A 144,179-nucleotide genomic window follows, 5' to 3' on the forward strand; every position below is an offset into this window, starting at 1 on the left:
AGGGAGCAAAATGTACAGATCACATTTTAAAAAGAAATTCCATTTTTATTTTAGTTATGTATTGTAAGACTCACTATTGACAACCCGAATTTACATCTTCTACTGTACTTTGCTCCATCAGTGGGGGATGGGGTGGAGAGGAGTATGCCCATAGCCTCTCCGGGAGGCACACACTGGCTGCCCCTGCTGCTGAGAGTCGGGGTGCGTCCCGGAGATCCGAGATCCCAGTGTGCCCGAGGGAGGCGTGGACTGAACAAGTTGAGGTAGAGGCAACTTAGGGTCGGACCTAAACCCTGTCTCCCATCCTGGGCACTTGGAAACTTCAAAAAGAAAGAAAGTTCAGCCCTGGCTAGTTTGGCTCAGCAGTTAGAGCTTTGGCCAGCAAACCAAAGAGTTTTGAGTTCAATTCCTGGTCAAGGGCATGTACCTCGGTTGCAGGTTCAATCCCTTGGGGCCGTGCAGGAGGCAAACCAATCGATGTGTTTCCCTCACATGGATGTTTCTCTCCATCTCTTTCCCTCCCTCCCTCCCATTCTATCTAATAGAATCAATGGAAAAATATCCGCAGGTGATTAAAAAAATAAAAGGGAAGTTCGATGGAGTCACATAAAGAATGAGGTGGGGAAGGAAAATTTTAAACATTGAGAGAGAGAAGGGAGGAGAGAGAGAGATGAAAGAAACATCTATCTGTTGCCTCCCAAACGTGCCCCAACCAGGGATCGAACCTGCAGCCTGGGTATGTGCCCTGACTAGGAATCAAACTGGCCATCTTTTGGTGTATGGGACAACGCTCTACCAAACTGAGCCACGCTGGCTGGGCTAGGAAACATTTGAAGGAAAGGGTAGAATGTCCTTCTTCAACCCCACCTGTGAGGAGAGAGATGACTCTGGCCCTCAAAGTGTTATTCCAATTAGTGTTTTTCCGTCTCTTTTCCTTCCCCCAAGCCCCCTCCCCAACCCATTCCCGTAAGAAAACCTGCTATTAGCTTGGTAAGCACAGTGTTAAATGCCATATCCCAGTGGCAGCCTTCATTTGTGACAGCCCGGCGGCGAGGACGGAATCTGAAGTCCCCGTTTGGCAGGAAGGACGGGACAGCTGACGGGAGTTGCGGGCTCCGTGCAGATTTCTCACGCACCGACTTCAATACACACAGTCCACGCGCTGGGACGGTTCTCTGTCCCTCCTTCGGTCAGTGCTCACTTGCCAACACCCTTCCTGGGAAAGACATCACTTGACATGCTGGGTGCACGACTGTGCCTCGGACAAACCCACCTGCCATTGGGGAGCTTATGCAGCGGTGGACAAACTTAGGCTCACAGTTGTGATACAAATAAATAATGCAATAATTAACAAATGATAAGACAAGAATACACTCTATTGGTCACAGCCTCACAACTGTCAACCGACTTCTGCCAACGATAGTTCCGTATACATATGTGTTGCTTTACTCCTAAAATGATTCAAACATGGCGCGTACGCACTGTTGGCTCCTAACCGGGTCGGTACGTTCATGGCCAAGGCCTCCCTATTGTCACCTTGATCGTGAAGGACTGCGGAACTGAGCTTGCATGGAGGGAGTTTGTCCTCATTGAGTGGGTGAGGCACGTGGCCACCCTCACCACGGTCTCAAGGACCGCCCAGCAGCCCGGCTGACCGACTCTTGGTTTCCCAGGAAACCGTATTTTGGGAACCATCAGTGAACACGTTCATCCTGGTTTCAGTGGCTCTGACGCGGTGGAGTAGCCGAATGTGGAGCCTGAAGCATTTTTTTCCCTCCTAAAAATGTGGTCTGTAACGGACTGCAGCAGACTTACCTTGAATGGGGGCAGGTCCCAGTCTTTCACATAAATGAGCCCGAGATGGTCTCTGCAAACTGGCCCCTAGGTTATTCCTTCTTCCCTGCAGGCTGAGACCTGGTGTCTCAAAAGCGTACAAGCTCCAAACCCAAGGTTTACATCCAATTACTTGATTTATTTTATTTTATTTTTTTATTTTAGAATATCTATTAATATCATTGTCACTTTATTTATTTGCTTTATCTTTATTGTTGAGAGTATTATGGATATGCCCCCCTCTTTTCCCCGTTGACCCCCTCCTTCCCGCTCCCACCCTTCCTGCCTTCCCCACACTGTCGTCTGTGTCCTGGTTATGGATGTGTGCATGTCAGTTCTGTGGTTTATCTCTTCCCAATCTCCCATCCCCCATCCCTCTGAGGTTTGTCTGTCTGTTCCCTACTTCTATGTCTCTGGATCTATTTTGTTCATTATATTCCATTACTTTTTTTTTTTTTTCTGTATTGATTTTAGAGAGAAAGGAAGGGAGAGGGAGAGAGAGATGGAAACATCGATGAGAGAGAACATCGATTGGTCGCCTCCTGCATGCCCCCCACTGGGGATCGGGCCCACAGCCTGGGCATGTGCCCTGACCGGGAATCGAACCGGCGACCTCTTGGTGCATGGGTCAATGCTCAACCACTGAGCCACACTGACCAGGCTAGTCCATGATTTTTAAATAGCCCGAACAAGCACATTTTTAGCCGTTTAGCACCTGCCTGCCTTGCATGCCCCGGGAAACCTCACCTGGCAGCGGCTGTCCACTGATAAGACATGACCTTGTAGTCATAAGGCCCAGAGCCCCTGCTGCCCTTTGGAGTCCTCTGCCCCAGGGACCCCATCATGCTGCTGAGTGACATTACACAGGCACTGCAGCCCGTCAGATGCCGCGGCCCCAGGATTCTCTGGCCCTCCTCTCCTCCTGGACGCTGGTTCCCTCGAAGCCTCTGGAAGGTCTCCTGTTGTGAGGGACTGACCCCTCATGCACTCTGTCCCGCTGCTGCCCCAAAAGCTGTGTGTGACCGCACTTGGTTTTTTCCTTCTCTTTAGTCAGCTTCAACTCCTTCAAACCTCCTCCACGCGCCTACCCCAGATCCACGGAATCAAAATAAATGGGGATTGGTCACTGGAAACGCAGTCTTTATGAACTTCCCCAGGGCTGTGTGAGTGAGCGTGTGTGTGTGTGTGTGTGTGTGTGTGTGTGTGTAAGCTCGTATGAGCATTAAAGCTTAAGAAGCGCAGGTTAAATGATTTGCCTTGAATCCTGCCTCTGACACTTGTTACCTGACTTCGGCATATTCCGTGTCCTTCTCCAAGTATCATTGTTTTTCCCCCTGTAAGGTTAAGATGATGGTGTCTGTATCGAGACATCCCCGAAGATAAAATGCAATAGAGTGTGCGGAAGGGATTGGAGCAATGGTGGGCACGTGGTCGGTGCTCTTCATGTAGGTGTGGGATCTGAATCTTCCATCTTCTTCCTTTCTGATGCTCTTCGGACTAGTTTGTGTCATTCCAAAGCACTCACTTTTGAATGATGTGGGCCTTGTCAGTCTATCAATTTGCTTTTAAGTCCCATTTGACAAATGACTGTGCCTACCTGGCTTTGAGTCTTTTAATTTTCTTGTCCCTCTGCTAGTAGATCTCTCTGTCACCGCACGATCTAACACAGTCAAGTGTCAGATAGTGGAGCCAGATGAGCAATGCTGCAGGGGACATGGCTCCCGTCCTTATTGCTAAATTCAGATGGGACCCAAATGGTATTTTTATATAAGATTTGGTTCAGTTCCACTCCACTGTCTGTTGGATATTTCTGGTTTTGCTAAATACACTTTTTTCCTCCCTTTCTGCTTAGAATCATCAACTAAAATATAAGTATTTTTAGCAAGTTTGTTGAGTTGTTTGCAGTTTTGTATGTAAGTCTTTGCTCTCTGGGGATATAATCAAGACACGGCCCAGTGTCCCGGTGGTGAGAGAGACGTGTGGAATCAGGGTGTGATTTCTCAGTGATGGTCGCCTTTTGCCAAAGGTGCCTTTTTGAGCTGTGGGACTCTTTAACCCCTAACCCATGGATCTTGCTTTCCTGAACGTCGAAGGCTCTTGTCCAAAGAGAAGACGTCGCAGATGAATGGACGTCCTTGATTTCATCTCTATTCCTCACTCTCCTCCAAGTTCTTAAAGAAGCCACAGCATGTACCAAATCTATGTGGACTATTAAGAAAAAATTTTTTTCCTTCCCAAAGTCAAGGCCAAGGAATGATGCAAAGAAAACACAGAAACAGAAACATATGTGAACTTGACTGTCATTCCATGTGTCTGGGGCGGGGAAAAGGGTCCTAGAACTCTGGTTTTCCTGAGTTAACACTGGTAGGAGCGACGAGGAGGTGACTCCCACTGCGGTCTGCTAGCAGAATGCCCTCCGGGTGGCTCAGAGGGACGGCAAAGTGAGAGGATGGATCGGAACAACCGTACAGCTGAGTGGGAGTGGACGGACCATAAACACACGGGGATTTCATTCACAGAAACCAACTGGGTAGACACTGTGAGGAGTGACCAAGAAAGAAATCGTTTAAGAGGGGGTGATTATAGAAACTGGACCAACAAAAAAGGAAGCCCTCTACGCCAACTTTCTAAATGGAGGCCAAAGGACCGGCGAGCTTCTGGAAGAATCGCGTCATTCGTGTTCCAGCGCACATCTTGGGAGTCTAGACAGGGAAAAGCCAACTTCTTGATGTCAAGAGGGACAAACATAAAGAACTTTGTTTGACTTGGGGTCAGAGCTAAATTTTACTGAGTACATGCTAGACTTAACATTTAGGGTAACGCATGCATGGAAAAATAACATTTACCACGGTACCAGGAACTTGGGATGGATTATCTTATGTGATCATCATAACAACCATCTTTGGCAGATACTATTATTATCTCCCTTTTACAGATGGGTAAATTGAAGCTTCGATGTGCTCAAAGTTAGAGAACTAGCAAGTGGTAGAGACAGGATTCAAACCCAGGCTGTGTAACAGAGGAAGAACCGTAGCTAATGTTTAACAAGATCCACATTGATGCAGTAGAAATGCCAGGCTGGTTTATGTACATGGTGAGGTCCTGTAGTTTATCACACGCCTTGTTCATAATACACCTACAATTTCCTTTCTTCATCCTACGGTGCGTCTAACGCTAGCTTTGCCTCTTATTGGCAATGTGTGGTCTTGGAGAAACCCATCGATCCGAGCCGTTAGCCCATCTGAAATGGAGTAAAAACAGTGCTTTACATTCCCACATCCAATGCAGATTAAGCAACAACAACTAGATTTAACCTTCCACCAAAACAGTCAGAAACAATAAAAACTGGATAGAACATATCAAGCAACACTTTTCTTTCTTTCTTACTTTTCTTTTTTTTTTTTAAATTTTTTTAGAGAGAGAGAGAGAGAAAGAGAGGAACATCAATGTGAGAGAGAAACATTGATTGGTTGCCTCCCATATGCACCCCTGCTGGGAATCAAACCCACAACCTAGGTTATGTGCCCTGACCGGGAGTTGAACCCACAGCCTTTGCTGATGTATGGGATGACAATCCACCCTACCAAGCCACCTGGCTGGGGCTCAGGCAACAATTTTCATTGGACATCAGGCAATGAGAGGTAGTTCTCCTTAAAGGATGAGACCTCTCAATTCTTACAGCAAAACAGTTATTATAACTGTAACCCCAGTAGTTAAAAAGTTAAGAGACAATGAAGGACATATTAAAAGATCCAAATATAAATTTTATAGACAAAAATTATAATGTTTAAGATGAAAAATGTGCTAGCTAAGATTAATGGTAGATAGACATTGCAGTATAAAATATTATGAACTTGAGAATATAGCAATAGAAACTCAAAAAACCCCACAAAACCTAAAACTACAGACAAAATGAAGACAGAATCAGTGAGCTTAGGATAACTTTAAGTGGCTTAATATATGTGAATTGGAGTTTCCAAAGTAAAGAAAGTCATAACAAATATTTAAATAGATAATGCACAAAAATGTATCTAAATTATAAACTTAAATTAAAAAAACAAAATAAAATAAAAAAGCCCCAGACACAAGAAACATGAAAGAAAAACGACATAAGTCATATTTGCTCAACACCAGCTATCAAAATAAAATCTTTAAATCCGTCAGAGAGAAAAAACACACACACTATGTTCAGAGAAATAAACATGGTGACAACAGATTTCAGATCAGACATAATAGAAAGTAGAAAACACTAATAAAACAATAAACACACCGATGACAACATATTTCATATTTGATGTAATAAGAACAAGAAGATAGCAAAGCAGTACATTTAGGGTACTGAAAGAAAAAAAATCAACATAAAATTTTACATCCAGTGAAAATATTTTTCTAAAGTATGTTTTTATTAATTTTTTTATTTTTTAGAGAGAGAGGAATGGAGAGGGAGAGAGAAACATCAATTGGCTGCCTCCTGCATACTCCCCACTGGGGACTGAGCCTATAACCCCGGCATGTGCCCTGATTGGGAATTGAACCCTTTGGTGTACAGGACAATGCTCAACCAACTGAGCCATGCCGGCCAGGGCAAAAATATCTTCTAAAAATAAAAACAAAATACTCTTTTTCAGACAAAAGATAAAATAATTAATAAACAGTAGATCTTCACTGCAAGAGAGGTTAAAGGAAGTCCTTCAGGCCAAAGAAAATGATGCCACACGGAAGTATGAAGCTACACAAAAGAATGAAGGACATGGGAAAGGTAACCACATGGGTTAATATGTAAAATAATTCTTATAACTTAAATCTCTTAAAAGATCATTGATTGTTTAAAAAATAATAATGTAATATGTTCATTACATACGTAAAATAAAAAAGTTTGATAACAATATTCCAAAGGATGAGAGGCTAGAAATTTAAGTATAATACTCATAAGACAAACTATATATGCACATATGATATCACTTAACAGTAGACTATGACAAGTCTGAGATATATACTATAGCCCTGGCCGCTGTGGCTCAATTTGCTGGGCATGGTCCCTTGCACCAGGAGGTTGCTGGTTTGGGAAAAATGCCCGGGTTGTGGCCTCTGTTTCCTATGGGTGTGGGTGGGGGGTGCGTAGGAGGCAGCTGATTGATGTTTTGCTCTCACATTGATGTTTCTCTCTCTCCCTCTCACTTTCTCTTTAAAAATCTATTAAAATATTTTTTTTAAAAATGTATACCATACCACTAAATAACAAAAATGTATAGATAATTGTAATCCAAAGAAGAAGATAAAAATGCAATCATTAGAAAAAAATTCATGTTAAACTAGATGCCAAATACGGGAAAATGATACAGAAAGTGAAACTCAGATCATCATATTTCACAGGATAGAAATGATCCAGAGTGTCCGCCCCCATCCCCAATAAAAGCCTTTTATTTACCTGCCTTTCCTGTTTTTGGAAAATTTGACCTCAACTCAGATCCTGTGGCTACAGTATTGCCCGTCTCAATGGTCAACTAAACGATGTTGCTACGGAGACTTTCTAAGAATGAGCCTTTCTAGTGAGACCACATTATTCAACTAAAAATTTACCATTCAATGCATCCTTCAGATTGATTTATAACCAAAAATAATGAAATATTATGAGCAACTTTATGTCTGTAAATTTGACAACTTAGATAAAGTATACACATTCTTTGGAGGACACATGTTATCAAAGCTCATTCACGAAGAGATAGATAACCTAAATATTCCTATATCTAGTATATTTATTGAATTTATGATTTAAAACCTTCTCACAAAGAAACTCCAGACCAAGATAGTTTTACTGGTAATTAAAAATATATATATTTGTAAAGTAGGTAATATGAATTCTATACAAACTTATAGATGTATCAATTTTATACATCTATAAAATTTAATAGGAGAAAATACTTCCCATGTGATTCTGTGAGCCAGTATTATTGCCGGGGGGCATGAATGGCCCTGTTTTGTGCTGGGCTGGGTTTGGGAAGTGCCTGCCTCTCATCTCCTGCTAGTTGCTAGTCCACGCTCAGAATCACGCGCCGACAAGTAGGGTCACGTTTGTGAAAACCTAGGGAAGTGAGTCAACATGGTCTGGAGAACAACATTTACTCTGATAGACCAGAAAGAGGTTGATGGTGCGAGAGAAAAGCACAAAATGACTGTATTTACTGCAGTGCTAATGGTGGGTCACTACAATTACAACATTTGCTTAGCGTGTTCACTTCATCTGTTAATCACAGTACCCAGTCAACCCGGAGCTTTGTCTTTTCAGACAAAGCTTGTTATCTCATCTGTCAACCCCGGTTACAGAAGGTCATCCCCGGTCAATGTAGAAGGAAGAGACTTTGCACATGAAAATGCCCAGATGTCGCAGTCAGTGGTATTGCTCAGAAGCATGATGTTAGTCATCAGAAGCTGGTAAGGTACCGTAGTCCCCTGTCCTTGACCACGATGAGGGATATGACTTTTCATCCATCCAGACATTTGTGTGCCCCACACACATTTAGAGCATGCTCACTGGCACCAGGATCTGTGCTAGGAAATGGGGTTGGAGAGACGGGAAACTGAGGCTCTGAATTTGGTAACCTATGGGGATTCCTTTCAGGATAATGGTACGAGGCTCATTGTCATGTCTGACTGTTTTTTGGTGTGTTTTTTTTTTTTTTTTTTTTTGCAATGTCAAGAAAATTTAATGAAATTGTAGTTGAAGAAATTGCATTCTGTCAGCAAAAACAAATCCTTATCCAATACTACCAATAACAGCTCATATCTGTTGAACGCCGATCACAAATGGGGAACTGTGCTGATTGTTTTACTACCTTAGCTAATCCTCAATGCTTACTCTACGGGAATAAGGACTATGGTGATTCCCATTTTCCAGATGGAAAAGTGGAGTCTCAGAGAAGCTGAGTGAGGTGCCTATGGTTATAGAGCTTATAATCAGGGTGAATGCAGATTCAAGCTCAAATCATAGCAAAGTCCCAAATCGAACTTACCATGAACTGTGATAACAACTGATTTCATGATTGGGGAAGAAAGACAGACTTAATTTCATCCTTACAAATATATATTTTTTTATCCTCACCCAAGGATATTTTTCCATTTATCTTCAGATAGAGTGGGAGGGAGGGAGAATGAGAGAGGGGGAGAGAGAGAGAGAGAAACATTGATGTGAGAGGGACACATCAACATGTTGCCTCCCACACAACCCTGACCAGGGCCGGGGATGAATTGGAACTGAGGTACATGCCCTTAACCGGAATCGAACCTACGAATCTTTGGTCCTCAGGTTGAGACTCTAACCGCTGAGCCAAACTGGCCAGGGCTCATCCTTTTAAAGAGTGTGCTGTTTATGACAAAAATCAGTACTGCCCGATGAGATCTGAGTCTTTGAGAATGTCATCTGGGCACAGCTTTCTCAGTGGCTGTAGTAGAACCCGGGGGTTAATCTTCCATTTCGGGCACTTTGAGGCATTTGGGGAGCAAGTCACTCTGTGAACCTAAAACTAATCATCGCATATCTGAGTCTCTGGAAAAAGTTAAACATTTCAACAGCCCCTCTCCCCCCCACTTTAAAGTGCATTCAGCATTTTCCCCACTCAGAAATGACTTGTAAGTTTGTGCTTTTAATTATTATCATCCTCCCCTAAAATTACAGGCACAGCACTCAGTGATATTTGAAACATCAATTACTGGCCTGCAGCCCTCTGCTACTGTTCCTCTGCCTGCTGCCAGGGCTGTGAGTCCGTCTTCTGCATTTCTCTCGGGTTCTCTGAACGCAATTATGGAAAATCGTTGCTGGCACATGGCATTCTTCCACAATGGTCAGAGCGATTGAATTGTGCCGTTGTGTGCTACTTCGGGACAGCGTTCCAGCTTCAGATGCCAGCCGAGAACCATCAGAACGTTTTCCCCACTCTGGGCTTCGGACTTTTCCGCAGGAAGAGGCTACGGATTCTGCCCTGGCGCTGCCCGAAGTTGCCACGGGGCGAAACGCCACGCCTGGAGGGCCAGGTGGCTGGGTTCTAGTTCCCCTCTCCTCCGGGCTGCCTCCTGCGCATGCTCTTTGTCTTCTTACCGTGGCTGTTCACGGTGTGTGACTCCTGAGCCAGGGGACTATCTTGCATCAAGGGCCCTCCTTGCCACGGGCTCTGGGCCTCCCTGACAGGCAGTGACCTGCTGGCAGCCACTTAGAATGCGTCCGCCCCGTCACCTCATATCAGCTCCCGATCTGCGCAGTAATGTTCCATAGACACCTCAGACTCAACAAGCCCAGCCCCGCCGCCTCCCGTGGTCCCCTTGGAGGCCTCAGCTGCACACAGACATTCTGGCAGTTATTCTCCTTTCTGTCTGAGCCCATGAGGTCATCTCGTCGCTAGGCTCTGTCAGTTCTACTTCCGAGGTCTCTCTCCCATCACCGGCTCCGCTAGCACTGATCCTTCTGCGTTTTCCAACACCCTCCTGGCTGATGATTCGCCACCGTCGTCATCTTCCCCATTGTGTTGTCCACATCGTTCTCCAGGGGTCACTTAAAAAAATGTATTTTCTTTTTGGTATAAGCAACAATTATTGAGCCCCTACCTTGCCCCTGTAGTAGGCACTCTGAGGGTCTTTCACAGCGTGGCACGTGCCAACTGGTTTTTTAAGGCCGACTACTCCAATCTCCCCCTCCCACGGAGCCCTTCCATTCTTCCCATTCCGCTCTTCGATTCTCGGTCTGTCCCCCGCACCGCATACATATCTTTGAAAATATAATAGGAGGTGGAGAAGGTGGACAGTATAGGACGGCGATAAGGAACACAGGCTTTGGGGTCAGATGGGTCTAAGTTCTGTTACTGACTACTTGTGAGGTCTTTGTCAAGTTGCTTATCCCGTTAAAGCCTCAGTTTCCCCATCTGTTAATTGGGGATAGGAATATATACCTCCTGGGGTTCTAAATTGAAGTTAATGAGCTCATGTATATGAAATATCTATCTTAAAGTAAATGTTGACTACGTGTATAGCAATTATTATTCTTGTTGCCATTGTCATTATTGTCGAGTGACTTATCCCATGTTATTACAATTATTTTTGTGCCTCTCCAACTAGACTTGGTCTTATAGTACCAGGACCATAGGTTTTCTAACCTCTTTTTATCCAATACCCAGCATAAGGCCTTGTTTATACACGGTGCTCAGTTAATATCTGCTAGGAGAACACATTTACCTGGAAATCCACAGATACTTCTAACTCAACATACAAGCAAGCCACAGCCATTAGCTTCTCCCAAAGCATGTAAAGTGTCTAAACTGGTGTCCGGCATGTCATAGTTGCTAAAATAACAAGTAAATTATATCATAGTTTAAATTAATGCAGCCCCACATTGATGAGTCACCCTCTTGACCAGGTGTAAGGATGACAAATATGAATTTCTGTGGCAGTTGGGACATTTCATTAAAGTGCTTAAGTCAGAGATTCCATAAATATCCATTAAAAAAGGCCAGAGAAACCACACATTCTCCAGGTTCTCACTTAGAAACTAGACCATAGGCCACTCCTACTGCTTTGGTACCCACTGGCTAACAAAGAAGGAGCGGAGGTTATGGGTGCCACCTTGTTCAAGAGAGCCCTGTGGTTGGTGTGTGTGTGTCGTAAGATCCAGGGTAAAATGTAATCCCCACATTCCATGAAACATGACTGCAGTCGTATGCTCTGTCCTCTTGATCCTACCTCATCAAAGGCTGGCCCCAAACTCTGCATTCCCAGTCATAGGCTTGTGGCACATCCAAGTGCCCCCCCCCCCCTTCTCAGATTGGTCTGTACACCATATGCTATTATTTTCAGTGCCCTGCATATGGTAACATGCTTAGGACTGAACATTTTCTTTTCTTTTTTAAAAAAATTTAATTATTTTTTTATCCTTACCCGAGAACATTTCTGCATTTATCTTCAGATAGAGCAGGAGGGAGAGAGGGAGGAAGAGAGAGGGCGAAACATCGATGCGAGAAAGACGCATCGAGTGGTTGCCACCCACACGACCCCAACTGGGGCCGGGAACAAACCGCAACTGAGGTGTGACGTGCCCTTAGCGGGAACCGAATCCAGGACTCTCTGGTCTGCGGGCCGACGCTCTATTTTTTTTTTTTTTTAATCCTCATCCGAGGACATTTTTCCATTTTTTGTACAGACAGAGTGGGAGGGAGAGAGAGGAAGAGAGAGAGAGAGAAACATCGATGTGAAAGGGACACATCGAGTGACTGCCACCCGCACGACCAACCAGGGCCAGGGACAAACTGCAACCGAGGTACATGCCCTTAGCAGGAACCGAACCCGGGCCTCTCCGGACCGCAGGCAGATGTTCTAACCGCTGAGCCAAACTGGCCAGGGCTGGGGCCGACGCTCTAACGGCTGAGCCAAACAGGCCAGGGCTGAGCCCTTTCTTGCTACACTTCCCAATGGTTCAAAAAAAATCCCTTCAATATTCATTGTACTAGGAACCTGGAGTAAAAGTTTTTATTTTATTTTTTCAGAATCAAGGAAAAAGAAAAGATAGATTTATTTTTGGTCCTTGATATATAGAGAGGTGGAAAAAGTTTCTCTCAAAGTATGTAAAGTTCCTAGAACAGTGTCACTAGAGTGAGCCTGCCTTCGAGTCAAGAGCATAGGAGGTATCAACCCACCACCAGACCGTCACTCATGTGACCTCAAGAAAGCAGACTTGGACCCCTGTCCCTACTGCCCATATTTGTACGTAATTTTGGTCGCGATGTCCAACCTCTGCAAACTTGATTTCTGTGTAGACATGACAGCATTTAAACTTTGCAGTGCCAGGTGGGAGACTGAAATGAGATTTTTTTAAATAGACATAGCCCAGCATGCTAAAAATTTATTCATTCATTTATTATTCTCGAAATGCTTCTCTACTATTCTATAGCTCATGCCTTTGTTAAGCACCAGTGAGAAAAACGGTGAGTGACAGCATGCGCAGACATGTCCTCTTGCTCTATAGACCAGGGGCTGGTACACCTTTTCTGTAAAGACTAGACAGTAAATATGTTAGACCATGCGGTGTTTGTTGCAATGACTCAACTCTACTGTTGTAGGGGAAAAGTAGCCATAAACACTATGTACATGAATGAGCGTGGTTGTGTTCCAATAAAACTTTATTTACAAAATAGGCGGAGGGCCAGAATTGGTCTGTGAAGCCCAGTTGGCCAACCCCTGGTCTCGAGTGATAGACAGAAGCAACTAGGCAGCCATACAAATGCATGAAAAGAACCTGGTTCCAGGTGAGTAACTAAGGATGCTCAATGGGTTGCAATCCAAAAGTCTGGTGGGACTAGAAGAAACGAGAAAAGGGGACTATAATAGAACATGACGGTGGAGAGGTAGGTAGCGACCGGAACATGCAGGACTTGTGTGCTAGAGTCAGGCTCTTGTCCTTGTCCTCAGAGGTGGGAAGCCCCTGGTAACTATTCACGTCTTTCTTTCCCCTCTAGCGTCATACATCTGGCCACCTACACAACGACAGCTGACTGGTGTGCCCCTCCTGTCTGAGATGCTCACACAAGGGACATGTTCATAACCACTCTGAGTGGGGTTACGGCCTGCTCCCACCCCCTCATCCTGAATAGTGAGAGCAAAATCAAATCTTAGAGAGAGCAAGTTTGCTTTCGGTTCCTCCCTCTGGGGCCCGGGGCCTCGGAATCCCCATTGCCCTTCCCTGGGGTCCCTGCCTGCCTGCTCCTGGCTTAGAGCTTCCTCCTCTGGAATGGAAGATCTAGGGACACAGTGGGTGTGACCTGGGACATGTTCTTCCTCATGATGTTCCTGGGGGTAGCACCCTTCTCTGTGTAGCTGCGAAATGACAGTTATTCTACCCACCTCAGAGTGTTACGATAAGTCAGAAATGTGAGTTATCTTGTAATCTGTAAGACATGAAACCATGAGATGCAAGAATGGTGACGGCAGCAGTGGGGTAGGATGATGAGGATGGTGACGACGGTGCAGGGTTACGTGTAATGAGTTATCATCTCGAAAGCATTTACTGGACAGGACTGTGCTGTGCACCTGTGTGTGCCAGGTTCTAGTTGTTGGAAATACAATCAGTAGTGCGAGAGAGACAGGCATGGTCCTTGCTCTCAAAGACCTTACCGTGAAGGGAGAGTGCATTAAATTACATTCACAGAGATAATTCCATGTACGCGTGATTGGATATTCACAGAGATAATTCCATGTACGCGTGATTGTATGATGAAAGGACATCTTCTTCGTGAACATGATTGAAGAAAGGGTGCTACCAGATGTTTGAGCGCACATGTGTGTGCACGCGTGTGTGGTGTGTGTTTCCAGGAAGGGCATATCTAGGGCAGTGGCATTTACACAGAGTTAAAGTGCATGGAGAGTTGAGTTAGCCAAGTAGAGCGCAGAGAAGAATGTTCCAAGGGGAGAAGGTAGCACGCGGAAGGCCTGGAGTTGGACAAGACTATGCTGCCATCAAGAATTGAAAGAGACCAGGAAAGTACGAGAACAATGAGCAAAAGGGAGCAGAATCAAAGACGAAGGGGGTGGGCTTGGAAGGGGCCAGATCCCATAGGCGTCACTGGACTTGTTGCAGGCAGTGAGTGCTCTCTGTCCCAAAAGGCTTGGGGAGCTGGCTTCAAGCAGTCGCGTGTCTTCAGTCCGAGGGGTGTTAATACAAACCGTGGTGTGTGTGCTAACGGACTGCAGAAGGACGAGTGTCGGGGAAGAAGACAAGCCAGGAGGTGTCCCAGTGAGGGAGGATGTGGGCTGGATCGGTGTGGCCGTGGAGGGGAGAACAGTGGACAGAGGGCCATGGGAGTAAGGCTCATGGCGGTTGTTGAAGGCTCGGATGGGTGCATCAACAAGAGATGAAAACATCAAGGAGACTCTTCAGTTCTCTGTAGTGGGAACTGGGTAGGGGCGGAGGGTCTGGTGATTAGAAATGTGGGAAAGATTGGAGGAAGACACTGTGTGTGTAGATATACTGTGTGACTGATGTTGGACGTGTGTGTGTGTGTGTGTGTGTGTGTGTGTGAGAGAGAGAGAGAGAGAGAGAGAGTCAGACTCATTAGCTGGGGAGGGGACATGGGGGTCTAATAGCTAGTCTAATAGTTCTCAGTCTGAAACATTTAGTGTGACGTGGTTAACTCCCTTGAACTGGAAAGGAGCACGTGGGGAAATCCAGACGCATAGAGAAACTCGCTTGTCCAGCGGGTGGCTTTCTTTGCACAGACTGCTCGGGTGGATGTTGTGCCAGGGGAAAGGGGTCACATCCCAGGCAGTGAGTATCGTCTTCTGCTGAGGAGCATGGGTTCTGGAGCCAGCTTTGTTGGGTTCGGATCCCACCTGTCCCGCTGTTCGGGAAGAACAACGGCTCTGCAGAGACACTCTGGTTCCTGGAGCCTGTGATCACCTTAGGCGGCGTGAAAAGGGGAAATGAAGGTGCCAGTGGAGGTAAGGTGCTGCGCTGCTGGCCCCGGGACGTGGAGATTGCCCCGGATACCCGGATGGGTCCAGCGTAGTCACCAGAGCGCTGCGAACTGGAAGAGGGAAGCGGGAGGTCAGAACGCCTTGGCTTCAGCCTCGTGAGAACCGAGTCAGACCTCTGACCTGCAGAACCATGAGGCGGTGAGCTGTTTGTGGTAACTTGTGACAGCAGCAATAGAAATCCAATACACCCGCTCACGGGTGCACAAGGGAAAGCAATGGTCTCCCTGCCTCAGTTTCCTCATGTGTCCAGTGCGGATAACTAGATCACCTCCTTGACAAAGGCAGAATGAAGCGAGGCCATCGAGGACAGATCCTCAGTCATGTCGGTTTCGTCCCCTTCTCAATGTGTCCCTGCCTCAGCGGGAGAAAAGACGCTGCTTTGCTTCAAAGAGAGGCCACGGATGTTCTGCCCAAGCCAGTGGGCCATGATCTGCCTGAGACACGGGAAGACCTGGGTCAGTTTCACCCTTGGGGTCCGAGCAGCCACACAGATTCCTGCAGAAATGAACTATGTCTCTAACGATCGACCTAACGACTGACCTAGACTCAACTAGACTCGCTCCTGTGGAAGGTGCGAAGGTGTGAGCCCCGGGCGACCTGTTCCCTCCTCCTTCACTGGGGTTGTCCCTTTTCTGAGAAGTAAAAGCAAAAGAAACTCCTGGATGAACACATCGACCGCTCTTCGAGAAGAGTATCAGTATGCTTGCCAGCACACTGCAGTTCCTAATATTCAAATTATTAGCAAATAAAGATGATTATAAATTATTAACTGTTTGCCAGCGAAATGATTTGCATATTTTGAAAGTCTCTTCATAGTCTGTTTTTACAACGCCTTCTCTCCTTGTGACTCATGAAGGATTATTGGGATGACAGGTCCTTTTGTGTGGCTTGATGATGCTCACTTGGAGGTGGGGTGGGTGGCTGCCTGAGCTTGTGTTGGGAGCCTGGCTCCCTGCCCCGGAGTCCTCTTTTCCTTGCACAGGGTGTACATGCTTGGGCCTGCGGCCTGAGACCCGCCCGGGTACACATCCCTGCTCCAGCCCTGAGCCGGGAGTCTGGCAGGGGTTGGCTCACGCCCAATCAGAAGAGCGATGAGTCTCTTCTGGGTCTGCTGCCCTTCACCTCTCTCCTCAGACCCACTGGGTCTGCCCCAGGCTAGTCGACTGCATCCCTTCTCTTCAGTGCTGCTGCAGGCTAAGGTTCTCCCCGCCCATCTTCCCATCTGGGCGTCCTACTCTGTCCCTAAATAATGTGCCCTGCAGATCATCTCTCATACCCGTGCCCAGCGCTGGTGCAACAGGGTCCTTCTATTCCCACCCCCTGGCTCTTCTCCTAGCTTCACAGACCCTGAAACCCGATGGCCCAACGTCCCTCTCTTCCTGCCTGGACTTTCTAATGGGGTCAGTGAGAAAGGGTGGAATCGCTTCATCGAGACACCTTCCTGCAAAGTGACCCTGCGCAAGTAGTCATTTGGGCGGTGGGGGCTAGATCAACAGGTCAAGCATCAGCTTGATTGCAAGGATGACTGTTTGGGGTGATCCTCGACCGATAAGATACAGAACAAGGTCGCAGCTCATGTTTTTACCCCTAAAAAGGAATTGCTCTTCCAAAACCCCAGAGGAAAGTGGATTCTGGCTTTTTGATTATACGTTTCATTGCGATGCAGTGATGTAATGTCATACATGATAAAACGAGGGAGCTGGGCTTGAATTGAAGTCAATTGAAGCTTACAGGCTTAATCCAGGTTTGGGCATTTCAAATTTGTCCAGCCACGGTTTCTGGGGCAAGTATTTGAGGTTAGAATAGCTTATGAGTGACACGGACCATTGGTTAGTTTCATTTGCAAAAGCAACTTGGCTCCCAGGGTTTGGAAAGTGTCATTCTGAGGGGAGAACGGAGTCAATCTCTGCATCTGAAGAATTTTGGAAGGAAGGCTTTTTTTCATTGCCCTTTTATTTCAGCCTCAATGCATGGGAAGAGGTAGAGAGTCTCTCGGGGCCGATAAAAGGCCTGGCAGGTTCGGTTTTGTGTGAGTTTCTGGCTAATCCCTGGTTTGTTTAACTGGGTGATTCTGGGTCAAGGAGCGGTTGACGCAAGGCCATGAAGACAAGCTTACAAAGGACAGCCCTGCGCTGTGGGCTTGACTCTGGGCAGAGGCGCTGTGTTCTCCCCAGCGTCCATGCACGCTGGCTCCTTCCTGAAGCTGTTTTCTGGAAAGGCACAGGCCCCTTTGCCGTGACAGGCCAGGATAGCATGTGGGGAGTCCATCGCTCCCGTCGTGTTCCGCCAAGGGTGACAGAATTTGTTCAAAACCAGAATAGTGTTTGAGGATAAAGAAGCCTCCTTGGCAAAAGAAAGAACTGCATTTTACTCCCTGATACAACCCAAAATCTCTGCCGGGTCCCACAGACATTCACGGTGGGCAAAAGTAGGTTTATAGTTGTTTACACCTACGTAATACAAGAATTAATAATGATACAACAATAACCTGTTTTGTGTACTCACAACTGTCAACCTATTTTGGCCATCCCCGTATAGGAAAGTGAGTATTTTTTAAAAATGAGACGTGTCCTTTTATGTTGGTGAGCCCGGCCACTCACCGCCCATGCATGCGTTCCATAGATACAGAGTTGTTCTAAGCACAGTGGAGACAAAGGTAAGGACACTCTGGGGGCTCGGGTGCCTCCCCCACGACACTTGCAGTCGGGTGGGAGAGCTAGCCATTCATCAGGTGATCACAGATACAAAAGCAACGTTCTGTCTCTGCTTAGGGCTCCGGAGGAAAACTGTAACCAGTGCAACGAAAGACATTGTAACGTGAGGCCTTGATCAGGCTTGGACTCAGGCACGGCTCCCCTGGCAAAGTGGGAAGGGGGCAGAGGGCACCATCGTCCGGCCGAGGGAACAGCAGGTGCAGAGAGCCTGGCGTCAGAGGGAGCAGGGTGTGGTAAGGACCTTGAAGGCGGCAGCAAAGCTGAAAGAAAGATGTGGCCAGAAAAGTGATCAGAGTTCAGATGGTAGAAAGCCTTTCACTGTGCTAAGGATTTTCCAGGACTTTCTCCTTTGCAATGTTCCCCACACCCCAACCTTCCATCTTGGATGAGTTAGTATTATTTAAGGTGAACTGTCTTCGGAAGTAGACTCTGCCCATTTGCTGGCTCTATAATTCCTCCTGGTATATATGGGGGCTTCTTACCCCAAGGCTACTTCTGGCTCCAAAAGCAATCTATCCTTCCTGAATGTCCTCAAACACTAGAGAGCCTGGGTCTATCACTCTCCCGTTAATGTTATCCACAGGACAGTTCTGGGCACCCGGCCTCAGGCTCGACCGTCATATCTGAATCTATTTCTTTTTGGCCTCCTAAATCTCAGGCATTTCTGGACACTTAAGGGTCCAGTTGGCTTCCAGGGAGTGACTGTGGAGACTGACCAGGGCTGACCTCTGATGAGAACCAGTTGTCCCGCTGGGGAAAGACCTGGAACATTCTTCCAGCTCGCTGCCCTGCCCTAATCCCCACCAGTCTCCCTCTGGCTTTTTCTTCCCCTAATTATAACCTGAGTTGAGTCATCTGGTACAGCTAGTGGTGGTTAGGGTTTAATGTCTGCTCTAATAGTTACTTAGTCTTTCAGGATAAGTAGGGAAAGTGGTGGGTTTGAAGTAGCCTAATGCTCCTCAGGACTGAGGTCATGCATCGAGGTTCATTAAGAAGACACAGAATATCTTTAAAAGCCACTAAAGAAACAGAGTGCTCATAGTTTCCATTCAGCCATCCCCGAAATATCTGTCTAATTTTAATTCAGATAAGTAATCAGAGCACAGCATGGCCACCGGGTCTGCTGCTTGAGCCACTAGCAGGGACTTAGCTTGAATTCGTCCATGTAATCTTCATATATACTTCTGAGAAAAGAAATACACCTCAGAGATTCTCAAACCTCCATATGTCCAAGATTTGTTCGGCTTACTTGTAAAAATGCGGATTCTCACCCTGGCCCATTTGGCCAAAGAGTCGTGGGTTCGATTCCAGCCAAGGGCATGTACCTCAGATGCAGTTTGGTCCCTGGCCCTGGTCAGGGTCGTGGGGGAGGCAACTGATCAGTATGTCTCTCTCATGTTGATGTTTCTCTCTCTCTCTCTCCTGCTCTATATGAAAATAAATGAAAAAATATCCTGAAGTGAAAATACAAAATAAAAATGAAAATAAAATAAAATGCAGCCCAGCTGGCGTGGCTCAGTGGTTGGTTGAGTGTCGACCCCTGCACCAAGAGGTTGCTGGTTCGATTCCCAGTCAGGGTACATGCCCAGGTTCTGAGCCCGATTCCCAGTGGGGGCCATGCAAGAGGCAGCCAATCAATGTTCTCTCTCATTGATGTTTCTCTCTCTCTCTCTCAAATCAATGAAGAAAAAATAAATAAAAATGCAGATTCCTGGACCATGTCCCCAGTTGATTCTGATTCGTCTGGTTTGATGATTGGGCTTAAGAAACTTGAGTTTTAAATAATCACCCCAAAATGATCTTACTGCAAGTGGTTTGTGCCCACACTTTGAGAACTGGGATGGCAGCCCTCTTGCTCTTAGTATGAACTGGGAGCCAGAGAAGATAAAGTTTGGGATGATGAAGGGACAAGAGCTGGAGAGTTGTCTTAAGGATGGAGGCTCTGCTGAGCTTCACCCATGATCTGTCCAGTCCTGTATGATGTTGGTAATAAAATCCTTTAGAGACTCACTTAAAAGGCTCAGGTTATCTTTCACGATACCAACAACCTTAAGAGATGGGATGGGGTCACAGGTTCTCACGTACTCTGCGTCTAGTTGAGAAGTAGACTTATTGATCATCTACTGCAGTAAACGGAATACAAGGCATATGAAGTAGACATTCCGATTTGCAGTATTTCCAAAGACAGACAATGAAACAGCTGAGTCTGTGGGTTACACGTACCAGGGACAATTGGTAAGCAAGGTCCATTATCTACAGAAAGCCTGGTCAAAGTAAATAAATTGTGAAAACCTACTATTAGGAAGCGTAAAAAGGGTTACTGTATGATTTCTTACGGGAAGCAGCAACAGAAACGAGCTATAAAGCATATTGCAGACTTTAAAGTTCTCCTGAGTGTTATCTATGAGAAACACAGAAAATTGTCTGCGGCGCTGAGGACAAAGGGCTGAGATGAGGGAGCCAGCTCAGATGGTCCTGGGGCTGCCTTGCCCTTTCTGCAATGGCTGAGGGACGAGTGTCTGTATATGCATTCCAGAAAATAAATCATTCATGGAGCATTTTAGTTTTACTTTTTATTGAATTTATTGGGGTGACATTGGTTAATAAAATCAAAGAGGTTTCAGCCCTGGGTGGTTTTGCTCAGTGGTTAGAGCACTGGTCTGTAGACCGAAGGGTCCGAGATTTGATTTCCAGACAAGGGCACATACCTGGGTTGCAGGTTCAATCCCCAGCCCTAGTCAGGGTTGTGCAGGAGGCAACCAATCAATGGTTCTCTCTCTCTCTCTCTATCTCTGCCTCTCTCTTTCCCTCTTTTCCAGAACTTTTTCTAAGAAAATCAATGGAAAAATATCCTCAGATGAGGATTAACCAAAAAAAAAAAAAAAATCATATTGGTTTCAGGTGTACAATTCTATAATACTTCATCCGTATATTGTGAGTTCACCACCCCAAGTCAAGTCTCCTTCAGTCGCCGTTCATCCCTCTATACCTTTTTCTATCTCCTCCACCCTCCTTTCCCTCTGGTAATCATCATGTTGTTGTCTGTGTCTCGAGTATTTTTTTCTTTACTTAATATACGTGAAATCATACGGTATTTGTCTTTGACTGGCTTGTTTCACTTAACACAGTGTTCTCCAGGTCCATCCACGCTGTTGCAATAAAGTAAGATTTCCTTCTTTTTTAGAGCTGAGTAGTATTTCATTGTGTAAATTTGCCACAACTTTCTTCTCCACTCATTTTAATCAATATCCTGGTAATTAGAGATATCAGATAAATGCAGAACTTTTCACAAACAAACAAAAACATAAATAAATAGATAAGTTAATAATGTAAACATAAATGTAGCATAATTACCAAAATCCTGTAATTTCCAGGAATATGCTGAAAGTTGGGTCAAAGTGTGGGACATCAGGGTAGATTAATATCTCTATCTTACAGAGAGAAGTGACAATTACTCATTTGTTTATTACATCTAGAAATCAGAAATCTAAAGATAAGACAAGTGTATAAATGCTTGAAATAATATATCTTGAGTTACTAGGGGATAATAGGGCTTAGTGTTTAGTTAGCAAATGGTAGAGAACCACAAAGAAAAAACAAAACAAAATGCAAAATAGAAATAAAACTTAAACTAAAACAAACAAAACCAAAAAACAATAACAACAAAAATATAAAAATTCTAGCCAGAACAATATATAGAAAGCAAATTACTCCTTTCTAAAAAGGTTTTCAACTTGGGTCAATATAAAACTGCAATTATTTGCTATTTAAAAGAAACATAGCTAAACTAAAAGTGTTTCAGTAGAGTAATTTTTCAATATGTTTTATACTTGTTAGTCCAACAATTTTTTTATTTTAGACGTTTATTCCAAAAGAACAATCATGTATGTACACAGACATAAATATCTAAAAATATTCATAGCAGCATTATTTAAAATATCAAAATAAAATAAAATATCAAAAATTAAAAATAATATTTATTATATTTGTGTGTCAAAATCTAAACATCTATAATCTGAAATACTCTGAAGTCATTAAAATTGTTTTTTAATATTCTAATATTAAAATAATATTAAAACAATTCAAGAAATTTATTAATGTACTATCTTGTTCTTGACACACTAAGTGAAAATGAGGAAACCAGGTTATTAAAGCATATATAGAATTTATCCAAGTAGTTACTGTACCAATGGGTTGCAATCACAGTGCTTTAAAATTTCTTGATTTTAGTTTTTATATTTCTAAACTTTTTACATTCAGCATGCATAAATTTTGAAAATAAAAAAATCACATAAAATTATTACATTAAAATACTTTATTATGTTATTATCTTAAAATATTTTAAATAATCAAAAAATAAAATGTTTATTTATTTTTTGTTTTCATTTTTAGAGAGAGAAGAAGGGAGAAAGAGAGGGAGCTAGAAATATCAATGTGAGGGCAAAACATCAATTAGCTGCCTCCTACACACCTTACACTGGGGATGGAGCCTGCAACCTGGGCATGGGCCCTGACCAGGAATCGAACCTGCAACATTTTGGAGCATGGGACAATGCCCAACCAACTGAGCCACACCAGCCAGGGCAAAAAAATAAGATGTTTGCTTTTCACATGCCAGGCTGCTGCAAATTTAAAATTTTTAAATTAAGTGTTTCTACAAATAACCAAAATCTTTTTTTAAAAGAGGATTATTTTATGTTTTGTAATTTAAACATTTTGCAAAATTCCCTAACACTAATAAAATTTGCAATAGCAGCATGTACAATCAGAGCATTACTTATAGGTTGATATACATATATTCTTTTATAAGTTGATATATGTGAAAACGAAGAAATACCTTTTTTGCTGCTAAAAGATAATTTAAAAGTTGATTTCATAAACGGGTACTCATAATAATAGAACTTATCTAGACTTTTTGATATCAGCCATAGCTATTCTCTGAGGAAAATTTTTATACTCAAGTATTTTAAATATTAAGTTAATAAAGAGCATGAATTCATATACTAAACTTTCAGTTCTAGCATTTAGAAAAAGACAAACACAAGTATTGAAGGAATTAAACACATTGTATTTTTATCTAGGCCAGTACTTTGGAAAACAATGCTATTTCAAAGTAGATGATTTTCTAGATAATATAAATGGCGAAAAATAACATTAGAAGTAATACATCGTTTTTATGGACCAAAATGCAAGCAGTTGACGTATACTATCTTAAATGCATGAAGAGACTCTTCAAGGTCAGCTTGGTTTTCCTTACAAGTGGTTTAAAAACAGAGGCTGAATAGGGTGACCAACCACCCACCCCGGCTTTCCCTGGACTGAAAGATATTCTGGAATGTGGGACTCTCAGTGCTAAAACTGGTAAAGTCCCAAGAAAACAAGGATGAGTTGGTCACTCTAAGGCTAATGATGTGCCCACAGACACTTGCTCCTAAGTGGCATAGCCAGGAGTTGAAAGCAGGTCGGTCTTGTGCACCCCACAGTCTACCATGTAGCCCTGGAAGATCATGGGGGAGAGATGATAAGAAACTACTGGAGTATCAGTCATGGATAATCTTCATTATAATGCAGTGTTGACTAATTGGAAATGACTAGGAAATAGCACTTAAGTGTGGATTTCAGATATTTTTCAGTCTAAAAATATAAAGTTCTCCGAACAACAACAACAATAGGTCAAATCTGTTGCAATGGTTCTCAAAGTGGGTCCTGGAACAAGCAGCAATAGCACCAAGGGGAACTTGTTGGAAATGCAACCTTACAGGCGGTAGCCTAGCCCTACCCAATCAGCAGCTCAAGGGGTGAAACCAGCAAAGGTGCTTTAAGACCTCCAGGTGCTTCTGATGTATGCTGAAGTTTAACAACCACTGATTCAGGGAAGGGGGTGAGGAGTGAGCTGGTTTCAAAGTTTCCCAGGATAAGAACCACAGCTATAGACCTCAGAGCAGCAGTTCTCAACCTTGGCTGCAGATTAGAGACACCTGGAGAGCTTTAACAATCCAGATGCCCAGGCTGCTGGACCACTTACGCAGGAATCTCTGGAGTGGCATTCATATGTTTCAGATCTCCCTAGATGACATCGTTATTGATGTCAAGCCAAGATTGAGAACCGCTGCCCTTAGCCCTTCAAGGCTGCAGAATTCCACAGTGAAGGTGACAGGTGTGTTCCCTCACTGCCAAATGGCAGACATTTTTCCACGAGTATGGGCCCCTAGACTTGCAAATGGAAAAGGTAACTTAACTCCATTCTGAGCCTGTCAGTTATCTGATCTGCCTGGGGTATGTCTGTTAAGAGTGACTCTATGGAACTTTCTGGAGGGCCACCAGACTCCTCTAGAAGACTTGGACACCTTCACGGGCAAAGAAAAAGTCACAGATACATCTTAAAAGGTGAAAGCAATTTTTCAGTGTAAAGTTAGAGTAGGAGGGTGTTCCCAGGTCTGCCCTTTGCCCAGAATATCCCAAGGCTTAGATTTCTGGTTTGAATACAGACATGGGCCTCATCTACATTCAGTCCATCTGGACAGTGGACATTGGCTTCCTGGGCCAAAACCTCCCGTTGGGATTCCCCAAAATAATGTTTAATGTTTCCCCAAGACTAGTAAGCAGTGACAACAGGGAAAGAGAACCTTTGCATGTTTCTTCTTTGGGTCATGAGGACTCTTGGAAAGGGAACGGTCTGAAATGAAGTCAGCCTTGGGCGGTGCTGTGGCGGACCATAGGAAGTCCTGGGACTTGAACTCTTATTCTTTCTTTTACCATCCAAGCTTGAATTTCAAAAATAACAAGTCATTATAACAGTGAAACATGAGATTCTTCACACCCACTGTTTTAATCATTTAAAAACCTTCCATAACTTGAAGTAACTAAAACATTTCTTTTTAATAGTTAATGCTCCCTCTATTATTGGTGCTTTCTGGACACAAAAGCAGAAAGCATGAATGTCATGTTCTAGGATCCATGGGAGGCATTTTGTGTGTATTTGCTCAGCACAGACTGTGCGTGAGGGACTGGAATGGCTGCTGAGGATCCGGAGATTAATGACACGTTATTCCTGCTTTCAAAGAGCTCACAGTCTAATGAGATCATTACTGTGATGCAGTCTCTGCCGTGAGTAGGAAGAGGGTGTCTAGCCCAATTTGGCAGGGCCGGGGAGTGGGCAGGAACCACAAGAAGCTACTAGAAGAGGTAATACTTGACTTGAATCAGAAAGAGCAGTAGGAATCAGCAAGCACACCTTAATCACAGCACACTGTTCTTTCATCTTCAGAACAAGCCCGGCCGGTGTGGCTCAATGGTTGAGCATTGACCCACGCACTACGAGGTTGCTGGTTCAATTTCCCGTCAGGGCACATGCCCAGGTTGTGGGCCTGATCCCCAGTGCGGGGCAGGCAGGAGGCGGCCAATCCATGTTCTCTTTCATCGATGTTTCTATCTCTCTCTCTCTCTCTCAAAAATCAATAACGAAAAAAATTTTAATGTTCATAACAACTCGTGAAATAGGCATTATTAGTCTCATTGCACAACCAGGTCATGGAGCAAGTTTTGGGTGGGGGGGGGGGTCTTCATACAAACTAGCCTCTATGAAGGTTATTTTATTTTATTTTATTTTATATATAATATATACCTTATTTTATATAGTTATTTAGATAGGGCAGCATGTATATATATAATCTGTTATATAGGTATGGTAAACTCACCTCTTTATGGGCTAACTGGTTCATATACTAAGTAGTTTTATACACACACACACAAACATATACAAACAAATATATACACTTTAAAAATATGATTGTATTGATATTAGAGAGAGAGGAAGGGAGAAAGAGAGGGAGAGAGAAAGAAACATCGATCCATTGCCTCCCACATAGACCTTGACTGAGGATCAAACCCGCAACCTGGATGTGTGCCCTGCCTGGGAAATGAACTGATGACCTCTTGGTGCACAGAATGACTCTCAATCAACTGAGCCACACTGGCCAGGGCTATACACTTTTATATAGTATATAGGCTAACTGGTTTATATAACTAAGTAATAATATATACACTATTTCATCTATGTATTTATAAAATATATTTGTGTATTTGTATAATATAATAAATAGATAGTAAATAATATAATAAAGTTTATAATCTAGGTATAAAATAGTATCCTAGATTATTAGTCATATATACATCTGGCAGCCTTTTCCCGGCGTCTGATTCTGGGCTCTATATTTTCCTCTGCTTTTGTCACGGACAGAGATGAATCCCAGCTCTGGATTAAAATAATCTCTTAGTTGATGTTCTCACCACCAACTAACTTGAACACCACATATGTTCAACTAATTTGAACATATTAGTGCAAATGCTGGAGATGGAGTAGTTGATGGTATTGGAGGAGCCATGGGCTGTGGGTACAAAAACTGTATGAGATTTGTAACTTAAAAAAAACCCACTTTATTGTTGAAAGTGTTACAGAAGTCCCCCCGTTTTCCTCCATTGACCCTTCCCTCCCTGCTCCCATCCCCCTCCCGCCTTCCCCACACTATTTTCTGTGTCCATTGGTTGTGCATAGACGCACAGAAGTTTTTTGGTTTAAAACAATTCAACTATCCAGCAAACACCGAGTCCTTGCAAATGTGACCTGTTGTGCTGCACTGAACAGCATGGTCACCATCTTCATGTCCAGCCTGGAACTACTTCTGATCCAAAGGGGTTATTTCAGTGTTAAAAGCGAGAAAGCTTGAGAAAATCTCTATGTCCTTTTATGGTGTTTTTTTTTATTATTATTAATTTGTTTTCTTTATTGATTTTAGATAGAGAGGAAGGGAGAAGGAGAGAGAGAGAAACATCGATGAGAAAGAACATTGATTGGCTGCCTCCTGCATGCCCCCCACTGGGGATCAGGCCCACAACCTGGGCATGTGCCCTGACGGGAAATCGAACCAGCGACCTCTTAGTGCGTGGGTCGACGCTCAACCACTGAGCCACACTGGCCAGGCCTTGTATGGGTTTTATTTAACCTCATTTTCCTTCCACTAGAATAGGGAGGCAGTCAAACATCTGTCGTGGGAGACCTTGTTGACCATCTTCTAATAAGGTGTTCTTGGGAAAGTCACTTAAGTTGCTCTCTGAACCTCGTTTCTTTATTTGTTGGACGGTTGTTATACCCATGTCAAAGCATGATTGTGCGGCTCACATAAATAGTAAGGGCAAACAGAAGATACTTAAACATTTGTTAACCAACCCCCCATCCTTCCCTTTATAGGTCGAGACCATAACCCCCTCAGGTTTTTTTTTTTTTTTTGATGCCTTCTTCTGTTTATTCTAAACAATAACAGTTCGCCTCCACATCTGTCCTTTATTTCTGAGGTTTGATTTTGATCCTTGAATAAGCTGAATGTTCTGGTTACTATCACCATGGGCCAGGTGGTAATTAAGCTTTCAACCGTATTATTGAAATCAGTGAATTATTGACTTATTTGTAACATCGGCAAGAACTTGCAGAAGTGAGATGCCTTCTCACATGCTCAAATCAAAATTTGGCATTGACACAAAATGTAAAGCTTTTAAAGCAAAATCCGTCTGTAAAATGTTGCCCATCACGCCTCTTCCCAGAACCACGTAGAAGACCATATTGTATGAGACAAAAAAAAAAAAAAAGGGAAAAGAAAAAGACAAACTATTGTTGGCCTTACTCAGAATTCGAAATGTATAATTTGAATTACTCTAATAATTCAAAATTTCAAGGGTCCATTTTATTTCAAAGAAAACCTCTTAAGCTAATTTGGGTGCAGAGAGGGCTGCTCTCTCTGGCCAGGCACCCCAAAGCATGATTTATTCTTGCAGCGTTTCTATGAAATGTTTTTTTCCTTTCTTCCAAATTTTGTGGAAATGCCAAGTCTCTTTCTTCAAAAATTCAATACAATTTGGCTCAGAAATACGAGGCAGGGGAATAAGGATGCCAGTACTTCAATTCTACACTGTTCCTCTCACCCCAGCCTAACCTTTTATTTAAAAGATTTCCAGCTAATTTTCCATATAGAAATGTTTCACCTTTTGAAGTTTTTGGATATTCCTTAAGACCTGCTCCGAAAGCCCTGAAATGTAATACAGTGTTCACAGGTGAAAACTACTGACTCTTTGAAAACAGCATTTCTTTTGGCTCCGCCAAAAATGCAGGAATGTTTTCATTTCCCACTAAGGAGAAAAGCGATTTCACGAAGTCAGTCTCACCTTTGAGGAATAACATCAAAAATGTCAACTTTCAGCTTTGAGAAGTCACCCACTGTAAGTTAATATTTGCGCACAGCCCCATGTCTGAATCATAAAACCTTGCTACACACATCTGACATCTGATACTTGTGGTGCCCCAGTGGCATGGGGCTGTTGAAAATAGGGGGTGGATGCTGAGCTCCTTGGAGTAGCTGTGACTTGGAAATACCATGCAAACTCTCTGAGTCTCGGTCATCGTATCTTGGAAATGGGACACCTCACCCTCGTTTCCCTTGGATTCTATGATGACAAAGTGCTAGGCTGGGCAAAAAGCAGACTCTCCACCAATGCTGAGGGCCTCTGCTTCACTGCCCTCCTCATTTCCTAGATCTGGCCCAGCTCATAATTTTGCCTTAGCATTTACGGGAGAAGAAATCATGGCCCCTCAATGATGTCTTAATCTCTGAAGCCTGGGAATACATTACCTGGCATAGTAAGAGAGATTTTGCAAATTTGATTATGATAAAGATCTTTTTTTTTTTTTTTAATTGATTGGAGAGAGTAGGGGGGGAGGGAGAGGGAGAGGGAGAGAGAGAGAGAGAGAGAGAGAGAGAGAGAGAGAGAGAGAGAGACCAATTTATTGTTCCACCCATCTACACACTCTTTGGTTGATTCTTGCATGTGCCCTGACCAGGGATAGAACTCACAACTGTAGCTCATCTGGACAAGGCTCCAACCAACCGATTCACCTAGCCAGGGCTACGTTAAGAATCTTTAGGTGAAAAATGACCCTGGACGATCTGGGTGAACACGATGTAATTGTGAGTGGAAGGAGGTCACACAGGGAAGATGCTATGTTCTTGACCTTAAAGATGAAGGAAGGGGCCAGAAGCCAGGGAATGCAGGCAGCCTCTAGAAATTGGAAAAGGCGAGGGAATGGGTTCTCCCCAGAGCCGCCTGAAGGAACACATCTCTGCCAACAACTTGGTTTTAGCCCAGTGAGACCCATTTCAGACTTGTGACTTTCAGAACTGTAAGATAATACATTTGTGTTGCCTGAAGCCACTCCGTTTGGGCTCATTTGTTACCATGCACAGGAAACTGCACAGGAAACACATATGGAATTTTTGTAGAGCTGTGTCCCAGGTGCTGGGCGAGAAATGCTTTGAGTAGTTGAACAAGTGGTTGTAACCACTGGCTCTTTACCTCTTTAAGAACCCAGAAGAGGCGAATGAAACAACGATTGTAATGGATTATTTCTCTTTGGTACCATAAAAAGGTTGAGGCTTCTAGAGGAGAATAAATGGGTTGATGTAGACCAAACATTTAAGCATCTTTGGCTTTTCTCTTTCATAAAAAGGCCATTAGTGGTTTAGCAGAATCAAGTAAATATAACTTTTTTCTGAGAATATGGTCCTATAGATAGTTATAGTGTTCATCTTCCAAAGTCTTGAGACACTAACTGCCCCAAGTATCTGAAAGAGTTCAAGCTTACGATTTTGTGTCACCCTTGACACCAAATCTTTACTGAGATGAAGCAAAGCCACGAAGCACGGCCTCTGGAATGTTATACCTTCCCGGGGAGGTGTTGGATCCAAAACCAATTCATGTGCAACCCTTCGGATTTGAGATTAAACACTGAACCATGGCTATTTCGGGGGGTGATTTCATGATTTTGAGGTCCAGCAAAATCTTTCTGTGTTCCCATTCAGAGACAGAGAGACAAAGGTTAAGAGATAGATAGATGGATGGATGGATAGATAGATAGATAGATAGATAGATAGATAGATAGATAGACAGACAGACAGACACAGATAGAAAGATAGATAAAGAAAGATAGACAGAAAGATAGATAGATAGAAAGATAGACAGAAAGATAGATAGATAGAAAGATAGATAGATAGATAGACAGAAAGAAAGAAAGAAAGCCAGAAAGATAGATGAAAGAAAGAAAGATAGATAGACAGAAAGAAAGATAGATAGATAGAAAGAAAGATAGATAGATAGATAGACAGAAAGATGAAAGAAAGAAAGAAAGAAAGAAAGAAAGAAAGAAAGAAAGAAAGAAAGAAAGAAAGAAAGAAAGAAAGAAAGGTAGATACCAACGTAAGACCGAAGGAAAGAAAACTCCAGTCCTATTTTGTTGGAGGTGCTTCCTGAGAACCAGCCAGAGGAACATCTGTGATATGCTTGTTTGGAAACTGTCACTTGGACTCGAAACATTTCTATGAGGTGCCACAGGAAGTGTTGGGATATCCAATTAGTGATGATATGGTGGAGCTGGGAAAGTGTCGTTTTCCTGGGTGGTCCCCCAAATTTCTCTTGCCTTTTAGCCAATGATATTTATTTTAATAACAGCTCAGAGACCAAGAGACATCTCCTCCTTCCTCTTCATGAACAAATCCTGAGGAATGCCCTATTTTTTTCTCTCACATCTCTGGAGTCTATGTGGTGATGGCAAAGGAGTGTGTCCTACAGGGGGTAGATCTGAACAACTGAGTGCTGCCTGCAGATCTCGGGGAGACCTCTTGCAGGAACAGTCTGTCTGGCTCGGAGGGTCACAGGAGAGGAGAGGAGAGGGAGAGAGAAAGAGAGAGGGAGGGAGGAAGAAGGAGAGAGAGAGAGAGAGAGAGAGAGAGAGAGAGAGAGACTCATTTTATAAATGGAGGTTTGCAGACTCTCATTGGGGATAAGCTTAGAGACGAGTCACTTGGCACCGGGTCTCACAAAACATTACTTATTGCATATTGGTTTAAATACAAAAAAACTGGTTCTTAATGCTGACATCCTGTTGATTTACAAAGCTCTCCTGTAGCCAGAGTTAGGGTTATTTCTGATGTTCCAGTACCTGAGGAATTCTTAGAAGATATAGCAGTGGGGGAAACAGCCTGTGTATACCCACGAAATACCGGCTCAGGCATTTCCACGCACGTCAACTCGTTCATTTCCTCAGTGGCCTCAATGGGTCAATGTTACTAACTCCATTTTTTTTTCCCAGAAAACAAACAAACACACACATTCATTTCAATATTCTGTTACAGATCACGCTGATGATTTGATTGCATGGAGCTATGCATTTATATAACATGGTAACTCAAAATGCTTTTCTGGGTTGCACTGTGGTTCCAACCACCCCTTTGTAATAGTGTTTTTTGTTTTTTAAATTTTTCTTTATTGATTTCAGAGAGAGAGGAAGGGAGAGGGAGAGAGATAGAAACATCAGTGAGAGAGAACATAGACTGGTCGCCTCCTGCACGCCCCCCGCTGGGGATCAGGCCCACAACCTGGTCATGTGCCCTGACCAGGAATTGAACCAGCAACCTCTTGGAGCATGGGTTGATGCTCAACCACTGAGCCACACCGGCCGGGCTGTAATAGTGTTTTTATGGGGAAAGATGTTCTGAATTCCAAACGACAGACTTTGAAAGACGAAGACCTTGTGTGCTGGCTAGAACCAACTTTTTTTTTTTTTTGAACGAGTTAGATCCATACCAACCCAGCTCTGTGGTGAAGGAAATCGAGCATCAATCACTCTACACTGACCCATGTGCCAAGGGATCTGCAACGAGAGCCCTGAGAACCAACGACAGGTGATGGTGTGGGGATCGATACACCAGGACCTGGGAGCCAGCACCCTCGAATCTGAGTCCCATCCCTGTAGGCGCTTCCCCAGGCTTGGGCAGGAAAATAATCAAGAGGCAATGAAGGAATGAAAAACACCCTAGATTAGCTTTGGTTCCATGGCCCGTTCTTCCCCAGAGGGTGACATCGAGGAGCACCTGCTGGACCTCGTGTGCCAGGAGAGGGTCCAGTGTGAAGAGGTGACTCCTTTTGGCTGTGACCACCTTCAGACAGAGCATCCCTGGCTAGCCCGCTAGGTGCTTTTGACAATTCCGTCCTCCTCTAATCATTGAGCTCTGCTGGCGGGAGCGGATTTGGGTCCTCAGTGGGGTGAGTGCTACCCCCTCGAAAGCCTGAGAAGCCACAGTTCTCTAACGAGGGTACATGTGGAGGAGAGAGTAGGCCAGGTTCCGCGTTAGGGCAAAGCCACATCGCGACTCTGGCCTTGACTCTGACAAATGGACCTGCACTGTCCCTCTGCCTCTGGCTTCCAGCCACTCCTCACGCCCATCCTGCCTTCCAGAAGAAGGATTTAAAACAGCAAAATCACTGGACTTGAAAAACTTGTGGAGGGTGGAAGCAAAGGGGGGCACAAAATCTGGGGAGAAAGGCACATTTGAGAAAGGCAAGTTTTGAAGCTCTAAGCCAGCTCAAGCTCATTTAGTCTGTTTATTAGGAAGCCAATTGAAACCACAAGCAAGGACTAGCCCTATTTTAAACGGACTTTCCATTCCCTTTGTCCTGGTTCCCTGGGACTTGGTTAAAATGGAATTGTTTGTGAGATTCTCCTGTCCCAATTTTGTAAAAGCACAATATTTTATACAGTTTTCCTTAAGTATTGAACTTCAAATATTTACTTTTATTTTGGGTCTTTTGCTTGACACCCACTCATTATCACTGCATTATTACTAAATATTTTTATTGCCTTACATTTATTTGTTGCTATTGCATTTATCATCATTATTAATCAATCGATGAATAATAGCCGTCGTAGTAGTGACGGTAGTGGTGGTGGTAGGTTTGCGTGTTCTTGCTTTGGATCCAAACCCCTGCATGGTCATATCATAGTGAGCTGGAATGTGTTTGGGAGATGTGAGCTTCTTAGCACAAATGCATGGCATAGATACGAAGTATGTTGATTCTGAATCACCTCTCTCAGCCGCCTTATTCTTAGGTCCTACCCTAATCTTACTTTGAAAAGATAAGTAAAATACTAATATGTGGACATAGCAACTAAATAAAAGAAGATAAAAGAATGTGAAGAAAAAAGTAAAAGTTTCTGTTCTTCCCTTAATTTCTCCCCCCTCCCCCCAGGTAACTATTATTATCCGCTTCTTGCACACCCTTGCACACTCAGTGCTCATTCACTCCATCACACGCAAATGTTTCTCATGATCGAATGGGTAATCTATACACACAGAGACACAGAGATACACATTATTCTGTCTTTCTCTGTTCCTCCTAACAAATACTATATTTCGAAGAACTTTAGGAACCCATAAGCATGTTTTACTTTTAAAATATTTGATAGTAAAGGTGTATCTAAATGATTTAACTAGTATCCTATTTAAGGAAACTTACTTTCTTTTTTTAAAGTTAGAAATGATGGGACCACAGTGTTCTCGCTGTACAAAGATATCTAGAGGATAAGTTCTGCTCTTGTATTGAGAGGGCTATGGATGGATGGAACTTGTTTCTCAGGTGAAAGACTCTCCGAATCCCACTGAACACAGTGGCCGAAGGAGCGAGGCAAGAGAAATACGTACATGCCTCGAAGAGAAAAAAAGCCAAGAGAGCAAATCATTCCAAAAGAGGGACTGAGGTTTGTGAACAGAAAAGACAAAGAGAAGAAAGGCCCGGGGAAGGTCCACTCCAGTGCAGCTCTATTCATAATCCCTTTAAGTCATCTATCAGAAACCCTGCTCTGGTCACCTCATTGTCCCTTTGACTTTTCTTGGAGACCTTCTCTATCTTCCCAGGGTGGATAGAGGAGGCCTGTGTAGGGGAAGACTTGAGCTCCCCCTACAGGTTAGACAGCATTGGCTGGGGGAGAGAATACACGCTATATCAAACTGAAGAAGATTTTTAAAAGAAAAATACACCCATTAAAACAGCCAGTCACATGGGTGCCTCTTCCTCTGGTCTCTTGATTCATGCACACACATTTTTGCATAATTGCAGTGATGGCCTAGATTTAATTTTGCATTGTGCTTTCCCCCCCGCTTAATATTATATAGTAAATGCTTTTCCATGTGGCTACATAATCTTTCTAATTACCATTTTAATGACTTCATAATACTCCTTTCAATTCACATATTGCAATTTATTTAACCACTCCCTATTGTGGACATTTTAGATTGTTTCCAGACTTTCACTAATACAGAAAATGTGTATACAATATCTGTTGTTTTCACCCTTTTTAACTGAATTTCTTAGATTAACGAGTGAGTCAAAGGATAGGGTTGATTCATAGCTCTTGATAAACATGGTTCTGCTAACGCCATAAGCAGTAATGCCTCTGGCGTGGCATCAAGATACTAATTTGGGTACCTTTTTTTTTTTTTAAACTTCTACAAATATAATAATGTAACCTATCAATGCCTTTCACTTTCTACCAATTCTCTACTTTCCACCCAGCCAACTCATGCTTTTAGCCTTTGACCTCTTGGTGCATGGGTCGACGCTCAACCACTGAGCCACACCGGCTGGGCTTCATTCAACTTTTATAACACAGACGAAATGTCACCTTTGGTCAATCACATGTTCATTCAAAATCTTTTGAGAACCTAGTATTTACCAGGGATTTGCTCTCACATCGTGTTTTCTTGTTAACATTGCAAGTCTTATAGTAAACAGGAACAAAGGATGAGAACCCATTTTTTGAAACTAAAAAAAAAAAGTCAGACTTTGCAAAACCGCAGTTATCAGATATGAGAAGAATGTGGGTTGGAGAAAATCTGCTAGCACAACCCAGCTTGGGATGCATAATTGCTAAATAAAAACAGAACAGACGACCAGAGAGTGTAGAGCTGGCTAGAGCCAAGCATTGTTGGATGAGTAGGAGTTCATCAACAGGAAAGAGATAACAATAGGGTCTCAGAACCAGACCATTTGTGTTGAAATTCTAGCCCCGTCCCTTACAAGCTGTGAAGACTTGAATCATTTATTTATTTTTATTTTTGTACTTTTTCTCTTAGGTTTTTATGCAACTTTTCTCTTTTTCTTCTTTTTATGTTTTAAATTTTTTTCTTTATTGACTAGAGAGAGAGAGGAAGGGAAAGAGAGAGAGAGAAATATCAATGATAGAGAACATTGATTGGCCGCCCCCTGCACGCCCCCCCCCCCGCCACTGGGGATTGGGCCCACAACCTGGGCATGTGCCCTGACCAGGAATCGAACCGGTGACCTCATGGTGCATGGGTCGACACTCAACTGCTGAGCCACACCGGCCGGGCTTCATTCAACTTTTAAAACACGGACAAAATGTCACCTATGTCCTTTACTCTCCCCAGCCTCTTCACAAAACCAAAAATTCTCCTTTACCTGGTAATCTGAACCCATTCATGACACACTAGGATATGAGGTCTTTGGGGCATAGGCCATATCTTCCTCCTCCTGCCGTCTCCAGCATCTAGCACAGCACCTGATGCATTTTAGGGACTTGGTATACGTTTGTTGAATTTAATGACCTGAATTGAATGTTTAAGTAATTATGGCACATCAGCAAGAGGAAATATTATGCAGCAATTAAAAAGATCATTAAAAGGACTGCATAGCTTGTTGGAAATGTGTTTATGATAGGTTTAATGTGAACATGCAAAGTGGTGTCTGCATTAGGATTCTCACTGACTGAACATTCTCAGGCTAGCTGCTAAAGAGATAAAGAATAAGAAGAAATGGTGTTCATCTCTAAGAAGCTCATGGCTCATGCTATCCTGAGGAGGAAGGTGTGTGTAAGAATTATCGTGGCGTGAGGGCCATGACGGCAGTGTGTGTGAAGTGCTGAGCAGAGGGCTGATAGACATTTAATGTGGAGTTGGAGGTTAACCAGGAGTCAAAGACAAGATGGTGAAGAAAGAATTTGCTTAAAGGGGGGGGGGGGCATGGTAGAATGAAAAGGCATTGCATTTTAGAGAAATCATTAGACATTTCTGGGATGGTGGGTTGGAGATGACATGGGATGAGAGCATCATGTTGAGTTATATTGCAGATGCCTTGCTAAGGTGCTTGATCTTTAACATGTAGACAGTGGGAAGTCATCACAGGTTCTTGAGCAGGGGAGTGGCATGATTGCATTTGTTTTTATAACAATAAACTGGCAGAGAAAAAAGGATGAACAAGCGTGGCAAACACCCAGGGCCAGTACACCAGGGAGAAGGCTGCACCTACCTGAGTCAGGTGAGAGAGAACAAATTTGATGGTGGAGCTGGAGCAGGGGCACATTTGACAGATCTTCCAAGGGGGAGTAGGTAAGATTTAGTGACTTGTGGAATGTTGGGAGGTGAGTGATGGGTGACTTGTGGTGACAGACAACTTGTGAAAAATGTAAAAGGAGCCGATCTATGGTAAGAGGTGGGTACGAATGGCGGAGTGGGGAGATGTTGAGTTTCATTTTGGACATGTTGAGTTCTTGGTGCTAGGGGGCCTCACACCATCAGCAGGCTGGTATGTAGTCAGATGCTTCTAGACTTTAGGAGATAATTTCTGGCAAAAGGATGTCCTTAAAATGGGTCTCACAAATAATTCCACACTTTTTACCTCCACGAAGAATAGGAAGCATGCTACAAATGGAAGTATTTTGGAAGCCTGACTTTAAACTTCATCAGCTGTGAGCAAATTACTTAACCTTGTTCAGCCTCAAATTCCTAACCTGCAAATTAGAATAATAACTCTTGCCTCACAGGGTTGTGTAAGAATGAGATGAGATAAAGCAAGGAAAACATCTGCAGGAAGGACCCAGTACGTGTCTGTTCCACCCCCACCCCCACCCCCACCCCCACCTCCACCCACCCCTTTTCCCTCACGGATTATCTCAGAACAAGAGTAAAGAACTGAAGCAGAAACCAACACAGTTGTCTTTAAAGCAAGCATCTAATCCATGTCTGGCCACTGATGGTTGATTCCTCTTGTGCTAATCTAGTTCTTGGAGTTGAGTGTCAGTGAGATCCAGGGACCAGGTCTTTTCTTGGGCTGTGGTCAGTCTGTTTTCCAAACAAAGATTGCTCCAGGGATGAACTATAAACTTCTTCAACGTGAGCATCATCAAGATCCAAGCTGTATCAATGTTCCAACATGGCAGCTTCATTTCTCTCTCTTCTTCTCTGATAAGAGAGTAAGACCTTTGATTTCTTTTGCTGATTGGAATGGACTTCCATATACATCACCATATGGACTTCCATATTACCATCTCCATTAAGATGGTAATAATAATAAAATAGTAATTTCCATTTTTGAAGGTTTTCTTAATGTTAGTACTTTAGGTGAATCATTTCTTTTCATCCTTGCAACAAACCTATGTGATTTTATATTTTGTCCATATTACTGATCAAGCTGGTAGAGAGAGATGAAGTGATGTCTAAAATTGCACAGCAAGAAGCAAGAAAGTATTGTGTGTGTGTGTGTATGTGTGTGTGTGTGTTTTAATTGCTATTACACATGAATCATAAGTCACTCTTGTTTCTCCATCAAGGGAGGCACAAGGACAAGCAAACAGAATGGCATTTATCTATGATTAAAAAATTATGACCATTTATATGCAAATGAGTCTTATGTGTCTGGAAGACTGAAGGGGATGACACAGAATCAAACTTTCTTCTTTCCTCTGCACTCCCAGGCCAGGTGCAGAGTTTGAGCAGCATCTGCCAGGGTGGTTAGGAGCCAGGCTGGCCACCCTGGGCTGTTGCGCGTGACGCAGTCTCAGCTGCATGCTTCTGCTCGTGCTCTTCCCTTTGCCTGCTCTGCTCTTTAGCTGAAAAGCACCGCCAGCCTCCCTGATCGAATACTGTCTGCTCCGAGAAGCCTTCCACGCTAAGGATTTCGTTTCCACAGAGTTAGTATCTGTAGTGGCATAGATCACGTTCATTAATTTATTCATTCACATATTGATTCCACATGTAGTCCTGGAGCACCTCTGAGTGCCAGGGATTGTCCTAAACACAGAAAATCATGTTTGCACCTGATTCAAGAGAAAATGAGCAAAATAAGGTCATTTTTCCCCAGTGAAGCTTACATTGACTGGAGAAGGCAGGCAAACAAGCAAGGAGGCACTATAGATACATGATATAATTTCAGGTGATGGTTTGTGCAGGGAGGAAAATAAAGTAGGTCGGTGGATGGTCAGGGAAACCCTTCTGAGGATGGTCTTAGAAATAATGGACCTGAGCGAAGCTAGACAACAGGTCGTGTAAAGATTGGGGGTCCGAGACTGGGGAGTTCACAGGCAGCTTCTCTTACAGTGTCCATGTGAGGGAAGAGACCACGGTCAGTAATAATGGAAATGAAGATGAGGATGCCAATAACCAGGGTATCGACTATGACTCTTGAGCATCTACTGGGGTCTGGCTACCACTGCAGGTATTCACATTCATTGTTTCTCATAATAGCCCCGTGAGGTAGGTATTGTTGTATCTTATTTACAAACAAAACAAAACCCTTTGAAAAAAATGAAATGACTTGCTCAGGTCATGCAGCTCAGTAAAGGGCATTCACTGAAGCTCAAACTCCAATCTCTCTCCAAACCGTCAATGGCCCTTTTTCTTTTTTCTTTTTTCTTTTTTTTTTTGCATCCCCAGCATCTAACATGGGGTCTAGCATTATAGACACTTAACAATTTGATAAATGGATGAAGGAGTGACTTCATTAGCCTAATATCCCATTAAGACCATGTAATATGACTATTTAAATTTCCGGAACGTCTGAGAGAGACTGGGGTGTATTTAGGCATTTGACAAGTACTGCATTTCTGAGAGGATGGTAGGATAGAGCATGAGGACCCAAAGGTGAAGATGGCCATTGTCGAGGGTCGCAAATGGATATGCAATACAGCCTGGTGATTGTCTCTTCCTCCTCCATCGTACACATCTCTCCAGGGAGGAGAGTTGTCCTGCTCCAAATCACTACACATACGCACCTCTAAATATATAAACACACACATCCAACACATACACACATGTGCCAGAGACACAGACACACCCCCACAACCAAACAAGGATACACACTGCTACATGGGAACAAGCAGATAGACACAGCTGTACACAGAGATGCACATCGACATAGGGGAAATGCAGATGGTCGCACACTCACGTAACCTCATACTGAGAGAGGCACCCCCAGAAACACTCATACACACATACCCAAGCAGAAACGGGGTACGCCAACATGAAGGCAGGCTGCAAGTTCCAGGCTTCAGTTGGCAGTTGCTGGGGGAAGTTTGCTGCTTCTCCCTTTTGGTTGCTGTGGCAACAGCCAAATTCTCCAACACTCAATTCTCCTAGGGTCGCCCACCTCCAGCTGCTCCCTCCCCTTCCTCCTTGTTCTAGAGGGGCTGACTGTCTGAGTCCCTTACAATCTCCCTGATGGAGTCAGGTGGAAGACTGTCAGTGGCATAGCCTCTGTGGCACGTCTGCTCCTGTTTCAGGCCTTGGCACTGGATAGTCCCCAGGCCTAGAATGACCTCCTGCAGACACCACATGGCTCGCTCCCGCATCTCCTTCCCATCTTTGCTCAGATGTTCCCTTGTCAGGAAAGCCTGACCTGATCCACCAATCCTGCAAGATGATGACGATGACATGTACCAAGGTCTAGATACCGTTCGAAGCAATTTGTACCCATGTATGCTACACAACACCATGTGAGGCAGGTATTAGAGTATGTGACTTACAGTTGAAGCAAAAGCCTTAGAAAAATTAACTGACTTGTTCAAGGTGTCTCCGCCATCCCTTCCCGTTCTCTGATTTACTTTTTCTTCATTTTATAGCACTTACCATTTTCTAACAAACTAGATAATCAACTTGTTATTTCTTATTGAACATCGTCTGGGTTCCCTCCTCTCCTGCACACACACAGCGGAATATAAGCTCCACGCAGATCAGGGTCTTTCTCTGTTTTGTTCCCAAGCTGCCAGCAGTGTCTGGCACATAGTAGGCACTCAGGATGTGTTGAATGAATCATTGAATTATTCATTGCTGAGCTCCTACTTTTTTCCAGGCCCTGTATGTTCATTTGACCTACATTTTACTCCATGAAATACAGATTACTACCACCACCCCATTTTGAAGATCCCCCCAAAAACAAAACAAAACAAAACAAAACAAAAACAACCACTGAAGCTCACCAAGCATAAGCATCAAGGACACAGAGCTGGTCTAAAATAGGGCAAAAATAAAAATATATATATATTATGCTTACTCCACAGTGCCACATGATTTTATTTCTCTCTACCCAAGGAGTCTGGGGACAAACTGTGGTCAGCACAGTGGTTCTGGGAACCTTTCGGGGACCACAGAGGGAGGTGCTATTCTTTGCTGTGTCCATGTGCTCAGGATTGTGATGGTGACTGTGTGGAGAGGGATGGTTCCTATCCTCATTCCCATCCGTCTCCGAATGAACCATGTCCCTTTACCAGGGAAGACAGCCTGACAACCTAGAAGGCTTCTCTGGAGCCGTTCCTTGTGATTTCTGGAAACCTTGAGACTTCTGTGCTTCTAGTGGACTGATCACATGCCAAAGCCTGACAGAGGGACTTCGGGACCAGAAAATTCTGAAAGTCCCACAGACCCCGTGCAGAATTTTCTCCTTTCGTTGCAGCTTCTTCCTTCGGGGCAATCCCATCAGTCTTTGCAGCCTCAGCTGGAGCCATCCCAGCTGGCAGCTGCCTCTACCTCGGCATCCCCAGTTCTCCAAGCACCAGTGTTCAGAGCCCCTTACACAGCTGCAGCCCTGCAGGAAGGGTGGTGTGGAGGGGCAGGGGTGGAGGAAGAGAGGGACTGGAGGAGAAAAACTAGAATGGTGATTGCTTGATTTCCTCTCTTTGCCTGTCCCCAAGCTTCTCCCTTGTCTCATCCTCTTGACTCACAAGTTGGAAATCTGTAAGTTGCTATCAGTTTCCTCTCATCTTCAGCTACACATCCAAGCGATCACTTACCCCTGTTTTTTCTGTCTTTCTCACATCTTTTTTGGCCTATCCATTCCTCTCCAACTTCTCAGTTACCCCCTTTGTCCTGGTCTACAACCTGTCTAACCTGGAACCCAGCAACATACTCCTAAATGTCCTTTGGCCTCCGGACATGTGTCCCTCCAGTCACAGGTGAAGTATCTTGACCATGTTCTTCTGCTAAAACTATCAATGGCTCCTTCCTGTTCTGAGATAACGTCCACACTCTTTGCCTTGGATTACAAGACTCATGCTGACTTTTCTAGCTTCATCTTTCTGGTGCTACTGGGGCCACTGGTCTCCAGTAAAATTAAATTCCAGGGATACCTATAGTGCATCCACCTCTTCATTCACTTCTTAATGCCTCTGCGTCATCTGAAATGCTCATCATTCTTTCTGCGTGGCTAACACTCATCATCCAATACCCACATCACGGGTCACCTCCCCTATTGAACCATCGGCTTCCCTCCCCACCTGAAATGGTCGCTGCTCTGTGTCTTTGTCCTGCTCTCAGAACACAGCAGGCTAAATGGCCACGATAAAATCTCAGTCCCTGGAGCAAAGAGCTGATCTAGAAGCTCATGGTTGGCACGGAAGAACTTTGCTCCCTAGGGGACCCCACTTGCTAGCAGGTCAACGGAGTCCCTTAAAAATAATTCTTTGAACAAACCACAAGGACTGTTTTCTTCGGAGGAAAGAAAACCCTCTCTTTTTTCAAGTCCACACAGAGTAGAATTCTGCCCACATGACCTTCTGGGCAAGGGGTGACAGAGGCACACAGGTACTGCTGGGCAGTGTTTTGGAATTTCTTGGTATAGAGGGAGGCACAGATGTCTGGGCCCACTCCAGCCAGTGCACAGCAGGTCCTCAATGGTGGCTTCTTTCTTGGGGATCCATCCTCATTGGCATGTCATTTGCATGCGACCCCTCCCACTCCCGAAGTTTAACTTGTCCATGCCCACACTCAGGAGCCCATCTCTTTTCCTCTCTCCCCTTGCCACAGGCATCTGGCAGTTTGGAACGATCATTTCATCTCAAGAAACCAGGATGGATGAGAAGAAAATCCTCTTAAATGCTGGGGATTTGTGGCAGATGCTTCTGGGAGACAGGGTCTAGCTAAGGCTGTGTGGTGGTTTTCTAGACTCGACCTTCTTTTACAGACTGCTACTATCTGTTTTATAACACTGCTTCTGGCACCAAATGCGTGAGGTTTTTTCCCACCCCGATCGATCCTTCAGACTTCAGCGGAATACAGTTCTGACACTAACCGTGCAGTTAGCGCGGTGTCACAGGGGAAGGACTCAATCCCATAGCCTTGCGTCCACTTGAGATGCCAATCGCAAGTCTTGGCGACATGTACTCCTGACCAACCAGCTCTGCAGCTGGGGACAGGGCTTCCACACCTTCCTCCTTGAGTTCTCTTATCTGCCAGAACAGCTCACAGGACTCAGGAAAGGCTTCACTTACTATGACCAGTTTATAAAGGATGCAGCACAGGAAGCTTTGCAGAACAGCACCAATGGGGTCCTTCCCTGGACCCCAGGTTTCCTGGGGCACCTCATCTGAAACTTCGGAGGGAGAGTCCAATTTCACTCTAAGGCGAGGTGTCGGGGGCTGGGCAGGGAACTTCCGTGACCTCTCTGGGGGCGCCACCTTCCCAGAAACCCGATGTCTCCACCAATCAGAAGCTCTCAAGTCCCACTGCTTAGGCTGTTTATGGAGGTTCTAGTATATGGACATACTTGCTTAAGCCACTGGACATTGGCAATGAACTCAATCCTCAGCCCCTCTTCACTGTCCAGAGCTCAGAGGCTGGGGCTGAAAATTTCAACCCTCTTATCACAGCCTGATCTTTCTGGAGACAGTTCCCATCCTGAAGCTATCAAGGGACCCCCAGCCAGCTGCCATCTTATTAGGATATAAGCATAGTTATTACTCTGGAGATTCCAAGGGTCATAGAAGCTCTTGTGTCAGGAACCAGGAACTAAAACCAAATATTATAACAAAATATACCCCTTTCACCCTGATCACTCAGGAACTACTGGGGTTTCAGGAGCTCGGAGTCAGCACCAGGGATGAAGATACAATATGCATCTCTCGCTTCATCACAACCTCACAGATGCACCCCCGGAGCTCAGCAAACGGCCTCCCACCTCCTGGTGCTCAGGTGATCGTTTCCTGTTTTCCTCCCCGCACATATGAAACAGTAGATCCCGAGCGGGGAGAAGGCAGGTGTCTCCTGACGTCGTTCCAGCTGGGAGCCTGGCTGCGAACTCGAAGTGCCTTCCGTGCGGAGGACAGACCACGGAGGGAGATGCCTCCTGCCTGTGTCTGAAGCTCTGCAGAACAGCACCAACGGGGTCCTTCCCTGGACCCCAGGTTTCCTGGGGCGCCTCGTCTGAAACTTCGGCGGGAGAGTCCAGTTTCACTCTAACCAGAGAAGGAAAGGAAACACACGCGCGGCCTCATTCCTGCTTTCTCCTGTGGGGCCGCACGGAGTCTCCCTTACTCCCCAGCCTGCTGCCTGTTTCCAAGGGCCAGGGCTTCTGAGCTCACCTGGCTCTTCCTGCCCAGTTCCCCCAGGTCCGGTCACCCTGGAAGGAGCCTGCCGGACGATCGAGCTGACACCCTGTGGCCTTCCCAGGCGGGGCTGAGAGGCCCTCCCTAATCAGGGAGGGCTTGGCTCTTCAGAATCACCGGACACCGGTCACGGTCGTGATCTTTCTGGCCTCTCAGAAGCCATGCGTTTCCCTAGCACTGGGTTCCAAAAATCATCCTCCCTAAGGTGTTTCTTTGCTCGCGATTAGAATAGAAACCTCTCATATTGAGTCAGGAGTTACTTCATGAAGATCAGAAGTTAGGTTTGGGGATTTATAAAATCATTTCTGGGCTGGAACTGTCAATGAAATAACAAGTATGAAAAGGGAGGAAGGTGAACGTAGAGATAAGGGGATTGATTTTGCTGAGGTCATGCCTTGAGTTGGGGGAAGCCCAGTAACCTGGGGAAGGATAGGGGACGGCTGCTGGCTGGGCTTGAGGTGGGGCGGGAGGGGCGCAACCAGACCACCTGCATCTGCGACTAACCCTAGTGCAGCCTCTGCTACCGACTAGGAACAGACATTGTGCTTTTAAGGCACTAATCCAACTAATCTTCAAAACAACCCTTTGACCTGGGAAAGAGGTGCAGCTAGAACTCGACCTCAGGACTTTCTGACCCTTGTGCAAGAACTAGACGCATTACCTTCTCTATGGGTTGCACGTATTTAAACACAAGTGTTTAAGGTCTCACAAACTCAGTGGGCTTTTTGTTTGTTTGGTTGGTTGGGTTTTTTTTTGGGGGGGGGTGTATGATAAATGCTACAAATATCCATTCTCTTAATAGGAAGAAATGTGCTTTCACTCTATTAACAGCATCACTAACCATTTATTGATTTTTAAAAGGGAAATTAGAAAAAACAGATGTTGCTATTAAGTCCCATTGGAGGGTTGATAAACTCACTCTTGTGGGGGTGAGAGTGAGTGAAAATAGGAGTCAGACGTGGTGAATAAGAAATCTTGGTGCTTGCCATTGAAGGACCGCAAGGGACAGCCACAGCCAAGGCAGGCTCCCCCTTTAAGACTTAAAGCAACCTCTTTCTTGTGGACCTAGATAAAGGAGAGAGATGCTGGAGAAAGAGCAAAGAGCAAAATCTCCAGTCTTTGGTTCACTCCATGTGTGACTCGGGGTAAATCTCTTAACCCCTGTGATCCTTTTGCATTTGCTAGTACTACTTGAATAATAACACCGAGTCCGTGGGGTTTTCTTAAAAACAGAACGGTCATACAAAGCACAGTGCAGGGCCCGGGACACACGGCGAGCCGTCAGCACCCACTGGAGTCTTCTCATTCCCCCTGCCTCATCCCTCCATCTGGCAGAACCTAAAACGCACATTCTCGTCGATGGCTCAGAGACCAAGGAGTCCCTGCTTAGAGTTCCTAATGCCTGTCGCATACCCTGGAGAGCGCATCCTCCTGTGGCCTTGCTTCGCCCCTGCATTTGTGAGCATCCCGCTGGGTCCCCTTTGAAGACGTGTAGGGGGATTGAGGGCAGATCCACAGGTCTCGGTTTATATACGGAAAGTAACACCCCAGGCAAGAGGTTGAGAGGAGACTGTGAAATACAAAAAGTTAAGATCCTCTTGATGGGAAAGTAACAGGATTTGGTAAATCTCTGAGGCGGGGAGAAGAGGAAAAATGTAAGAGCAGAGAAAAGATCAAAAATCCCAGGCATGCAGCATGCGAAGTCCCTCTTGAGAAAAGTGACCAAATTGTGTAATTCTCCATGGTCAGTGATTTTTGGGGTGCTATTTAGATGAACACAACAAACATCAGCTTGTTGAAAGTGAGTTAATATGTAAAATCCTTGGAACAGCTTCTAGCACATATTATTACCATTATTATCATTATTATTATTATTATTACCTTGTCATTAATATCCAATGTGCCTTGTGTTGGGCACTGTATTCCTGGAGAGTGACAGAACTGAATCCACGGTGGAGTGCAGCTGTGTGAATACAGGGATTTAAGGTGTAGCCCTGGCCGGTTTGGCTTAGCGGTTGGAGCGTCGGCCTGCGGTCCGGAGAAACCGGGGTTCGGTTCCCGCTAAGGGCACGTATCTCGGTTGCAGTTTGTCCCCGGGCCTGGTTGGTCGTGTAGGTGGCAGCCACTCGATGTGTCCCTTTCACGTCGATGTTTTCCTCTCTCTCTCTCCTCCTCTCTCTCCCTTCCCACTCTATCTGAACAAAAAATGGAAAAAAATGTCCTCGGGTGAGGATTAAAAAAAATAAAAAGTGTAGGAAGTGAGACTATACGGATGCAAACTGAACTAATTTAGTGGAAGCAGAAACGGAGGGTCCACATTGCTTGGAAAAGTCAGGACTCCCCTAACCCTGAACACAAGGATGTCTAAGGGGCTGGAAGGGACACTGGGCCTCCCATCTGATGTTGGATGGAGGTTTGAACCATTTTCTCTTGATCCTCCAAAGGGAGGGTGACCAAAGCAAAAATGGGGTCACATTTAATTCATAGGCCGTAAAAACTTTCAAGACACTCTATTACTCTCAAGGTCAAGGCCAAATAACTAATGCTACCTCATGTACTCCCCATGACCTGGCTCCAATGTGTGTTTGTGGTCTTGTCCCCATCATGTCCCAGACACACCTTCTCTAAGCTCTCTACAGTTCCTTAAGCCTATGTCAAGAGCCGCTGGCTTTGCCTGTTGACCCGGGACATCACCCCCACCCCCAAAGGGCCAGCCTGCTTCTCTCTGCCATCTGTTCCTCAAGGTTTCCCAGAACAGCTCCAGCTCCAGCTCACCAGGAAGCCTTTGTTTCCCCTTCAATCCAAAACTGACCCCCCCACTAGCATTTTCTAAGACCTCCACCCTCCCAACCTTTGCTCACCCCCGTGGATGTTGGGGGCCCCACCCTGCTGACGCCGTACTTCGGTCTCAATCCTCTGGCCAGAGGAAACCCCAGCAGTGCTGATACAGGGCCACGACATGACTCTGTCTGTTTCAGAACAGGGCTTGGCAAACTCTTCCTGCCAAGGACCAGAGCTTAAATAGCCTGGGCTTTGTGCGCCCCGTGCCGTGTCCACTGTAACCTCTCCACTGTGCCCTGGCTGGTGACCGTGCTGCAGACCGTAGGCTAGCAAACAGCACGCTGGGTGCCAGGGAAACCTTACTTACCCGGGGGTGGGGGTGGGGGCGGCGGTGGCTCTGGTTTGCCAACCCCTCCCTTCACTTCCATCAGAAACCCTGTCCTCAACCTGGCCTGCTTTTGGCTTTTCTTATTTAACAGACTTAAAACATGGACATCTTGAGCACACCCATCAGGATGGCCACTATCAAAACCAACAGGCAGAACCGAACAGGTGGCGGTAAGGCGTGGAGGAGGTGGAACCCTTGCACACTGTCGGCAGGAAAGGGAAATGGTGCAGCTGCTATGAAAACAGCGCGGTCGTTACTCAAAAAACGAAAACCAGGGTCACCCTACGGCCCAGCAAGTCCACTTCTGAGTGTCACCCCAAATAATTGAAACCAGGGTCTCAAAGAGATATCCATACATTCATCGTCACAGCAGTATTCATAATAGCCTAAATAGGGACGCGACCCAAGTGTCCGATGGGTGAGCAGTTAAACCTAACGTGTTTCCATGTCCAGCCTTAAAAAGGAAGGTCGTTTTGACCCATGATACCAAGTGTATGGACCGTGAAGACATGTGAAGTGTAATAAGCCAGTCACAGAAAGGCCAACAGCGTCTGATTCCACCCCTTTGAAGTCCCTAGAGTGGTCAAATCCAGGGAAACAGAAGTTGGAATGGTGGTTAGCAGAGGCCGCGGAGAGAGGGAGTAAGAAAGTTTGTTGAATGGCTCTAGGGTTTCAGTTTTGCAAGATGAAAACGTTCCGAAGATTCGTTGCACAGCTACGTGAGTTATAGTAACGTTATTACTGAACCGTGTACTTAAAAACGAGCGAGACGGTGAATTTTATGTTATGTGTATTTTACCACAATTTTTTTAAAAAAGTAAAGTCGAGTGCATTACATATTTTACAGAAAAAAAAAATAGCTTGATTCGGCTCCTGTCACCTCGGCCTGCTTGGCTCTGGCTCCCCGGCTGCCACGGACGTGGGCATCTCAGGATGGTCTGCATCGGAGCAAACAGACAGGCATCAGGAATGTCTTTTCCCATCAGCCTTTCCATAGGAAGACAGACGGTCCTCTCAGCCTGATTCAATATGGTAATTGCTCCCACTCGGCGAGGGCGGCTCTCCCAGGAGCTCAGCCTCAGTGTCATTTTGGGATCTGTCATGTCCCATAGCCCTGCGCTGGGGCCGCACAAATGACCTCTTCTGCTTAAGTTATTTATATAGGTGGTTGGAAACACTTTGCTTGTACAAACTAGAAACTATTAGATTAAGCCAGCGGAGACAGCCAGAGGCAATCTCTTAACAAAGTGAGTGGGATTCAAAGTAGGCATAGAAAGCAAATATTATTTCACAGGGAGCCGATTAGAGGGAACTGTGCGGATGAGCGGTAACTGCTTTGTTAACTTAGCTGGGGGAGGCGAGCCGGACCAGGTAGGCACCAGCTGGGTTGGAAGGGGAGCAGCCTGGGATGAAATGTGATTCCGGGGGGTTGGTGGATGCATCAGGCACCCCTCCACACACACTCCCCCCTTTCTTTATTTAAAGTACATGATGGAGCTTAGCAGCTGAGAAGCCTCGGTTTGCTCTAAAATTTCTCATTTTAATTCAGGCAAATACTCTATAAATCCAATGTATCGGAAAGCAAATATTGAGGCTGAGTAAGAAGGTCCATTAGATGGAGTGCTTAAGTTCTAGGGCCTGAGCGTGTGGGAGGGGTGGAGAGAAACCTAGAAAGAGAAGCTGAGCTGGAGGGAGAGTGAATGTGGAACGTGGGTGCTGGGGACAGGGGATCTGGGGACAGGGGATCTGGGGACAAGGGATCTGGGGACAGGGGATCTGGGGACAAGGGATCTGGGGACAGTGTATCTGGGGACAGGGGATCTGGGGACAGGGGATCTGGGGACAAGGGATCTGGGGACAGGGGATCTGGGGACAAGGGATCTGGGGACAGGGGATCTGGGGACAAGGGATCTGGGGACAGGGGATCTGGGGACAGGGGATCTGGGGACAGGGGACCTGGGGACAAGGGATCTGGGGACAGGGGATCTGGGGACAGGGGATCTGGGGACAAGGGATCTGGGGACAGGGGATCTGGGGACAGGGGACCTGGGGACAGGGGATCTGGGGACAGGGGACCTGGGGACAGGGGATCTGGGGACAGGGGATCTGGGGACAGGGGACCTGGGGACAGGGGATCTGGGGACAGGGGATCTGGGGACAGGGGATCTGGGGACAGGGGATCTGGGGACAGGGGATCTGGGCCCTGGGAAGTCATTGAGGGCAGAATTGGAGGGGTGGGGAGGATTTAGGGCTCCTGGGCCATAGGTCAGTTTAGAAAAGGCTAGATTAAAAGGGAATTCTTGGAGCTTCTGTAGGAAAGAGAGTTGGAAAGGAGGCTTCAGATGAAAATGGATAATGGGGAGTAGAAAGGGAGGGTCTCTGAGAGAAAGGAGGGAGCCAGGAGGGGGGCCAGTAATTGGCAAACTTGTGCTCTATAGTGACTGACTTCTTGTAAGCAAATGCCAAGAGGAATGAAGGCCAGAGGTAGGTTAAGGAGTTTCAGTGGTAGTTTATGTTGTCATTTTCATTGCTTTGCAGTGGGGCTGCTGGGGAATTTGGGAAAAGCTCTAAGCTTGTCTCTGAATTTGCTCCAAGATGGTGAGCATCAGCGTGGCCAGGGGACTGGTACCGAGGGGCTGCAGGGACGCTCACGGGGGAGGGGGGTCCTTTATACAGGCAGGTAGTGAGCACGGTGGTGAAGGGCATGGGTCCTGGAGTCAGGAAGACGTGATTTAAATCCCACCTTGATCAAGTGCTAGCTGGGTGACCTTGGAGGAGTCACATACCCTCTTTGAGTCTGTTTACTGATCTGTAGAATGGGGGTAATTATACTTCCTTGGACATCATTATAATCCTTCCTTCGTGTGGAGACAGGGTGTAGTAATGAGGTATGCTTAGCACAACGACTGGGACAAAGAGAGTGATCAATTAAACTTAGCTTTAAAAAAAATTGATGCTGTTATAAGAATAATTCTCAAAAACAACCTCTCCAAAACCTCTCCAAGGACTCCCGTATCTGTGAGCAAGGTCTTAAAGGAGCATGCGGGTCGTCCACAGAGTGACTGGGCTGGAAGTGACCTCCACGTTTTTGTCTTCTTTTCCACAGCGGCTCTGGGGATGTTTGACCCCAGATTCTCCATGGTTCTTTGCTGTTCCACATTCTCCACCCAGTTTTCACAGAACGAGAAGTAGCCAGGTCTAATGATCCCGTGCCAGAGTCTCTCCTCTATCCTATCAATGTCAGAATTTCTGCTTTTCGGTAGACGTTAAAGATGAATTAAGGCAACGCTTCTGAATCCTCCCTTCCAACTCGGAGGTTTTAGAAAGAGATATTGGAACTGTCTTGGGCCACACAGCTGATGAGGACAATAACCACCATCTACTCAGCACTTTTCATGTGCCAGGCTCAGCACAAACGCTTTTACAGGTTTTTCTTACGTAGCGATTGCCACCATCTTGATGACGGGAACTATTTTTATCAGCATCCTACAGAAAAGGAAACTGAGCCCTAGAGAAGGCTGCACTTGCTCAGGATCATGCACCTGCCAAGTGGCAGGCTGGGGTTTGCACAAGTTCAACCGACATAAAGCCAAGTTCGAAATTGAAGACTGCCACCCCCAAGTGAGCCTCCGCAGCGGGAGTGAAAATGGGGACACATTACAAAAGCCTTTATTCCCAGGTGAGAGCCTAGGTTATTAGGAAAAGATGATAATTAATCCCCTGGGATAAAAGAGGCGTAGATGTAATTTTTGCCCCAAATGAAGTTGTCCTAATTGTTACTGTTATACACTGCTTTGGACTCTTAATCAATGGTGTTAGCAGTTTTCAGTGTTAATTTAATTAGTACAAGAGACCCTGCTGGTAGAAATATTGGATAATTAGTGTTTTATGTAATGGCTTATGAAGTACTCTGTTAAAAAAAAAAAAAAAAAAACCTCCAATAATCACAGATTCTCAGCTGAACTTTATCAAAGCACAATATTTAAGTGGATAAATCCTTGCTTGGAGGCCGGTCAGATAAAACATCAGTCAGGGCATCAAAATTCCCAGTTCCTATTGCATTTCCCACAAGGCAAAAAGTCAGCGTCATATTTGGTTCTGCCAGGAAATCATTCCCAGGGGTGACTTTGGACACAGAGATGGTCTCAGCAGTGAGGCCTCACTGACGGTGAAGATCCAAGGTCTGCACTTGGGTTCCTGCTCCCAGGAGAAAAGAGCCCCATTTTTCTAAGCCTTGAGTAACTGAATGGGGAGGAATTTTGGATGAAGGCAGGATTTCAGGCAAAGTCTGATCAGCATACAGAGCACATAGCAAAAAGAGGTTGTGGGTAACTTCCAATACGCTCATGAGTTGGGAGGATGTAGTCATGGTTAACTGAATATGTTCTATGCCTTGGAGAGAAAGGGTTAGTTATTCTGATGATAGGGAACTGACTGTAGGCATTGCAGGGAATGTCCGAGCAAGTCTTTGAAACATCTCCTTGCCCATGTTTTATTAACCACACACAGTTCCCAAGCAGATGGGTGAAGACTTATCACGAAGCCTGATTATTGTAGTTGCCGGTCAAGTTTCTGCCGGTCCACCCACCTGATAAAGCATGCACCACCTCAGACCCTAGTGCATGTCACAGAAGTGACCTTCAACTGGGCCATCTAAGCCAAATGCAACTCAATTCTCAGAGACAAGGAAATATGGGAGAAAAAACTATTAAATATGGGAGAAAAAATATTAAATCTGTGCTGGCCAGCAAAATACCTCTTCCTCGTCCTGTTGGTCCTAAGTGTCCAGAGAGCCTGGGCCTTGCCTTTCTGTGATCCAAGCAAAAGCTGATAAAAATCAGAGCCCCTCATGGCGACTGTTCTACCAGTGATTTAGAAATACAATGACCTCTTGTACTCACCTGCTACAGCTGTGCCCTTAGACTGCTAAAGCTATGGCTCCCTGTGTCAGAAAACCAAAGTCTTAGAAACCGGAATTTCAAGGTTTTCAACCCTAATGTCCACTGGCTTCTAAAACCTGGGGTGTTCCAAACTGGACTCTATTTCTTTGCTTTAAAACTGCATTTCTTTTTTTTTTTTTTTATCCTCACCCGAGGACATTTTTCCATTTTTTGTACAGACAGAGTGGGAGGGAGAGAGAGGAAGAGAGAGAGAGAGAGAAACATCGATGTGAAAGGGACACATCGAGTGGCTGCCACCCGCACGACCAACCAGGGCCGGGGACAAACTACAACCGAGGTACGTGCCCTTAGCGGGAACCGAACCCAGGTCTCTCCGGGCCGCAGGCGGGCGCTCTAACCGCTGAGCCAAACCGGCCAGGGCTAAAACTGCATTTCTTTCTACATTTTCTCAGTTGGCGAGTTAGTGGCTACACCATCTACCGAGAGCTAGAAATCCATGGATGATTCTTCCCGCCTTCTCCCCTTCCTTCTCTGCTCATACAGCTTTAGCAGTAAAGCCGACAGCGTCTGTATCTTATTTTTTTTAAGTCTGTTCTCTTCTTGTCCGTCAATGATATTACTGGTTCATTTAGAGTTGTTTTTTTTTCTCAGCTTTTGCTTGGATTACAAAATGGTTGCAGAGCCTGATGGGAAACCAGCCTTGTTCCTCCCCCGCCCCGCCCCGCCCGGCCTCTCCACACTCATTGCAGTCAGCCGTCTGAAACACAAATATGACCTTGCCATTAGCATGTCACCTCTGTAATGAGCCTTCATGACCCACGAGATAAAGTCCAAACACTTTGGCACAGCATCGATGACCCTTCCTGACCTGTCCATGCTTAAAACCTCCAACCTCCTCCCCAGCAGCCTCCTACCTCAAACTTGTGCTCCGTTTTCATGTTATTAATTAGCTATTCGTGTCTTTCTAATTTTTTTTTTTCTTTACTGAGCCTTTTCTCTTTTTTTCTTCTTCTCCCCTCTTTGCGTCCTCCTCCAGGAATGCTTTTCCCTCTCCCAACTCCCACGGCCTCAGGAAGCCAACTCTCACCAAGCTCTCTGCAAACCCAACCCAGGTGGATGTCCCACGGGTGTTTCTGCAGAAGCGGTAAGTAAATATTCCTATTTCTCTACGTACAAAATAATCTTTAATTTGTCTGACGAATGGGATTGCATTTCCTTTTAGGCTGAGCTCCTTGTACTCAGAAACCATACTTTCTTTCTGTTTTGAATCATCAACACCTAGTCCGGAACCAAGCAATGGGCAGAGATACCCCACATGTTCATTTCACATGTACGCTGATGAACATTACTGGATGATTTATCCAAGGCCAGAGAGAGAACTTAAACCTAACCCGACATCTTCTGTTAAACTGCATGATTTCCACTGCACCTCATTCACTTATTTAAACATCAAGCTCTGCCTTGATTTTTTTGTGTTTAGAATACACACATTCACAGACAACTGGGGACGTTTACCTGATAGACGATGAATAAAGGGATTGATAAAGAATGAACTTTGGGGGAAAAGCTACAGAAGACTGTCTTTGAAGGGAGATGTAATAGTGAACAAATAACATGGTACATGTGCACGTAACTATAAACAATGATTATCTCCATATGATAATAATAAAATAATGTTTAATTCATGGGCTTACAAAAGAAAGATTTAAATAGTGGACAAGAACCTTATAACTTGAGAGGACAATGGCTGAACTATGAGACTTCCAAAGTCCTTTAATTACTTACCAGAATTTCATATATTGGTTACCTTTACTATTTATTTAGTTAAATATATGCTAAAATTCCAAGAGTAACTATTTAAAAAATCTAGAAATAAAGTATATAAATTCTAAACTAGTATCGGAAAACACAGAACAAAGGAAAAAACACATGAAAAAAGAAGATTCTGGTAAATTAAAAACTTCACAAATTCTAGAACCCAAGAATTCTACCCTAAAGTATGTACTTTAAAAATAACCTTGTATATTTGACACATGAAAAATGTCTGAGAATTTTCATAGTAGCAGGTCTTTTCGGTTCTTGGACCCAATTCAGGTGTGTTGAAGAATTTCTCCCACACCACCAAGCAATTCTTGGGACACCAGTTAGGTGTACTAGAATTCAACTCAATTCTGACACTTTCCAGCCCAGATGGAGACAGGTTTCACAGGTGAAGGGTTCATTCTACAAGTCCGCCCTACACTCTCTCACCCCAGCCTCAGATGCCAGTCACGATCGCAGGTGATCACCTGTGCGTCTGACCAACCAGCTACAGATCCGAGGTTCTCATGACCCCTCGTTGGGTTTGATTAATTTACTAGAGCTGCTGACAGAACACAGAGAAACATTTTACTGACTAGATCATTGGTTTATTATAAAAGGACTCAGGAAGAGCTAGATGGAAGAGATGCAAAGTAAGTGGGAAGGGGCTTGGTTGCCTAGTGGCCACACTTTCTGAATCTCCTTGTGTTCACCAACCAGAAGCATGTCCTTTTGGGTTTTTAGAGACTTCATTACTTAGATATCATTGGTTAAATCACTGACCATTGACAACTGATTCTGGTTCCAGCCCCCTCCCCTCCCTGGAGGTCTGGGGGGAGTGGATTGTAGCATAGGGGGACTGAAAGTTCCGATAATCACCTGTTGGCTCCTGGCACCAGCCCCTCAACAGTCATCTCATTAACATAACAAAAGACAACATTTTAGGTCTCACAGCAGGTATGATTGGAAAAGCCTAAATAATGTTTGGAAAAAATTGAGTTTCATTTACATAATGGAATACTTATATCCGTAAAAATATATGAACTATTGTTATATCTAAAACAATATGCAGTACTCCTGAAAGTTCTGAAGCTAAGCAGACCTCAAATATATATTGTTTAAGAGTATATACTTGGGGATAAAATTACATATATATGAGTGTGATCAACACAAAATTCAGGATGCTGGTTAGTTCATGGGTGGAGCAGTTGTCTGAGATTGGGAGAAACCCTTCGATGAATGCAAATCTTACTAATATTCTATTTCTTATTCTCAGTTAGTAAGCTAATGGATATTCATTCTATAAATATGCTTCATAATGTTTAAAACTGTTAGTATTTTGTATTAAACATTATATTAAATATATTATAGTAAAAGATATAAAAAATTTAAAAATATATAAACTTAAAAACGAAATACAGAAAGGGAAGGGGCTATAAGCAGGGTCCAGGTCAGAGACAAAGAGGTTCGTTTCCTTTTAAGAGGAATTCTGGGCCTGGGGGTGGTTTCAGGGGGAAGCGCGGTGCTCGATTATTGATGTCTGCAGGGGCGTGGAGATCAGTGACCAAACATGTCCAGGTGATTATTCCCATGGAGTAGGGCTCTGACCTCACTGAGGGCGTGAGAAGGGCTGGAACCAATTTAAAGGCACAGAGCTGTATTTTGCCTTCCTTGGTAGTCAGGGGCCTGAGACAGGGAGAGGGAGGAAGAGCCCCACTGAGGCCCGCACACCGGCAGCTGTCTGACTGCTGAGGGGCAGTCACAGTCCAATGATTCACAAGGCCAACGTCGCCCTTGACAAATGGAAAATCATGACCTTCAACTCATCTTCCTCTGGGCTTTTCACTGAGAAAACCTGGGACTCACAGACTTCTGTGTCCTGGCCTCCCATCCCTTGGTTTTCAAATCCCCTTCAACACCATCCCGAGAACCGAGGAGGAAAGGAACCCTAGTAAGAGGAGAGGGAACGTATATGCATAACCTGCGGACACAGACACTAGTGCGGGGAAGGCCTGGGGGGCAGGGTGGGGGGGCCTGTGTGTGGGGGATACATCTGTAATACTTTCAACAATAACAATACATTAAAAAAAAAAGTATAGCACGGGAATATAATCAATAATATTTTAAACACTATGTATGGTGCCTGGTGGGTACTGGAAATATCAGGGGTACCACTTTGTAAAGTGTGTGATTGTCTAACCACTGTGCAGTACACCTGAAACTAATACAAAATAATATTGAATGTAAGCTATAATTGAAAAATAAATATTAAAAAAAAAGGAGAGAGAAAAAGAAGAGAGTAAGAGCCAGGACGTCAGATACTGTGAGAGGAAGGAGGGTGGAGAGGGCTTCACCTGAACACTGACCTGGGAGAAGGGTGAAGGGAGGCAGGGAGTCTAGGGGAATTATTGACTGATCCCTCGGGGCGACATAGATCAGCCCTTGATTAGGTGTGAAAAGTTGACAGGCTTGGATTGCTTACAAGTAATTAATGGCTGTGAGGGGCTTTGAAACCCTGAGATGAAAGAAAAGAATCTACCTACAAAACCCAGCAGCATCCGTGATTTACACTCTTCACTGTGCCGCGGATTCTCAGCGCTGAGCCGGCTGCCCTGCCCTTTGCTCGCCTCCGCTGTCCTCTGGCCTCCACTCTCTCACTCTCCCTGGGCAGAGCCCGGCTTTGCCCACTTCACCCAGAGAGCCGGGAGCCCCAGCAGGGCCGGGGGGCGGGGGTGATGCTCCAACACCAGATCCCAGTTTGTAGAGGACTTGTCCATTTATTCTGATTTTAATTTATTATTTGCAGTTGTTATTTTCTTTCTCTGTCTAGATTCCCCCCTGTTTCGTTTCAAAGGTTGTCTATTTCAGCCACAAACAAGCCACTTCGGTGTTAAGGCAACTCTGACACTCTAGGCCAGTGGGCAGGTACGGTGTTACCGGTCATCGCCAGGTTCTTGATCAGTGATCTCCTTTTCTAGAAAGCTTTTCCTGATCAATGGTTACCCCTTCCCCCCATTTAGTGGCCAGGGGGGACCCTGCTCTCTCCACAAGCCAGTGAATGGTGGTGTCTCAGACCCAGCGAGAAGTATGGTTTTGCACCGAGGGTTGAGACCAGCTCCAGTAGCTGCAGAATGACTCGGGGGAGAGGTTGCTTTTCATTTTAGAGCTTCCCTTTCTATTCCCCTTCTGGGCAGCCAAAGTGTCCTTCTAAAGAGAAAGTCTAATCATGTTACTCTCATATATAAAATCATATAACTGCTTTTCATTAGGTTAAACCCCCCAAATCTAATTATCATTACAAGGTTTTTTATGATCTCCTTACCTCCGCGGCCTCGCTCTTCAGTGCCTGCCCACTCACACCCTAATGTTTTCCCTCCACCCTCCGTCTTACATGAAGATCGTGGATTTTCTGAAAGCATCATGTCTCTTTATGCCTGGGCCTTTATATCCACATGCAGTCCCTCTACCTGGGACCCAAAGTTTCCCAACCCCTCAAGCTCTTATCCGGGTAACTCAGGCACGTCACTCAGGTCTCGGTTGAGGCGTCATGTCCTCGACCCTGCATAGGTGATTAAGATGTCTTGCCTACATCTTCCCTTGGTGCTTGATTATTTTTCTGATCACAGCAGTCAAGCACTTACGTAACCAGATCATAATTGTCAGTGTATTCATTTATTTCTCTCACTAGACATTGAGCTTGCTCATCGCACTAGTTGGGAGAACTGTGCTCTCTTCACCTCTGTCTCCATAATGCTTGGCAAATAATTAGCTGGTCCAATGAAAAAAACTGGCAAAGGACCTGAATACAAATTTTCCAAAGAGGACGTACAGATGGCCAATAGACATGTGAAAAAATGCTCAACACCACTAATCATCGGAGAAATGCAAATTAAGACCAAAATGAGACCTGTCAGAATGGCTACCATCAATAAATCAACAAACATCAAGTGTTGTCCAGGATGTGGAGCAAAGGGAACCTTGTGCACTGTTGATGGGTATGCAGACTGGTGCAGCCATTGTGGAAAGCAGTATGGAGTTTCCTCATAAAATTAAAAATGGCATTGCCTTGTGACCCAGCAATTCCACTTCTGGGATTATATCCAAAGAAACCCAAAACACTAATTTGAAAAAAATAGATGCACCCCTGTGCTCATTGCAGTGTTACTTACAATAGCCACGATTTGGAAGTAGCCCAAGTGCCCATCAGTAGATGAGAGGATAAAAACGCTGTGGTACATTTACTCAATGGAGTACTACTCAGCCATAAAAAAGAATAAAATCTTACCCTTTGCGACAGTGTGGATGTAACTGGAGAACATATGCTAAGTGAAATAAGCCAGGCAGAGAAAAACAAGTACCATGTGATTTCACTCATATGTGGAATCGAATGCACAAAACCAACGAACAAGGGAAATACAGACAGACTCATAGAGAGCAGGCTGACAGCTGTCGGGCTGGGGCTAGGTGGGAGTGGTGGAAGGATTAAGCAAAAAAGTAAAAAAAAAAAAAAAAGAGAAAAAAATTAGCTGGTTTGAATAATCTGATTAGAGAGGTCCAGATAAAGAAAACAATGATACCCATGGAGCCCCATTGCGCAGGCGTCACAGTGCCCTCTCTCACAGAATTACTCTCGCAACATCCTTAGGGAACCTATGGCTATCATTCCCATTTTATACTAAAGAAAGTTGAGCTTTGGGTTAGCCAACATTTCCATGATCTTTCAAGAGGTAGGTAAAGGGCTGGGATTGGATGGTGGTTCTGCCCTGCTGTCAAAATCCACAACTGCCCACCATTACCTCTTCAACAGTGACTGGCGCTGCAAAGAAAGATGAGAAAAGAAAAACTCAAAACTTACTGTGGTTTATCTTCTTTTCGTCTAGGAAGGCAACAATGGAGGCAAACTCCGTTCCACCATTCCATAAGCTTTCCCGGTGTCCCAGCAGTGAACTTCGGATGTTATGGGGGAAGAACCTGATCAAAAAATAAATAAAAACAGTAGAAGCTCAGGCGTACTTTCCAACAGGTCATATCATTTCATACCATGCTCTATGAACACGGTGCTTCTATTCTGGGAAAAGAAGATTTACGAAGATAAATACGTAATTAGAAAATTGAATTTACAGTAACATCTAGCATTGGTTACCTTCCCAAAGCACTTTTGCATATAGACTGTCATTTAGAGGATCCACTAAGAGAATTCAGGTAATTCAGTTTGCAAATACAAGGCCAGGGGGTGATTTTATAAGTATTCAAATACACTCACGTAACTGACGTGAGAAAAACTGACATGCTTACTCCTTATCTTGGAATTCCATCCTAGGAAGCCAATCCCCCGGCCCCCTAATTTCCACAAGTTATCCCTCTTCATTTTGCAACAACTTGGCAACACTTGGCAACACAGGTGTCACCATCTAACCCTCAGGTCACCACCACTGTGAGGGGTCAAACTTTAATTAGACCCTTTTCAGAGTCTCTAGGAAAATACCCTTTATTGAATAAGTAGGGATCCCCTTGCTCACCATTAGCATCTGCTCGAGCCTTAGAAACACATGTAAGACAGAGTTACAAAGCAAGATGTAAGTGACATGAAACAGTTGAAATGTAAGGTCTTAGAAAATGTTCATTTTTACTGGGCGGATTGGTATCTTCACAGAGCTTACAATCTAGAGACAGAAAGGATACCCCGGGAGCCTCTTGTTCCCAGAGAGAAAGCGTGGCTCAGAAAGCTGGGCGATGCTGCCAAAGGTCACGTGGGTGGAAAATTTTTAAAATCTGGGCCTGAAACCTTGAGCTTCTCACCAATTTCAGGGTGCGGTTCCTTAAATAATAGCTGCCTCATGGTGATGGATTTTTAATATATCAGGATGCTACATGTAATTAAATTGGAATTTGAGCAATTCCAGCTCAGTGGAGGACTCATGATTATATGAAGGGGGTGGCGCCAGGGAGGAAGTCCTGTTCCCACCACGTGTGACTACAAGAGAAAAGAAACTATTAGGAGGCAAGCGAACAAAATAAGAGAGGTCGCACATCAGTCACAAGGACAAGGTTCTGAAAGAGGGAAGAGAAAAGCAGGTATTTACATTGTTTCCTTTTTTAATTAATTAATTTTTGTTACAGATGTTTCTCCTTTCCCCCCCACTGATTCCCCCCTTCCCCTCCCTCCCTGCCCTATTCCCAGCTTTGTTGTCCATGTCCATTGTTCATGCATATAAGTTCTGTGGTTTATCTCTCCCCCACCACCCCCTCTTCTGGGGATTGTCAGTCTGTACCCCACCTCCATGTCTCTGGGACTACCCCATTCCTCAGACTGTTATGTTCATTATACTCCACAAATAAGTGAGATACATTGTTTCCATTTGCAATCACTGCCATCCTGCAGTACCACAAGCTTGGCTACTTGAAATGTACATTTATTACTTTACGGCTTTGGAAGTCAGAGGTCTCCCATGGAGGTGTCCTCAGGGCTGAATTCCTTCTGAGGCCTCAGAAGACGATTGGTCTCCTTGCCCAGTCAGCTGTTAGTGGCTTGCCCACATGTCTCGGCTTGTGGCCACGTCCTCCTTTGTCAAAGCCAGCAGGGGTGCATTTCTCTTTGACTGCAGCCAGGGACGTTTTGCTGCTTTTAAGAATGTATGTAATTAGATTGGGTCCACTTAGGTAATCCAGGGTAATTCCCATTTTAAGGTTCGTGACATTAATCACACTGCAAGGCCCATTGGCTGTGCACATCTCTGAGAACCCATTGTTCGGCCCACCACACACATAAACAGGGGCCTAGGAAAGATGGAAAATTGGATGCACTGGTACAGTTTGATTCTAGAAGTGTGAGGAAGGATAATGGGGAAGATGAGGGAAGACAGAATAAATGGACACATTTGTTAAGAACTAAAATGGGCCAAAGCAGGAGGAGAGTCGTGTGTTGTGGGACCTGAGCTTAAGCTAGTGTTTGAAGCCTTCTAGGAAATACAATACAAAATTACTAATAAGCTCGGCCAGTGCGGCTCAGTGGCTGAGCATCGACCCATGCACTGACGGAGAGGTCGCCAGTTCGATTCCCGGTCAGGACACATGCCCAGGTTGTGGGCCTGATCCCCAGTGAGGGGCATGCAGGAGGCGGCCAATCTATGTTCTCTCTCATCGATGTTTCTATCTCTCTCTCCCTCTTCCTTTATCTCTTTCTAAAAATCAATAAAGGAAAATTATAAACAACAACAAAACACAAAACAAAATTACTAATAAAACTTGCGAAGTAGCCTCCCAGGGCCTTGCAAGGAGTTGCTAAGCAGGAGAGTCCCTGGAGGTTGGGTTTCATGAGCACAAACGTTCAGCTCAGGCCGGGGACTGTGGAAGGCGCTCTGTAGACACATCTTAACTCACCCTCTGCCCAAGTCTAGGAAAGCTGAGGCCTGAACTGGAAAATCTGGTAGATGCTAGAGCAGAAATCCAGAGCCAGGTGGGTGATTGGGCAGCTCACCCATCATGTCAAGTTACCTCTGCTAAGAAGACAGCAGAGATGGTAACCCAGCACCGAGCTCAGCAGCTCATGTGACATTCACATGAGCTTCTCTGAGTTTTGCAATTGTCTCGGGACAAACACCCGAGCAACATTCTCTGTTGCAGAGGTGGGGATGGGGCAAAGGCCCAGAACTCAGCTGGGAAGTGGGAAGATAAAACTCCAACAAGGAGTTCAAGGCCAAAAGCAGTGGGAGCTAACAGGAAGCCTGGGGTCAGTACAATCTGAACGGTCCAGACCATTCTTACTGACTTTTGCTTATTTCTTTGGGGCCTTTCTTGAAGCTTCTTTCTTTTCTTTGGTCTCCACTTCTTCCTATTAATCACACTACCCACAAGCACATGGTGTTTGCATATTCTCATTTTGAAGTAGGGGAATTTTGATAAAACTTGATACGTAATCAACATTTACAAAACTCAAACTTGACTCTGAACTTCACCTTGTTGCCAAGTTTTACTCCAATACTGATCTTGACTTCTTACTTTGAGCCTTATCCATGCACCTAGAATCAGAGTGAGGCTCTAGGCTCAAACAGAAGGCACGGGATGAGGTTTACAGGCGCAAAATATTTTTTGTTGTTGTTTTAATAATGGATTTATTTAACCAATATATCCAAAATGTTATCACTTCAATGTAGTCAATACAATTCTTGAGATAGTTTACATTCTTTATTCTGACTCAGTCGTGGAGATGTGGTGTGTATTTTACACTTAAAACACATCTTGTTTAGGATTTGCTACATTTCAAGTGCCCAGTAGCCACTTACAGGCAGTGACTCCTGCACTGAACGGCTCGGACCCAGAAACGTGATCCGATGCAGGCTCATGGTTTTTGTTTAGTCTGGAAACAGCTGCCTCTTTTTGGTGATGCTGGAAACCATTCATGATCATTGCTTAGATCTATTAATTAATTCAGGCTTGCAAAGTGGTGATATTTCATCATCCTATCTTCTTGTATTATTGGTAACACTTTTCTAAAGGGATACTTCCCACCCTGAGCTCTTTGGTTAACTGAAGGAACAGTTCATAAAGAAAAAGCAGGACAAAGAATGCCTGATCATACCCAGCCGGTGTGGCTCAGTGGTTGAGCGTGGACCCACGGACCAAGCGGTCACCTGTTCGATTTCTGGTCAAGGCATATGCCCAGGTTGCAGGCTCGATCTCCAGTAGGGGGCGTGCAGGAGGCAGCTGATTGATGTTTCTCCATCACATTGATGTTTCTATCTCTCTTTCTCCCTTCCTCTCTCTTTAAAAATCAATAATATATATATATATTTTTTAAAAAAATACCTGATCATTTTTCTTTATGTACCATTTTTTCAAAATGTAGATGCAATTTTTGCAACTCTCCTTAAGGTGTGGGGTGCATGTCGGGGCTGGGGTGGAGATGAGGGTGAGAAACAGATGAAACCGAGGGTGGTGGCATGAAGGTGGAGGATAGGATCAGGCTCGGGGAGGGGGAGGGGTATAGTACGGCTCCAACAGGACTATTCCGCGCATGTCCGCACTCCAGACGAGGAAGGGATGGTGCATAGTCACCATGGTTGAGTCAGTCCGGCATTGTCTCCCACCCACTCTGGGAAAGAGGGATCATCACCACACTCCACTCCTAAATCCGCAGCGAACGGCAGGCAGGCAACGGCCTTTGTGCTTCAGGGCCCCTTGGGGAGAAGGTTCTGGATTGTCACAGAGGGAGAGAGGCCAGAGGCCGGGGCTCTGAGCTGAGGATGGGGGAGCTGTGGCTTTAGTTTCAAAGGTCAGCATGTGAATTAGGAAAAAGTTAGTAACTAGGGATCTTCATGAGAGCCAGACACCCGTGTCCTGCAGGCCCACAGTGCCCTGCACTGCGGATCTCGGTGGGACAGTCTCTAACCAAGGCTCTGTGCCTGGGCCTGTGGTCAGGGGAGGACCCCATGAGGGACCAGAACCCAACACAAGGCAGAGAATTCACGGAGCCAGAGACCACGGCCAGCCATGTCAGACCCCTTGGGTTGAGGATAAGGGCCTTCTTTCCCCTAGATACCGTCTAAGTGCTAGGGGTGCGGTTGTCCAGGGTTGTTAAGAGCACGGATTCTAGAACAGGCCTCCTGGCTTCCGATGCGGCTTCTCTGTGTCCTCCGTGGGTGTGGGTGGGTGACCGCTGGTGCCTCCACATCTGCAGATGGACACACACCACAGTGCTGGCCTCACGCGGTAAGTGGGTTTGTAAAGACAAAACACTTAGGACAGTGTCTGAAACTTAGCAAGCGCTACTTGTTTACCATATTGAACTAATTATAATGTAATAATAATAACAACAATTACCACTTCATGACCCTGGGGAGACGGAAGGGTCACTAAATTTAACAGAGATTGATTTTTGTTTTAACCAGATTGAAGCTTGATTCCATTTAATTTGGAAGAAATGTAATTATCCCTCGTGCCTGGCTACTGTGGATTAGATTCACGGCAACGCAGTACCTCACTGCAGGGCACCATTTTATATATATTTTGCTTCCACATCAAAACTGCTGCATTCAAACGGCTCCTTCAAAACGTTCTCCTCTGTGCACCAAAATATCTCTGTGAGTCTTAAAGGGGCCACTCATGGGAGTCTTGGGGCAGGACACATCCCTGCTGTTCTAGAAATGTCTGTAGAAAAAGGAAGACTATCGTGTATGTGAGTGTGTGGAGAAGGGGTGAGACTCAGGATGGAGGGAGAGTGTGTATAAAAAGATAAGTATGGCCCTGGCCGGTTTGGCTCAGCGGTTAGAGCGTCGGCCTGCGGCCCAGAGAGACCCGGGTTCGGTTCCCGCTGAGGGCATGTGCCTCGGTTGCAGTTTGTCCCCGGCCCTGGTTGGGTCGTGCGGGTGGCAGCCACTCGATGTGTCCCTTTCACGTGGATGTTTCTCTCTCTCTCTCTTCCTCTCTCTCCCTCCTTCTCTATCTGAACAAAAAATGAAAGTATGTCCTCAGGTGAGGATAAAAAAAAAGAAAAAAAGAAAAAGATAAGTATGCCCAGCTGGTGTGGCTCAGTAGTTGATCACCGACCCATGCACTAAGAGGTCGCTGGTTTGATTCCTGGTCAGGGCACATGCCCAGGTTGTGGGTCAAATCCCCAGTGGGGACGTGCAGGAGGCGGCCAATTGATGTTCTTTCTCATTGGTATTTCTACTCCTCTCTCCCTCTCTCTCCTTTCCTCTCTCTCTAAAAATCAATAAAGAAAAAGTATGTTTTTAAAAAGGTAAGTATGTTTTAAGTGTACAACATGTTACAGATATATGCATACAGTGGCTAAGGATGGTTCCCCCAGGAAGCGTGCTGTGGGAGGGGTTGGTGTCCCGGCATGGAGAAGTGTTTGCTGCAGACACTTGGATCACGGCTTGGATGCGGCTCACCGCCGTGTCGGGGCCAAGCTCTTGTGTAGCGCAGCCACACAGCTGACTTTTACAAGGTCTTTGGAGAATTCCATTTTGACATTAGTTTTTAATAATATCTGGATGAAAAGGTAAAGGACCCAGGCAGGGCCACGAGGGAGTATGAACAGTGATTTTTAAAAAGGACAGGAGGCAGGTCTTACCGGATGGAGGCGATGGGCTCTGATTCACGGAGATGATGCCCCCGGAGTTCTGCAGGGAGAGGGCCGCGAGGGCAGCGCGGTGGGCACCGTGTCCACCCCGGTCCCCTGCCCTCGCGCCTTGTCTCCGCTGGAGGCAGACTCCTCAGAGCCGTCTCATCCACCGTCTTAACTCACTTGCTTTTGGCACTTAGAATTAACGAATGGTAGCAGATCCAGTCCTGGGTGAGCCTTAGGCCTTCCTGCTACACAAGTGTCCTGCTGGTTGAGTCCATAGGGCTGGGCATCTGCCTTTGTGTTCCTGTCCATTCCTCTGGTCTTTCGTCCTAGCTAGAATCGTGCAGGGACCCCCAACTCCTTCCGTGCCACTTGTTAGTATTGTGCCTCAGCAACGGCCCAGCTTGCTAATATTCTTGGCGACCAACTTTCTTTCTGCAGGGACTACAACATGCATCTGGAGTCAGTGACACTGCCTAGTGACCTTGATCTCATGAGTTTGTTTACAGGAACTTGCCAAACCCTCAGATGCTTTTCCAACCACTGACTTGGCTGCGGTCACTGCAGGGAGCTCTCTTGCTGAATGGTTCTGTCCCAGGACTTCTGGCTTTGCCTCTTCTGTATCGCCCCGATCTCGCCGTCAGATACAACTGTAATTGTGATCTGTTGCTCTGAACTGGAGAAACGCGACTTGTATCTGCTTTCTGAGTTCTCTGAAGCTTAAGATGCAAGTGTAGTTTTTCCTTCCTCCTGGCTGCACAGTGGAAGGGTCGGTCCCGAGACCATTTTCTTCTCCTTGCCCCTGGGAAAGGATGTGGCAGCCAGTGAGTGTTTGCTGAGTGTACAAATGAATGAATGAATGAGTGAATGAATGAATGAATGAATGCATAGGTTAAAGGAATTGATGAAAAATCCACTTGATTAACAGCCCCACCCCCACAAAAAGATATACTGAAAACTTTAAAAAAACAAAACATAAACAAACAAAACTCTATGAGTTTAATTCTTTCCAGACATTGAATTGAGCACATGCTGCAGCCTCCTTCTGCTGTAGCAAACCCCTAGGAATTACAGGAAAACGTGTAACAATGATTTTAAAACCTCCCTAGCACCTTTCACCGAACAAAGAACACTCACAGCCAAAAGAACAGGCGCTGGCGGGCTGCATTCAGTGCAATCCTCTCGCTCTTTCCCCAAACTCATTGTCCGAAGTTCATTGTATCTTTGCTGGGAACCTGTTCTTTCTCCCTCTCAAATTTCCGTGGGAGGATGAGAGCTTTGAAGGAAAACGAGGTGAGCTGCAAGAGGACATGCAGAGCATGCTGGCCTAGGCTAGGAAGAAAGGGGAGCTATGACATGGCAGGCAACCATAGGGAGAAAGGGTTCCTGAATATCTAGGTAGATGAGAAAAGGGGGAGCACAGTCCCTGGGGCAGGAGGGAGAATGACGGTGGGTCCGAGTGCAGACAGTGTGGGAAGGGGCTGTGGGAAGAGGTTAGAGACATCCCCAGGCACCCTCTGCAGAGCCGATCCACGGATAGATTTTAAGCAAGAAGGAGCGAGGCAGGTTTTTCCACGATTAAACTGGATGTGTAAAAGCTCACTTGCTGCTGTTTAGAAAATGGATTGGTCAGGCCCATGTGCAATTAAAGAGAAGGATGTGGTCATCGAGGCCAGAGTAAGTGAGATTGGTGACTGAAGGCACAGAGAAAGGAATGAATTAGGAGGTATTTAGGAGGTAGAACAGACCAGATAGCGGCAGGCAGAGAAAGACTGCTCAGAGACTGTGAAGATGGGAGTTTTCAGAGGAAGACTAAGAGATGAAACCAGAGGGGAAGTCAGGGTGAGATCTGAGAGTACCTTGCATGTCAGGCTAAGAAGTTTGAACTTTATCCTGTAGGCAACAGGGAGCCATTGAAGGGTTTAAAGCCTGGGCGTGATTTGCATATTGGAAAGGTCACTCTGACAGGGTATGGAGGATAGAGAGGCAGAAAGTGGAGCCATGGAGACCGGCCTGGGGAGTAGGGTGATTGTCTACGTGTGGAAATACAAGTGTCTGAATCAGGGCAGTAAGAGGGGTCAGAGAGAAGGAAATGATACAGGATTGTTGAGATGGAATTGCAATGACTGGAAAAGAAGATTGAACATGATGGTGACACCGTGATGTTTAATGGGGGACCTTACGAAGCGGGTCTGTGAAGGAAGAAGGTTCATTTATTCTGAAAGTTATGGACAAGACGCCATGCTAGGCCCTAGGAATATCTGTTGAATAAGAAAAATGCTGCCCTCTGAAAATCACTCCAGTAAGGGAGACAGAGATTGACAACATAAACAAATCCATTAATCATGCATTGGAAGAAATGCTATAAAATAAGGTAACAGCTGTTATAATAAAGGATAACACAGTGTGGAGACATGTGGCCTACTTTAGATACTATGGTTGGAGAAAGCCCTCTGAATAGGTGACATTTAAGTTAATATCTGAAGAGTAAGAAGTGATCCAGGCAAAGGACATTCCGGGTAGTGAGAAGAGCAAACACAAAGGCATTGAGCTGGAAAGTCCTTGGCTGGTTGGAGAAATGAGAAGGGCATGTGGCCGCGTGAAGGGGGTGGGGAGTGACAGAGAGGTTGGGAGGGATTAGACCCTGCAAGACTACCAAGACCATGGCACAGAATTTGGATTTTACTTTAAGTGCCACTAGATGCTATTAAACTGTCATTATTTGCGGATGACATGATATTATACATAGAAAACCCTAAAGACTCCATCAAAAAATCTACTGGACTTAATAAATGATTTTTGGCAAAGTAACAGGGTACAAAATTAACGTCAAGAAATCGACGGTATTCTTATACACCAAGGATGAACTCACAGAAAGAGAAACCGAAAAAACAATCCCATTTACCATCGCGGCAAAAAAATTAGGATAACTAGGAATAAACTTAACCAAAGAAGTAAAGGATCTATTTGCAGAAAACTATAGGACATTGAAAAAAGAAATAGAGGAAGATATAAAAAAGTGGAAACACATACCTTGTTCATGGATTGGAAGAATTAACACCATTAAAATGTCCATATTACTCAAAGCAATCTGTAGATTCAATGTAATCCCCATCAAAATACCAACAACATACTTCACAGAATTAGAACAAATACTTCAAAAGTTCATATGGAACTAAAAAAGACCCCAAATAGCTACAGCAATCTTGAAAAAGAAGGACAAAGTAGGTGGGATCACAGTACCGGACATGAGGTTATACTACAAAGCTACTGTAATCAAAACAGCCTGGTACTGGCACAAGAACAAGCATATAGACCAGTGGAACAGAACAGAGAACCCAGAAATAAACCCAAGACATTATGCTCAATTAATATCTGACAAAGGAAACAAGAACATACAATGGAGTAAAAAGACAGCCTCTTTAATAAATGGTGTTGGAAAAATTGGACAGTTACATGCCAAAAAATGAAACTAGACCATCAACTTACACCATACACAAAAATAAACTCAAAATGGATACAAGACTTAAATGTGACCTGTGAATCTATAAAAATACTAGAAGAAAATGTAGGCAACAATATTTCGGACATCATACGCAACAGAATTTTCACTGATACATCACCTAAGGCAACAGAAACAAAAAAGAAAATGAACACATGGGGCTACATCAAACTCAAAAGCTTCTGCACAGCAAAAGATACAATCATCAAAATGGAAAGGCAACCCACTGTATGGGAGAGCATAATTGCCAATGATACATCAGATAAGGGGTTAATTTCCAAAATATATAGAGTGCTCATACAACTCAACAAAAGGAAGACAAAGAACTGAATAGACACCTCTCCAAACAGGACATACAAATGGCCAAGAGATATATGAAGAAATGCTCAACATCAGTAATCATTAGAGAGATGCAAATTAAAACAACAATGAGGTATCACCTCACACCTGTCAGAATGGCTGCTGTCAACAAATCATCAAACAACAAGTGTTGGCGAGGGTGTGGAGAAAAGGAGACTCTAGTATACTGCTGCTGGAAATGCAGACTGGTGCAGCCACTATGCAAAACAATATGGTGTTAACTCAGAAAATTAAAAATTGAATTGCCATTTGACCCAGTGATCCCATTTCTAGGAATATACCCTAAGAAGCCTGAAACACCAATCAGAAAGAATATATGTACCCCCATGTTCATAGCAGCACTATTTACAATAGCTAAGATCTGGAAATAGCCCAAGTGTCCATCAGTAGACGAATGGATGAAAAAGTAGTGGTACATATACACGATGGAGTACTATGCAGCTGTAAGAAAGAAAGATCTCTTTTCCTTTGAGACGACATGGAGTGACCTGGAAAGTATTATCCTAAGTGAAACAAGCCAGGCAGAAAAAGACAAATACCACATGATCTCACTTATTTGTGGAATATAATGATCATAACAGTCTGAGGAATAGGGTAGACCCAGAGATGTGGAAGTAGGGTACAGACTGACAACCTCAGAAGAGGGGGTGGTGGAGTAGGGAAGAGATAAACCACAGAACTTATATGCATGTACACATAACCAATGGACATGGACAACAAAGCCAGGGACGGGGTTGGAGGGTTGGGGAGGAGGGTGTCAATGGGATAAAAAAGGAGAAACATCTGCAACAAAAATAAAATAAAATAAAAAAAGAGCTAAAAAAAATAAACTAAATTCAACACAAAGTTAAAAAAATGCATTGAGGTTTTAAGTTAATGGCTCTGTCTACTTACTCAATGGACAGTGGATTTGAGGAAGACTGGACAGGAAGCAAAGGTTTCAGAATCGATTTCATTGCAGTCATGAGAGATATTGTGGCTTGGCCTCGGGTAGTAGCTGGAGCTGGAGAAAAGAACATGGGATCAGGAGAGATTTGAATGTTATAATGGAAAGATCTGAGGATGGATAAATGGGTGGATAGACATGGATAATGAGGAGAAGGAGCAACCAAGGATGAGTAGTCTGTGTCTGGCTTGAGCAACTAAGTGAATGTGGTCCTTCTTACTAAATTGGAGGAGACATGAGAGAGAACGTTTGAAAGCTAAAGACATGTGGAATTTGATGTGGATTTTCTGGGAGAGGTGCCGTGCGAATCATATTGGAGTAGCTTTGTTAAGAGAACTCAACTGGAGGACAAATGTTGGCTATGAATGAATATTTGTTAACTAAGTGAAGTAAATAAGTCGATGAATTATTTGATATAAGTCAATGAATTAGTTGTTGGAAGACTTGAAAACAGAGACGGATGCTCAGAGAATGCAGCACCTATCAGTTCTTTTCTAGCTGTGAAAAAAACAGTAAGTTATAGAGAACAGCCCAGGACTCAACACACGGTGTGTTTATTGCTTAAGGACTACCGTACTGCAGAGAAGAAACGGGGACCTGAGTTTGGGTTGTCATCAACTATGCAGCAGAGAGTAATAATCGGAACCAGTTTTCACCAATGTTTATCTCTTGGACTATTCCCTTTTGGTCGCTAGGCAACTACAAGCCATTTACTGGGAACTTTTTGCCATGGGACAAGGGAGGAAGGCCTGGGCTAGGTATCCCGAAAGTAGGTAGGTGCTTAGGGAAAATTCAAAGGGCATCTGCCATTAGAAGCTCAGTTCATCTGGAAGGTAAAGAAAATATGTGAAGATCCGCTCAGTTAAGGATTCAGACTTTCCCTTAGTAGCTAGCCACTTAGTAGACATCAAAGCAAGGGGTAAACAATGATGGTCCATGGGACATGTTTGGTTTCTCACATATAGAACTTTGTCAGGCAACACAAACAGGAAGTCACTGTGCTCAATTACAAAACCAATAGCTTAGTATCTATTGTCTTGTACATGACCAGCTTCAATGTACAGTTTAGTAGTTTTATTGGACAATTATCAATAGACATTTGAGTTGGAGACCCCCGATAACAGAGAATGAGCATTATAAACACCATCTTAGAGTAAATATTGGGGAATCAGTTATGAGAAAACCCGAGTTTAGAAGCTGGGGATTCAGTAGGGTGGAAACTTGGATGAAAAAACAGGCATTCACCCTCTGGGATAGAAGCTGTGCCCCGGGAACGGGGATGTTGGAGGCTGAGTAGCACCAGCGGCAGCTGACTGTGATAATGATGCACCTATATACAGTCTGTATGTTCCTTGTCAGAGGCGAGCTGAGTCATAGCGTCTAGGCTGGATCTGGATAAAGAGAGAGAGATAAAGAGTTGTGTGGTATCCACTCTTGGATCATCCAGAAGCTGACCTCAAGATCAAGGTTGGATGCAAGGTGTTTACTAGAGAGTAACACCTGTGACAGAAAAGAGGGAAGGCAGGATTGGGCAGGAGAAGCCAAACTGTCATGTAGACTTGCCAAAGCCTTGGACAACCTAGAAGAGAGTGCTGGAGTATTATTATCCGTCAGTGTGTAATGTGTGCAGCCAAAATGGTCAAGTCTTTATTCCCTGTCCTTGCCCAGTTGTTGTACATCAGCTGTCTGGGAAGGAGACGCCTTGGACAAGGTGGCTTGCTGCAGCCAAGGCAGACCCCAAAGAAGCCGATGGCTGGAAGCTCTCTGCCAACTGTTTTCTCTCCAGGTGGACAAGCAAGTCTTTCCTTGAAGAGGAACCTGGGTGGAACACCTTCCTGTGTATAATAAACACCATAATAAATATCAAGGAAGTAGATGACGAAAGACTACGTAAGCTCAGTAACATCTCTGGAGCAACGTCTTTATTCATACAGTGGGGAATTGTGGAAATTGTATTTATAAACGTGTGTGAAAATTTGCTGGCTGGTACTTGGTCCTGGGAGAGAAGTAACAGGTTCAGATTGCTGAAATCACCTTGCACCAGTGTCGTAACGTGTAAAAGTGCCCCCCCCCCCTCTGCAAAAGCTAATGTGAACCCTCTCCAATTCTTACTCAGATATGACAAAGCACTGTCCACTTGCAGGAAGAGTGCAGCCAGACAAGAACTAAGGTTTTGAGCTCCTCGGTGCTTTTGAAGTTCTTGAGTACATGGAGGTAACAGACAAGAGAAAGGACAGGAGCTTCTCTTTTGTAGGTGGGCACATGCTAACCTAGAAAATGACTTAGTTGTCAGAGAAGACCTTTTCTGCAGCCCTGCATGCTATAGCAGGGGGACAGGGTTCCAAAGTCAGCACATGTTTTGAGCGTTTTTGAAAAATTCTTTTCCCTTTATTGATTTTAGAAAGAGGAAGGGAGAGGGAGAGAGAAATAGAAACATTGATGGGAAAGAACATCGAATGGCCGCCTCCTGCATGCCCCCCACTGGGGATTTGGCCCACAACCTGGGGATGTGCCCTGACCGGGAATTGAACCGGTGACCTCTTGGTGCATGGGTCGATGCTCAACCACTGAGCCACACCGGCCGGGCTTGAGCTTATATTTTTAGATGGCTAGACGTCTGCTTTCTCAACCTGGAGCAGAGACTCATGACTGAAATTCCACAAAACCCATCTTCCCTTAGTGAATTTTTAAAGACTCTGTTAATTTCTTCTCGCGGACCTTAATATTTGTATGGGCAAAGTCTCTCTGGGGAGAAGTGATCGGGAACAAACTTTCCAGTTCCATGTGGTCGTGGCGAGCCAGCCGCACTCTGCGCCCGGATGCCGTCGATCTGGCATTGCCTTGCTTTTGCCACTGCTTCAAGCCCTGTTGATCCAGCCTGACCCTTCTGCCAGGCTGGGCGTCTGGCATGGAAACAGAGTTGGTCAAGTGGGGTTTGAGTGGGATCCTGTGGGTATGCTTATGGTGACGATCGGAGGGGATGATGACTAGGATGTGGGTGTTGTGTAATTGGAAACATTGTTGGAGGAATAGTCATTGGTGTTTCTCAAGAAGTGGATGGGCAGAAATGGTCTTTGGAAATGCCGGACACTCTCAGATTCTTGTTTGAACAATCTATGTTGTTGTTTTCTTACTCCTTCAAGTACAGGCTCCTGGTTGCAATTATTTCTACTCTACTGCTGTCGCACAGAAATGATTGATGTAAGTGACATCTGAATAATGATTTTTATTTAAAAAAATTTTTCCCAGTAAACATATTCACAGCACTCATGAGCGAATGTCTAAAGTTGAAGAAAACCTTTTTTTTTTTTTTTAAGTTTAATGATAGTGGTAGGTTAGAGAGAACACCAAGTCAAAAGCCAGGACTCCACAGAAGCAAAGTGAGCTGAATGGTTTCTTCGGATATTGTCGTTACTGTGTGTCCGCTTTGTGTAAGTTCGACATCTCTCCAATGTTTTATAAAGACAAAAGTAAAAAAAAAAAAATAGAAAATTATACTTTTTATGAAGGAATGGCATGATGAAGTTGGTAAAAAGAAATAACTTTGTAGGACAGGTCTGAGCGCAAAGTTCCTAGTCAACAGTTCCAATCTGCGCACACTGAAGTCGGAGGATGATGGGAAACCTGAGTGGGGCTTGCAAGCGCCCCCCCCCCCCCCCCGTGGCCTTGACCCTTCCCTAGAGACCCAGGAAGAGGGCCGACTTGTGCTGTTGCCCGTTCAGGCAACAGGAGTACAGCCCTCCCTGGCCTGCCCTTGGTGAAACGGGAGGGGAGGGCTATAGGACAGACCTTGTCCTTTAGAGTTGTCGCTTCTGATTCCAGGGCTCCGGGTGAATCCCTGGGGTTGTTTTGGAGAGAGACCCCCGCAGAGGAAAGAGAAAGTTTTGGAGCAGCACATAAAGAACCCGGTTGGGAACATTCCCTCTGTTTCTCACTAACAGAGTAAATTGTCTTCGGCTCTCAGATGACCAGTTTCCTCCTCTTTAGAGTGGAGAAAACCAATGCTATGTGAGAAAGTTGTCCATGAAATGCTATGTATAAACCGGTTGGCACAGTACCTGGCACCTCATAACCATGTCGAAGAGGACAGGGGCTGCACTACCGCCCCCTGCCCCCGCTATTTCTACACTCTTCCATGTAACCCAAATAAAACAGTAGTTTCTTTCTTTTCTCTCTTTCATCCTGGAGTCTACGCTTTCAGACTTTCTCCTCTTCTATTTAGAAACCCAGCTGTCCATGTCTTCTCGTGTAATAAATCATGTCTCATGTGAAAATTATGTGTCGGCTAAAGGGGTCACCCTCTCAGACATTATTGCAGGTTAAGGTAGATTTAATAGGAAGACAGAGAGAAAAAATAATAGATAGATAAGATATAGTTAGGAAGATCTGTGGAAGTTAACAATAACCCCGAGATGATGCAAGTCCAGACACGAGCATATCAGTGGCCGGAATTTGAAGGCAAGTGAAACTCCTTTTTCCTCTTTCAAAGCACATGGTGAGGGCTCATTCTGCTTTTGCATTGTATGGTCTTCCACCAGCACACCAGAGGTCAGCTAAGAACAGAAGAGAAGAGGGGTGCAATTCCAGAAGGTCCACAAAGTAAGCGATAAAGTCTGGGATAATGTAATTCAGAATAGTCCAACAACATGTTTCTTATTTGGAACAACTGAAGTCCCTACGATAACCTCAGATCAACTGGGTGCTCATCTTTCAAGGGCTCGTAGAGGTTTAGAGTGAGTTTATCTGAGCCTTTTGCTACAACATCCCCCCCTTTTTTTTATAAACCCTACAGTTCCAAATATGCTCTCTGGTCAGCATTCCATTTCCCTTCTGGGCTTCTTGAGGCCAAGCCCACTCAACCAAACCCTGACCCTCTTCCTGGTTCTTCACAACCTTCTTCCTAGACAATCTGCACAGGTTTGTTTATACCCGAAGCCATAGAGTGAGATCCTGGTGCCATGGATCTGTCTCTGGGTCTATAGAGATGTTTCCCGGCTTATTTCAACTATGGGCATATACCAAAACCTGTTCCTTTTCCTCTTTCCTATAGGCGACCTTTTCTCTTGAGTTATACCAGTCTGAACCAAGCCTGAGTCGGTTATACTCTTGTTACTTAACACAGTACACTACTGGCTACATCCTTTTGCAAAAGAAGGTTCTTCAGTGCTGCAGAGAGGCGGTGTGTTGTGACGGAGGTGACGAGGGACTAGAAAGTCTAGGTCTCAACTCTAACAACAATATTTATGAAGAACTCTTCACCACATTCTTGTCTGCACTGGTATTGATCACTTTATTTTTGCTAGTTTAGATTTTCCTCATTGAAAACTATCATGGCTGAGTGTGTTTTTAATTGATTTATTTTTAAACAGCATCACCTATGGAGAGATTTCTCTGTTCAAACTTTTTCTCTTGTTTATTAGGTCCAAAATTGCATTTAAAATGTGGGCCATTCTATAGCAAAGCCTATTTTAAGATCCAAAACCTTATAATCAGAGTGCATTCTTTGCTGGACACTATACAATATTTCCTGCTCCATGAATCTTGAGCTTGTGTTGGGGGAGGGTGGAGCACAATATATATGGAAGTGTTTTTTCTCTGAAATAGAAAAATTTGTCACCAACCTGAAAAGCATGACCTCTCACCCCTCAACTCACACAGGTTAAACAATTTCAGGACTTTCCATAACAAGTTTGGCTCATGTATCACACCATGTCAAGATCCCAAGGCCCACTGATCACTTTCTTTTACATCATCATCAATCATTTTATGTTTTAATGCATTCTCTGATGAAATAAGTGATTACTTGGCTCAATATTTCTTTTGACTTATATAAACATTTCATTACTAGCTCTTAGTTTGTGGGTTTAGCAATTTAGTTTGTGTGTTTGTGTGTGGGATGATTCTTGGCGTAGATTGATTACGGGATAATTCAATACTTTGTATTAAGAATATATAATAAAGAACACAGTCTTTGGAGTTCAAACCCCACATTTGTACTTTACCAGTTGTGTAACTTGGAGCAAGCAGGAAACTCTTCTGGTCAATTTTTTTCATCTGTAATTTGTGGAAATGGATATATGCCTCCCAGATTTCTTGTTAGAAGTGAATGAGCTAATGCATACAAAATGCCTAACACAATATCTATCACATGTTCAATATATGTGATCTTTCTCTTCTTTTTTTGAGTCAATGCATTTTGAGTGCAGTTTTGTTAGTAGCCTATTCAAATTGAGTTGCTCCAAAAATCATTTCAGAGGAGGTTACCGCTCAGTCAGGTAGAAGAGTCATCGGACCATGGACCATCATCAGCCCTGCTTGCTCAGGTGTAAGGGTACATATAGGAAGACCACTGCATTGGCTAATCTGATGTCTTCTGGATAATTAACCAAGTGTAATGTACACATTGTTTCTTTCGTATCGTTGACTTGGTTAGCCCTTGAACCTGAGCACAGACTATTTTCTACAGAAGAATAATGGAATACACTTTATTCAATAAACAGATTTTCTTGTTTTCAAACTAGGCTATTCTTATTTTATAGGCATAATTATCATTTATTTTAAATACCCTTTGAGACTTACTTAGATATAGATCTTTGTCATATATCATGCCTGCACACATATGAAAGGGGAAATAATAGCACAATTAATTGGTTAAGTTGTTCTTGAAGCATTTTATACTTGGGTCTGAGTCTTGTGAATCACTGTCTGTCTCAGAACCCCTGAGGTCGATTGTTGTTGTTGTTTTCCTACAATATTGTTTTCTGGGCTTTTAAACATATTGGTGAAAACAAGTGTTCCTTAAAAGAGAGCTCAGCTCTTGTCCTTGGGATTTTCCTCCAAGCCACTGACGCTCGTTATAAAAATGTTGATGGTAAAAAACGATGGTTCTGCACAGGCAATAATAAGTATGTCCACTGACTGCCTGACTGAGCACCTGGATTCAGAGGTGTTTAAATGTGAACCAAACCAGCACAATAACAATTGTGCCTTAGGGTCAGTAGAACACAGTAAGGGTTATTGAAAGGTGGATGATACTTCTATTGAAGTCCACATGTCAGACCCCCCCGTAGGGAACCAGAATGGGCGCTGGCAATGCCTTGATAGCATCCCAAGCGCCATGTACCTTAGTGAGGGGAAGTCTTGGGAATAGTCTGGGACTGTGCTTCGTGAAGGAATCCCGGCCTCTTCTGAGGCCGTCCCAGCAGCGGGAAACTAATATCGGACTGTGCTCTGACTGCTGTCTGCCAGCAGTCTTCAGTGAAATGCTTGGCCTCTGGAGAGGGTGAAAGAGAACAAAATATTTCATGTGATTTAATAGCTGTTCAGAGTGAAAGGCCTTGGAGTGTAGAGAAGATATGTACCAGGGAATTTGGACCTTCCACGGAGAACTTTGTCGGAGGGAATCCCCTGTAAGAGACATTCAACAAAGCTTCCCTTGTTTGGAGGCTGGATGACTGATGGACCTGAAACTGATGGACTCCGAACTCTGATATCCAGAATAGCAGACATCTCGGCAAACACAGAACACATCTTGCGATACTTGTAACATATGTAGTGGTGGCAAAGGTGGGTACCTCTCGAAATGCATGTTCTCTCAGCCTATTCCTCTTATTTTTAATACATTTGCAATGTCATTCTATGGGTGTCACTTAATGTATATTAAGTACATCCTGCCACAGATACAGTGCCAGGAATGATCAGACGTATCAAGATTCACTCAGGTAGGCTTAGGTAAACCAGAGGGGAAAGTGATTAAACCAGGGAAATACCCAGGGCTGAAGCTGACCACCCCCGGGGAAGCCGAATCGGGTAAAGAAGTTTAAGAGATATGGTCACCTTGGACTCTACTTGACATGCGTGCTAATAATAATGATAAGTAGGATGACAAGATGGTCCCCAGTGTGCCAGGTACTATGCTAACTGCTATACAATGTTAACTTACTTTTTGTGATGAGAAATGGTTGAAGATTACGCTGAGCTCTTTCAAAACCAGTCTACTGATGATAACTCAATTTTACACAATGGATGCTTCTTCAATCCACTTGAAAAATGTTAAAGTCTACAGAACGGCAACCTTCAGTGACACTGGGCAAAAAATTTCTTTGTAATGACTTAAACCTAAATTAATTATTTATGTATTTGCAAGTTCCATCCTCATCCTGTCCCCTGGCATCTGCATTTGCAATCAGGAGGTTCACATTCTGATGTCCACCCCCACCCCACTGAACATCATATTGTAAGCATGCTTTCATGTTCCTTGTTTTCAGTTAAAATGTTGGGCCCAAAGTCTGAAAATGCTTTCGAAGGATAGACATTGAGTCTGTCTCTAATTCTTGTTGCTACAGATAGTATCAGTTATAGTTGTTTCCAGACTCTGGGATTTGAAGGGGCAGCTCCTTCCAAGGTCAATCCTCCCTGGGAGTCCTGAGAAGTCACAGCTGCCTCCACCTGTCCCATCCTCACCTGGGAGCCTCTTGCCCTCGATGGTGCCCACTCTAGTGCAGAGGGGCCTGCAGGGAGAATGGGAAAGTCATGTTTCGGTCGTCAAAGTGGTAACTTATCAGAAGACCTGTGTTGGTCTTGCTTGAGAAGAGGATACCAGATATGCATTCAACTATTTCTTGCCCGGACTTTTAATTTCCCCCCCCTGATTTATTATACAGCATTTTCACTAAGAACTTTGAATCGTGAAATTCCAAGTCACACAGCCCATTGCACCTCTAATTACAAATAAATGATTTCCACTCCAGCCCCTCCTGGGGCACTGGTTATACAGATTGGTCAGCATGCCCATCTGTCCCCACAGGGTTTGACACTTCGGGGAAGAGCATTGGCTTCCACTGGGAGGAGCACATTCACTCTTTGTCCTTTGAAACCCATCCTTTGCCTTCACAAAGAGCTGAAGCAGAAAGGAAGCTTCCCCTTACTCAACTCAGTTAAAATGCCCCCGAACTCTCTCCAGCAGATAATGAACACTAAGTCATCTCCGTCAATATCAGATCCTGGCAAAATTCCATCTTCTGTTGGTGACATTTTGAGCACATTTTTCTGTTAGTTCAGGGTCCCTCGCTCTATACTGATTCCTCAGAAATGGTGTGAGATCAGAGGGATCTATTTTGCTTAGATAAACTCGTTTCTTACATTCTCTTTTATTGTTGGAGTGTTATTGCATACTCTGGTAGTTAACATGGGAGGGAAGGAACCACATTGAGGAATTGATTTAAGGGCAAACAACTGAAGCAACAAACAAACCGAAAAAGTTTTCCTGGAAATGTGTGTGGGAGAATTTTCCGGGGCAGGTTATCAAAGTCATGTGCTCTATTTCTAAATAATTGGAATGATGAAGGAAGACGATCATATTAGGATGGATGTCATCTGTCAGTGGCTAAATTTCATATTGCTTTCTTTGTCTCAATGGATCTAGCTCTTTGGGCTGAATTTATTTATTTTTTAATTTTTAAAAAGTCTTTATTGATTTTAGAGAGAAAGGAAGGGAGAAGGAGAGAGAGATGGAAACATCGATGAGAGAGAACATCGATTGGCTGCCTCCGGCACTTCCCCCACTGGGGGTTTTACCCACAACCTAGGCATGTGCCCTGACTGGGAATCAAACCGGCGACCTCTTGGTGCATGGGTCAACGCTCAACCACTGAGCCACACTGGCCGGGCATGAATTTATTCTCTTAATGACTGAGCTAAATGAGTTACTTCTCCACCAAATATTTCCTAGGGCTCCTTATTGTCTTTGATTCTTCATTCTAGATGGTCCCTGGCTTACCCTCCATGTCTCATGCTCATTGCTTATCAGAGTGTCAAACTCAGCCCTGTCACTTACTAGTCTTAAAAATTACTTAATTAGTAGCTCTCAGCCTTGATTTCCTCATTGGTGAGTTAAAGATGATTCCTACCTCCTAGAGATGTGAGTCTTAGAAAACTCTTAGGCCCTGGCCAAGTAGCTTGGTTAGAGTGTCGTCCTGATATGCCAAGATTGTGGGTTTGATCCCCGGTCAGGGCACATACAAGAATCAACAAACAAATGTATGAATTAGTGGAACCACAAAATGAATATTTCTCTCTCTCTCTCTTTCTCAAAAAAAATGAATAGAGAAATCTTAAAGCAAACCCCACTAGGCATTCACACATACACACACAAATCACACACACACACACACACACACACACACACACACCATGGAGACAGCCACCATTTGGTGAACTGAGTATACCTGAGCAGTGATTGCCACAGAGCTAAAATGGATATGAAACGCTCAAAAAGTTAATAGCTAACATTATTTGTGTTACTATTTTTTATCCTAAGATTGATTCAGATGCTGTTTTGTTCTCCTTTCTCTCAACTATAAAACTGTTTCTGTTTGTATTGTTCATTTTGGTGCTTAATGTTATATTCCTTGTAACTATTTTTCTCACTCTATGTGTGTGTGGTTTAAACAAAAGTTTGTGGTGGGGAAGTTTTTTCCAATCAGATTGTAAGTTCTTACAAATTACATAGTTAACATGTTATGTTTATTAAATAAAACAAAGGAAGGGAGAGACAGAAGGAGCACAAAAGAAGGGAGGGAGGGAGGATGGGAAGAAGAAAGGAAGGGAGGACAGCAGATGTCTCTCTGGAACCCTAAAATGTTCATCAGGGTTAGAGCCAGGTATAGGGTTGTCATCATCTTTTAGGTAGCTGATTACTTTTTATTTCTTTTTTTAAAATTAATTTTTAGAAAGAGAGGAAGGAAGAGGGGGATTGAGAGAGAAACATTGATGTGAGAGTGAAATATCATTTGACTGCCTCCGACACGCCCCCTACTGGGGACTGAGCCCACAACACGGGCATGTGCCCTGACCAGGAATGAAACTGGCAACCTTTCAGTGCACGGGATGGTGCCCAGCCAACTGAGCCACACCAGCAGGGCTTTGGTGGCTGATTCCAAAGTCAGAGCAAGATATAGCTGTTCAAGATGAACTTGAACTTTAATGAAGTACAAATGGTAACTCAGGCTCTCGATAGCTTCGGAATTTGATTGGTCCCAGACTTAGAGGCAAAAATGAACCATATGCCTAGAGCTGGGTATCGGAGTGGCTCACTGCCAGGATTAGATGACACTGATTCACAGGCAGAGGACTGCCCCTCGGATTTACAAAGGCAAGTATGTCTCAGTCAATCATCGTCTGGGTACTTTCTGTTTGTGATTAGGAGTTGGTGTGTATGAGCATGCGTATAGTGACTCTGCTAAACCTTCTGACCCTTATTAATACATGTAGGTACCTACACGTTGAACAGCCATAGATTAAGGGCAACTGGATCTTTTGTGACAGGAATTGGCAGATCTGAGAGAAGGCCAGAAGCAGACAGCCAGAATGGCAATTGCAAGTTGGTCATTTAAGAGACGGAGGGTAGAAAACGGGTTAATCTGTGACTTACCAGCCAGGAATTGTGGTCTTGGGTCTGCGATCCAGAGAACAGAGGTAAGTCAAGAGATGAGCTGATGGGAATAGATGAATTTAAAGCTGGGTATGAGTACAGAATTGTTTAAGGGCCAAATTAGAGAAGATGGGTCATGGCTCCTGCCCCAGAAAATCCAGTGAAAGCCAGGGGCTATCAGAAATTTTCCCCGGAACAAAAACTGTATCAAATGATCGTCCCCCTCCCCATTATACAAGCATAAGCAGGGGTAAATGATAGATATACTCACTGATGGGTCCTTTGGTTCCTATGTGCCTCTTAGTGACACGTGTACCAACCCAGATAGGGACAAAACTCTAAGGGACTAATGTCATCCCCAGCTACCTTGTTCAGCCAGGACATATGTCCAGTCAGTTCTAGTTGGAAATGATCTCAGTCCTTTGGCTAATTGTGAAATTGTCCAGTTCACGTTCAATTCACCTCATTCCCATGGCATTTTTATTTTTGACTTAACATTGACCTTGAATATCGGAAGTCCCCAGGTCTTGACCATAGGTCCACTTCCACAGACCAGACGGGCGCACCCGTGATTGAAGGAGACTGCACTGGAGGTGAAGACAGAGAAATGATGAAAAGAGAGGAAGCCATGGTGAGGTTAACATATCCGCGAACCCAAGCTTGAGCACGCTGTAAAACCTATTTCCAAAGCCCGGGCGCTCAGTTTAGAAACTGTGAAAGATTTTCTAGAGATTTACTGTGAGAAATCGGTCCTTGGGCAGAGAGGGTTCTGGGCTGCTTTCTATCATGCCTTATGTAACTCGGGCAAAAAAATATTATTCCCCTGAATTGGGGGTGAGACAAGAGATGGATTTGTACAGCAACTAACTGTCTAAATACTTCAAGCATTGCTGCCTTCCCCTCTCTTTGAAGAAAAGGAAACAATAAATCAGAAGATTAGGGATTTACTTCCATTTCAAGGTGCCAATAACCACGCCAAGTTAGCTGGCTCTGTGCCTAAGCATTCCGTGTGGGAGGTGGACCAGAGGGAGGGAGGCCCACATGCTTCGGGTAGTCCTGAGGGCTGTGAAGTCTGGGGACACAACAAAAGGTAATATTCTTCCTTGAAGTCACTTATTTTGTGAAGGTCAGTGGATCGGTGAGAAAAGCAGAAAATTAGAGTCTCCCGTCTCCCGGCCTGTTAGGGAAATCCCCCCCCCCCCCCCGTGAAATCGGAATAACATACTTCCTAGATCACCTGGGTATACAGGGGGACCTCTCCTGCATTAATCTGGATATTACTGTAACAGGCAGTAAATGTGGGGACACTTGGGAAGGGTTCCCAGGGGTACCCTCTGGTATGGAATTCCAACAGCTTTTGCATTCCACTAGCTCGTAAGTGAAATTCCGTATTTCCTTCATTGGAGATTCATCCCCTACCCTCACTCTCCACCGAAACCCTTGCTGGGTCTGTCCCTGCACTGGGGGATCTTTGTCTTACCTTCGCCACTCTGAAGACAAGCCCCAACGACTGAGCACCTACGAGTGACCGAGACTGTGACAAGCAAAAGGAAAAGTGGGTAAGGAGCCCCAGTTAGTGGGGTGCTCATACCAAGCTCTCAGAGGTTCAGCAGAAAGGAATCTCTCTGTGTCTGTAAATCAGGGTCCACCCTGTCCCCAAGGAGCTGTCAATCTACCCTGTCCCCTTCCAGGGGTCAAATATTTGTGGGGGCAGGGGTGTGGGTAGAGTTGCGTAAGTGAATAAGGCAATCACCCTTCTCAGGAGACAGGAGAGCACGGTGTGGTCGTTGAGCTGCGTGTCCGGGTTTTATGGATTGCCAACCTGGAACGATTTGGAGCCCCGGGGTCCAAGATGCTCAGCGACCCATCCTTGGAGCCGTTCCTGGGTCTTCTTGCTCATCTGCACATCATTTTTCTTGGAGTTGATAACAACCCTTTCCTAACTCAGGGATGTAGCCAGTCCTGACTCCCCTCTGCATACTCAGCTGCTGTTCTGCTCCCGACAAAAGCCTTTCGATCTCAGTATTTCACCACGAGGTTCCCAGAGCCCAGCTGGATTCTCCTCTCCAGGGGACGAGACTTGGCCTGCTGCCAGTGTTCTCCTGCCTTTGCACATCTGCTCTATCTTAACCCGCCTGCAGGTCTGGGCAAGATAGGCTTCCCGTGGTAGCTCCTGCCCAGGACCCACACCCGCAAGGCTGGACCCCTGACCCTCCCACCTGGAGGGCAGTGGTTGACCGTTCAAGCCGGAAGATCAAATCTCTGAGGCCATTTGCTTCACTTACTGCCTGGTGGACTTTGGGAAGTCTTCTAACCACTGCTCCGAGCCAGCACCACCCGGACTGCGGCCTGAGTCGGGCCAAGGGGACACTCAGCCATCCCCATCCTGTCTCTATTGACAGTTTTGATGTTTTGTTCACTGTGAATTTTTTTCCATCTGATTTTTTTCAAATCTTGATTACTGAGGGTCTGTTTTGGAAGGGTTCCCCTTTTTTATTGAGATGATTGAGGTGACAATGGTTCACAAAACCATACACGTTTCAAGTGTACAACTTAATAAAACAACATCTGTACACGGATTCGTTTGCCCAGTGATCCAAGCAAAGTCTCTTTTCTTCCCTTCTCCCCCTTCTGCTTACCTCTGCCTACTCCCCACCCCCTTTCTCTTTCTCCTGGCTAACTCCACACTTCTGTGTCTCTGTGTGTGTGTGTGTGTGTGTGCTCACCCCCGAAAGAAGGGTTCCCCTTTCATTTGTTTAAATGGTGTTGGATGGAAAACACACTGCCTATTCAAGTGTGTTTAGAGCCAGTGGCTCTTGCTTCTTTGGTGCCAACACTGTCGTGAACCTCCGTGTCTTCCTCGGTAAAGGGAGAATCACAGCAGGGCCTACCTATTTTTAAAAATCATTTTTAAAAATAATTGCAGTTTCAAAAAAGTAAGGAATGGAAATTGTGTGCAGAAAGTGTGAACAAAGTAGTTGACACACCTCGTAAGTGCTCAGAAACAGAAGAGAGCCATTTTCATCATCGTATATTACCTCGTTTTATTATTATTTGTTAATATGCTATATTTCCTTAGACTGTTACTCAAGTCCTGTGAAGTCCTTGAGGCGAGAGCCTGAGTTGTTACCGTGGCATGTATTTTGCATGGTGTAGTGTTTTGCACATAATAGTTTCTCCATCAAAGCTACTACCTATTCATTAGGGAATTAGAACAGATTTTACCTAAGATCCATTCCTTCCATCGGTCCCTGGAAACCTGTCTTTAATTTCTTTAACATCGCCCAGCTGATAACAACTTCTATGTAATATGTGTTATATCTGTTACCTGTTTTATAACTTTTCCTCACATCAGACCTGCTTTCAATAGTCAACCACTTCCGCCCGCCTCTCTGGTTTATCACCACCGCACGTACGTGGGGTGACCTCCACATCTGGGAAAGAGTTGCAGCTCCAGGATTCTTCAACCCACTGTGCTGGCAGCCGTCCACGAGCTCGTCCTGGGAAGCAATAATTGATTACTCCGCAGGGAGAACTCCATTTCAACACCAGCTGGCAGCCAGACTCTGTCCCAGAGCCCCCAGTGAGTCCCCAGCACAATCCTCAGCTGAGGCAGCTTAAGTGTGAATAGGAATGATACCATCTCAAGTCCCCAGATGTCCCCGTGTGCGTGCTCCACCTTAGATGCACTTGAGTTTGGCATTGAGAAAGTTCCACCATAGTGAATTTTCCGATGGCTCCTCCAGGGGGATCCCGCCGTATTTTTATTATTTTTTTTTTAATTTGCAGACTTGAATAGGCAGTGTGTTTTCTATCCAACACCATTTAAACAATAGCAAAACAAAACAGAAAACCAGATAGGAAAGGAACAACCCAGAAATGTGACAACCTTAGATGACTAGCTACAAGGGAAGAAGAGACCAGCTTTGAGAAGCAGCGGGGTGCAGGGGAGCATTCGGATCCTGGGATGAGAGATGGACACTCTTGTTCCCAGAGCTGAGTTGACCATCACCTGCTGGGCCCAGGAAGGCTGCCATCCCAACTTCCAGGATTTGAAGAGGAAAACAAAAATGCTGATTTGTTTGAACTCTTCCAAGGAAAACGAGTAAGAATTTTTAAACGTGAATGTGATTTTCATTCCAAGCAGGGCGTCCTGGATGTCAAAAACATATGTCTGTGCTTTTGTGGAATAAAATTCTTGAGCGTTCTTCTACCATCACTCTGAGCAGCACAGTCATCCGTGTGAACACATGCCTGGGTATTAGAACATACGTGATGTCCTCAGATCTCACCACACATGTGACATCAGGAACAATATATAAAGGACAAGGCAAAGAACAAGATACACAGTTTCTAAACAAAAGTCAAATTTAGGAACATCTCAAATTTAAAAAAAAAAATTCAAAGTAACACACTTTATCCATAATATCTCATATTTTGGTATTTATTCTATATCTGTGATTGTATCAATTTTTAAATAAAGTTACATAGTCATTAAGGCTGATCTTCCTCTGCTATTCCCAGCGTTGTTGACCTTCTCTTCGGAGCAGGAGCACAGAAGAAGAACTCACCTCCAGGCGCCTTATAAATAGATGTGCGTTCTCTCTCCTTGGTCATGATTACTGTCAAGGTTGCGTGTGGTTTCTATTTTGGGCCCAAATGGCAGAAAAGCTGCTTCTGCAGCCAAGAAGCAGCATTGCAGGATGCCAACAAATTCTGGGGAAAATGACATTTTACAAAGGGAAGCTTTGACATACGTCTGCAGCGGAGCGGTCCTGAACATACGGCAGCCCAGTAGGTAGGAAGCCGATGGAACACGGTAAGTCGAACGGAGTGCGGCCCCCATCCTGTTCTGGGGTGCATTTGGGAAAGGTCCTGTGTCGAGGGTCACGTCTCTTTCAGCCTGGGAGGCTCATTCAACTGGGGGGAGGAGTTGGATGCAAATCCGTGGGTATGTGCACGGACTCCTGCTGGCTGCCTCCGATTGAGTCCTCAGAGTTGTTGTTCGTGGTCAAGTGGACAAGAACTCCCCTCCGCTGTGGGATCTGGGCATGTCATCACGACTCAGACAATAAATAACACGCTGTGACACTATAGAAATCAGGGTCTCAGAATCATGGATTCCTGGCTCTGGGAGACGACAGACACCCAGTGTCAAAGTCCGGCTGGTGGATGGGGCACGCATCTCAATGGCCGAGTTTGTGCTTGGACACTTCACTGACAGGGAGCACAGCAGCTCTTAAGGAAGTCCGTGACTTGATGGCTTGCTCTTGTGGTAAGGGACAGGGAATGGCCAGGTTGTCAGTGGAGGAAGGAAGACAGATGTAGCCACCTTCATTGTGAATTCCCGAGTGTGTGCCCGAGACCCTCCGAGCATCATTTGTTAGAGGGCCATCCTTCCAACTCCTGGATCTCACTGCCCACGCCACGCCCCTTTGCACCCTGCAGGCCTCATGCACCTGGTCCCAGGGCGGCATCACACGTGGCAATGCAAGTGCGCTCTGAAGAGTTGGCGCTGCTACCGTTCCCTGGAGAGGAACGTCAAGGCGCCACCGTCATTATTCTCGAGCAAGACCACACAGACGGTGAGCGTTACAGTCTGAGCATAAGTCCAGATCCCTGTGCTTCTGAAGAGCGCTGTTGCTGTAACACACCGACAGTATAAAAAACGTTTGCTTATTTTCGATCCCACGGATCGCAGACTACATTGTGAGGGCAGGATGTTTCATTTCTCAGACCCTCGAGCTTGCTCTGGATGGAACAGGAGCTGCTTTTAGTTTCGGAAACTCAGGGTCTGGCCCTTTGTTCTCTTCTGATTAGGTAATTGAGCACAACATATAAATACGCCTCTTCCCAGGCAACCACCTCTCCACCACATGCATGCACGCATGCTCATGCACAGATCCTCCCAGCATGTCCTCACGGCCTGCCCATGTATGAATGCACACATCTTCATCACACATGCACCCACCTTCCTCCTTAGAGCCAGATTCTTACACGCCTCCGGAGCAGGGTGTTAAACTTTCTGTTCAATGCAAAGACCTGGGAAATCATTAAAATGTATGTGTGACAAATATACATTTGTTTCAAAAATCTATGTTTTTAACACAAGCATTCAGATGATTCTGATTTAGGTAATCCACGCACCATTCCTTGGGAAACACGTTCTTGGCTCCTAGATCCTTAAAAGACAAGGGTATCATGCTCGTTCCTATGTGCTAGGACCCGCGCAGACAGCACCTAGTGAGGAGACTGGATGAATGACTCTCACGCCCTTGCTCATTCCCTCAGAGATCATTGTTTCTGGAGAGGCGAGAGGTCAGGTTTTCAGGAGGTACTGAAGTCCCACTTGACCCTCTAAGGACCAGCGGTCTAGACTGCTCTTTGGGGAGGGCTTTTGACAATCGATGAAAACTCTCGTTTTATTTGCTCCCTTTTGTTGAATGGATTCTCTTCCTAAAGAATTTGTAAGGTGTTTCTTCTACAGTATCTGGAGGTTTTTCTTTCTTCTCTGTGACGTTCACCCAAACTGATGACACTGGGAGATCAAAGACCCTGACGGGGGTCGCCTTCGCCCCAGTACCTGCGAGGCAGGAAAGGCTCTCTCTCCTGTCCTTTTCCCCAAGTTTCCCACCACCCTTTATGTCTTCCCACCGGTGACAATGGCCCTGGCTGTCTCCACTTATTCATATCGGCTCCAAAGCACAGGGTCTTATGCTAAGCAACCTGCCTAAGAGTTTTGCTTCCTTCCAGGAGTAGAATTCTCAGTAGTTCCCTCCCTGAGGGCGTGTCATCCACAGGGTCCTAGAAGGATCAGAGCAAATCTTAAGGTGTACCATTCACGACCTCTGGCCAGTCAGACGTTCTGAGAAGCTAAACTAAATGAAAAACCATCCTACTCTCATTGAGGATTTTGTAAAACCCTCTGCTGGGCGCCTGGTCTCCTGTGTTGATGGCATTTTTCTGGTCTGCCATTCTGGTAATGGCACCAAAAAAGGGGAATGTGGTTACTGGGGTACTGAAGCATCACACTGCCTTGGTGATTCATGCTGGTTTCTCTTTTACTAAGTGTTCACGAGGCTCCATTTCACTTGCGTACTGTGAAATCCTTCTGATAAGCTGCATCAGGCCTTCTGGTCTGCGGCCGAGCAGTCTGCGTTTTCTCATGAGCCCAGATACTACTTGCTTGTCTTGTGCTCTGAAAGTCCTCCTATTCTCCACTGGAGATGTTTTCCTGACTGAGTCCCAGAACGGACAGGGGCTTATAGGATGGAGCAGATTTTGTGAGCAAATCAATGTTGTTGTTTTTTTGGTACGTGCCCCTACCGGGAACCGAACCCGGGACTCTCTGGTCCACAGGCCAACGCTCCAACCACTGAGCCAAACCGGCCAGGGCGCACATCAATGTTTTGCTACCCTACCAAACAGTTTTCAAACCTCGCTGTGAGTTACCAAAGGTGAGCTGGGAGACCTCTGGGAGTCAGCGTGCCTGGGTATATCTTTAAGAGAGCGCATTGTCACCTCTTGGTGTGGTAGCCACAACCACCATTCCGGAAGCTGTCTTCAGAGCAGGAGGGAAAGAGGGTGTGGGACGCAATAGGGGTGTGTTTGCTGACAGAGCCCCGGGAAAAGCCAGGCTGATGTACAGAGTGGTGCAGGGCTTTGCCTATGCATTCGCTGCATTTTAAGAAACATCTCTCACTCTGACCAGTTTGGCTCAGCGGGTAGAGCGTCGGCCCGTGGACCAATGAGTTGCGGGTTCAATTCCAGTCAAGGGCACATACCTCGGTTGCGATTTGTTCTCGGCCCTGGTGGGGGTCATGCTGAAGGCAGCCACTCGATGTGTCCCTTTCACATCAATGTTTCTCTCTCCCCCCCCCCCCCACACACTCTATCTGAACAAAAGTGGAAAAATGTCCTCGGGTGAGGATTAAAAAAAATAAAAGAAACACCTCTTTATAGGCATTCATCCCTACTTGGATGATAAAACATTCATTAGTCTAATTTCTAAGTAATATAGAGAATGGCATTATAGAATGGAAGGAAGAAGGAGGTATTAGAAAAGATAAAAGTGTCAGAAGTGGATATTTGGAATTAAAAGTGAACTTTGGCTCAGGATATAATTGAACTCAGAAGCGTTAGCTGCCCAGAGTGGATACTGTATAATGCTCTCAGCGCAAACCAAGTGTGTTTTTAACAAACACATCCGGCAAGTTTCCAGGCATTTGCTTAAGACATGTCCAGAAGGACACAGCAGAGCATAACAAATATAGTTACTTTTGGTGAGAAGGACAGGCTGTGAGAGAGTGCTTTTACATTTTACCTTCTTGGTGCTTTTTGAAGTTTTCACCTTAAAAACAAAACGCTAGTCATCTACCCCTCCATGTTCACTTTTATTGCATAAATTAAAGACAAATGATGGTTGTTGCTCGTATGGAAAGTAACCCCGAGAACGTTCCCCGAGCATCTGCACAGTGGGGTGCGTGCTTCTCCTCGTGGAGGTCGGGGAAGTTCGGAGGTGCTGGTGCGTCTCCCAAACCCACTGTTCTGGAAGGAGGCTGGGACTCTGTAAGGTCAGCCTTTCCATGCAGAGCTCCAAATCCACAGGGTTCAACCGAGTTCATTTCTGCATGGCATCCGCTCCTCTGGGTTCAACCACACGGCCTGGACAGGGACAGGCTTGGTTTTCCCAATCATCAGTTACTACGTTCCCTGCTGGTCTCGGAGGAAATTGAGACTTGTGTATTCAACCACTGGGTCTGAGCTTCCAGCCAGGCTGCTGACGGATTGGCGTTAACGTTCATTCAGCGACTGGCCTTCCTCCTTTCTACCCGGCCTCTGGCCTGGACTCGAACCAGAAGGGCATGCGGAGCTCTGAGGTCAGCGGATCCTACACCTCTGTGCAGTACGTTTATTAGTGCTCATTCCCAGGGACCGCCTCCAGGAGCCACTACTCAGCTAGTCTGGGGGAGGGCCCCGGAATCTGCATTTGTAACAGGTGGCTCCGATGTGTCCCAGGTGGTTCGGACACAAGAGAATCGTGAAAACACGTGGAGAGAAGGCCTGTAGAGAAATCGATCTCCACGAAGTGAGGAATGGCGGATGCTGGGAGTGTGTTTCAGCACTGAGAGGAATGAACTGGAGGCGGTGGGAACCACCAGACAGCATCGCCTGCACGGGGCACACGCTGAGGGGTGCCACCTGCTGGCTCGTTCACCCCCTGGCATCCCATGCTGTCTTCGTTCCCTTTATACACACAGGAGACTAAGGCTAAGGGAGCTTAAAGCATTTCCCCAAGGTCACCCAGCTACAAAGTGACCAATGTACACACAAACCCGGGTCGTTTGGCTCCAGGATGCACGCTCTCGACCACTACGCCCTGGGACACGGTTGTCACACGACACCCACAGACCAGACTCGCCTGCTGCCTGCTTGCGTTAGGCTGGGAGGTGGCTCAGGTGTTGGAAGAATTGAAGACACTACTCTTTGGTCCACAAACCCTAAATCTACACATTACCTGGTCCTTACGGAAAAAGCTTGCAGACCCTGCTTGATAAATAGAAGGCTCTGGTTTCGAGGTGTCATAGCTGTGTTGTGGCAGTGGCTTCAGCTGGGGGGCTGTGCTGGAACTCTTGCACCCAGTTCTTCTACAGGACCCCTGGGTGACCTCATCATTGTCCTTTAGGACAACTGTCACTGACGATGTACCACAGCCACTGAAATTAAATTCCCTGAAACCCATACCACGCACCTGTGGTCTAATGAAGACTTTCTCACATATGGAAACCAGGCAGCACTATGCTCTCGCTCCTCATTTCAGTCATGTGTACCCTGCTGAAGTTTATTCGAACAACGCCATTAGTGCTCCAGTACTGCTAAGGGTAAGTACTGCTGAAGTACTGAGGCCAAGAAAGGCCGGTCACTTCCCCAAGGTCATGTAACTAGTCAGGTGGGGTCCTAGGAGAGTTTCAGGTTCCGGAACCTGCAAGTCACCCACAGTCTGGTGTCCCCGATGGTCCCGAGAGCCCTTTCGCATTCCTCATGACACTTACAAATAAAGAAGCAGCGGTCAGCACACAACAATCGAACTAGGTCATGCTCCTCTCTGGCCTACCCGAGTGCAGATGGGACAGAGGCAAAATTCCAGGCACTTCCCAACGTCTCCCTGGATCATGAAATGACCCTCTCCTGGCCAAGCCCTGGCGCCAATGTCTGAGATGTGCCGCGTGTCCTTAAGGGACCCGCAGAGCATCATGACTGGGTCCTTCAGGCCCTAATCTTCACAGAGAAGCTTTGGACAGCCTCCCCTCCAGCAGAGACAGGCATGAAAGGATACTGTAATTCCACTGCTTACTGGCCATGTGACCTCCCTAAGGGACACTTAATGTCTCTGCCTCTCAATGTCCTCATCTGTGAAATGGTAATGATAATAACTCCTAGCTTACGGAGTCATTGAAAGCCTTTAATGAGATAATTCACATCAAGTATTTGGCAGTTAGTATGTGCTCAAAAAATAGCAAGTCTTACTAGAATTAGATAGAAGGACCTGAGGCTATTGCTAGATTTGAAGGCATAAGAAAATAATAAAATACAACTTAATGCGCGTACACGATGTGCCGGGCCCTGCATTAGGCTTTTTAGGTCATTTTTAAAATAAATTCTTACAGTGATCTCTTATCCCCATTCTATAGAAGGGGAAACAAAATAAAATAAACTAGTAAACAAGATAGAAACAGACTGATAGATACGGAGAAGAGACTGACAACTGTCAGAGGGGAGGGGCTTGGGGGGGCAAGTGAAAAAGGTGAAGGGATTAAGAAAAAACAAGCAAACTCATAGACACAGACAACAGTATGGTGATTACAAGAGGGAAAGGGGGCGGAGCCATTAGGTGAAGGTAAAGGTGGGGGTAAATGGTGACGAGGGAAAGAGACCTGACTTTGGCTGGCGAACACACAATACAACATATAAATGATGTGTTATAGAATTGCACACCTGAAACCTATAAAATTTTATTAACCAATGTCACCCCAATAAATTCAATAATTTTTTTTTTAAAAAGTATGTCCAGGGAAATAAAGTTAGTTACTCTAAGTCACCTAGAGGTATTTGAATCTGACCTACTCTGTTTAATTTCAGAGTTTACATTCTGACCCACAGTGTTATGCCAGTGCCCCCCAAATTTTTACCCCTTTCTAGAGGGCAAAGAGACAGCACAGAGCCTTCTATGGCAAGTCCTACTATATGAAGAAGTTGTGGCATTGATGCTAAACTTTATTAGACTTTTATATTAAAAAGAAGCTGTGTTCAGTGAAAGCCTATTTATTAAACAGGAGCTTGAATAATCATATAATAAATGAAATAAAAAGTCGTGTCTCCTGCTGTCAAGTCCGAGATGGATTGTGATGTGTTGGGCAGGTACAAATGAGCCTGCAGTCTCAATCCAGGAAAAGGTTTGGAGGCAATTTTGCCTCTTAAGAAAGTATTGTACGACACTCACTTACAGAGGATTTATGAGAAATGAAATGGAAACTCTTTCAAGATTTTATTAAGAGATATAGTCTTCCTGCATAACTTCTTTCCCTCCTGGACATTTATGAATGTTTGGCTGGAAGGGTGGTCTGGGAGCTGGGTTTTGATATATGTGGTTCCTACGAGGAGGTGCCCAGGGAGACATTTTTCCATCAAAAGCCATATGTATGCAGAATCCTGGAGAGTCTTCCAGCAGCAGTGGACACTGGCAATAAAAATGATCGAGGGAAAAAACCTGCCTGCCAGTACCGGCCACTGCAGTGCCAGAAGGACCAGGGGCCAGATATGTAAATGCCTTCAGAACTTTTTATGGAAAACAGTAAGGGTCTAGTTCACCTCTCTACCAGACTCAGAACTTTTCAGGATGCGACCATGGCTAAAGAATGGACAGCAAAGTGCTCTGCTAATTCAACCTCCAAGTGCACTGTTGAAATGCACCAGAGACAGGAAAAGGGAAAGGGGTGTGACCTGTGACCTCCTGGCCACGGACTGCACCACCCTTGGAACACTCCCAGGCACCACAAATAGGTGAAGCCTCCCACAGCGCCGTGGATGGTGGATAGAACAGCCTCAGCGTGTGAGGACAGCAGTCTCATGGCCCTTGGTGAGTGTTCCTGGTAGGTGTGGCTAGACAGTGACCTTGACAGACTTTCTCAAGGCAGAAACAAAAATCTGCAATGCAATAGTTGAGCGCGCGCACACACATGCACATACACACACCACTACCGATAACAACAATAACCAAAAAAGTGTTTTGTTTTTTTTTTTGCCCTGGACAGTTTTGCTCAGCGGTTAGAGCACTGGCCTGCGGTCCAGAGAGGCCCAGGTTCGGTTCCCGCTAAGGGCACGTACCTCAGTTGCAGTTTGTCTCCGGCCCTGGTTGGTCATGTTGGTGGCAACCACTCGATGTGTCCCTTTCACGTCGATGTTTCTCTCTCTCTCTCTCTTCCTCTCTCTCCCTCCCACTCTATCTGAACAAAAAAATGGAAAAAAAATGTCCTCGGGTGAGGATAAAAAGAAGTGTTTTTTTTTTTAATCCTCAGCCGAGGATATTTTTTCATTTATCTTCAGATAGAGTGGGAGGGAGAGAGAGAGACAGAGAGAAACATCGACATGAGAGAGACACATCGACTGGTTGCCTCCCACACAACCCCGACCAGGACCAGGGACAATCTGCAACCGAGGTACATGCCCTTGGTTGGAATCGAACCCACGACTCTTTGGTCCATGGCCCGGCACTCTAACCTCTGAGCCCAACTGGCCAGGACAAGAAAAAATTTGTTTAGTGGTGGTTTTTTTTGTTTGTTTTTGTCTCTTACCTTTCTCTCCAAATTAGTCTTTCACCCTATTTTATACTTATTCCGCATCCAGTACTAAAGGTGTGACGGCACCTGGGATGAACTGCGTGCTCAGTCAATGTCCTCTCCTCCCCCTTGCGGGAGGGCCTCCCTTGTTCCTGCGGACTTGGTGGGGGGCTCACTAAGCCGTCCTCCAGCTCACTCCATAGCAGGTGAAGTACGAGGCAATGGGCGCCGGCAGGTAAATGCTGAAGTCACAGCTGAGGCCTGGAACAGGTGGGACCCCACCCGCTGTGTGCCTGCCTGAGCCAGGGACGGCCGCGCAAGGAAGTCTGGGCCACTTGTTGCCTTCACCGAGGGCAGGGAGGGCAAAACGTGTCCCTTTCCCAAAGGAGCACAGTGTGTTCCTGCCTCTCTGGCCCCTCCCTTTCTCCAGGACTTGCTCTTCCTGGCCCCTGGGGGCATCCCGGACATGCTGGTCCCACCAAGTCTGTTCATTCTGGCTCCTTCTGCGCAATCGTGAACCTGGTTCTGTGCTGCCAGCACAGGGAGCCCTCGTCCTGGTGGGCGTGTCGCATGTGGCCGCCCACCGGGTGTGGCAGGTGGAGGTAGGTGACGGAGGGAGGTTGGCACCACACCTAAGATTCACCTGGCTCTTTGCTGAGGTCACATCCAGTGGATTGCCGGGAGGTGACGTTGTCCCACAATGCCTCAGGGATACGCCTCTCCAAACGAATCTTGAACCACACTCTCCTGCTTTCCGAACTCAGTAACCATTGATCATTCTGGTTCCTCAATATTCTTATTTGCCATAAAATTTTGCACAAGCTGTTGTCATTGTTTCGGAACTTTTGAATTTGCTCTCCCTCTGCTTATTGAACTTCTGTAATCCTTCAGACATCCATTCGAAGGGCAGCTTCTCCGAAATCTGGGCTAACTGACTCTCCTCCCATGTTAGACCAAACTCTCTGTCATCCACATTAACCATGTTGTATTCTTGCTCCTTACAGACATACTTTGTATTTACTTATTACAGATGGACTTTGTATGTACTCATGATGATTTGATTACTATGTATCTCCCCTATAGGACTAGCTGCTTCTAAGGAAAATAACTGTGTCTACTTTCCTTCAGTATTTTATTTTTAGAGCCTTTACTAGAATCTGGTATAGTGCATGCACTTAATAAATATGTGTTAACTAAGTGACCAATTAACAGTGATAATTATAAATAGAAACCACTACTGATGAAAGGCCTAATAGCTGCCAGGTCTTATGCTCAGCACTGTTCCTAATCCTTACACAAACCAACAGGGTAGATCAGATCACCCTCCATTTACAGATGTAAGTACACACACACACACACACACACACACACACACACACTCTGAATTTTCACTGCATGCTTCAGGATACGGATTCTCAAACACATTGTGATCAGAATCGCACAGGAGGGCTTGGGGAAACACAGGTGGCTGGCTGGTACCCTCAGAGTGTCTGATTTGGTAGGGCTGGGCTGGGGCCTGAGACTTTGCACATTTGCGCATTCTCGGGCAATGCTGATACTGCCGGTTCGAGGCCAGCAGCGGGAGCCTCACTGCGGTAGGGGAAAGGGAATATGAATGGGAGAAATACTTCTGGCCTCTCTTTCCCGCCCACTCCCTTGTTGCCAGGAAAGAAGGTCTGACTTTATGGTGAATGATGCAGAAAGAAAGAACTCATCAATGCCTGTGGCTCAGCCCTTCCTGAGATTTCCCTTTCAAGTTGGTCCACGCTGGCTGTTGGCATTCTGGACCCATAACCACACCTGGGTCAGGGACCAAGCCCAACTTTGAAAGAATCTGTGGAGGCAAAGGAGACAAAGCTAGGGTTCTAATAAGATTGTCTGCTCACCAGACCCCTCAGGTGATTGGGCCTCACCTCTGGATTTCAGATCCATCTAGCATTTAGGAAGGGACCCAACTGGTCGTACATGTTCAGTACTATCAGTAATAAAAACAGTTTTTAAAGATATCACTCAGTTTCTTGTGTCTATTTCTTAATGGATATTAACTCGGGGAAAGGTGAAAGGTGTAATTACTTTTCACCACTCAAATCCCAACAACTGAAAATGAACATTTTTTAGTTCTCTCACATGTAAAAATCTCTTCATTGGGTCCTGACAGTTTGGCTGGAGATACAAACTATTGGAGGGGGACTTCTCTTATCATTGTTAGAGTATTAAACCTAGAGTTAAAGAATTTGCAAGACTTTTGGAATTTTTGTAGATCCTAGGTATCTTAGTGCTGAAAGTCCCACCTCTTATTATATGAAACAGCACAAAGAACCATCATATATTACATTTTATATGAATTCATTTAATAATCTCTTATTTTTATTTTTATATTTTTGAGTCTCTCTGTCTCTATACACAAAGACACAATACATATGGTACATTTCTATGTATTATATCATACATATTGTATATTATATCATGCATAATACATTTATCTATTTGTACATCATATGTATAGATTTATCTTTATAATAAAGTTTCCCTCTATAAAGTATTATCATAGAACTTAAAGAAACTGATCATTCGATCCTATGTTTTCATGTCTAAGGGAAAAAATGGCAATAAGCATCCAATATTGTGGATGAAGAGTTTGAAGTCAGTTTAATTCGTATTAGTTTGGGGGTCACTATTCTACACCTTGGGCGGTTTTCGGAGCTCCTCTTTATCCTTAATGCTTAAAATGTTACAGTAATGTACCTAGGTTTGAACATTCCTTTCCTATTACACTGGACTTTTACTCTATCCTTTCAATATGAATGTTTGTGACCTTTATTTCTCTGGGAAATTTTCATATATTAAAACTTTGATACTTTTACTCCTAGTTTCTTTTTTTCTGGAACATTAACTGTGGGGCAGACTTATATTAACAGGTACGTGACATTCCTTACATAGGTGTTATAAGGTTGTTATAAGCCTCATCTTTTGAATTATTCCTCAGGAATAATATTTACTAGGTCAAAGACTGGAAAACTTTTATGAAGACTTGCTTGAGACCTCTGATATCAGAAACCCTGTTTGAAGTGTCTTCTGAGTTGAAGAAGCTAGTCTGAGGCCTGCGACTGTTTCTTGCTGGAATTCAGGCCACCGAGACATGGCTCCAGTGGCTGTGCTGGAGATGCAGGCTGGGCCTGCTTCGGGGAGGTCACGGATACTGCAGACATCTGTGAAGCTAACTTCTCTTCTCTATTTACATGCCTGGAAGGTGATGCTGATTTGATGGGTGACGCAGGTTCTGGGGATCTTATGTGAAAGACTGTTTTGTATGTTGCGCTGTCTACTGGCTTGAATGGGAAGAAGGTATTTGCAAGCACATCGACCCTCCCTTAAGTCCCTTGGTCCACACGGAATCTGGACAGCTGTGCCTTTGGCGCCGGGAAAGTCCCACAAGTCCCACCCAGCTCATCCCACTGCCTGGACTTGAGGGAACCACAATGTTAGCTTATGGCCAGCGTACCCCTGGACAGAACAGGGTTGCAGCTTTTGTCGATTTTATACATGAAGAGACAAATCACAGGGCTTATTTTGTAAACGATTAAAGTTATTCAGTGAAAAAGCAAATGCGTTTTCCCAGTGAAGAGTCAGGGTGTGGCGGGAGCTACATGACTCGTGTCCAGTGTTCTGTCCGCTGATTGCCCCAGATGCCACGCGGCTGGGCCAGGTGAGCACGCCTGGCCTGTGTATAAAGGCAGCAACGTACTGTTCACTTGGCCAAGGTGTCACTCACCTGCACCCTCATAACTCAGGCATCTGATCCTATTGACTCTCTCCCTGCTGTGTTCCGAAGTTGACGTCATCTGAGATATCTCTGTTGGAAGACTTTGGGCAGATTTTGCTTGCCTGAGATTGCCAGGTAATTTAATCACCTGTGAGGCAGTCACTGACTGTGCCCAAATTACGGAGCAGCATATGATCATGGACAGAGGATGGAATCTGAAATCTGTTTGACTTCATTGTACCAGTTCGTAGCTGTGTGATTTTGAGCTATTCACCTAGTTTTCTTTAACTCGATTTCTGCATCTATGAAATTATTATGATACTTAGTATTGATTCAGTGGACACTCAAGAGAACCAGATTCAAATATCACCTAGATGTGTGAACAATTAGAAATATAAAATAAACATTATTAATATAGTAAAGTCTGTAGTGCAAGTCTGGAAGGGGGAAGAATTGCAGCAAGAGCGATGGACACTTTATGGCAGAAATCAAAAACATGGGAGCAGGAATGAAGAATGTCTTTAATGAATTCATTAGTACACTTGACACAGCCAAGGAAAGGTTCAATGAACTAGAAGATAGGTCAGTGGAAATTATAAACATAAAATTGGATATAAATGAATATGGACATAATAAATAGCTGTTGAACGCTTTATCTAAATGAAAGCACCAAGAGAAACAAGAACAAAAAATAAATAAATTATCCCCAAACTGTGGAACAATATCTTAATGTCTAAGATATATGTAAATTGATGTAACTGGAATCACAGAAGGAGAAGACACTAATCCAGAAATTTAAGATGCTCAGAGAACACCAAGCAGGTTAAGTAGAGAAACACTTATGCAGCATACATGCTTATACACACACACACATGTGCACGTGCGTGCACACACACACACACACACACACACCCTTAACCATCATATTCCAAATTTTGAAATTCAAAGATAAAGAGACAACCTTGAAAGACGCCTGAAAAAGGATCTGTTATATACAGAAAACATACAAATTAAAGCCAACTTCAAGTCAGAAACTGCACAGGCAAAAAGAAAATCAAGCGACATCCATAAAGTACTAAAACAAAACAAAACCAAAATAAGCAGAAACATGGTCAACCCAGACTACCACACCCAGCCCATCCCCGCTGCCCCCGTTCCCCCCAGCCCCAGTCAATAATGAAGGAGAAACAAAGACTCATCCAGGCCCTGGCCGGTTTGGCTCAGCGGTTAGAGCGTCGGCCTGCGGTCTGGAGAGACCCGGGTTCAGTTCCCGCTAAGGGCGCGTACCTCGGTTGCAGTTTGTCTCCGGCCCTGGTCGGTTGTGCGGGTGGCAGCCACTCAATGTGTTCCTTTCACATCGATGTTTCTCTCTCTCTCTGTTCCTCTCTCTCCCTCCCACTCTACCTGAACAAAAAATGGAGAAATGTCCTTGGGTGAGGATAAAAAAAAACCAAAAAAAACAAAGACTCATCCAGAAAACAAAAATCAAGAGAATCTACAGGGGTTGGAAAAAGTAGGTTTAAGTTGTGAGTACATGAAACAGTTTATTTTTGTATTATTATTTATTAATTATTATTTATTTGTATTGCAACTGTAAACCTTCTTTCACCTACCCCGTATTATCGAAAAAACTGCACCGAAAGAAATGCTAAAAATTCCTTCAGGGAGAAGAAACATATTATTAAGAAACTTGGATTTTCACACAAAAAGGAATAGTTGATCAAGGAAAAGAAGGGTAGTGATGTGTCTTAATACCGTAGGTAGAAGTAAGAAGTATGATGATCATTGCATAAACAAATGGAAGGGAGACATTTGGAGTACAATTTTCATAAGATCACAAAGAAAAGCATAAGACATTCTTGAAACCTTATGGTAGGCAATGATTTCTTAGGACACAGATATCAAAAAATACAAAAATTTAAAAAATTTATAGAGTGGACTTCATCAAAATTAAAAGCTTTTGCTCAGTTTGGTTAACAAAATGAGATTACAACTCACAGTCTGGGAGAAAACATTGGAAAATACATATTTAATAAAGGATATTCAGACTACAGAAAGGACTCACAAAACCCAGTAGTAAAAATAAAACTACCCTACATAAGATTAAGCAAAACATTTTAATGAACATTCCACCAAAGAAAATACGACGATGACCAAAAAAACGAAAGACACAAAAAGATCATTAATAATTAGTTAAATGCAAATTAAAACCACAATCACCTAGTTATTGGAAAGACAACATAAACGAATAATAGCCTGCACAGGTGAGGATGCAGGGCAAAGGGCATTCTCGTGCCTTGCTGGGGAATGCAAACCAGTACAGCAACCGTGGAAAACTTGGCATCTTCCTATTTAGTTAAACATACACTTACCACAGGTCCCAGTAACTCTATATGCACATGTTTATATCAACTTTACTTCATAATTACCAACTACTGGAGATAAATACTGAAAATGCCCTTTAATTAGTGAACGGATAAACAAACTGTGGCCCATCCATGCACTAACATACTATTCAACTGTTAAAAAGAACATTCTGCTGATACGCTGAACACCACGGATGAACCTCGAATGCATTAGACCAGACTCAATGAAGTCATATTTGAAGTGCGAAATTATAGGGACAGAAATCAGGTCAGCAGTTACCAGGGCATACGGTTGTTGGGTATCCACAAAAGGGCACTTGGTGGGGGGACTTTGAGTGATGAAATAGTCCACATTTTGATTATGGTAGTGTTCTCTGCTTATATACATTTGTCCAAAGTCTCAAAATGTACACTAGAGTGGATAAAATTTATCTAGTGTAAATTATGCCTAAAATTTTTAAATGCCTCCTTCCCAAGCATTTTGGACATTTTTATTTCTTATCTTCTTTCATTGATTTCTAGCTTAATTTCTCTAATCAAAGAACATACTTGATGTGACTTCAATTCTTTGACATTTAGTGAGACCTTCTTTATGGCTTAGCATCTGGTTCATTTTGGTAAATGTTCCATCTGCACTTCAAATAAATGTGTATTCTGCATTTGTGAGATGCAGAATCACCACAACAAAATTAGCCAAAATCTGTGTGGCTACTAGTCACCTTCACTAGCAAGGACACACCTAGATCCTTGGGGTCCCCACTCGCACCGCAGTGACTGTCTACTTCATCTGCCTCAGTCCTTGATGACGGGAACTGGTTTTACTAGGGCCGGCTCAGAACAAATGAGAGATTCGGTGATGATCCTGCTTCTTGGCTTCTCTTTACTGCATTTCCCATTGCCATCTCCCTTCCCACCTCAGAACAAGAAACGATGAGGTTCAAGTTCTTCTGAATCCAATATGTCATGGAAGATGAAAATGTGATGAATTAATGACCCCCGATTTATTTCTTATAGCAAAGACTTTCACATTCAAATAAAAGTGCATAGAAATGACAGTGCTTAACTTAAGCAAATACCTCATTTAAAGAAAAAAGCATAAAAATTGAGCTGCGATTTGACCCAGTGATCCCACTTCTAGGAATACACCCTAAGAAGCCCGAAACACCAATCAGAATGAATATATGTACTCCCATGTTCATAGCAGCACTATTTATAATAGCTAAGATCTGGAAACAGCCCAAGTGTCCATCAATAGATAAAAAAGCTGTGGTACATATACACAATGGAATACTATGCAACTCTAAGAAAGAAAGATCTCTTATCCTTTGAGATGACAGGGAAGGACCTGGAGAGTATTATCCTAAGCAAAACAAGCAGAGAAAGACAAATATCACGCGATCTCACTTATTTATGGAATATAATGAACAAAACAAGCTGATGAATAAAATAGACCCAGAGACATAGAAGTAGGGTACAGCTACTCTCAGAAGAGGGGGATAGGGTGGAGGGAGGAGATAAACCACAGAACTTATGTGCATGTATGCATAACCATGGACATAGACAACAAAGCTGTGGTGGTGGTGGGGGGAGTTGGGAGGAGGGTGTAAATGAGGGAAAAAAGAGAAACATCTGTAACAAAAAAAAATTAACTAGGAAATAAAATAAAATCCAAAAAAAGAAAAAAAGCATGTTTGGGGTTTGACCTACACTCACAACCCAGCTGCACGATTTACACTAAACAATTTGCTCAGTCTTCCTGCAATTCAACGCTTCCTCTGTAAAATGGAAATAATGATCTGGTCTGAATTACAGAATCATGGTGGGGGTCTCATGAGGTAATATACATAGAACATCTACCTGCATGTAGCAAAAATACTCATGATAGGTTATGCTTAATGTCAGGATGGCTGGCATCAGGTTGCAAATAGATTTTATTTGGCTGGGATATTGGCTGGTTTGTAGATTGATGTGTCTACTAAGAAGGGCTAAGAACCATGTCACTTGGTACTTTGAAAATCAGAGAAAAAAAGACACCTACCCTCCCCCACCCCCCAAAAAAAGGAAAGAGTTCATGCCATTTTCTCTTTGCTTGTGGTCATTACTTGTAAGTGCTGAACCAGCTTGCAAAATTTTCAAGGTGATGTATGGAAATGTGGGCACAGCAGCAGAACCACCCTTACACCCATAGGAGGTATTTCCCCATCCCCTAATCTGAGAGCATTTAGGAGATAGTCCCAGAACCAACATCCTCTTGGAGTTGGTCGCATCAATTCTATTTCATCTACACAAATATGACTTGAATCCCTATTGTTTGCAAGCCTGTGATAGACCTTATCATATGTTCTTGTCTCTTAGTGCCTGGAACACACATCAGAAGGATTCCATGAGATCTGATGGCTTTGCATTTCTTTGGATCATGAAAGCTTTGCTAAACTCTATGCTTGATTTCCAAGAGGAAGACTGGTAGCTCTCTCTGCTAACAAAGTTGATAGGAAGTGGGGGATGGCCCAGGGATAGAGTTGCTTTATCTTGAGTTAAAACTAGGGATAGGTATTCAGAATCCAAGGTTTCATATTTTCTGTCCTGGGTTTCTATGTATTGAATGACAAAAATCAGTAGATGAAGGAGCATTTATTAAATTCCTTCTGAACACCAGTATGCTTAGGTAGAAATGGCAGACGGTCTAGTAGACTCCAAAACCAGATGGTTTGGGTTTGAATCCCCTCTCGGTTACTACATAGCTGCGGAACATCTCTATGTCTTACTTTTCTCCTTTATAAATGGGTAGCTACTTTATAGATACTTTGCGAAGATCACATATTACTACCTATAAGACACACATGACAATGCCTGGCACATGGTAAGCACGAGGTGTGTCTGATGTCATAATATCATTCAAACTTGACAATGACTTTATGAGGGAGGGCTAACTTCTATCTGTTTGACAAATGAAGAAACTGAGGCTCAAAGTGCTGAAATGACTTGCCCAAAGCTATATCGTTAATAGATAGAAGAGATGATTCTAAATTCGGTACCATTTCATTCCAATTCTTGACCACATTCAAACATCGCCAGGCACTAGTAGGTTGGACTCACCACAAAGTCTAGGAAGGATCTATCGGTGAGGGTGGGCTTTCACAGAATAGGGGTGCAATCTCTTGCCTTCTTTAATTCAGTTATCTATTTTACAAGAATAAATGGTATGCATTAGGTACTCAAATCCTCTTCCCTTAACTTGATTTTCTTTCTTCTTTGCTAGCTGGGGATGGTTAGGAAGTCATTTCAACTCTCTGCCCTTCCTCAAAGCCCTCAGGGCAAAAGGCATGACAGGATCAGAAATTTGACAGTACCCTGCAAATCAAACTTCTCTGCAGTTGTGATATTGTGATTTATAATGAGAAATATATATTTGGTCTCCAACCCATTCCTAGCACAGCGATCCTACAGCCCCTGAAATTTCCCGAGATAAGAGCAATAAGGTTGCCTTTATGTTAATGCGGTGCTGCTTGGAAAGCCCTCATAGGGTGGGAGGTTGAATCAATCACCAATGGCCAATGATTTAATTAGCCATGACTATGTATGAAACATCCATAAAAACTAGAAGGACAGGGTTTGGAGAGCTTCTGGGTTGGTGAGCACATGGAGATTCGGGGAGAATGGCACACCTGGAGAGGGTATGGTAGCCCAGCCCCCCCCCCCCCCCACACACACACACTTTGCCCTGTGCATCAATTTTGTCTGGCTGTCCTTGAGTTGCATCCTTTCATAATGAACCAGGGATCTAGTACACTAAATATTTCTCTGAGTTCTCTGAGCTGCTCTAGCAAATTAACCAAACCTGAGGAACCTCTGATTTATAACCAGTTGGTCAGATGCACAGGCAATAACCTGAGCTTGTGACTGACATCTGAAGGTGGGGGGGACAGTCTTGTAGTACTGAACCGCTAACCTGTGGAATCTGATGCTACCGCCCAGTAAACAGTGTCAGAATTGAGTTGACTTGTAGGACACTCAGTTAGTGTCTAGAAAATCGCTTGTTGGTGGGGAGAACTCCAACTCCTCACTTTGGAATTGGTCTCAGAACACAGAAGAGGGTAATGGCTGATACTTAGGCCTGCTTAGGAGCAGTGGTATCTCTGAAGAGAGTTCTACGTAGCAACTTCGTGGGTTAATTTAGAGTCTCCAATCTGTCACCTGGCTTCCTTACTCCGAGTTCTAACTTTGCCTCTACAGTCCTCCTCCAAATCCAAGGAATTGCCTTCTTGACTCAATCCAGACCTAGCTAATGAGTTTGAATTTACTGGCTGGTTTTCTTAAAGGAGATGAATGAATTACTCACCTCTGCTAACTTTGTGTGTCCATAGCTGCTGAGATCAAACAGGTGAGGGATGTGTGCATGCGTGTGCACACGAGAATACATGCAGGATTCTGATTGCATTTTGCTAAAAGTTCTATCGTCAAACCAGCACCCAGTGTTTCCCCCCTTGCCCTCAACTACAGCATTAGGTTACTTCCATTTGTCAACCAGCAATGGCATTTCCTGGAGAAAGATAAAAATCAGGTTCAATTACAGTAGGGAAATTGTTAGAATGTACTAAAATGTGTATGTTTGCATTTCAGCAGAACTAATGGTTCTCAGGCACAAATGATATAACCTTGAGAAAGCCCTTCACCTACCCAGCTAGAGACAGGAAGAAAGAAGGTTGTGCCCCAAGCATTCGTCGAGAGAGGACTGGCCTTCCAGCCTCTACGGTGTGGTCTGAGGGACAGAGGTAGTGGGTTATTATGAGAGGGGCCTGGGCTAAGGGGAAGCGGCACTGTATTAAAACTGGGTGTTCTACATTTTCCATTTGAACTTGATTAACTGTGCCACCCTGGGCAAACCCCTTATATCCAGGGTGACCATATCCTTTATTTTCCAAACCAGAACACTTTTGAGAATAAAATTTGGTTCTATTTATAACCAAATCAAGAAAAATGGGCACGAAATCATGACTGTCCCTGACAGCATATTAGGTGTTTAACCTACGTATAACCTCCAACCAGCCCTTCCCATAGCCTCCTACACCCCAAGGCTTAAACCATAAAGCAGGAAAGCTAAATCGAAGCAGATTTACTAGAGCTGAGTACTGGAAATTCTGGGCAGGGGTAGCAGACCTGTTCTAATGCCAGGGCATTGATAGGCCACATTTGCCTGTGACCTTTCAAAGCAAAGTCAGGCACCCAGAGGGGTCACATTTCCTTGGAAGCATTTGGCATGTGGACAACCAGACCCAGGCGATTTCTGTGTCATTTGCATGGTCTTTGGTGGGGAGGGACCACAGGGGTCGGTTTTGAGCAGAGGCATGTAGGAGAACATCAGAAATGTCCTGGTCTGCGCTGGAAATGGAAGAGCCCTCTGGGGTTTCTGCAGCTCCAAGCCACATGCCAGGCAGGCCGTGCACGGCGGTTCCCCAGGGACCAGAGGTCTTGTGTTACCAGAGCTCAGCAGCCAGGCCAGGGAAATCAATACCCTGCTCTTAGAGGTTAAGAGTTTATCCAAATGAAAATAAAAAAATAAATAAATAAATAAATAAATGCAATCGAGTTGTAGCTTTCCTTGCACGTTTCCAAGGTAACTGAGGACGGGCTCCAACCTTTGAGCGTCAGCTTTTAGGGTCTTGGCTGTGGGAGCCCACATGAGCCAGAAACACAAAACCACCAGGAATTAAGACTTTGGAGAGAATCGGTCGCAGACTCCTGGAGGGCGCATGATATAACTGAACCCCTTCAATGTACAGATGAGAAAGCTAAGGCCCTGGGTGGAAAATCCAGGAGCCCCAAGCTGTTACTGTCCAATTCTGGAATGTTCCAGGTATCCAGATATTATGGATCTCAGGGACATCCTCCCAAAGTACATGTAAGGCAACAACACCGACCCACTCTCTCCACCTAGCTTCTTTGCATCCTTTGTACACTGGCCATACATGTCTTCATTGGCTACTAAGGAGATTAACTTCAGTTGGAACTGGAAATAAAAGAGAGTTCTCCCTTGGGGTAGCTGAGAGAACGCATGTGAGTGGGGAGAGGATGACACCCAACTCGCTGGGGCGAAGGAGGGGAGAGAGAGCGACTGGAATATAGCTATATTATTTGAGGTCATGCACACAGCCACGCACCACTCACTAATCTTAGCATGTTTGCTTTAGTTAGCCAACACATTCCCTTTCCATTTTAAACCATTTTGAGTTGGGTTTTCTATAACATAACCCAAAGAGACCCACTGACGCAGAAGGAGGGTGATTTTCCCAAGGTCGCGTTGGACAGAACATTTCCAGGACTTACATTTTTTCTCAAGAATGATGGTCCCTACATACTTCTGTGCACCCTCAGAAATGAACACACACATGGACAACCCATGAGCTTCCCCAGAGTTCACTGCCTGCCCTGGCAGGTAAACCACAGTGCACACTTGGGTGGAGGGTGCTGACCCAAAGGGATGGTCCTTTCTTTCTTAAACTCTTCGTAGAATGCAAGAGACGGAAGGAAAGAGGGAGGGTAACCTTGCTCTCTTCCAAATCCAAATTGGAGCGTTCCGCCCAGTTATAACATAGGACACTATCTTCTACAAGGATCTTGCAGAGGAATTCAATCTGCTTTGCTTGGAAGAGGGAAAAGCCAGGAACCATGCCCATTGATTGAACATTTCCCAAGCTCTGAAAACAGGAGGACCGATAGCCATGTCTCAGCTGTTTCCAGACGGAGATTTAAGGCTAAGGGTGGAAAATATGGTATTTGACAACCAAGGCTGTTCAGGAACTTATGAGAATGCCCCGTGATTGGTTTTGTGCCAGAGGAAATCCTCAACTAGAAAATATTAATAATCTTTCAAATCTCTTTCCACTTCTTATTTTGGAATTCTAAGAGTTAGGTGCAGACTCTTCAAGCCAGGCTAATCGGTCCTCAGGGGTGGGATGGTGTGGGTGGATATGACTCCTAGGCAAGCTGATTGGAAAATGACTTGGGCGAAACAGAACCCTGCCTTCTCCTTTATATTCTGAACTTCCCTGCTCTCTACTAGGTGTCTAGGATAAATGCCCTTCTCTTGAAGGGCACCCAACAAACGCTGCAGTTATTCTATCCTGCACACTGTCCTTGATTTTGACATATATTAGTAGAGTGGCTGATAAAGGCAATAATCAAACAGAATGACTGAGTGGGTGAAGACATTACTGGCCTATGGTGAAAAAATTACTGACTAGTGTTCAGACAAACATGAGTTCAAATCCTGCTTCACATGTAAGTGGAAGCAAGTTGACTTCTTAAAGAAATCTTTTACATTAGTATAAATAGAGCTAATCTCTTTTTATGTGTGAGGAATCTTTTTTAAAATAAATATTATCAGTATAAACATATTTGGAAAATACACTCGCTTTTTCTACACTCATTTTAATCCTTAGAGGTGAATTCTTAACATACTTTATTAATTTGCCTCAAATGTTTGCTATGTGTATACATAGACCTGATTTTTACAGAATTGAAATTGTGTGTATTTTGTTTTTATTTAGCTTTCCCATTTGAATCATATCGAAGTATTTTTCAGGTCATTACATATTCAACAGCATGATTTAATGGTAATGTAAGGTTTTAACATATGTATCCATTTCTTTACTTTTAGTTGTTTTCTGATTTTTACTATTATAAATAACTGTATAATTGACTTACATGTACATATATATGTTCATCTATGTTTATTTTAGGTCATATTAATGGATGTGGAAGTAGAATTTCCAAGCTGTAAGTAGGTCTCCTTATATTTAATGCCAAATTGCTTTTTAAAAAACACGTTTAAAACATTTCTTTGAAATCTATATGTGAACTAGGAGAAGTGAGGCTTTTCTGCTATTGAGCCTTTTTTTTTTTAACTCATCTTTATTGTTGAATGTAGTACAAATGTTTCCCCCTTTTTTTCCCATTGACCCCCTCCTCCCCAATCCTGCTCTCTCCTGCCTTCCCCACACTATTGTCGGTGTGCATTGGTTATGCATATATGCATAGAAGTTCTTTGGTTTATCTCATCCTCCCCTCCCTTCCTCCCCCTTCCCTTTGAGGTTTATCAGTCTAACAACCAATTTGTACTTCTTAATTCCTTCATCTTGTTCACCCATCCCCCAAACCCCCACCCATCTGGCAAGTAACAAAAAGTTCTTTGTATCTATGGGTCTGTTTCTGTTCTGTATGCTCATTTTGTTTGTGGATTCAATTGTTAACAGATATGTATTAATTGCCATTTTATTGTTCATAATTTTGTTTTTCTTCTCCTTCAAATAGACCCTTCAATATTTCATAAATGCTGGTTTGGTGGTGATGAACTCCTTTAGCTCTTTCTTGTCTGGGAAAATCTTGATATGTCCATCAATTCTAAATGACAGCTTTGCAGGATACAGTAATCTTGGTTGTAGGCTGTTGCTTTTCATCACCTTGAATATTTCTTGCCACTCCTTTCTTGCTTGCAAATTTTCTTTTGAGAAATCAGCTGACAGTTTTTGGAAGCTAGGAGCTCCTTTGTAGGTAACGAACTGCCTTTCTCTTGCTGCTTTTAAGATTCTCTCTTTGTATTTAACCTTTGGCATTTTGATGATGATGTGTCTTGGTGTGGACCTCTTTAGATTCATCTTGTTTGGTACTCTCTGTGCTTCCTGGACTTGTATCTCTGTTTCCTTCACCAAGTTAGGAAAGTTTTTGTCATTATTGTTTCAAATAGGTTTTCAATTTCTTGCTCTTTCTCTTCTCCTTCTGGTACCCCCATGATATGAATGTTGGCATGCTTGAAGTTGTCCCAGAGGCTCCTTAAACTATCCTCATTTTTTTGGATTTTTTTTTTTTCTTTTTGCTCTTCTGATTGTGTGTTCTTTGCTTCCTTATATTCCAAATCGATAGTTTGCTTCTTGGCTTTACCTACTCTACTATTGGTTCCCTGTAATTGTTCTTTATTTCAGTTAGTGCATCCTTCATTTCTGACTGGTCCTTTTTTATGTTGTTGATGTTCTCACTAACTTCCTTGCAGATCTCCTTAAGTTCCTTAAAGGTTTCACTAAGTTCCCTGAATGTCTCACCAAGTTCCTTGAGCATCCTTATAACCAGTGTTTTGAACTCTGCATCTGATTGATTGCTTATCTCCATTTTATTTAATTCTTTTCCTGGAGTTTTGTTCTGTTCTTTCATTTGAAACATGTTTCTTTGTCTCCTCCTTTTGGCTGCTTCCCTGTATTTATTTCTATGTACTATTGGGTAGAGCTGGTATGTCTCCTAGGCCTTGTAGGGTGGCCTATTGTTGTAGATGGCCTGTAGGATCCAGTGGCACAGCCTCCCTGATCACTCCAGTAGGCCCTTGAGGTGCACCCCTAGTGTGAACTGTACATCCTTCTGTTGTAATTGAGTCTTCATTGCTGTTGGTACATCAATGGGAGGGATTTACTCAGGCTGGTCAGCTGCAAGGATGGCTGTGCCTATTGACACTTGGCCTCTGACTACCTTGGAGGACCAGCTGTGCAGGGGCCACCACACAGAGCAAGACTTACTTTATCAGGGCTCTGGTACCCACTGAGTCCACTCCTTGAGTGTGTCACTTGTGGAGGTGGTTGGGTGGTGGTGTTTTGATGTGGTCTGAAGCTGTCCACTGGGTGTGCTAGCTCTGGGTCAAGGTCAGCCACTGCCTGTGTTCTATCCAGGGCCACTCGGCATAAGCTACAAAGTGATCTGCCAATGGCTGCTTCTTGTGCTGGGCTTGGAGGTGCCCAGGAAAAGCCAGTTATGAACCAAGGCTGGCTGATTCTAGTGCCAGGCCTGGGGCCACTTAATGAGAGGTATGGGGCTCGCTGAGACCAGATGCTGCTTGTTTGAGAGATTTTAGGAAAGTCTGACACAGGATCCAAGATAGGCCAATCCTATGGGAAAGCCTTGAGAAACAGCTTGGGTGGGCCTGAAAGATGGGTGGGGCTGGGCCTCAGGGAATCACCAGGGTGGGGTCAACAGTGTGAGCCAGGTCACTGGAGTCCCAGATATGGTTGTGGTCTGCTGCCCCAGGGAAGGGCTCACCAAAGGAACGTCAGCCTCTGCCAGCACATCTGTCCTGGAGAAAACCCCCTCTCCAGCCCTCATCCTGAGGCCAAACAGCTCAGTTCTTCCCTGTATGTCTCTGGTGCCCCTCGAGCTGCCTCCCCTCCAGTCTCAGAGGGAGCAAGTCTGAGTAACTCCACACACGGGCCCCTTAAGAGGAGCTGCCTGGGGCTCCTGCAGCTGCAGCCTCACTCTGCCTCAGTTCCTGCTGTTTTTTCTAGTCAGAAGTGATGGGGTCTTCTCTTCCGGGCACTGGTGTGGGACGGGGATCCCTCAGTCCTCAGGGAGGACCTTCCCAGCCGAGGTCACTCCTGATTTTTATCTGCCACATATGGGTGTGGGACCAGCCCATCCGCCTCTGCCCCTCCTACCAGTCTCGATGCAGCTGCTGCTTTAATTCCGTAGTTGTAGGACTTGCATTCAGCTTTATGTCAGGCGGTTCTGAATGATAGTTGTTCTGTAGTTTAGTTGTAATTTTGATGTGGTTGTGGGAGGAGGCAAGATGGCATTTACCTACCCTCCATCCTGACCTAAAGTCTATTGAGCTTTTTAGTTACCAACTCATTTCTCTATTTAGTTATCAGCCTTCTCCAGTGATTTAAAAAAATGTTTGTAAATTTTTTCAATAAATTTGCTGTAGATATTTTATTAGATTTTGTCCTAGGCTTCTTATCTTTATAGTTGTATTGTGGGCCATAATATCTTACCATCATTTATATTCATTTTTTACTTTAAATGTTAATTAGTTAAATAATTGATTAATATATTTAAAAATTGATTTCTTTATTCTCTAATGGTTCTAGGTCTATTTGGGCTTTAAAATTATAATTGAGTTAGTACTAGTAACTTGAAATTAATAAGTTCCTTTAAAAATACACTTCAATGTTCAAAATTATTTCTAAAAGCCCATAAGTTTTTTTCTAGTATTTTCGCATCTTTACTTTTCCCTGAAAATCCAGTTTTGTTCCCTTTGTCCAGTATCTCATTTATTCCGTCTCCACCTCCCGCCTACCCTTGGCCATTGCCCGGTGGTTCTCACCAGAGTTTAGTCTATTTTTTCTTTTTTCAAAAAACCAAATTTTACTTCTGTTAATTCTTTTTTTCTTGTCTTTAAAAAAAATTATGAATTTCTGCACTTCTCAGTACTTGCTTCCTCCTCCTTTCTTTAGTTTTATTTTGTTGCTCATTTCCCAATGTAGTTTACATAGCATCTTACACACGCTTGCACACACATGCACACCCCTTCTTAATTTGTATGCTGGGTCATTTATTATTTTCATTAATGTATGCATTTAAGGCTAAAATTTCCCTAAAAATATCACTTTAACTATAACCCACTAGTTTTGATATATAGGATTATTTTTAACTCTTTGGTGTAAATATCTTCTGATATACAAGTGGTTTCTTCTCTGATCTAAAAGTTGCTTAGAGATTGGTTTTCATTTCCAATCATACTATTTCATACTATTTGAATTTCTAACATAAATGCAAGGTGATCAGATATCACTTTGTGTGTTGAGGCTTCATCTATAACCTATTTCATAGTCAGATTTTGTAAATAGTTCAAGTGTATATGAAGGGAAAGTGTATTTTTGAACTACTGGATGCAATGCTCTCTATATGGCCATTTAATTAAAAATTTAATTATGCTTTTTAAGTCTATATCTTTCGTCATCACTTTGTTTCCTCTAAATGATTACATGTAATTAGGATTCATTGCATATTTCATGGAATATAACTACTATATCATGGGAATTTTATTTTCCTGACATTTCCTGTAACCCAGTGGAAAACACAACGATCCTAGATGAACTTTTAACCCTGCCTCTCCATCCCCACTCCTGCCACCATTTTCCCAGGGTTATTGGTCTGTTTAGGCTTTTTAAATTTTCTTACGCGTGTTTTGGTAATCTATATTTTTACTAAAAAATGTTATTTTCATTCTGGCTCGTTTGACTCAGTAGTTAGCTTGTTGGCCTGTGGACCAAAGAGTTGCAGGTTCAATTCCGGTCAAGGGCACATACTTCGGCTGTGGTTGGTCCCCGGCCCTCGTCAGGTGGCCAGTGGGTGTGTGCGCTCTCTCTCCTACCCCCCTTCCCTCCCACTGTACCTGAAGACATAATGAAAAAATATCCTTGGGTGAATAATAAAATAATAAAATAAATCATAAAATAAATAAATAAATAAAATAATTAATAAATAAATAATAAATAAATAATAAATAAATAATAAATAAAATAAAATAATAAAAATGGCTTGGGCTCTCGAGCTTCACGCTGAATGCGCAGCAACCTCACTGTCATCCTTTTCCAATGTTTGCCTTCTTTTTCTTGAAGGGATATTTAAACTGTTTTAATGCCAAGTTGTTTAACTTTTCTTTAAGGTCTATTTATGTTAAAATCTGATCAGAAAATATTTCATATGACTTTTGGACAAATTATTTAAAACATAGATTGGATTAAAATTCATTGACCATGTCATCATTTTCTGGTACTTTAGAAAAATCTCCAAATTACCCTAATCCAGTGAATGTATCTTGCTTTCCCATTATAAGCCTCTTAAAATCTCTGCTTCTGTGTCTCATGCGGGGAGAATTTCTCCAAGAATGCGGTACCTCTCCCTTCCCACTAAAAGCTACCCATTTGTTTGGGTCCATAATACACGAAGTTTCCTTCTTCAGTTCTTTCCTGATTGCATCACTCAAATAAGCTCTTTCTCACATTTGAACAATGTGTTCATTGCTAAATCTGTTCATGGTACCTACCTTGGTTTATTTGATATATTTTGACTTGGTGGATTTTAGTCTTCTTGAGGGCATAATAAACTATAAAGAGTGGAATGTGTTGCATAATAGGTCTTCAGATATGCATGGAGTCAAATTCAGTAGAGTTGAGTTTCCAAAATAGAAAATTGCTTGTTCCTAAATGGGAATAACTTCCCCACATGTAATGCCTAGGATTTAGACCCTGGGCTTGGTGCACTTTGCAAGTTAGAATGGACTAATACAAACTGCTCTTTACAGGAGTGGAAACTGTTGCTGTTAATAGTGAACAGGACTACTGGGCAAAGAGCAATTGAAGCCACCTGTTCCAAGTCACCCTTCCAGCTCCTCATCTGCCTCTTTCTGGGTCTCAAAACCACCTCCTGTATCCCCGCACCTTCTACTAGGAAACCTTCCCCTGGGGGACTCAATTCTGAAGGCAATTTTCCAGGACCATTTGCAGAATTGGCTGGGGCCGCAGCTGCAACATGAAAGGGCATTTATTCTGGGACCTCAAAGTGGAGTCTTGGAGGAAACATTGTTGAACCGGTTTCAGAAATAGATTCTATGGGCATCAGTTTTACTATAAATGTTAAATCAGGTATAAATGTTAAACCTAATCATTTAGCTAAAGGAATGCGTGTTTGTATATGTGCACGCACACACTGTGAGCTGAGCATTGTTTTCCTAAGTTCCTGCAGGCATTTTGGCATTTCCATGTATGAGCTGGAAGTTTCGTGTTGTCCTGAGTCACACACACACACATCTGCAGAAGCAGCTCTGTGTGTGCTCATGCTATGTCATGTACCCAAAGCATAACACATTTGCATTTTAGAACCTTGCAATACTATACAATATTGAACTATACTGTAAAAAAAAATTAGATGTTTTATTCTGTATGTTCATATACAGTCGTCCCTCGTTGATCATGGTTAATCCATTCCAGACTCTTGCGGTTGCACCTGGCTTTGAAGGATTCCTGGGGTGCTCGAATACACAGGCCTGCAGTCCATACGTACAGTAATTTTAATTTTAATTGTAATACAGGGGTATAAAATTGACTCAGACAACCGAGCACACGCTGTATCATTTTCACTGTCTTGATCAACTTTTTAATGAATATATTTGAAAAAACCGCAATAGAGTGAAACCATGAAAGTCGAAGTGCAAAGTGGCGAGAAACGACTGTACCAAGTTTAGCATTAATATATTTGAAAATTTTCAACTTTTGACAGGTTTGGGCTACTTCTTTTGAGATATAGGAGAATGAGCAGGGTTAGCCTATGTTAGGAAGAGTCTTACTGTCCAAACTAAGACTCTGGGAGTTAGACTTACGCTGTGGTAGAACTAATGTCATTGGGCGATCCTATTATATGCTGTCCAAACTGGGGAACTTTTGAGGGTGAAAGAAGGTGCCATCATCTGAGGGTTACAAATGTAAACCCACCAATAGTGGGCAAGGAAGTGGCATATGACCACCTTGTATTCTGAGTAATAAGGAAAACGAATCTTCTTTCAGGATATATCTTGTTCTGACCATATTGTGGCTGCATCCATGGAAACTTATATTCTAGTCATGGGATAACAAATATCTGGCACTATAATAATACTTCCCTCTCCTTAGCATGTGTTTTTCATCAATCATATTCTTTTTCATTGATCAAACAAATCAGCGATGACATAGAATGTCTACTTTCTTTTTTCTCTTCCTTTCTCTTCCCGGGGCAAAGGTTGAGATAAACAGAGACTCCTTCTTTAGTAATTAGATCTGGATGAGCCAGAAAGTGTCTAACCTCGTCCAGTAACCTTGGCCACAACTCACCATTCTGGTGGCAGCTGCTTAAGTGAAGGAAGAGGGGTACAGCAAGGGGCCCAGAAGTTGGGCTTATACTCAGACAAGGATGAAAATGCAAAATGGGAACAAAATTACCGTTTATTTAAAGCTAGGCAAATTCTCGAAACTTCCCCTATCTTAAAACATGGAGTTTCCCTGTAAGAAGATGAATTTACACACTTTCTTTAGGTTAGGAATGCCTCCTGTCTCCCCCTGGTAAACCCCAAATGGCCAAGCGTCCGTGTCGGTGTTAACATTGGCTCAAGATCTGAAGAATACAGAGTCCGCTGGGGTTGGTGCATTAGTGACCCCAGCAATAAAGAGTTAGGAGCAGCAGATCTTGGGGTAAGTAGGTAGATTTCATATAAAAAACTGCAAATCTGGTGACCTTGCAAATTATTGTAAGATCCACCCGGACTTTGTTAGTGTGGCATTAAAACAATCTTGTTTGAATTTTTATTATGTACCAGAACATTTCTCCTTTCCACCAAGAAGGAGAGGCACTTCTGAGTCTTGGTAAAAGGGTGTCTCTGAAAAGACTTGGGGCTCTTAATAAACTCTGCTTGTCATCATGGCCCAGAGCCGCAGGGAGCGGCGCCCCTGCCAATGTGGTTATCCCACACTCAGTAGGAAGGGATGAGAGTCCTCCCCACAGTCACCTGCGGCCCCTTAACTTGTTATTCTGAGACTTCTCAGATTTGGAGCAATGCATCAAACTGCTTTCTCTGACCTTGGTCTGCTGGGTGAGGATTTCTAAAGGATTGGATGTAGCCAACACCAAGAATTTGAGTTCCCTTGGGCCATCACCACAATAATGATTTTGTTTCTGATGAGCCCATCACGTGGTCCAGCTAACTTATTTCTCCCTCTCTCCTGTCCCCAGGGACTTTGCCCCTCCACATACATTTAGTCTCTGTGTCAACTCATGGTGCCTTCTCTTCTTGGTGCTTGCTTTAGCACAAAGCTATCACAGGATAGACTGAGGGTTTCATTTCATTGGGACCTACTGGCACTAGCTGTATAAAATGATAAAGTAAGAAGAACCCTGTGGATATGTCTGATTAGAAGTACAAGTGCATACTAACTGATTAGAAAAGTTCTGCTAGATCCCTGCTTGGAAACAAGGAGCAATGTCAAAACTACCAGGTATTTACCATCCATCGCCTGGGCCATCATAGGGCTCTATCTCCCCATCACAGTGAGCTCTGGCATCAACAAGTTGCATTGAAATATCAGATATGCTAAAATCTGAACAACATAGCATTGAGAATTCTGGGCCATTGGTTTACAGGGATTATTCTAACCTAGGCAGCTGGCTGGTCCCATATAGATGAGTTAGAGCATGAGGGTGTGGCTTGCACAGATTTCAGCACCCAAGGAAGTCTGTGAGAGCAAGGAGTCTGGTGTGCTGGGAATTGCTTCCAGGTATACCCTGATATCGGAGAAACTTCAAGTCAGCCAGATATTGCTATTGATATCTAGACAAGTTTCCTATTTAGGCAGAGGAGGGGGGTATTGAGGAGAGCTGAGGTCATAGAGAAAGAGCTGCAAGACAAAGACAAAGGAGCTAATGTTCAGGGCAGGGTTTCAGGCCTATAGGAGAACAGGAGAGTTTGGTTGGAAAACAGTCCAAGATCCATTCTACAAGTCCAAGATCCATTCTACAAGCTGGTGAATAGACAAGGTTCTGGGATTCAGAGCTGTTTCAACAGATTTGAGGAAGATGTATGTCTAACATGAGCATCCTGGAACAGTCTGATTGCCCCACCTAACCCAAGTCAAAATCAGGCAGACAAAGTATCTTCACCTATAGAGTAAAGATATTTGCTTAGAAGAATAAGACGTGCAACCCAGTTTCCAGATAACTTTATAAAAACTGCACCCCAACCTTACTCTTCCTGCAGAACCCTGAGGACCACATGTAAAGAATGTTAAGATATACAGTCAAGATATACAGATATAAAATTACCTTGTTCAGTTGGTCATTTTGGACCCCACCAGTTCGGCTGTGTATTAAAAGAAAACCTTTGGATAAACTGCTGACATCTTTATTCTCTAGTTTGCTTTGTATCCTCCAGAAGATTAAGGAGTGGGCATCGGAGGGGAGCGGGATGAATGATTTTTCTCTGCACGCTCTTCCATTGGCCCAGTGCTCTAGTTTATAGTTTCACCTTGTACAACGGTCATAAAGTCAAATAGTCCCGTGGCACTCTAATAAAGATCGTTCTTTCCCTATCAAACCAGGATCCTATTGACACTCAGATCCTCAGATTCATCCCTGAATTACTACCTTTGAACTGAGGGCTTCTTAGACAACCTGGGGGCTTCCTGGGGTTTTTCATCCCTTTTTTTAAATATCGATTTTGGAATTTTTAACTAGGTTTGTGCCTCTGATCTTTTCTGAGCATCTGTAAAATCCTTTATTTCCCACAAGTTTGACAGAAGCTGACTGTTGGAAATATAAAAGGATCAGGCCAGAACGCCTTAAGAAAAGTTAGGCGTAAGTTCATCTCGGGAGAGGGTTGGGGCAAAGATTGAGTGCTACAATGCATGGGAACCAGACAGAATTTGGCAGCCTGTGTCCAGTAGCAGGGACTGAAAGAAGTCGCTACAGGCAGGGCTTATTCCTGATGCTCTTCCTTGGCCCATAGTTGGCGTGTGGCATGACTGTTGATAGCAACTGTCTCCCCAGCAGTCACCCTGTTACATAGAGGCAGCAGGAGAAAACCACAGTGGCAGGTCTAAGATGTGTCTACAGTATGTTCACGTACTGGTGTCTAAGACAGGACATCATAAACCTAACTTTGAACCACAGCTCTCCTTACGTCAGTTCTCCAAAGCAAACTGGATGATATCAATGACTAAATTATGCAAAGGATGAACACAGAAGGACTGTCTTGAAGATACCATTGGCTCCAATTCTCTGTCTTGCTCTCTGTAGCATCATTGTTGGTACCTAGCCCCAATATCCTGGGCATTCACTATTCCTCCCAAAGTCTTCCTCCTGCAAATGCCTACAAATCAACAGAGAACGTGCAAGTAGGCTTACCCCCACACAGGGGACTGCAAGTGTTGAGGAGTCAACACCCCTTGCAAAAGCCCTCAATGAGTAAGAGATGGGAGTTGGTGGGGAAAGGGCCCAGCTTCCTTGGCCTTCTGGTAGGACCTCTTTCAGGTATATTGTAACCACCACCCCGAGGTCCTCCATGAGGCTGGACCCTAACATGATGAATAAACTTACATGGGGAGCTATGTCCATTCACACCTTTCGCTCAGGGTCTATTCGGAGGAACCCACCGCGAGACTCTGCCTGTCTCAGTTTGTTGTAGGTCTCAAAGGGGAGCCAGGGGTTATTAATGTCCTTGGAGATAAAATACCTTCCTGAGAGAAAAACAGTATGTGGTGGCCCTCCTTCAGATTAGAAATATTAAGGTAATATTAGCAGCATAAACGTTATATGTACAGAGAAGGCATGTTCACATATGGGTAATTATAAGTGCTATGCATTATATTCAATTAGATATTAGCTATTTACCTGCAATCTTCATTTTTGCTTCATGAATTTGTGTCAGTGTTAGTTATTTGAAAAGGAAACATTAAAACATAGTAATTGGCTCAATGAGTTGAGACAAATACAATCTATCGGTTAGGAATTAGAAGGCTAGGTATGAATCACTCTGGGGTCCTTATTTCATAAAGGCTTGTCAATCACAATAAGTGGGCTATACATTTGGTTCAAAGCTTCTTACAGGACAAAACAAAGAGAAAAAAGGTTTTCATAAGGCCTAGAAAATTAAAGGCATGATTGTATATGCTTTTATAATTATATAGTTTATATGTATGATTGTATATGATTTATAATGTTCCAGTTACTTAGCTTTCTGCCTCAATTTTGATCTTCAAAACATTTTTTACTGTTTCATTTGTGACTTCCTTATTTAGGGTGAGTTCCTCTCCCTTCCCTGCTGGGAAAACAAAGATTTCCCCAATTTAGTTTGTTTCCATAGTTACTGAGGGTGAACACATGCCCACCCACACATACATCCTAACTTTTGACAATATTGAGATGAACATCTTTTGTATTCTTTTTCGTCAACTACATTACAAAATACATATATTTTGAAAAAGCACAGACTTTTTAAAGAAATCATAATTGTTAAAAAATGTTTTTCTCCTTTCTTTAATAATAATGCCAGCCTGTTGGCCTATTAAGGCAGGTTTTGGGGAGATGTATCAATCATCAAAGTTAGTCATGTACAGAGTGTGTCTGTTCTAAAAATTGATCATTGGCCCCCTTTAAATTAATAAATTATTCTAGAGTTCAAATAACTCTAGACCCAAAGGACAAAACAAATAGGAGTTTTAATAACTAGTGAAATAAGGATCATAAATCTTTTGTAATTCCTTCTGGCAATAAATATTTTTTGTCAGATTTATGTATTTATCTCTTGATATTAAAATCCAAAGTTTAAGACATAAGTCCTCAAAATAAACTAGGGTGGGAGGGGTAGTTTTCAAACTTTTCTTGGGCACATAGATAGGTCATCTTAGTCTTTGGATAGGACCCCCCAGACACTTCACAGGAGGAGAGACCACTGGTCTTTAATGCAGGGTCACCTGAACCAGGGATGGTCAATTGGAGTTACATTTTGTACCAGGGCTGAAAGTCCCCAGCTAGATATCAATCAAGCCTCCCATTTTCAGAACTAATGTCTCTAAATCCATCACACTCCATCTCCCTAACCCACCCACGATGACTATTACTACCACTCACTGCAGATGGGACGGCTGCAAAAAGTTAGAAATCCAGCCCTGGCCGGTTTGGCTCAGCGGTTAGAGCGTCGGCCTGCGGTCCGGAGAGACCCGGGTTCGGTTCCCGCTAAGGGCATGTACTTCGGTTGCAGTTTGTCCCCGGCCCTGGTTGGTCGTGCGGGTGGCAGCCACTCGATGTGTCCCTTCACATCGATGTTTCTATCTCTCTCTCCCTTCCTCTCTCTCCCTCCCACTCTATCTGTACAAGAAATGGAAAAATATCCTCGGGTGAGGATTAAAAAAAAAAGTTAGAAATCCAACCTCCAGACTTTCTAGGCCAATAAGCCTTGGCTTGACAGTGGACAAAATGAAAGCTCTTCAATCTACGAAGCCCGAGAGACCCTGGGTTGTAATAGCTACAGATGCGAAAATTATCTATTTGTGCACTAAGGATGGACATCTTTGGTGATGTTTTCCTATACTTTTTGACATGTTCCTTGCTTACCTTTAGGAATGCATTCATTGATATAAAATCAAAGCCTGCTCACAATTTGGGGGGGGAAAACATATAAAAACTCCAAATGCAGAACTAATGCCATCAAACTGTGAAAAATGAAACCAAATCCTAGCAGAAAGGGTGGCTTCTGTTGGTGTTTGGTTCAGTGGGATGAACTGGAATCTTCCTTTCAAGATGGTAAGTCTCTCGATCACTCCGGGCAAGGCTGGAGCAGTGGTGTGGACTGCAGTTTACTTCACAGATACATGTCTGCAAGAGGGATCACGTGGGGAGGCCAGTGTGCTAGACTCAACCATGACACAACATGTGTTCACACGGGCTATGTGGGAGACTTTCCTCCAGTTGCCACATCTATACAGGAAAACGCTGTTTCTCTCTTCGAAAAAGCACAGAATGTTCAACGGAAGGTGTGAATCATAGCCAGAACAAGTTACCTGGATAGAATCATAACATTTTTAATTGACCGCATTTGATCACCCAAAGATGTCATTCAACTTTTTTTTCCCCAAAGAGTGATTCAGAAGGGACATAGGATTTGTCATTTGGAAGAAACCAAACACTTTCCAGATGATTCTTTCCAGATGAAGCTTTGCCTTTGTTAATACTGATTCAATTCTTCAGAAATTTATTAATTACCTCAATAAAATGCACCCTTTCTGTGGCAGTTTGAATTTTGGATGTGCCTGTTGTGAGGAGAGACTAGGGTCTCTTAAGGACATGGTGGTTCATTGGAGAGGATGTACAGCCGAAAGTGGCATCGCTGATGGGAGGGGATTCTCAAGAAGATAGGTTTACTGGTCACTGCTGAGAAAAAGATCCATACAGTAACTTAGGAGGGGCCTGGCTTTTAGAACACACTGGCTGCTACGTCTATATTGCTTAGTGATCTTTTGTAGAATTTGGACCATCAGCACCCTACTGCTACTGCTGTTTCAGTTGAGAACATAGTTATAGCTGAACTAGTATGGCAAGAAGCTATTAGCCCATTGGACTTTATGTTCTGCATAATAGAGGTTCACTGATTAAGGTCCAGTAGCCAAATAGCAAAAACAGGGTAGCTTCATTGGGCTCACTGTTAGGGTCCTCGTGAACACCCCAAGCTCTAAAGTTTGCTGTTCCCCCAGTGCTGAAAATAGCAGAAAGGCGAAAACATGTTTTTCTTATATTGATCCTCATTGTTTGGCCACAGTTACATGATTCCAGGCACACAAGGGAGGCACAGAAGGGCTACTTTAGGTTTCTGAGGTCTCTGAAACCTTCAAGAAACATCTATAATGGTGTCACCTGCAGTTTTATAACACGAATTTACTTTAAAGAAAAATGAAAATGTCTCACCAATGCCTGCAGGTTCTAGCACCCAGCTTTCATATTCCAGCCCCTTGGAATTCTCCAGAAACCACATGAGAAATGGTGAGTAACACCTGACAATAGAGTAGACAATAAGAATAGAAAGAGGCATTAAGCTAGAGCTTAAACAATAAATATGTTTCAATTGTTATAGCCCTGAGTATACTACAGAATCACTTGGAAATCTTTGAGAAAATACTGATGCCCAGGCCCACACCGGACTTATCATTTTTGTCCCTTTTAGTCAGGGTTTGCATCCAAATATGAGTGTTTTGAAAAGCATTCTAGATCGTTCTAATGGCAGCAGAACAAAAAGTAGACACCCATGGAAATCCAGTAGTATATGTACATCCAAATACAGGGAAAGAAAAAAGGCTGATAGGGTCCATTGTCCCTCTGTTTAAACTCCCAGCACAGTGTTGCCCATGAATTTACAATATGGACTCTGATTCCGCCAACATGTAGCCAACATTACAAAATGAAGGGTTAAGACAAAGTGATTACAGAAAACACGTCATTTGTATATCTAGATTCCCCCATTAAACATGAACTCATATCCTAAAGGGTTAGATGCCAACAGAGGGTAACCAACCTACGTGCCTAGAACATTTCCCGTTATCTCCTTCTTAGAACTTCAAGAAATATCTGTTATATGAAAGACGGAATTTATGAATCAATACATGAATGGTCTGAGGATCTGATATTATTTTATCTGTTTCCATGTGCATGCCCAGGACTGTGCTGAGGCCTGAGGCAGGGCATTAAGAGAAGATAAATTCTGCCATTGGGGAACTCATAGGCTAAGCAAATAGACATGAATCAATTGATGAAGGGCTTTGAAAGAATTGAAAGATTAAAACATCGTTAACTTTGCAGAGCCCGGTAATCATCACGAGTAAAAAGAAGAGAAAGGAAATGCCATAATTAGAGAAATATTTAGGAATTAATAAAAGTGAGATTATTATATATAAAAATTGTGGGATGCAGCTAAAGTGGCATTTAAAGGGAATTATAGATCTTGAATGGAATTCCTTAGAAACAAGAACTTTCAAATTTAATGAATTAAGAATTCAATGAACAATCCTAAAATATGATTTTAAAAAGTAAATAGAAATAAAGCTAAAGGAAGAAAATTATTAATAGAAAAGTAGAAATAAATAAAAATTTTAAATATATGAGTAATAAAACTACAATTTCATAGGAAAGACGAATAAAAAATAAACAATACAGATCAGGAAAAAATAAGAAGGAAATTATAAATTAATCATTAAAAGAAATGGAGAAGAATAAATAGCAGTAGCCAAGAAGGTTTAAAAAATAACAGAATAGCCCGGCTGGTATGGCTCAGTGGTGAGCGTCGTCCCATAGACTGAGAGGTCCTGGTTCAATTCCCAGTTGGGGTACGTGCCTGGGTTACAGGCTCAATTTCCAGTGGGGGATATGCAGGAGGCAGCTGATTGATGTATCTCTCACATCGATGTTTCTACCTCTCTCTCCCTTCTTCTCCCTCTAAAAAAAAAAAAATCAATGAAAACATATTTAAAAAAAAAACAGAACCCTGCTAATTTGGCTTAGTGGTTGGAGTCTCAGCCCGCAGACCGAGGAGTACTGGGTTCAATTCTTGGTTGCAGTTCAATTCCCGGCCCTAGTCGGGGTTGCGGGGGAGGCAACCAGTTGATGTGTCTCTTATATCGATGTTTCTCTCCCCCCCCAAGCTATCTGAAGATGAATGGAAAAATGTTCTTGGGTAAGGATTCAAAAAACAAAACAAACAAATTACATTAAAAAAATAACAATAGCTTTATGACAATGACTAAAAAAAACATAAAATTAAAAATAAAAAAAATTAATTTCTAAAATTTAATCAGGAAGAAAAAGAAAAGCATTGAAAAATCAACATTAAAGATATTAAATAAATAATAAAATTTAAAGTATGTATTATAAAACTTTGAAGCTGCTAGACCCAAGAACATTTTACAGCTGAAGAAAAACATAGACCCTCTCTTTTACAAATTGTTTCAGAAAATGGAAAAACAGAGAAAGGATCTCAGCGTTTTTTGACAGAATAGTAAAGTATCCATCAGATCCAAGCAAAGACACTCTCATGAAGCAAAAACCTAGGTCAATGAGACTACAAACATTCAGGCAAAACTCTCAACGTAAGTCTTAGCAGGTCAAAATTCACAGCAGAAACATCTGTATCAAAAATAAATAAATTAATAAAATAAAATACTATAGCAAAAAAATTTTAATTTTGCTTAATAAAGAAGTAAAACTTATCTCAGATTTGGATATCTCAGGTAAGTAATTTGATAGGTCAACATTAAAGAATCTTCCAATATTTTAGTTAATTGAAGAAGACAGAAATGTGTATATTTGAATAGATGTAATGAAGTGAGAACAAAAGTCAACTTCCACTGATGATTTTGGGTAGTTTAACAAAATAAAAATAAAAATTTTCTTCACCAGATAAGTGACATTGACCTAACAACTTCAGGCTTCAGTACATGTAAGAGTATACATTGAGAGCATTTTCGTTAAACCAGTAAAAGGATGTAAATGACCATCGTACTGGTTCTGTTTAGCATGTTAATCTGATTCTTAGTCCATGTAAAAGACTAGCAAAAGAAAGAAGGTCAGAAAGAATTTTTTAAGTAAAAAGTGTCATTATTAGTAGAACATGATTGTCTACAGAGAAAACCTGGGCGTTTGTATATTTTCTTACAACTATTAAGGTAGCCCAGAAAGGCACCTGAACAGACAGTGCATATTTCAAACATCAGTAGAATTCTGACAAACCAGTAATAACCAGTGAGAAAAGAAAAATTCAAAAGTTATTCTCAATCACAGTAAATTAATTATACATGTAGAAAGAAATACATCTTTGAAAATGATCTTTTTCAGACCACCATGGAATCATTTAGAAAGGGAATCATAACAGATATAAGTTGTCCTTGTATTATCACTGAGTTCAGCTCAATGCCAATTCGAATTATAACAAGATTTTTCTACTTAAAATGTGACATGCTAATTCTAAAATTTATATGAAATAACATTAATAAAATCAAGGCAAATCTGAATTTAAAAAACAGTAAAAGAAGGAAAAAATGGAGGGGAAATTGACTTTATAACCTGCCACACATTATAAAATTATAGCAAATGAAATGATCATATCTAAACTTTGATATGAGTAAGGTGACATTACAAAATTGGAAAAATAATAAAATATTCAGTATAGTGGGTTGTGTTTATTGTTCCCTATATATGTTTATTTAATAACTCACAGAGTTAATAAAAATATATATTTTCACAGCAATTGAAAAGTGGAAAACAAAAAATATTCAATCTATTAAGTGGAAAGGGCTTTATGATATCAAGGTAGGGAAAGGTCTGTTCAACATGAAAGAGAAGTATAAACCACCAAGGAAAAGATGGAGACAGTAGACTATATCAAAATGAAAAACTTGTGACCTAAAAAATAAAACTATAAAACAAAGTAAAGCAAAAGAAAGCGGCATTGTGTGGGAGAAGGTATTTTTCTAGTGCAGACAAGGAAAACATTTATTATCCAGGCCACACCAAGAACTAAAATACATGTAAGCTATTAAGGAAGTGGAAGGAAGTGATACCCTATAAGACATTGGGCGGTAGGGTGTTGAGTTGGGAATCTTGGGACCAAAAATATATTAGAAATTGTACAAATTACTATAAATGAGTAAGATGAAAAATAGCACAACACTTCATTTCACTGCCATCTGAATGGAAACAAATTCAGAAAGTGGGGCATATCCACGTTTGACCAGGCTGCAAAGAAAGGGAACTTTCCTACCCCGCTGTGTGAGCTGGCACAACCGTTTTGAAAACAATTTGGCAGTATGTAGTCAACTGAAAATAGATCTACCTTAGAGTCTTGCAATTGTGTTGCGAAATATACATATCTTAGAAAATTCTGGAATACGTGTACAAGCAGATATAGCAAGGATGACTTTAAATAAAAAAGAACAAAAGTAAAATGCTGCCATTTAGTGCGGTGTAATGCAAAGAACAAAAAATTAAATGCATATCATCCATTTTCAAATCCATAGCTACAGTTAGAACTATACTCCAATGTGACTGGATCTCAAACTTTTAATTAAAACAAAAAAATAATAGTTGATACTATTATAATATAATATGTTACCATTAATATGAATTAAAAACAACAAAGAAACACTATGCGTTATTAGAGTTACATTTGCATATATAAAAGGATATACACAAGAAACAACAAAAAATAAGACAGAAGAAGATTAAAAAAGATATAAACTAAAATTTTAACAGTGGTTAATTGTCAGAATGAAGAGGGAGAAGAAATGGAGCTGAGAGAGAGAGAGAGAGAGTTGGTTATTCTAGTCATATAAAAATGAGACCTATGTGAAAAACTGTTATATTTATCATTTCTGGGTCATTTATACTATTCAATTCATTCATAGTTTTCTGTAGCTTTAAAATCTCTCAGAGACCATAATTAAAAGCACTGACATAATACTTTCATATCTCTAAATGGTGTGTAGAACGTGGTTTTTAAAGATTGCATAGTATCCTGTGTTACTGATTTATCATAATTACTGTAGACTCTTCTTTTGTGCCTTTTAAATTTATAACTGTCATAAATAGTAATGTTAGAAATATTCTCATGTGTGAAATTCTTTTCTTTTCTTTTATATTTTTATTTTAAACTTAACATAATTACTCCCCTTTCATCTCATTTGATTGCTTTATATAGTTTGATATTTTATTAGTTGGCACATAAAATTTCATAACTATTACATCATTCCTGTGTGTTACAGTTGCTATTCTTATAAAATAAATGACATTTTCTCTCATTAATGTTTTTGTTGCCTCAATTCAGTTGTGCTTGACTTTAATATAATCACTGCTGCTATTTTTTTTTACAGAGAATTTTAAATTTGAAATAAAAAGATAATTTCAAAATTATGTAAATTATTTCAACCACACAAGATGGGCTTTTCAACTAATTTAATGAAGCTGATATAATTCTGCTTTAAACACTGACAGAAAACAAAAAATAATCACACTTGGGTTTCTAAAAATAGAAGAAAAAAAGATCCTATTAGGAGATGTCAAAGGCATAGGATGAAAGGAGAAAACCCATTATTTAGTAATGAACAAAAACAAAAATACGACGAGTAAAATTGGAATCAAAATATAATTAAAAATCTAAAATAAGGTTTTCTTAAATCAATGGCCAGCAATTATAGTCAAGATTGAAACACTATATATAAGGCTTTCCTATTAAAATGATGAGAAAAAAAATGACACCAAGCATCTTATTTATTTTTTAGGATATTTTTCCCTTAGGCCAGAATTCTATTTCATTTGTTAATAGCAATGGGTGATACATTTCAAGTTATACAAATGCTATGGACTTTTAAACGATGTTTGATCAAGTTCATGGCTTTTTATAGATTTTTATTTTATTAAAATATATTTTGCCAGATATTTTTTGTTTTTATTTTTCCAGAAGTAGGTGCTACACTTTATCAAGTGATTTTTTGTGTGAGATGACAAATGTCCATATGATTTTTTAACTACCATCTCTTTATTTATTTATTTATTTATTTATTTATTTATTTATTTTTTCTTTATTGATTTTAGAGAGAGAGGAAGGGAGAGGGGGAGAGAGAGAGAGAGATTGAAACATCTATGAGAGAGACATTGATTGGCTGCCTCCTGCATGCCCCCCCCCCCTTGGGGATCAGGCCCACAACCTGGGCATGTGCCCTGACCAGGAATCGAACCATCGACCTCTTGGTACATGGGTCGATGCTCAACCACTGAGCCACACTGGCCAGGCTTAACTATCACTCTTAATGCACAAAGTAACAACCTATTTTCTGATATTAAATTTCCTTGCAATCTTATATGCTATTGTTTAATTGATATTGTAAACATATTTTAAATGAAAGAAAATAAACATCAGTGTGCCTAATGCTACAACCCAAGTTTAACAAATAAATCAAGTCTGTGAATAATATTATTTTGCATCTTTCTTTAGAGACCTAAATCTCATTATCGCCACTGAAATGATCCCAGTATTACAGTAAATAGTGATGATGGTGGCCATTGTTTTCTTGCCCCAAATTAAGAAGAAAAGTTCTAACATTGTGAAATTAAGTACATTTCCTGTGTGGTTTCTTGTTAACAAGCTATATAGGCATATCATTTACATGAGCCTATATAAGTATACATCTTAAGTATACAGTTAAATGAATTTTATCAAATGTGTACACTGCAATAACTGTGGCCACAATTATGATACAGAACGTTTTCTATAAACTGAAAAGGTTTTCTTATATCTTTTTTTTTTTTTTTTCACTCAAACTCCTTACCCTATCCCAGATCCAAGTAACAATTAATGTTTCTTTTTTCACTGTAAAACAGTTGTGCCTATTCTAGATGTACACATCTGGGACACGGGATCCTAGTCTTCTGCACTCTCACTGTAGTTAGGATTCTTGTTACCTTGTTGTCTAAGGTGGTTGCTAGATCTCCTGACATTGTATTTGCTGAAGACCAAGATGGGGTAAGTTAGGAAGGAAACAAAGCTACACTTCCTTTCGACAGCCTCCAGACAGTCTAAAAATCAAAACAGAAAATTATTGCTTACCTCTAATTGGCCAGAAAATAGTCACATGGTTATGCTTAACTGTAATGGAGGGTGGGAAATGTAGTCATTTTTTAAATCCTCACCCAAGGATTTTTTGTTGTCGTTGTTGATTTGAGAGAGAAAGAGAGAGAGAGAGAGAGATTAATCAGTTGCCTCCTGTACATGCCTCAACCAGGGATTAAACCCGTAACCTAGATATGTGTCCTGAACAGGAATAGAACCCACAACTTTTTGATGTATGGCACAAGGTTCCAACCGAGCCACCCAGCCAGGGAGAAATGTCCTTTTATTCAAGTGCCTGTCTTTCCAGCTCAAAGTCAAGGAGGTGTTTACCAAAGAACAATGAGATGTCGGTGTAAGCATCTGTAATTCACAAAGCTTATTCTTTACTGTAATGGCAGAAGCCAGATCAGTGGTGGTTGCGGAGTGGATTAGTGGTCATAGAACAATGTATATAGATATATTAATCAGGAAATTTCCCCAGAGAGCGCTCCAGAAACACTAGGAAATAGCACTTGGTAAAACTGGCTTCGAAATGTTTGCTAAGTGAATGAATGAATGTTGGCACAGGGCCCATGTCTAAGCTAAAATGTCTTTCCGGGAAGCTCTGTGATGGGGGTTTGGGGGGGTGGCGATTTCCGTTTTCTCTTTTCTTTCAACATTTTGCAAAGAGTGGAATCACAGAGGTCTGTGGTCTGGTGCTTGCCCATTGGGTTCTCTTACCAGGGATTTCAAAAGCAGGCATTTCACTCAGCAAGGTTGTGGCAGAAGGATTTAAGAAGTCCTCACCCTGCTCACACCTGGCAGTGAATGCTGGGTGTTAGCAGCAGGGAGGCAGAGGATGTGAGCATGTGATCCATCTTTAAGACAAGTTTCTCCACCAGGACACAATCCCCAAATCCCAATTTTGGATAAATGAATTAGTGAGAAAGTGAACTAAAATTAGCTGGGCCAACACTTTCATGCAAAACAAATCTACTGTAGCAGAAATCTGGTTCCTTAGCAATATGTCATTTATCTATTTGTCATATAGTTTTCTTACAGAGGCAACAATATTTAGACATTTTTAATTCTTCAGTAAAATGAACAACCTATTCCTCAGTTTATTCTCTTAGAAAGATGGTGAGCACTCAGGCTATCAAAGAGTTCCGGTTGCTGAGACATATACTTTGTAGAAGAAGAACCTACTAGAACCACTTCCTGTCTTTGAAAAGCAGAGGCTTTTCAGATTCTTTGTCTTTTGAAACACTTTCAGAGACAGTTTATCAAAGATTTATATTCTGGACTGTTCCTTGGGGAAGAGCTCTCGATGTAAATACATTCAGTATGGAAGTAAATGCAAAAATAATTGGGCTGTATTTATGCTCAGGCCCAAGCAAATGCTTTAGATACATTTACTGTAAGATAATAATATATAGTGCATTCTTTAAGAGTCAGAATCTGGAGTAGACATAGGTTTGATTCCAATCCCAATGGGTATGATGTTGACCAACCTTGTACATCCTCATCAACAGAATGCACATCGCATTATCATCAAGCCCCCAGGGTTGTTGTGAGAATAAAATTAAATTTTCTAGGGATGATAACGTTAGTATAGGACTTGCATAAAGTAAATGTCAGTAAATATCAGCAGTAAAATAGGATTGCTTTAAAAAAACAATAAAAATATCTAGAAACGCATTGTCTTTTAGTTATAGTTTGCTATAACACATCTGATTTCATGTTGGTTTCAGGTTTCACAGTTTCAAACATGATTAAATCATCTCATTTAATGGCAGAGTAATTATACAACTAGTAAAAGTATATATACATATACCTATAGAGAATTTTTATAACTTTATTTGATGACAATTTCTGGGAAGCAAAATCTCGATGGATCAAGAACATGATCCAGAGAAGGGCAGTTTTGCACCTTATTTTATACATTAGAACCAAAGGGGAAGAGCTAAGGGGTTGCATGAAATCCACTGCGGGTGGATTAGGGAGGCAGGAGAAAGCAAAGCAGGAAAATCTTTGCAACTCTATAAAGGTAAAATGAATAGACACATGCTTCTTTTACATCGGTGGGTCCAGGCTAGCTAACAGTTAACATTTACAGCGATGGGATTTGGGCAACAAGACAACAAGGAGGGATTTCCAGGTCTCCAGCTCTAGTGGGAGATTGTGCCCTGAGGGGTCTGGAGAAAGGATTACTCGGACATTCCAAAGGCATGTTCTTGTAGATGCAATGAGACAATAGACAGGCTCAGTGAAGGTCAAGATCGACCTTTGTCAAGGAAGATGCCTGCCTAGAACATGACTACCCGCCATGACTCACTTTTACTCAGAAAGTTTTAACTCCTAACCATCCCTATGGTTCCAGTAGGCCCCTGAGTTTGTAAGGTCACCATGCAAGCCTCCCCTGTTTGTCAGGTTTAGTATGTGGCCCCTTTTTCGTCCACAGTTTTTTAGTCAAGAGACTTGAAGGAGCTCCATCGTAATGTGTATTCAACAGCAAATTGAACAACCGGGAATGTTAAATTACCACCCCCTCTCCCCACCATGATGGCTAAATTTATACCAAGCAAACTTTCTCCCTCCTGCTTGAGCTGACCTAGGATTTCCCAGGGAGTGAAGTCCCAAAGGGCTAGGACCAGGAGCAGGTGATTCCCACCTGAGATAATAAAAGCGTGGGTCAGAGGTGGGAGGTGAGCCAGAGTGGATTCAGTTCTCCGAATCGCTTCAACGGGCTTGTGTCTGAAGGAGAGAAAACTGGTAAGTCATTCTCCGTGCAGCTGCCAAGAGCTTCAGGCTGGAGCTGGAGGAGGGCCGAGAAGGTGGGCTGCCTCGCCGTGGGGTAAGGAGATGAAAATGGTGTGGAGCTTGCATCCAACTATTTAATATTTAAAGTAAGCGTAGTGTCGGTGAGTGATACCAGGAACGAGAGAGAGGAGCAGGGCCAGGAAGCCAGAGCTGACCGAGGGGTCCTGGCCCTGACTTAGCTGCCCTTTTCTTAAGCTCCGATTACCTGTGGCTGCCAGGTCATCTTTCTGTACCAGCGCGGAACCTGGGCCAGTCGATTAGGATCCTTTACCAATATATTCTGAGTCTTGGAAACAGTCATTTTGTTTCTTGTTTAAGGCCGAAGGTATTCTCAAGATGCTGCAGTGTCAGTCATACTTGCTTCCCAAATGTCTCCTTGGGGCGACTCGTTATTCAGTGATCCATGGCATCTTAGGTCTCACCATTGGTGCAGGTCCTCGGCATAGCACTGGGGGTTAGAGATGTTGACGCATACGTGCTTATCTTTTGTTTCAGCCATCTCATTGGCTCTTTGGTTTAGTCAGTTTCATAGCCTGTGAAGTGACAAGGCCCCTGTCCCTTTTAAATTGTTGCACAACTTTTAGAATGATACCGACTTGCCATTGCTGTGGTCATCTCTGCTCTTCTTTCCTCTGCCCCTCCCTCCCCGTTCTCAGAGCTGATCTACCTTCCAGAACCAATCACATGCGATCACCAGGAAATCCTATTCGCTCTGCATTTAAAATGCTGCACCTGCATCACACAACCATTTCCCTTCCCACCGTTCCCGCCTTGGCCCAGCAGGACCGCTTCCTGCTGACGCTTTCTAACTGATCTATCTCCAGCCTTGACCTGCCCACCCAAGATGGCCACAGTGATCTCGATAAGATGGAAATCATATCTTGTCACTCCACTGCTCAAAAGCTTTCCGTGGTTGTGGATCTCAACCCAAATAAATGTCAGAACTCCTGATGTCAGAAACAGGCCTCATGACTTGGCTGTTTGTTAGCAGTCTGACCATGTCTTCTCTTCCCCCCACCTAGCTTCCTCTGTCTCAGACACACGGGCCTTTCTGGGCATTCTCCAGGCACATTCCAGCCTCAGGGCCTGTAAGTGGACCCTCACTGGCTGTAAGTGTACCCTTTCCACCAAGGGTCTCTCCGATCTATCATTGTGATAAAGCAATACAATCAAGATGAACACAAAGGCTTGTTTCTGATCCCTTTCTTTCTAAATGGTCTGCAAAATGAGAGATTAAGTTGAGACCACTGACCAAGAAGCTCCTAAATTCCAGGAACTCTGGGAAGACAAGTGGCCCCCACGATGCCAGGTATAACATCAAAGTCCTCACCTTGCCTGCCTCTGTGCCTGGGTTCTCTCTCTGTTCTTGATATATGGCCCCGTTACTTCCCATGATGCAAGCCAACAAGCACAGCCAACACCCACGTAGCCTGGCATCTGCACTAGCTACCCTGTTAAATGCTGAAACACACACTCAACTCTGAGGACACTCGCAATCTTGTGGGAGAAACAATAAGAGCAGACACGGAAGAAGTCAGAACAATACAAGAAGCATCACAATAGAAGTACGTCTGGTTATACATGAGCACAGGACACAGAGGTGTATCCCTGTGTGACAAGGAGAAGGCTGTCTGGAGGATACAAAAAAAAATCAAAGAAGTTATGAATGAAAAGTCAGAGTTAGGTGGGTACAGAAAGATAGGAAGGGCAGTTGTGGCAGATGGGCCAGCTTGATCCTTGCAGGATGCTGAGAGGTTAGGAGTTGCAGGAAGTAAAACAGGAGAGAGAGGCATAATTCATGTCTTGCTCAGGGATCTGGGACTCACTGGGTGAACAGGGAGAACATCTAGGAGTTCAAAGCAAGGGAATTACGTGGTCAAGTTCACATGTAGAAAGCTCGGCTGATCTCATTATGGAAGAGCTCCTTAAGGGGGAGGCAGAAAGAGCAATGTTGCAACAGTGTAGTATCCAGTGAAGTATGAATATATTTTTCTGCCTCAATGACTGGAAAAATTATTCTTTTTTCTGCTTATATTTCAATACTATGTCAGTTATGACTCTATTTTCACCAGCAGGTACTGTTTTTATTATTTTTTTAGTGAAGGGAAGCACTTACTTACTGACTTCCTACCCTCCCTCCCTCCTTTTCACCTTCCTACCTCCCTCCCTCCCTCCCTCCCTCCCTCCCTCCCTCCCTCCCTCCCTTCCTTCCTTCCTTCCTTCCTTCCTTCCTTCCTTCCTTCCTTCCTTCTTTCCTTCCTTCTTTTATACCTAGACATATCTACTTTACAAATGCTGCTTAATCTTCCCTTTTTCTGACACTATTTTGTCTTTTTATTTTTAGTTTTATAGTCTTAGTATATAGTCTTTTGAAAATAGACTTTCTTTATAAATATCTGTTAAGAAACAAACATGTATTGAGGCCTTCTAGCCAGATGCAATTTGAATTTAGATATCTGAGCATACCTATTCAAGAATGAATAAATCAGGCATGGATTTTAATTTAAAAGAATGAGACATAGTTGGAATTGGTTTCAATGGCTTACTTAAAGTTCAGTGAAAAGTGATCTGGGGGCTGGGAGGGTATGGGGCTTACACACTAGAGCACCCCCGCCCACACAATCACCTTTCCACTGTAGTGTTCTGTCCACATTTATTTTATCATAGTGGTTTCTTAAAAAGCAAAGTGCCCAGACCTCTTGGCTGGTATAGTTAATAGCCATAGGAGATGAAGACTGACTTACTTGTCAGGGCCTAAAATGGTCCTCATGGTTAGTCCACCAACCCCACTGGGCTGCCCAGTCTCCCGCACCCCCACGCCCCAGGTAGGGTCCCAGGCCCATCGCGTCTGCCACTGGAGCTGAACCAATGGGTGTTTAGCAGTTCAGGTCATCATCCTTTAAACCTGATTTGCAGTGGTTGCCAATCTTTCTATTACTGTAATTGCTGGCTAAACGAACTATAATTGTATTAAGAAGTACCTCTGAAATATGTATGGGCTCTCTGCTAATTCTCAGAATATGCAAGGAGAAGAAATTGATTCATTGTGCTTGGAAGAACCATTCAGAAATGCTCCCTCTGGGGCCTGTCATTTAGAGGCCTCCTGTGAATTCTGGGGAAAGTCAGGGCTAGATGCCCAAGAGTCGGGGAGGCAGACCCCCAGGAGTCTTGGGAGGTTCTTCACAGGTGTGATGAGTGGCAACAGTGATGTCCCAAGGCCCAACGAGCCAAGGATCAAGTCAGAATCCTCTGTAGTCTTGGGCACAAGAGAAGAGATTCAGATTAAAGCTCATATTCTGATTGTCTACTTTGCTAAGAGCTATGCACGAACTTTTCAGATATCCTTTCTCTTCAATAACCTCAACAGTATGATTCTGTTAATTTTTTAAATGAACTGTGCACCTGAAATCTGTATAATTTTGTTAACTCGTGTTACCTCAATAAAATCAATAAAAATAAAATAAAGCGATTGGACTAAAGCTCTGGGATGGTAAATGGCTTCTCAGTGGTTGTTTGCTTGTCACTGGTCGGTCACAGATCTTGGTCTTCTGAGTCCAAGTTTATTGCTACTGAAGAGTCATGTGCAGTATCACGGGAAGATAATTTTTGAAATATCTTTAGACCTAATGGAGGTCAGAAGACAGTGGTGTAAGTTCGTGTGTGAAGGAGTGTATGGTGGGAAATGAAGAAGGCATTCTAGTCTAAAAGAGTTCTATGCATTTGTCTACTATTCTGAAGAATTAAATATGTCAAAAAAAAAAAAAAAAACCACCCCACAGTTTCCATCTATAGGGCCACCTGCTGCTTTGATGAAGCCCAAAATTGAGGTTTGGGAATTCCTGACTTCTCATTATGACTGGCTATTGGACATCTTCACTCTTCCCTTTAATTGGAGTAATGATATTGATTTCCTTACTTAAAAAGCCAAAGGGATCAAGTAGACTAGACTGTGCTGGGGAAAAAATAAACCTCAATGTGTGAGTCACAGTGAATAATAACACAGTGAACCTAACCCCGTTCCCATCTTCAAGGAACTAGAAATCTAGTGGGTGGGACCCAGGACTGATAAATAGAAAGGAAATTAAAACTCTGACTTAAATATACTTTTTATATGGCATGGCAACAACTGCTGGCTGCCTCCCAATATCTGTTCGCCCTTCCTTCCTTAATAACAAAACCATATTTTTCTGTGGAACAATGATGTTCCTGGCTAAAATATAACATTTCCCAGACTCCCTTTTACTGAGATTTGGCCATATGACTAAGTTCTGGTGAATGAGATGTTATATGATACTTATAAGAAGGATGGTTAAATGGGTGGACTCTTATAAAAGTAGCTCCCCCCAACCGCCCATGAAATTGATATGATAACTACATTCAGCATCCGTCTCAGACTATTTGGTGACCGTGAAGATGAAAGTCAGTTACAAATACCTAGACCTTGTAGGCACTTGGAGAAGTGGCCCGTTTATACTCCTATTCCAAATCCCTTTCCTACTTGTCAGTTTGTCTGAGGCATCAGTGGGTGATTTCTTGTGTCATTCAAGTGCTTACATTTCTCTGCTTCTCTGCCTGAAAGAGACCATAGAAGTTTGCTCTACCCAGACAGGGTAGCACTTAGCAGAGAGGATTTAATGCCCCTGGGAACCACACCCAACCTGCAAGGGGCTGGAGTCATTGAATAAATACCTCCCTCCCTGGAGCAATTCTAAATGCATTGAACAGATCCCTCCAGACCAGCACTTGCTCACTAATGTACCTTTTATTGACTTTCTTCCCATTCCTGCTTCTCTCCCTCCCTTGTGCTTTCTGAGATCACCTCCCAAACAAACTACCACTACTCACTTCCTGCTGTTGGACATTGGCTGTTGAAGATGCAGAACGTAGAGAATAAGCACCGGCTTTGGTTGACCAAAGGATTTCCTCTTTGCCAAATCCAATCACTTGGCTGTGACCATCTCCTTTCTCCTTCTCCCTGTAGTGGTTGGCGGCGTTGATCCTGTCTTCTCTGCTCAAATTCTGGTTTCCCTCTGCCACCGCTGTCTCCTGTGTGCTCATGCCTTCTTTGTTCAGATCACATCATCACCGTATCACTCTGCCTGGTGTCCCACCTTCAAGGTCTCTTTATTGTAATCTAGCACACACACACTCATGCATACGGGCAATCACTGTACCACTAAATCCCGTAATTATCACTCCATAGCGCCAACTTACCTTTTCAGAGAGTCTCTCCACCCTCCTCTCCAGTATCCCAAGTGCCAGATAAAAGTGTTCTCTTCCTGAGCATGACCTATTCTTTCCTTCCTGTGAACATACGGCCCTGCTATTTCTTGTCATTGACAGCTTCCTTTCAACGCCTATGTATACCTCCCGAAACCCTACCTAATCTGAATGGCCTGTGTCACCTACTGCTTCCTCCGTGGCACCTTGCAGTCTCCATACTCTCCGACAGCGTGCTCCTCGGCATCATGCTTGCTACTCTGCGTATCTGCTCATCATTTTCTAAAAAGTAAGTGTATTTTATTTTATTTTTAAATCTCTACAAACATCTTGCCCTGGACAGTTTGGCTCAGCGGTTAGAGTGTTGGCCTGTGGTCCAGAGAGACCCGGGTTTGGTTCCTGCTAAGGGCACGTCCTCGGTTGCAGTTTGTCCCTGGCTCGGTTGGGTTGTGTGGGTGGCAACCACTCGATGTGTCCCTTTCACATCTCTCTCTCTCTCTCTCTCTCTCTCTCTCTCTCTCTCTTCCATTCTCTCTCCCTCCCACTCTATCTGAACAAAAAATGGAAAAATGTCCTCAGGTGAGGATTAAAAAAAAAAAAATCTCTACAAACATCTTGCTTTATTTTATTTTTTTCTCAAATTTTTAAAAAAATGTATCTTTATTGTTGAGACTATTACAGATGTCCCTCCTTTTTTCCCCCTTGACACCCTCTGCCCTGCCCCCGCTTCCTTCATTGCACTTTTTGATACTTTAAAGAAATGTCCTTCTGGCCCTGAATGAACCCCTGGTTGAAATGATTCGACTTAAATTTATTTGTAATATGATTTGCTTTTTATTGGGCCAGTTTCTGAAGGAGATAGTCTTGCCCATAGAGTTATTATCTCCTAAATTTCAAAATCACACCAGCAAATTATATTTCATTCTATGAAAAAGTAGTTTTGGAACACTAGCCCATTCGATCTTTTCCTTGATTTTTTGAGGGTGGCACTCACCCTCGTTTAGACATATATGGCCAACACTCTCCACCGCCTCTACAGCCTCTCTTTATTCCTCTTCTGTTCCCACTTTCTGCCGACCAGCTGCTGATGCTCACTCCGCATCTTCCCTACAGTAAAGAGGGAAACTGACAGATGATAGGAAACACACTTCATGTCCAAACAGCAGCAAACGTTTGAGCTAAAAAAGCTTACTCAAATGCTTCAGGAAATCTGTAGCTTCCAGGATGGTCAGAAGCAGGAAGCCTTTTGGTCGGTTTTCAGAGGAGTGCAGTTTGTCACCTCCTTTTGTCCCGTGTACTTCTGGATTGTCAAGAATTATGAGTATCATGTTCAGGGATATCTGGGAAAATGTATTATCCATCACAAAAATCAATTTTCTTTCCATCTGACCTTCCTTCTTAACCGTAGCTAGTAACTTCTAGTTAAAACCTATTTTATTTCCTTGTTCTGGAGTCGACCCTTGCTGTGAAATATCGTGGATTATTCTCAGATGCTCCTGGTTAAATGAAATACCATCTCCATCGGTCACTGGTTCTCTGGGGAATGCGGAATATTTTCTCTTCTGGGATTGTAGGTCCGTCCCTGCCTCTTCAGTAGGAGTAGCAGGGCTGGCCAGGTATGGTCCATGCGAACAGTTTCCGTTGTTTGAAAGGGATATAAGGAAATAGAAAATAATTAAGGGGTTCAGTCAGAAGGCAGTCAAAGCATCATGCCATTTTAGATGAGCCAGAAATGGGGTGTGTGGGGGCACTCAGTCACTGAAGGCAAGAACCCTCGGAACTTTGCCTTAACCTTGATGGATTCAGAAGTGATTTATCGAGGAACGACTTGCGAGGGGGACAGTGAGGAAACAAGACAGACCACCCCGGGCGCAGCAAGTTAGACTGTTGTACCCCATCAATGGCTCCTGGCAATGGGAACTGGAGTGTAACTTGTAGAGAAAGGCGTGAACTTCCCAGTCAGCCCCCTGGCCAGGCAAGGCAGGTCCCCATTGGCAGAGAGCAAGGATCCGGAAGAGGACAAACGTGTGAATCGCTAGCAGCCAACACTCCTGTAGGTAAAAGATAAGGGCACGAGTCCAGTAAGGGGGACTAGGGAGAAAACCAGCTCCACCGCTGAAGTGACCCGGCAGAGTGAATCCACACGGTGGAACATGCTGGCCCTGCTAGTGAAGCTCATCAGCAGTGAGAGAGGCAAGGATCTAAGCAGACATTAGTAATAACTGAAGAATGTGTTTGCCCCATCAGACAGCATCCTACCAAGCAGTGAGTTTTAATGGGGGACATCTCTGTACACACTGGGAGGATCCTATGAAAGTAGTTCACACCACTCCTCTGCCAGCAGTAATGTCTAACTGCCTGATACACGGAAGCTGTCAATCTCTTCCTAAGGATGTGTGCTTGAACCAATGACACCTGAATTCCCAAAGCTGACCAGCGGCCAGGCCCTCGTTCAGGTCATGGTCGACACAGTGTCAGGACACCTGCCTTCCTGTGTCTTATTTCCCCTGAGGGCTGAGAGGTGTGGTTGAATCTGGAGATATTTGCCAGGTCGTCACAAAGACACCCCAAGCTTCCTCAGGAAGCATGTTCTCCTGTGTCTGGGAAGACACCATTTTGTCACAGGTCTGTCTTTAGAATGCTGTCATTTATTTATCAGTTATATCCACCTGGATTACAAGCTGAACTTTTACAAGTACCTCAGTTTCCTCCTGTGTAAATGGAGTACCTAGTTCATCGAGTTGAAGTTTGAATTAAATGGGTAATACTTGCACAGTACTGAGGACAGTGCCAAGCACACAGTTAAGGTCATATGTGATAATGAAAATTAAATAAATATAAATAAATAACTTGCCCAGGGTCAGTAAGTTAATTGGTTTATGTTATTAAGGGCTTATTAAGGGTTTTATTGAATTAATATGAAATATGAATATACATATTCATCAATATTTTATAATAATTTAAGTATAAATAATTAATAGAAATTAGCCAACATACAGAGATGTCAGGGTATTTTTACACTTAGATCTGTCAAGGATACCAATAGTTAAAAACTCCAGCTTTAGCTTCACACAGGGAAAAATTTTATTTCTCATTTCTGCTACTCATTGTGTGATCGTGGGCAAAGGATTTGATTTCTCTAAGACTCAGTGTCCTCAAATGTAAAATAGAGATAATAAAAACAAATAACCACAATAAGGGTTTCTTGAAGACTAAATATGAATATACACTTAGTATGCAGAACAAGTTTGGTTGTTATTATTATCATTATTTGTAGTGTTTTTCAAAGAATTTCAATTACCTATCAATGACACGTTCTGCTGTCCATTGTTTGGGATAATAAAATAAGATAAAGATAGTTTGCTTAGAATCTTTGACCATATAGATTACTGCTCTTTGGCTTGTTGATTCTAAAATCCTTATTCTGAAAGTAAGCTTGACCATATAGATTACTGCTCTTTGGCTTGTTGATTCTAAAATCCTTATTCTGAAAGTAAGCAAAGCATTATGTAACCGAAGACACCTTCTACCTTAAAGGTCAGAGAGAAACGATAGCTATAGCTATAACCTAGAATAACCTACAAGGACACCCGTGTGCCTATATTCCCATGTCGAAAAGTAGCCTTAGGATACATGGATGGCTATGAGCTGGCCCTTTACTGTTTTTAAGTATTTATATTTAAACAAATGTGAATTCATCCCATAACCATTTAAATCTTCCATGGCAGAGAGAATGTGAGAACTGTCCACAGATAATGCATATTCAGATGGAAGAGATACCACTTTGGGAGATAGTGAAAAATAAAAATGATCTTTGGCCTCAGGAAAGACAATTTACATACATTGCTTTCAATTAACAGAGTGTTTATCAAAATGTGATGTCCATACCAATTTAAGTAGAATAACGATAAATATCTCAGGACTGCATTGGCTTCTAGCAAGAGCAAACCTGAGTTAAAAGTTGTTTAAATAAATTGGGAGTTCATTCTTTCTTGCACAATAACTAAAGACCCTGCTCTGTCTAGATTTCTGCTTAGTCATCACTTGAGTGTCGCTTTTAACTTCATGATTGGTGCCTCGTTGACCCAAGATGACCACGTGATCTCTAACCGTGTGCCCATGTGCAGAGAGGGAGAAAGGACAGGCAAAGGCAAACATATGTTAGCTGTCTCACCCTCTTTTACAGTTTTCCAGGAATCCCCTGTGAGCAACTTCTCCCTAATTTTGTTAGCCAGAACCATATTCATGGCCCGCCTAGCTGCAAAGGCCATTGGGACATGTAGTTTGGGCACATGGCTATTTTTTAAAAACAATAACAACAACAACAAAAACAAGCTTCTGTTCTGTCCATTGTTAGGAATAATAAAATAAGATAAAGATAGTTTGCTTAGAATCTAACAGAAACAAGATTTCTGTTAATATAGAAGGTTAGAAAGCATATCGGGTAGGCAAGTAGCAATTAATAGTTACATGTTTATTTTTACATGTTTTTAAAATCTTATCTTTCATTCATTATAGTAAGATTACAATTCTTTTATAAATAGCTAGAAACTTTTCTTTTCTTTTCTTTATATTTTTATTTATTTTGAAATTGCAGTTTATATTCAATATTATTTTGTATTAGTTTCAAGCATACAGCATATTGGTTAGACAATCAGATGCTTTACAAAGTGTTCCCCTGATATTTCCAGTACCTACATGACACCATACATAGTTACTACAGTATTATTGACTATATTCCCCATGCTGTACTCTATATCCCCATGACTACTTTGTAACTACCAGTCTGTACTTCTCAATCCCTTCACCTTTTTCATCTAGTTCCCCAACCCCTCTCCCCTCTGACTGAGAGAACCATCAGTCTGTTCTCTGTATCTGTGAATCTGTTTCTGTTTTGTTTGTTCATTTATATTGTTCTTTAGATTCCACATATAAGTAAAATCATGCGGTATTTGTCTTTCTCTGAGTGACTTATTTCGCTTAGCACAATACACTCTAGGTTCATCCATGCTGTTGTAAATGGTAAAATTTTGTTCTTTTTTGTGGTTGAGTTAGAATCTTTTAAATTTGCGTTGATTCCAAGAAAAAAAGTAATTAATCAATGGTTGCTGGTAGTATGTAGAAATGATAAATTACAGAGATGGTCTTTGGATGATTGGAGTTGAGTAAGCAATCCCATCAGTAAATAACAACTGCTGTAGGATTCCAAGAAATACACGAATCAAAACAACATTTAAATATGTGCTCTGGTCTTTTCCATATCTAACACAAGTGGCAGGAGAGATGTACATGAAAACTATCACGTCTGCTCCAGACTGTGGAGAACAGCAAAATATTTGAGGGCATCGGCTTTTTGCAAACAACAAGCTAAAACAAAACCCTCGATCAGCTGGATTTCTGAGTCTACAAAGCTGTTCGTGAGTGCATGCATTATGACTGAAGGCCAGCATCTGGCTAATGTCAATGCTTGCCCAGTAATTTCCACCTTCATTGGGTAGCTGTGGATGCTGTTAATCTCGATAAGAGGTAATGGAGAGGTTCTTCTCGTTAGCTGGGCCTGGAGAGGCATCATCCAGTCCCCTGAAGTGTCAATAAACACCGGCCTTTAATGGTGTTGGCTTAGTGATAACGATACTGCACATTTCTGTTTGTCATTATGAGATTTAACATTGGCTGATTCCCTCTAGGTAGGGACTCATTATCAGGTAGAGGAATAGAGCAATTGGTATCTCTCTAAATGAATCATTGGCCTTCCCTAGTCTATCTCTTTAATCATAAATTTGTAAAAGGGAGGCAAGAATATGTTTCTTACTTTCACTGACATAAACTGTAAGACATTTAAAACATGGTGGTCTGAATAAAATCTAAGAGTTAAGAATAAAATTCAAACTCATCATGGCCATGATCTCCAGTAAACAGCAAACACCTAATTAAGAGTGGAAGTCAAAAGTGCAACCAGAGTGTGCAGAAGGAAAGAAAATAATGAAATGATCAACTGACCACATGTTGAATAGAAATCAAATATATGGGAGTGAATAACACTGTTCTAGGTTGTTTTTGGAGAAAAAGCTTAATGGGGTTCTAGATCCCATTAAATCACTGCTTAAAACGACAAAAAAGGATGTATAATTTGTAGACCATGAAAATCAGCCATTTTAAATGTTTAGTTCAATGATTTTTAGTAAATTTATTCAGTTGCATCAACTATCACCCAATTCAAGTTTTAGGACATCTCCATCTTCCAGAAAAACTTCGTTTGCATCCATTTGCTGTCAGGCCTAATTCCAAACCTCAGCCCTAGGAAAACAATGATCTATTTTCTTTCTTTTTCTTTTTTTTTTTTATCCTCACCCGAGGATATTTTTCCATTTTTTGTACAGATAGAGTGGGAGGGAGAGAGAGGAAGGGAGAGAGAGAGAGAAACATCGACGTGAAGGGACACATCGAGTGGCTGCCACCCGCACGACCAACCAGGGCCGGGGACAAACTGCAACCGAAGTACGTGCCCTTAGCGGGAACCGAACCCGGGTCTCTCCGGACCGCAGGCCGACGCTCTAACCGCTGAGCCAAACTGGCCAGGGCTATTTTCTTTCTTATTGATTAATGTTTTCTAGAAATGTGTTACAATTGAAATCATACAATATGCAGTTTTTATGTCTGGCTTCTTTCACTGAGTACAATGACTTGAGGTTTATCCATGCTGTAGTGTTTATTGAGAGTTTGTTCTTTTGTATTGCTGAGTAGTATTCCATTGTTTGGATATATCACATTTTGTTTATCCATTCATCAGTTGATGGACATTTGGATTGTTTCCACTTTTAGGCTATTAATAATGTTGTTATGAGTATTCACTTACAAGTCTTTGTGAACATCCTTTCATTTCTCTTGGATGTATACCTAGAAGTGGAATTACTAGGTTGTAACGTACATATAATTTTGGCTTTTAAAGACACTTCCAAATTGTTTTCTGAGATGGCTGTGTCATTTTATATTTCCACCAGAAATATATGAGTTCTAGTTTCTCTATACTAGCACCATTTGTTCCAATCAGTCTTCTGGATTTTAGTCATTCTAATGGGTGTAAAGTGGTATTTCTTTAAAGTCTAATAATGTTGACTAACTTCTCATGCGCTTCTTAACCATAAAGTCTAATAATGTTGACTAACTTCTCATGCGCTTCTTAACCATTTGTACCTTTTTGGTCAAATATCTCGTCAAGTGTTTGGCTCATTTTAAAATGTGGGTCGATTGCCTTCTTACTGAGTTGTAAGATACTCTTTGTATCCTAGATACAAGTCCTTCAGCAGATTTTTGATACACATATATTTTGTCCCAGTCTTTGACATGTATTTTCATTTTCTTGGAGGTCTTCTATAAAGAACAACATATTTTCATTTTGATAAAGTCCAAATCTTAAAACAATAAAACATTTGAATAAACATTTCACCAAAAAAAGATACAAAATGACAAAAATTTTACTGGCCAATGGAGATATTTTTCCTTACATCGTCCTTGGATTGTCCTTTCAAAGCACACATGACCCAGTTCCTAAAGCCTCTTCACTGGCCTCATTCCACGTCTGGGCATTGGACAGACTTGCCATTCTCATCAGAAGTTATACCATGTTTCCCTTGGTTCAAGGTTCAGGGAAATCAGAGCAGTCCATGAGTGGTCCTAATAAGCTCTGGCAATATTTAAATTTGCTTCTGGAGAGCGGAAGGGTGGCTGGTCTAACGCGAACCTATTTGGTAAAACATAGCCTGTTAGAAATGAAGGTCTTTATTATCATTAGAGGAGGTGCTAAGTGGAGGACAGTGACAGTGCCCTTGGCATGGGACCACGAGGGCATGGGCGGATTGATGAGAGTGGGAAAGGAAAGGAAGGGACACGGACCAGGACGTCCGACAGGCCTGCATGACCGACTGTGTGGTAGGATGTGAACAAGAGTGAGACTCTAAAGCGAGTGATGTGGAAGAAGGCGACTTCTTGAATTTAGTAATTAGACAGAGGAACTGGAGAATTCAGCAGTTTAGAAGATAAAGGGGTAGAGTTGCAAATGGCCCATATTTTTCATATGTGAATATTTCAACTTTGCAAAAGGGCCCCATTTCAAACATGAACGATAACTCCAATTTCTTCTATGTATTGGAACTCTGTAGTTGCCTGAAAAGGACCTTACACATATTGTCTCACTCAATCTAAAAAATGAGGAGAAGGTAACTCAGCAAAGTGAAATTACTTGCCCCAATTTGGAAAACCAGTAAGTAGGAGATAAAGGACTTAAGACAGGCTAATCTGACTTGAAGGTGCTCCGTTCCCCTTTGAAAACATGCCAGCTTCACTGGAAACGAACTGCAGTTTCCTGAGCACGTGAAGCCGAGAGCGAGGTCTCCTGGGGAGGAAATTTTAGCTGCTTAGGAGAGGGTGATCCCTTTGA

Source organism: Molossus molossus, unplaced genomic scaffold (genome assembly GCF_014108415.1).
Source record: "Molossus molossus isolate mMolMol1 unplaced genomic scaffold, mMolMol1.p scaffold_m16_p_6, whole genome shotgun sequence".
Lineage (NCBI taxonomy): Eukaryota > Metazoa > Chordata > Mammalia > Chiroptera > Molossidae > Molossus > Molossus molossus.